This window comes from Lepidochelys olivacea (assembly GCF_965140295.1).
Source record: "Lepidochelys olivacea isolate rLepOli2 genome assembly, chromosome: 26".
NCBI classification, from domain to species: Eukaryota; Metazoa; Chordata; order Testudines; family Cheloniidae; genus Lepidochelys; species Lepidochelys olivacea.
The window spans coordinates 14860707-14983082 of NC_140436.1; the positions used below are offsets into that span (position 1 = coordinate 14860707).

The following is a 122376-nucleotide window of genomic DNA, read 5'->3' on the forward strand; positions in this document are numbered from 1 at the left end:
ATTGACCGCTCTGTCCCTGGGGGTTGCAGAATGATGCCAGGGCTTTGCCACGCCAGGGCAGGGGTTTGCTAGGCCTGGAGAGCCCCAGAGTAAAACTGACTCCTATACAAAGGTGAAACTGACCAGTCCGTTTTCACTGGGCTGGGGGCTGCACGGTGGGGCCTTTGGACACTACTGTAATACCCCATACGTAATGCCACCGCATGAGAAAGCGGATCCAAGACCAGGCCCTTATTGAGGAGCTGAGGCTCCCAATCCAGCCGGGCCCCGGCCTGTGGCTGGTGGGTAGGTGGCAGCATTGCCCTGGGCTGTGAGAGCTGAAAGCCTGGGTCTTTACACCTCCGGGAACACGGGTGATGGTACGGAACGCCCCGAGATTTCCCAGCTGGAACCGTGTCCAAGCTGGGCAGGCTGTTCGGGGCTGAACCAAAGCCCGGGAAACACACAGGAGCGGGCGTGTGCCCCTGCTCCCCCTTCCACTCGCTCCCCTGCTGTAGTACAGCAGAGAGGACGAGGCTGGAGCTCGGTGCTGAGCCGAGTTTTACAGTGTCTCAGCAGCATCTTGAGCCTCCCCTAATAGACAAAATGAGCTCACGCTCATTCAGAGGCCGAGTGGGTCGGGCATTTCCCCAGAGCTCAGGAGACCTGGCTTATATTCCTAGTTCTTCCTCCACCCTGCTGGTGACTTTGGACAAATCACTGCACCCTCCATGCCTCAGTTTCCCCTCCCACGCTTGGTTTATTTACACTGTCGGCTCTTAGGGACAGGGCCTGTCTCTTGGTGTGCAGGTCCATTTCCACTGACTGCTACGGTGGCCGGTTCGAATCTGATTGCTAAGCCTCAGAACGGCAGAACAGGGCGCGCTAGGGATAGGCTGGGCTCGTTCTTTGGGGAGGACGGGCTGCAGACTACAACTCTCTAGAATTGCTCCCGCCCCACTCCCTACGACCCCCTCAGCTGGGACCGCCCCCAAGAGCCAGTGTTCCCGCCCTGCTCCTTCCAGCACTGTCAGCTGGGGGAGAGGCCAGGATGGAAGAAGCTCTTGCCCCCCTCCTGACAGCACCCCCTGCTGGGAGAGGCTGGGACTGAAGAAGTGGGTGCACCCCATTGGCAGCACTCCTGCGGTGTTCCCGATGGTGGTCTCGAGTGGGAAGCATGATATTTTGATTAAAAAACTAGAACACTATAAAAATGCTCAGCACCTTGGCACCCAATGCTGCGATGGGGAGGCAGAGGTGGGGCAAGGCTGTTTATTCAAGGCCAGAAGGGACCATTGTGATCATCTAGTGTGACCCCCTGTAGCGCACAGGCCAGAGACCTGCCCACAATAATCCCTAGCGCAGATCTGTCAGACAAACAGCCCATCTTTATTTACAGTTACATTTAGCCATATTAAAACACGTCCTGTTTGCTTGAACCCAGCTCCCCAAGTGAGCGATCACTCTGGATCAGTGCTGGTCCTCGCCATTATTTACCTCTCCCTCAACGTTCGTGTCATCTGCAAACTTCTTCAGGCATGACTTTGTTTTCTTCCAGGTTATTGATAAAAATGCTAAATAGCATAGGGCCAAGAACTGATCCCTGCAGGGCCCCACTGGACACAGATCTGCTCAGTGATGAGTCCCCATTTACATTTTGAGACTTATTAGTTAGCCAGATTTTAATCCATTTACTGTGTGCTGTGTTCATTTTATAGTCTTCTAGTTTTTTAGTCAAAATGTCATAAGGTACCAGGTCAGACACCTTACAGAAGAGTAAGTACAGACACCGGAACTATTATCTTTATCAACCAAATGAAAGGGATATCGGGGTAGTTCGGCAGGATCTATTTTCCACAAACCCATGTTGATTGGCATTGATGATTATTCATATTATCCACCTTTAGTTCTTCATTAAGCGAGTCCCATATCAGCTGCTCTATCTTGGCTGGGATCAATATCAGATTGATAGGCCTGTAATTACTCAGGTCATCTCGGTTACACTTTTTGAATAATGGCACAACATCAGCTTTCTTCCAGTCTTCTGGAACTTCCCTGTTGTTCCAAGACTTATTGAAAAGCAACATTAATGTTCTAATGACCTCCTCAGCCAGCTCTTTTAAAGCTCTTGGATGCAAGTTATTTGGACCTGCCAATTTAAAAATGTCTAACTTTAGTAGCTTCTGTTTAACATCATCCTAAGATACTAGTGAAATGGAAAGAGTGTTATCATATACTATAACTGCATCATCTGTTTTTTCAAAATACAGACAAGAAATATTTATTGAACACTTCTGCCTTTTCTGCATTATTATTGATAATTCTACCATTTCTGTCTAGTAATGATCCAATACCATGGTCAGGGTTTTTTTGTTTGTTTCTAATATACTTAAAAAACTCCATCTTATTGGCCTTAACTTTTGCTGGCCATAGAGTTAATAACATAATAACGGCCATACTGGGTCAGACCAATGGTCCATCTAGCCCAGTGTCCTCTTTTCTGACCGCAGCTGGTGCCAGATGCTTCAGAGGGAATGAACAGAACAGGGAAATTTTAAGTGATCCATCCTGTTGTCCAGTCCCAGCTTCTGGCAGTCAGAAGCTAGGAAGCAACACCCAGAGCATGGACACGGGCAGCGGGTACTGAGCACCCCCAGCTAGGGCAACACCTGACCATCTTGGCTAATAGCCATTGATGGACCTATCCTCCAGGAACTTACGGAGTTCTTTTTTTGAACCCACTTATTCTTCCTTCACAACATCCCCTTCCTTATGTTTTTTTTAAAACTTGCTGCCTATTAATGTCATTAGGTGACCCCTGGTTCTTGTGTTATGTGAAGGGGTAAATAACACTCCCCTGTTCACTTTCTCCACACCAGTCATGATTTTATCATATCCCTCCTTAGGCGTCTCTTTTCTAAGGTGAACAGTCCCAGTCTTATTCATCTCTCCTCATGTGGAAGCTGTTCCAGACCCCTCGTCTTTTTTGTTGCCCTTCTCTGCACTTTTTCAAATTCTAATAGATCTTTTTTGAGATGAGGCAACCAGAACTGCACACGGCATTCAAGGTGCGGGCGCACCATGGGTGTCTTTCTGTGTCCCTTGGCTTCTCATCAAGTTTTGACACTGCCTAGCTTCTGATTATAGGCATGACGATCAACATCCCCTTTCTTCCTTCCCCCTTTTTTTTTTTTTTTTAATAGCTGCCTTTACTTCCCCTCTAAACCAGCTTGCTATTTTACCCAAGACGGCCTTCTTCTTTGATGGGGGGATTGTGGCTTTCTTGGCATCGAGTACAGTGTTCTTAACCAGCTCCCAGTGATCATTCATGTTTTACTGAGTGAATGCTTCCGCCCAGCGGATTTGGCTCCTCGGTGTTTTCAGCCCTTTTAAAGCACCCAGGGCTGGCGGCTCACTGAGCTGGGCTGCCTGCACAGGCTAACGCGATGCAGAGGAAGAGGGGGTGGAATCCTGCCCCTCTGAGCCCGCCCCAGTTTGCTCAACCTCGGCCTTGGAGAAGGAGAAGTCCCCCCACCCACCCCGCACAGCTCTGAAGTGTGGGCAGGGTTAGGGTTGGGGTTGCCAGGCACCTGGTTTCTGACCAGAAGACCGGGTTGAAAAGAGACACTGGTGGCTCCGGTCAGCAGGCTACCCGCGGCCCCGTGGCTGGGGGGGGCTTAGCAGTGGGGGGCGGCCCGAGCTGGGGGGGGCTCAGTACCCGCGGCCCGAGCTGGGGGGGCTTAGCAGTGGGGTGCGGCCCGAGCTGGGGGGGGCTTAGCAGTGGGGTGCGGCCCGAGCTGGGGGGGGGCTCGGTACCCGCGGGGGGGGGGCTTAGCGCGTGGGGGGCGGCCCGAGCTGGGGGGGGGCTCAGTACCCGCGGGGGGGGGCTTAGCGCGTGGGGGGCGGCCCGAGCTGGGGGGGGGCTCGGTACCCGCGGCCCGTGTCCAGGGGTTCGGGCCGAGGAGCCCCCTGGATGGGCCACTCACCCCCCGCCTCCCCTCCGCAGTAGCTGCCCCGTGCACGGGCCCGGCGGATAAATGTCCCCGCCGCCATGCCCGGCTCGGGGGGGGGGGGGCCTCTGGCCCTTTAAATCCAGCGCCCCGCCCCCGCCTCCGCCTCGCGCTTGTTTACCGCGCGGCGCAGCCGAGCTTGCGCTCCCCGCGCCGCCAGCCCCGCCCCCTGCGCCCATTGGCCGCGGCCCGTCAGCCGCGCGCTCCGATTGGCCGGGCGGCCCGGGGGCGCGCGCGGCGAGTCAGCTGACCGCCCCGGGGGCGCGCACGCCACTCGCGGCCGGCCATGGCGGGGGGCGGGGGGCTGCGCTGGGCCGTGGCCGCGCTCTGCCTGGGCTGCGCCGCCGCGCGGGGGGAGCCGGCGGGCGGGGGGGGCGCGGCCCGCGAGCCCCCCCCCGGCGCCCCGCCGCGCGTGCCGGGCTTCCGGCCGGAGCAGGGGGCCCGGGCCCGCGGGGGGCTGGTCCGGGCCGCGCCGGGCGCCCGCTTCCGCCCGCGCCTCTACGGCCCCGGCCTGGCCGACGGCCGCTGGCCCTGGGCCCCCGCCGCGCCGGGCCCCGCCCTCCCGGCGGGCGAGGGGCGGGGCGAGCGGGCGGCCCCGCCCCCGGCCCCGCCCGCGCCGGCCCCCCGGCTGCTGGCCCCGCCCCCGGCCCCGCCCTCGCCGGCCCCCCGGCTGCTGGCCCCGCCCCCGGCCCCGCCCTCACCGGCCCCCCGGCTGCTGGCCCCGCCCCCGGCCCCGCCCTCTCCGGCCCCCCGGCTGCTGGCCCCGGCCCCGCCCTCTCCGGCCCCCCGGCTGCTGCCCCCGCCCCCGGCCCCCTGGCTGCTGCCCCCGCTGCTGGCCCTGCTGCTGGCCCTCTCCGGGCTGCTGCGGGCCCTGCAGCTCGGCTGGCTCTGGCCGCAGCCCGGGGAGCTGGGCCGGCTGCGGGGCCGCGGCTCGGAGGCGGAGCACGAGGCCGGCCAGGCGCTGGCGAGGCCCCGGGGCCCCTTCGCCCTCTGCTCCCTGCTGCTGCTGAGCTCGCTGGCCAACGCCGCCCTGGCCGTGCTCGCCTGCTGGGCCCTGCGGGCCCTGGCCCCTGCCATCCTGGCCACGGCCGGCTTGGTCTTCCTGCTGGCCGAGCTGCTGCCCTTCGCCGTCTGCGCGCGCTGGGGGCTGGGGCTGGCCCCCCGCGGGCGCTGGCTGACCCGGCTCTGCATGCTGCTCACCTGCCCCGTCTCGCTGCCGCTCAGCAAGCTGCTGGAGCTGGCCCTGCGGCGCGGCGCCAGCCCCCGCCTCCTGCGGGAGGCGCTCGCGGACACGGTGCGCGGCAGCGGCCCATACGACGAGTTCGTGCGCGAGGAGTTCAGCAAGGGCACCCTGCGCAGCAAGACGGTGGAGGACGTGCTGACCCCGCTGGACCAGTGCTTCATGCTCAACGCCAACTCCGTGCTGGACTTCCGCAGCATGTCCATGATCATGCAGAGCGGCTACACCCGCATCCCCATCTACGAGGAGGAGCGCACCAACCTGGTGGACATGCTCTACCTCAAGGACCTGGCGCTCGTGGACCCGGACGACTGCGTGCCACTCAGCACCATCAGCAAGTTCTACAACCACCCCCTGCACTTCGTCTTCAACGACACCAAGCTGGACGCCGTCCTGGAGGAGTTTAAACGAGGTAGCCGCCCCGCCCTTGGGTTGCTCAGGGCTTGGGCAGACGCACGGGTGCTCTCCCCTTGCGGTCAGTGCTCCAGCTCCGCGCTGGGGGGGTGCTGTGCTGCAGGGAGGGGGGCGACGGGAGCTCTGGACAAGGTGCTGACCCGGTGCTCTGGTGCTGTGCGGGGGCCAGGCTGGGGGTGCCATAGGAGAATCGGTCCCCGCTCAGCCCGCACTGACCTCCTGGCACAGCGCAGCATTAGGGGATATTGCATTGCCTGGAGTGGGTTGGCTAGGGCCGCTTTTCCCTCTGGGTCAGTGCTGCCCCCAATGCCTGAGCATGCCGCTAGAGGCCCTGCTGGGCACTCCAGTGAGTGTCAGCACCCCGGCCAAACTTCAGCCTTCCAGCTTCAGCTGTAGGTGGCAGTCTCCTGTCCCTGCCCTAGTGTGGTGGTAACGTACACTGCCCTCTCCCGCCCCAGAGAGTGCCACGCTCTGGGAGCATAGCCTGTAGATTGGTTTGTACCAGACGCTCTGCAAATCTCCCCTGTAGAGTGGAGTGTCTTCCTATAGTCCCGCAGACTAAGCCTGAGATCAGCCTCTGTTTTATGGCCAGAGACCTCACGAAGCAAGAGTCCTAAACAGATGCTGTGTAGGTGGGGAGCCCAGTTGTTCAGTACTTGGCAACTCACAGGACACTGGACTCTTTGGTCACTTTCTGTTGAGTTTCTTCCACCCGACTTGATTCTAGCAGAAATGGTTTTGAGACACCCGCACCTTAGCCCACTTCCAACTGTTCTGAGGGCCTGTGAGCACAAATCTCTAACTCACGAGCTGAACTCTGCTGCTGAAATTATATGCAGATTGAGGGGAGGCTTGCAGGGGTAATCGGGCTGCTGGGATTTCTAAGTTCCTACGTCTCAAAGCCCCATGGTCTGTGGGGGCTGGAAGCAGGACTCTGAGCTGGCTAGAACAAATGCTTATAGGCCTGGAAACTTCCCCAAGCGCAGGGCCAGCAGGCAGAGAACACAGGGGCCTCAGGATGCTGTGACTGCTACTGTGTTCAAAGTAATGGCTAAGGAGAGGTGCGACGGGTCTGGGAACAGTGCTGAGGGGCCCCACCGTCCGGGTGCTGGGTCAGGCTCATCGCCTGGGGGTGGGGACACAGAGGGGTTGTGATGTCCCAGTGGCCATGCAGCATAGACCTCATTTGCTCAGTTGTTACCTCGTGACCCTGACATTAGTCCACTGGACCATGCTGTCTGATGCTAGGGTGCTTTATCCCCTGGCTAGTTTATCCCCTGGCCCCTCTGCACTGCTGAGACTCTTCCTAAGCTTGCAGCACTGATTCCATTAGCCAGCCAGCAAGAGGCGCTCTTGGGGCAGAGCAGAGCACGGTGTCCAGCGGTGCATGATGGTGCCCCGTGGGTAACCCTGCCGCTGATCTCCTGTGGCATGCTGGTGCCTGCCCATCAACTTCCCGTGGGGAGTAAACCCTGCGTCTCGTACCTGGGGCCCACGGTCAGCAGAGTGCCAGGATTGCAGTGGCAGGCTGAGCTTTCCTGTGCCAAGGAGGCCTGAGACACCAGGCCCAGCTGATGCTCTGGGGGATGTTTATGCTGTCTGCTCTGGCACAAGAACGTCCGAAAGCACCTTTCTCGTATATCCCTGCAGATAGCCACCTGCCCCGGGCAAGCAGTGTCTGCATGATCCGAGTGAGAAACCGTGAGATCGTTCCTGGGCAGCCAGTGAAAACTGCCCCCAGCTCAGGGGCTTAGCTGGGCTCTGACTGCTGGGAGTTAAGGTGCAACCACCACGGGGCAGCTCATGCCTCGTCTGCTGCTGCGGGGTTTTCTGCACCGCCCTCTGAAGCAGCCGGGACACTGGGCTACGTGGGCCTGGGCTCTGCTCCAGTCTGGCACTTCTGGTGCTTTATCGTCTCCTCCCCATGGTAACAAAGCCCTGGGAGGTACCTCCGTGTGCAGGATCTGCAACCTCTCCAGCCATGCCACGCGCCAGCCACCTGCGCCAGGGCTGCCAGACCAGCTCTGGAAGCTCGCCCAGTCGGGGGAATCCTGGGGGCTGCAGAGCAGGTCATAGTCCCCACCCTTGTGGAAGTTCTGCCCTAGCTATCCCCGCCACCCCCATCAGCCGGACCCCCTCGGAGCCCACACGCAGGCTGACGGGAATTGTAGACGTTCCTCTGGTACCCGCGGGTGCCTCTTGGGAACATCAGATGTTCCCGGTGGGGTTTCTCTTGGCCTCCTGGGAGGGCACAGTTGGGCAGTGGAGTGAGCTGAAGGACTGTAAAATCTTTAACAGAGAGAGCTTTGCTCCCAAGTGGTTCGTGGGTGTCTGAGTTGCATGTGGTTGGCAAAAACTAAGCGAACCAAACGGTGTTTTAAACAGCCTGATTGCAAACCCTGCCCTGTCATGGCTGCTTCATGGGCATGGTGCTCTGCTTGCCTGGCTGCAGAGCCTGGTGGACAACAACCAGCAGAAAAGCCCTTTTGTCCTGACCTCCCCCAAGGTAGTGCCAATTTCAGTACAGTCAGGAAAAGCCCTCCTTCCCCGTGGGTCCTGGGGAAGGTCACCTTCAAAGCCAGGCTCTTCCCTCCCGCAGGGTGGGGATAGGCTGTACGTCCCCAGGCCTGCTGGGCTCCAGGGCACGGGCAGGCAGGTCTGGCTTTGGTCTCTGCAGGGAGAGCGTTTTGCATGAGCCAGGGCCCACTGCTGCCATGGAAACATCTGGCAGGGCCAGCTCGTTGCCTCCGTGACCTCGGCGTCACTGCAGGGATCTGGCCGCTCCCACGGCTGAGTGCATGTCACCTGCTCCACGCTCCCCAGGGCCCTCGGAGCAGGCTGCTTCACTCCTGGCTGGAGGCAGGGGAGGGGGGGATCCGTGGGTCTGGTGTCGAGCCCCAACTCCTGTCCCAGCCATAATGAGGGAGGAGCCTCTCCGTCTGAATGCACTGCAGCTCTCTCATGTCAAAGCCAGCACTGGACCAGGGGGCCTCCAGCCAGCTCCTGGGGTCCCCCTGGCTAAAGAGAAGTCAGGGCAGGGAGACCTCGCTCTAATGCTGGGGGCAGGGCGATGGGTGGCTGGCCTGGCTAAGGCACTGGACTGGGCTGTAGGAGGCCTGAATTCAAGCCAGGCTCTGCCACTGACCTCCTGTGACCCTGGGCAAGTCCCTTCACCTCCCCAGGCCTGTAAGAGAGAGAACTCTGTTGTCTCTCTTGGTGCGCGGCCTGTCTCGAACAGGGTCTGTGCAGTGCCTGGCACAGCGGGGGCCCTTCCGGACTGCTGGGGTCCGAGTGCAAAGCAGACCGGCTCTGCTTGGTCCCTCACCTCTGTCAGAAGGCCGCTTGTTGTTGTGCCTTTTATAGGCTGTGCCCCCAGCCCCGGCAGCTTGCGTCATGTCCGAGTCTAAGGACATGCAAGCTCTGAAGTAGCAGCCCACCCACAGTGTCTGTACGGCGTTAATCCAGGGCCGGTCCCTGCAAAGTCTTCCAGGAGCGGGTGGCCTCCCCAGCAAACGTGCACGGCTGGATATCTGGGAACACCTGGCCAAGGGGCTAGAGAGAGGACACAAGCCTGCAGTGGATCAAAGCCGTTCACCTGAGCCCTGGAGGGCGCTGGCAGGAGAGGAGAACATCCTGTTTGCTGAGCTCAGACAGCCCGAGCTGAAACCCGGTGTGTGTGAGAACAGCTCGGGGAGACCCCACAGAGCAGAGCACGACCTGCACCCACGTGTACTGCCCATGCTGCGGGGGCACTGAGATCAGCACAAGGAGCCCTGTGACTCAGGCTTCAGCTGAGACAAACCCACGTGGGCAGGGCTGGGGGCGATGCCAGGCCTATTAACGTTGCCTGGTGTGCCCAAAGGCCCACTCCTTTGCTGGAGCACCTCACTGGGGGCAGGGCGTCTGGGTGGCTTCTCCTGCCATGCTGCTTCCAGCGTGCCACTCCCTTTCCCCCATCCTCAGGTATGTCCTGGCTGTCTGGCAGCAGGTGTGAATGAAAAGTGCTCCTTTGCCCAATCACCACTGATTTCTCCTGTTTCCAGAGCACTGTCAGTCAGCACTCCTAGGTTCTGCTGTGAGCTCTGGGAGGGAAGTGGGGCTGGGGCTGGCAGTCAGCCCTCCTGGGTTCTGTTCCCAGCTCTGCTACTGACTTATGTTGTGGTGTTGGTCAAGTCACTCCCCCCCCTTCTCTGCCTCTGTTCCCCCTCCGTAGAGTGCAGGTGACAATAGGGATGCATGTCACTAAGTGCTCTGAGCTCCTTAGAAGTGTGATAGGAGCTCAGAGCATTTGTTACGCCATTGTACTGCAGTAAAACCAGCTCTCCCAGGCCAGAGACGTGGGATCGGCAGCAAGAGACCAGTCTTCTCGGCCTACCTGCTGAGCACTCTCGGGCCAGAGCCCAACTCTGCTGCATGTGCAGCCTGGATGGTGTCACCAGCCTGAAGCAGCTGAGATAACTTGCATCCAAGAGTTTGAAAAGAGCTGGCTTAGGAGCTCACTGGACCTTTAATATTGATTTTCATTAACTCCTGGAGCCCTGAGAGAAGCTAATGCTGTGCCAGTATTTAAATAGGGTAAACTGGATGACCGAGGCAATCACAGACCTGTCACTCACACCGATCCTGTGCAGGGTAATGGAGTGGCTGATCCAAGACTGGGATAATAAAGAATTAAAGGAGGGTGATATAGTTAATGCCAATTAACATGGGTTAATGGAAAATCCATCCTGTCAAACAAATCTGATGTCTTTTTGGATGAAATTACAAGGTTGGTTGGTAGAGGTAACAGTGCTTCTGTCAGGCATTTGATTTAGTACAGCACAGCATTGCTGATCAAAAACTGGAAGGACATACAATTAACCTGGCACACGTTAAATGGATTAAAAGCTGATAGGTCTCAAAATGAGAGAGACAAAGTGGGTGAGATAATCTCTTTCACTGGACCCACTTCTGTGGGTGAGAGAGAGGAGCTCTTCAGGGCTTGGAAAGGTACTCAGGGTGTCCCAGCTCATACCAGGCGGAAGGGGTTGGTGTGCGTAAGGAGTTACACCTGTCGTGTTGGAAGAGACCATTCAGGATGAAGTGGGCAGTTAACACCTCTGCAGTCATGGGACAGCAGACAGATTGTTGGAATGAGACAGGCACTAGGTGTCTCTACTGAGTGCATGGTTTCTAGTGTCTAGCAGAGTTAGGAATTGAAGGTCGCAGGCTTGTCTTTTGAAGGTGTTGTGCAGGCTTCTCTTGAAGACAAGAACTGATGGGTCGGAGGCAGGCTGATCGCTTTGTGAAGAGTGTTCACCCACAGGGTGTGTTTGTGTTTTAGCATGTTCCTGGGTGAGTTAATTGGAGAGCGCAGTGATTGGCTGGTTTCACCCACACAGTTGTTGGGGCGTTTAGTGCTGTGACAGGCCTGCGTAGGACCCACGGACACCTGTCAAGAGGTGTGTGGTCAGGGGTGTTGATCATCGTAGCAGTGGAGATGTCTGCAGGTTTTGCAGCAGTTGTTCTGTGGGGGGAGGGATAGCTCAGTGGTTTGAGCATTGGCCTGCTAAACCCCGGGTTGTGAGTTCAATCCCTGAGGGGGACATTTAGGGATCTGGGGCAAAAATTGGGGATTGGCGGGTTGGACTAGATACCTTCTGAGGTCCCTTCCAACCCTGACGGTCTATGACAGGCTCTGGTGCTGCTTAGAGGTCCTGGTCTGTGGGGAGCTGGCTTCTGATGATGAGATTAGCCGGTTGTTTGAAGGCTGGAAGACGAGGGTTTGGGAAAGATTTGTTTCAGGATGAGGTCTCTGTCGAGTATGGATTGTAATTGTTTGATGATATCCCATTTGGGTTTCAAGGTGGGGTGGTAGATGACAACTAGGGGTGTGCGGTCAGTGGGGGTCTCAAAATGTAACTGTAAACAGGGAATACTCATTGGATGGGTGTGTTTCTAGTGGGGGCCCGCAGGGATCGGTTCTTGGCCCTATGCGATTTAATATTTTTATCAGTGACCTGGGAGAAAACATAAAATCATCCCTGATCAAGTTTGCAGATGACCCAAAAATTGGGAGAGTGGCAAATAATAAAGTGAACAGGTTGCTGATAGAGAGAGACCTGGTTTGCTTGGAAACTGGGCTTAAGCAAACAGAATGTGTTTTAATACAGCTAAATGTAAATGTACACATCTGGGAGCATTGACTGCAGGCCATGTTTTCAGGATGGGGGACTTTCTTGGGAAAAAATAACTCTGGAGAAGATATGGGGGTTAATCAGCTAAACATGAACAAGCCATGCAATGCTGTGGCCAAAGGGCTAATGCAATCCTGGGATGTAGACGGAGGAATCTCCAGCAGAGAGGCGATTTTCCCTCTGTATTTGGCACTGGTGCAACCGCTGCTGGGATCCGGTGTCCAGTTCTGGTGCCCACAGTTCAGGAAGGATGTTGATCAATTGGAGGGGGGCAGAGAAGAGCCACGAGAATGATCAAAGGATTAGAAAACCTGCCTGAGAGTGAGAGATTCCAGGATCTTAATTGATTTAGTTTAACAAAGAGACTTGATTCCAGCCTATCAGTACCTATGTAGGGAACAAAGATTTCATACTGGGCTCTTCAGTCTAGCAGAGGAAGATCTGACACCATCCAATGGCTGGAAGTTGAAGCGAGACAAATTCAGACTGGAAACAAGGTGCACATTTGTAACGGGGAGGGTAATTACCCAGTGGAACAATTCACCATGGGTGATGGTGGATTCTCCGTCGCTGTCCAGTTTGAAATCAAGGCTGGCTGTGTTTCCAGACGCGCTGCTCTAGGAGGTATTGTGGGGCAGTTCTCTGGCTGGTGCTGTACAGAAGGACCACCCTGTTCAGTGATGTGGGCAGTATGCTGAGGCGTGTGGCATCTCCCCAGGCAACATACACAACCCAAAAGGTGTCCTCCATGTGTATGACCTCACCCGTACGGTGCACACAAACTCCCCCCGCATGGAGGGTGCTGTTTGGCAGAGCAAAATGGTGCGCAGCCAGACGGAATGGTCCTGAGGGCTGGATCTGGCCCGCAGGTTGCCAGTTGGACCCCCGTGTCCCTTCTGTTGGAATCTGTGAGTCCCGTAGTCAGAGAATGGGAAGAAGGCAGGGCTGGATACCAGCCACCTGAGGGCTCCCCAAGAACAAGCACCCCACGCATCCCTCTCGGCTCCCTGGAGTGTACTGTGGTCCCTGGCCTGTGGGCGGCGCTGCTGAGCCCCAGCCGGGAGAGGGAAGGCCCTGCTCCGAACAGGGCCCTTGAGGAAAGTCTCTCCCTTGGCCATCTTCGCTGCTGCAATGTCCGGCCTGGGAGTGGGGGGACAGAGAGTGCTGGGGGGCAGGAGAAGGAGGCTGCCGCCTAGCCCCTTGCTCTGCCCCACCCTTCCTCTGCTGCTCCGTAGTTTTTTATAAAAAGCTGCGTCAGTGGTCAGAGCATGAGGCTGGGAGCTGGGCTCCTGGGTTCTCTTCCTGACTTTCTGGGTAGCCTTGAACCTCTGAGGCCTCCCTGGCACCTGTAGCAAGCTGTGTAACCCGCCCCCCAGGCAAATCACACCTGGCCATCGTGCAGAAGGTGAACAACGAGGGTGAGGGCGACCCCTTCTACGAGGCCATGGGGCTGGTGACACTGGAGGACGTCATCGAGGAGATCATCAGGTCGGAGATCCTGGACGAGTCGGACAACTACAGTGAGTGAGCCCCGTCCGGCGCGCCCAACAGCTTGGCTCGGGACTGGGGGGCTGCAGAGTCAACCCCGGGGACAGCAGTGGCAGGCGGGCAGTGCTCCGGGTGCATTGTTCTGTGCAGGCGGCTCCGCACCTGCCTATCCCCCAGCCCCTTCTCCTCCCCCCGGCCCAAGCCAGGCTGACAGCAGAATGCGAATTCCCCCAGGACTGCCCCCAAGCTCTTCCTCAGGAGAGTGGGGAACGTGGGTTGCCCACAGTCCATTCCTAGCTGTGGGCTCGAGCAGTTAGTGGGAGCATGGGGAGCCTCGCTGCAGTGCTGTATTCCCAGCTGTCGCTGTTTCCTGCATGACTTAAAGCAAGTCCCTTCCCTGTCTGTGCCTCGGTTTCCCTGTGTAAGGTGGGAGGTGCTGAGGTGCCTTGGCACTGTGCTTTGGGATCGTCAGCCTGCAGCTGCTCTGGGGATCCCCAGAGTCCGGGGACCAGGTTTATGCTGCCGGCTGGTGTGACGCTGGCTCGGCCTGCCCTGTCCCCTTCTCTCGTGCCCTAGAGGAGAACAAGGTGCGGAAGAGGCCGGCCCCCATGGGCACCCTGCTGGAGCACAGGAAGGAAGATTTCTCCTTGTTCAAGGGCTCTGACGACGAGCACAAGGTGAAGATCTCCCCGCAGCTCTTGCTGGCCACGCAGCGCTTCCTATCCCGAGGTGAGTCAGGGCAGGGAGCCCGCCGGCCATCCCTCCCTGTGCCCCCCGCCTGGCTCCACGGCTCCTGCCCGGCAGGCCGGGGGGGGAAAGGCCCAGGGGCATCTCCAGGCTGATCACTGGCAGGAGAGGGCTCTGGGCTCCCCCTGGCCTGCCTCCCCGGCAGACTGCTGCCAGTCCGACCCCGTTACGCACAGCGCAGTCCGTCCCCTGGGCTTGGGGCAGGGGGAGCAACTGGGGCCCGTCCCTCAAACTCCCTGCAGGGGCGCGGCCTGTCCCTGGAGCGGGCGGCTCAGGCTGGGTTCTCTGCCCCTCGCTCCCCACCAGAGGTGGATCTGTTCAGCCCGGCCCGCGTCTCCGAGAAGGTCCTGCTGCACCTCCTGAGGCACCCCAGCGTCAGCCAGGAAGTGAAATTCAACGAGCGCGACCGCCTGGCCCCCGAGCACTGCCTATACCAGCATGGCCAGCCGGTCGACTACTTCGTCCTGGTCCTGCAGGTACCGGCCTGCCCCTGCTACCCCCCGAGATCAGATCCGCCAGCCGGCAGGGCCCTGAGCTGGTTTCTGGCCCTGGCTGTGGCCTCAGGCACGTCCCTGTCCTCCTCCGCGCCTCTCTTCCCCTCCCGCGCTCCATTTTCACCGGACCGGGCAGCACCCTGCACAGCCGAGCCCTGATCTCGCTGCTCTGCTACACACGCCTAGGAGTGCGGGGAGCCAGGCTGTGGGTTGGTGCAGGGTTCACAAGCGCGTTGGCTCTTGGGAGGCCGGCTGGGGGGCAATGCCAGCTTGGCAGCAGGTCTGGGCAGAGAGCCGGGCGGGCACTGACTGCCCACCCTGTGACGGTGGAGCCTCTGCCCCGCTGGGCTGGGGCAGGAGCCTCTGGCGAGCAGCTGGCCAGTGCTGCCCCTGACCTGCGGCCCTCTCCTCCGCAGGGCAGGCTGGAAGTGGAGATCGGGAAGGAGGGGCTGAAATTCGAGAACGGCGCGTTCACCTACTACGGCGTCTCGGCACTGACGGCGCCCTCCTCGGGTGAGCACCCGCGTCCGGCCACCGGCAGCGGGGCTTGGCCCCGGGGCCTGGCGCCCACTCTCTGGGCTGGGGCTGCAGCGCTGCAGAGTCGCCGTGGGGCCATGGGTGTGCGCCACCCCCGAGAGCCCGGTGCTGGGGGGAGTCCAGGCCCCGAGTTCTGCATGGCTCCTGGCCTGGCTGGCTGGTAGCAGAAGGGGTGGTGAGCCTGGCTGTGCGGCCATAGGCCAGGGGCGGGGAGACCTGGAGACCAGGTTCCTTCCCAACCAGCCGTTGGGGTGTTGGGCTCCCTGCTGGCTTCCCGTCCCTCTGGCCCCTGATTTCTGCCTGCCAACAGTTCACCAGTCGCCAGCGTCCACCCTGCGGCCGAACCAGTGTGAGCAGCCGCTCGACTGCAGCGAGAACACCGCCTGCCCCCCGTACTGCCCCGACTACACCGTCCGGGCACTCACCGACCTGCAGTTCATCAAGGTAAGGGCCGCCGGCTGGCGTTGGAAACGCCGCTGTTTCAGCTGGGCTGGGAGCTGCCAGCCCTAACCCTGGGGGAAAAGAGCCGGGTTTTTAGGGCCCTACAGATGCGCACCTTTGTGCTCTCGGTGCCGGGCTTGCCAAGGCGATAAGCCGCTGCGCGGTGTGATCCTCGCCACAGCCACACTGCCCCCTCACTCGGGTGAATGGGTGTGCAGCCTCACCCTGCCCTCGGGAAGGAGCAGCAAGCCGGGACTGCTACCTCCTGCTAGGGTTCCAGCTCTCCCCTAGGACCATCTGGGTTCAGATTCGGAGCATGCCACAAGTGAAACGACTCTGCTGGTGCTCAGCCATTCCTTGGGTCTCAGGCCACGTCCCCCTGTGCTTGAAGGAGAGCCGGGACCTGTGGGAGGTACACAGCATCCCAAACCCTGGGGTGTCCCTGGTGGCACTGTGCTTTGGGGCAGCCTCTGTCCCCTCGTGATTGCGCACCTCTGCCTCCTCCCTGGCTGGGAGACCCCACCTCTGGGGACGCCTGTGGGGTGCTTTGCCCCATCCCTGCTCTGGTCCCCTTTTCTCAGGGATCATGCGCCCCTCTGGGTCTCTCTTGCTTTCCCACACAGCAGCCTTTCTGGAGCCGCTGCACCCATCTAGCCTGGCCCCGGGTGAGCACCATCCCTCCAGGGAGGGCTGGCTGGAGCCCCAACAGCACCCAGCCCTGGGGCTGGAGCCTGGGCCCCTGCCAGGAAAGGGGAGCACCCAGGCCTCTGTGCCCGGGGTGGGCTTGCGCGCTCAGGGCTCTGGCTCACCTCCCCCAGGTGACCCGGCTGCAGTACCTCAATGCCCTGATGGCCTCCAGGATACAGCCGTCCCCCCAGTCGCCCGACAGCGTGGAGCTGAAGATCGTCCCCAACAGCCAGACGAAGCTCCTGGACGACAGGAACACTGTGCCAGGTACCGTGGTCCTGGGGGCTGCTTGGGGGGGCACACGCCAGGCCTCCATGTGCCCAGTGCAGATGGGCTGGGCAGGCTGTGGCCAGCTCCAGAGCTCCCAGACCCCATCCTGGCTGCTGCGTGAGGACTCGGGATCCGAGCCCAGCGGGCTGCCTGCACCCTTCCTGCTCTCCCCACTGCTGCATGCGGGTCTGCATTTAACCCCTTCACTGCTGCCCACACAGGCGGGGCTCTCCGCAGCAGTGGCTGTGTCTGGTGTCTTGGCCAGGTTTCCTTTCGCTCGCCGACTGGCTGCGTGTCTCTGTGTTGGAGGACGAGGCGGCCTGTGCCCTGAGCTCCTCCCCCAGCTACGAACCCTCATGCTGCAGGGCGTGACGGAAGGGGTCAGGAAGGAACTTCCCCGGGGCAGGCGACTCCAGAATTGGTCACAGGGAGGCCTGGTCCAGGCTGGCTGGGCTCATTCTCTGACCCAACTGGAAGGCAGCACGCTGCGCTCCCGGGGATGGAGGGTCTGTAGGGCTGAGGACGGGGATGTCTGGAGTCAGTGCCCATCTCCAGCGTCCCCTGGAATGGCCCGGTGCTGCCCAGTCTTGTGTGCCCCATTTCACCTCTCCGTGCCCAGCACCCCTGCAGTGACCTGGGGACCCCGGCCTCTCCCAGCCCCCTCAGCAGGTGCTCCCCATCTCTGCTCTTCTCCACAGGAAGCAGCTGAGGGTTGCTTGGTAGCTGCTGGGAGCATGCGCTGGCGGGCACCCCCCAGCTCGGCCGATAATCCCGCCTGCGTGTCGTGTCTTTCACTCTCTCTTCCCTCGTTTTCAGCGGCTGACCATCTCTCTCTTGTGCTCTGTCCAGCCACGCGCTCTCTCTTGGGCACCCCTGAGCTCTGCAGTTGATGGCAGGTTCTGCGCGATCCCTGGGGTTACTGATGGGCAGGAGGTAAATATCTGGACCTTTGTCCGCTTGGTACAGCAGGGTTCTCCCCCTGCTCTGCTCGGGGTGGGGAGGGTTCCCTATGATCTGCTCTGACTCCCAGGCCTGGGAGCTGTGACCGGTGCAGGGGCCTGGCCAGTCCCCAGGGGCTGGCTGTCTCCGTCCTAATCCTGTGGCTGCCGGATGCTCATGCACCATCCCAGTGACGCCCCCTGCAGCTGGGGTGCAGAGCAGTTCCCTCAGGCAGGGTGCTGGCGGCCCAGCGTGGCCAGCACGCTCTGCCATCCCTTCTGCTCAGCCAGGGAGCCATGGCCCCCAGCACAAGCCTTGTTCCCTGCTCGGGCTGGTGAACGGGGCCCCACGCCCTGGGTGGTGGGTCAAGAGGGGAATTAGCCCCCTGCGTTCCTGGCTCCCGTGGTCCAGGCCGGGTCACGGCACTGCAGCACAGCCCGAGCTCCAGGACACAGCTATGGGGGGGCAGGGGGTTGAGCTGGAGCCGTCTCCCTGGTTACACTGACTGCTGGCGGGAGCTCCTGGGCCCAGCCTTGCAGCAGGCAGCGCGGCCTACTGGGCTGAGACCTGGATCTAGTCCCAGCTCTGCCACTGGCCTGTGCATGACCTTGGGCAAGTCCCTACCCTTCCCCCTGCCTCAGTTTCTCCATCTGTGCAAGGGCTTTTGGGATCTGTGGGTCCTAGAGATCTGGGGCCAAATGGGCGTGTAATGGCTGCTCTCTCTGCTCTGGTACCAGGAAAAAGCAGCCAGCCGCTTGGGGAAGACGAGAGCACGGGCATGGAGCCCCTGCCCCCCGCAGGACCCGCTGATGTCAGCGCGGGAGCTCTAGGCTAGCATCCTCCCGGCTGTCCTAGCCGCCCCTTGGCTGGGAGTTGGTCCCCGGGGACTCTCCTGACAGCAGCAGTAATCCCATGGGGCGGGATGCCCCAGACGCCCTCCGCACCCCCCTGCTGCCCTGAAGGATGCCAGCCACTTGGACTCTGCTCCAGAGGATCTCGCTGCATCAGGACCAACTGCCAGGGCAGCCAGAGCTGGATTCCAGTCCACAGGAGATCGCCCCAGTCCCCCCTCAGTGGCCGGAGCCCTGGGCAGCGTCTGTGCCAACAAACCTCCAGGGAGCAGCGCGCCCAGATCGAACCAGACCTGCTGGGGGCACCTGGCGAGCTGGGTGGGGGCCGCAGGAGAGATGCAGGTGGCGGGTTGTGGGCTGGTTCCTCCATGGGGTGCCCTGTGTGTGTCCCTGGACTGGGCATTCCTCTCCTTGGTGTGTTCTCTGCCAGGCTGCCCTGGGCTGTCCCTCCTCTGCCAGCATCAGCCTGGGCCATTCCCCTGTGCCCGCCAAGCCAGCTCTGCTCCAGGAGTCCTGCTGGGATTCCTTGGCCTGCCCCAGGGCAGAGCCGTGTGATCAGCTACCTGTCTAGGCTTCCCTCCCCATGGGGCGCTGGGTGCCACCCCACCCCGGCCACTCAGTGCGAAACACCCTGCCCTCCTGAGCCAGGGCCCATCGCCACCAGCCCCTTCCAGCGGCTGCCAGCAGAGAGCCCACACGGCAGGCTGGGAGCTCTGGCCTTGCCAGTCTTCACAAGTGGGCCCCGGTGGGGCTGCCCATCCGTCAACTGGGCTGATTGCTGGGGGGCACAGTCCTTGCAGCCCTCCCCTGCCCTACCCCCCAAGGATGAGCGATCACAGGGGCCCCAGGCACCTGGTGCCTTGATTGCAGACAGCGTCAGATGGTCTCCTGAGCAGCCCTATGGACCGGAGATCCCCACACGCGGGTGCAGGGACATTGCTCGGCCGCCAGCCCCGGAGAGCTCGCGGCCGCCAGGGGGCGAAAGGTCTGCCATGGACGCAGTCCGCCTGCAGCCGGGCCCGCCCCTCGTCCGGGCGCAGGGCCGCCAGCCGCAGCACAGGGCGCCGGGCTGGACACCTGCCTCGTGTGCTCATCTCCTCCACCCGTGTGTTCAGTCCGTGTGAAGCTGGGCGCCAGGAGCCGAGTGTCTCCGGAGCGGCAGAGCCTGGCGAAGAGCCGGGGCCACGCAGGTAAAGGAGTTGTAATCTGCCCTGTCGTGTCTGTGCCGTTCCCAGGGACTGCGCGCCGCGTGGGGGGGGGGGCTGACAGGCCGCGGAGCGGGGAGGGCCCTGGCTGGATCTTAGGGCACAAGGTAGGTGCTACAGTTAAGTGGGGTGGGGGTGGAAATGGGGGGCTGGGGAGCTTCCATCTTTCTCGGCCAGAGCCGGAGTGGCCTGAGCTGTCAGGGCTCCTCTCGGCCAGAGGACCAGGCTTTTTGTGAAGGCTCCCGCAGGGGCTCCCCGCAAGGGGCGCCCGTCCCCCATACTGCCCTGCGTTAACCCCCAAGAGCAGACCCACCTCCAGGGGGTGACCCACCTGGCACAGGGCAGGAAACGCCCATCCCAGGGCCCAGGCGAGTCACTTTCCCGCCCCACTCTGCGCCTTGCGGGAGTGAAAGGAGGTGCCCGGGCCGGGTGCTCTCCTGGAGGGGGGGGCTGCCTGTTGGCACAGTTCATGCGGTGCTGCCCTGCGTTGGGGGGGGAAGGGAAGGGGCTGTGAGCCAAGCGCCGGGTGCCCCTCCCCCTGCTAAGCTGCCTTCTTCCTAAAATACCTGGCGTGACCCAACCAAGCTGAGATCCAGCCCCCCGTCTGCCCCACCTAGAGCAGCCCGCGCCCCTCCCCTGCCCTGGCATGGCGCCTGCGGAGCGAGGGCGGGCACAGACCACACCACCGCTGCTGCTTGCCACGGAGCTTTATTCATGCGCCTCTGGGGCGGGGCTGGGCACCCGCAGGCCTGGAGCCCCCCCTTGGGGGCTGCGGCCAGAGCAGATCCCAGCCTGCACCTGCTGCCTCCTTGTGCCTGTCCCGGCAGGCCTGGGGCCCCGTTGGGGCCACTCCAGGCAGTGACCCAGGGCAGGGGTGCAGGGACCGTTTCCTCTAGCCTTACCCCCCCCAGCCCTGGCCGCAGGTTCCTTGCCCTCACTGGGCACTGGAGCCTCTACCAGCCAGCGGGCCCTGCTCCGAGCACTGTTCGAAGGGGGGGCAGCCCTGTAGCAAGCCCACGCCGCTGTCTGCTACGCCCACGTTGCATGCCCCCCCCGAGTGTGAACAGCTCCGGTGGCACCTGGTACTGGTTCTGGCCGGGCTGCCTGTGCCAGCGGGGGTGAGATGGGGCACAGGGGCCATGCTCCAGCAGCTTCCTGGGCACATGAAATCCATCCAGGGCGACCCACACACTCTCAGCCTGACCTGCAGCGCTGAGACGGCAGCCTGCGGCTCAGAGCTGCCCGTGGGCTGGATATGAACCTGGGGCACGCTGCAGCCCACCCACTGCACTGCTAGGGGGTCCTGGAAGCTGGCTCCACTCACTGTTACCCCATTTTACACAGAGGGAAACTGAGGCAAGGGGCAGGACTCAACCAATGCCCGCAGCAGAGAAGCAGGACCATCTGCCTCTTGGCCTGGGCACTTTTCCCCTAGTGCTGGGAGAAGGGTAAGGACCATGCTGGGCAGCCTGGGGCACAGATGGGGTGTGGGTGCTGCCCGGCTCCAGGCTAACTGGCTGGAGAGTCATGGGTTCCTTAGCCCTCATCCTCCCTATCTGCCCCCGCGGGCATCTCAACCAGCTCGGCTCCTGGGACAGCAGCGCTCCGGGAACAACCTCCAGGCAGGCCAGAGGGGGCCGTACCTGTCCTGTGCCAGGCTGCGAAGGGGGCACCCCCCGCCCCGCGAGCCATCAGCCATGTCCTATCCTGCTGCTGTTCCCCGCTGGCTGGAGCCTGAGCCCAGGGGACGCTCATTGCTGTGGGGCTGGCTGCTGGGGGACAAGGGCAAGGCTGGGTGCAGGGGGGAGCAGGAGCCCCTCAGGCACTAGTATAAGGAGGGGCCAGGCCCTGCCAGCCCGCGGTGGTGGGGGGGCTGCCATGGCCAGAAGCTGGGCCAGGGCACAGACTGACAGTGGGAGCGGCCGAGGGCAGGAGGTTCCCCCCCCCCCCATTTTCCCCCAGCCGGGAAAGCTGCCTGCCTCCATCAGCCAGGAACATGGGCTGGGACTGGGCCCTGCCCCTCGTCTCACTGCACCATACTCTACCCCCAGGGCCAGGTCAGCCTCTCCCGTAGTTAGGGGGCACCCTAAGCCCAGCCCCATGCCTCCAGCTGACTGGGGTGCAGTGGGGGCTGTATGCTTAGGCCCTGGGGGCAGCCGTGTTCCCTACAGCACACAGCCTTGGGAAGGCCGCAGGGCTCGCCTGCCCAGAAGAGGGGTGGGGGTCAGGCCAGGGACAGGTGGGGGGTCAGCTCAGACCCCAGGGCAGTGCCTCTCCTTTTGGTGCTGGCCACAGAGAGATGAGTGCGGCTGGGAGAAACAGCAGCTCTTCCCCTAACCAGCCATGGGCAAGGCTTAGCCCCTCCATGCCTCAGTTTCCCTCAGGGACGGCAAGTGACTCACCTGGGCAAAGGGAAGCATCCCCAGGGCACCAGGAATGGGGGAGCATCAGGGTCAATCCTCTGCCTAGGACCAACCTCAAACCTCACCTCACCCCACCCCAAGGGCACCGCTAGGACGGATGGCACTGTCCCCAGGTTGGTGTCCCCTGGCTAGGTGTGGGAGCCGTGTGAGGATGAGCACAGCTTGCAGGGGGCACCAGGGTAGTTCAGGGCAGCGCCCTGGTCCCCCCCCCGCCCCCTTTGGTGGTCACGGGGGGGGGGGGGGAACGAACGCTGGTTCCGCTACATCAGTGCCGCCGAGGGGGGCGCTGCCGGTTGGCACACGCCTGCAAGGTTTGCTGGATGCCCCTCTGCCAGTCCTTCACCAGGTCCACAGGTCGCAGGGCCTCCTGCGGGGAGCCGATATTGTTAGGCTGCCGATGGGCATGAGCCCCTTCCCCGGCACTAGGCAAGGACCGGGACGCTGCAGACCTGGCGCACGCTACATGAGCAGTCCGGGAGAGGGCAGAGCCCGCTGGCCAGGGCAGTGCTGTGCAGACAGCATGGGGCAGGACCGGGGGTCAGCATGGGGGGAGCTCTCCCCAGGGGATCCTGCAATCAGCCAAGACTCCCATGGGAGCAGGAACAACCGGGCTGAGGGGCTTGAGCACATGTCCCATGTCTGAGCACGAGCTCCTGGCCACGATCCCAGAGCTGGGCTAGAACCCAGGAATCCTGGCGCCCTGCCCCCGCTGCTGTGACCGACTAGCCCCCCCGAGCTGGGATAGAACCCAGGAGTCCGAGCCCCCTCTTCAGGGTGTCATTGGTAGGGCACTGCCTGGGCTCCCGGCTGAGGGAGCCTCACTCTGGGGGTGGCTGGTTTCTACCATTGGCTACGGCCCCCCAGGCTGGGCAGAGGGAGCAGCCCCTGCCCTCCCAGGCTGCCCCCGGGGGAGCCCCACACGGTGCTCACCTGGTTCCGGACCCTGAGATTGGCACCGTACATGAGCAGGGTCTTCACAGCCTTGAAGCGGCCCAGCCGGATGGCGTCGTGAATGGGCGTGTCCCCCTCCTGCCAGCCAAAGGCACGGGCAGCTCAGCGGACCAGGGCACATGCCTGGCACTGCCCCCTCCCCTGCCCACGCACAGCCCTGCCCCCATGCAGCTGCCTCTGGGGCCCTGTGCGGCACCCAGCCGGCCCAGGGTACAAGCCACAGCTCTGCACCTGCTCCCTGGACCCTGCAGCATCAGCCAGGGCCCCGGCCCCTGGCTCTGGGCCGTGCCCCGTGGAGTGAGGCTGGGGGCTCAGGCCCCGGGCCGCTACCTTGTCCTGGGCGTCAATCTCGGCCCCACAGGCGATCAGGTGCTCGGCGCACTCACAGTGCCCCGTCCGGATGGCCACGTGCAGCGCCGTGCTCCTCAGCTGCAGGGAAACAAGGGCCCGTTACCATGGCAACACACCCCTGGGGCGCACACCCCTCCCCACAGCCCCCAATACCCCGCTTCTAGCGCCACCCCCTCCCCAGGGTCATAGAAGCACAAACTATCGGGGTGGGAGGGAACCTCAGGAGGTCATCTAGACCAACCCCCTGCTCCAAGCAGGGCCAATCCCCAATTTTTGCCCCAGATCCCTAAATGGCCCCCTCAAGGATTGAACTCAGGACCCTGGGTTTAGCAGGCCAATGCTCCAACCACTGAGCGATCCCTCCCCTCTCCACAGCACGTTTGGGCAGGGAGCTCGGACCAGGCCCCAACCAGCCACCCTCGCCTTTAACCTGGAGGGGCAGCTGGGGGCCCTGTCCGTTCCAGTGCCCCTGCTCCCTGGGGGGCGCACACCCCCCTGGACAGGCCCAGAGCGGGGAGGGAGCTGCCGGCTGGCCTGGACAGCGTGGTGCCAGCCCCTGTCTCCACTGATCAGGCTCACCCCTGCATCGCACTCCAGTTTAGGACAGGAAGTGAAGGGAAATAGAGGTGGGATGGAGTGATGTAGGGAAGGTGGCTGGACGCAGAGTGAGAGCCAAGGAAAGGCTGGCATCAAAACGGGACCGAGAGCAGGGAAGGAGCCTGCCCCATCGGTGCTGGGAAACCCACTCCCCCCAGCAGAGCCCCCCGAGGGAGCCACCTCTCACGGCCGTGGCAGCGGGCCCCGGTGCTGCCCCCTCTCGGCTGCCAGCCCCAGCCCCTCACCTTGTCCCGCGTGGAGATCTTGGCTCCTCTGTCCAGCAGGCGTTTGAGAATCTCCAGGTGCCCCCCGCGGCAGGCCCAGAGCACGGGCGTGGCCTCCAGCTGGGCAGAGCGAAGGCAGAGTCAGGCGCCGGGGGGCCAGGGCACCGGGCTGCTCGGGGACACGGACCCTGGGCCCCAGGTCACAGCGCCCCGGGGGGCTGCGGGTCACCAGCGCTCATGCCTGGTTCTGAGTCTCTAGGTTTGCCAGCCCTTGGGAATGACTCAGAGCAGGACCCGGGGGGGCTCTGACCCCACCAAGCGCCCTGGCCATGGGACCCGGCAGGGGGACGGCTCTGTGGGCACCAGACGCTCGCTCACCATATCCCTGGGCTCCAGCCTGGCTCCAGCCGCCAGCAGCTTGTCCACGAGCTCCGTGCGGCCCCGGAGGCAGGCCCAGTGCAGCGCCGTGCATCTGAACTGCAGCAGAGACCCGTGTCACCCGGCGCCAGGCGACCCCAGCTGCTCTCAGCGCTGGGTCCCCCCTGCCCTCCTGCCCTGGGCAGCGCAGCCCCAGCTCCCCAGGAGCCAGGCACCAGATCCCCCCTCCATGCACACACACGCGCTCCGGGCGCTAGATCCCCCCCCCCCCTCCACACACACCCACGCGCTCCGGGTGCTAGATCCCCCCCCCCTCCACACACACACACACGCTCCGGGCACGAGGGAGCCAGCAGGTTCGAACCGCCGGAGGGCTCGGGCTCTGGAACAGCCCCCCATGGGCATTGCTGGCCAAACACCATCACGGGCTTGAAGCGCGCGCAGGACAAACGGACAAGAGGGGGCGTTGGTTGGCTGGGGCGTTTGGGACCATGGCGGGCTGGGCGGGTTGAATTCCCATGTGCCTAAAGTTCATGCTTCAGGTCCCAGCTGGCCCCCCGCCAGGGTCAGGAAGAGATCCCCCCTCCCCCCAGTGTATTCTGGGAGGTTAAACAAGGGGCAGCCCCAGCTGGGGATGGGCCCGTGGGGAGGGCCGGGCTCTGCGGGGGCACCGGGCTCTCTCTGTCTCAGGCCCGTGGCTGGCCGGCTCTGGCTCAGACCCCCGGGGGTCAGGAAGCAATTTCCCCCAGGTCAGACGCAGGGACCTTGGGGGCTTGTCACCTTCCCCTGCAGCGTGGGGGGTGGGTCCCTTGCCGGGGTGTATCTCACGTCATCGTTCCCTGCCACTGCGGGGCACCGGGCACCTCAGCCCCTCCTGTTCTCCGCCTGGGGCGCATGCCAGCCCGGGCTCCCGAGGGCTGGGATCTGTGGTTGTTGGGTCCGTGGGTGGGGGTGGTCTGGGATATACAGGGGGGTCAGACTGGGTGAGCTGGTCCCTTCCGCCCTTAAGCTCTATGACACCCCCGCCATCCCGAGGCCCTGGATCCCCCCCACACACACGCGCGCTCCAGCTGCTAGATCACTGCCCCCCGCAAGGCTGGGCACACCCTCCCCAAGGCGCGTTCAAAGGTCCCAGCCGGATCCCCCCGGCCACGGGGCGTCAGCCCGAGCAGGGGACGTCCCGTGGCACCCGGAGGGGCTCAGCCGCAGGCTGGGCTCGTGGCGAGAACCAACCTCGCTCAAGGCACGTCCTGGGTTAAAGCCCCAGGACCCGCCCTTCCCCCGGCCCTCACACCTGGTCGTGAGCATTGGGGTCCCCGCCATCCGCCAGGTACTTGTCAATCGTGGGAACCTGGTTCTCCAGCACCGCCTGCAGGAACCGCGCAGCATCCACAGGCTCCGCCTAGGGCGGACAGCTGGCTCAGCGCATCTCGCCAGCATCCCCCCCGTTCCCCCTGAGGGCTCCAGCCACCGCTGCAGGGGGGCAGAGCAGCCCCTGAGGAGGGGTCGCTGGCTCCGGACTAGCGCAGCTGGCTGGGGCCGAGTGATCTGAGCCCCCGGCGGCCTCGCTCCCATCCCGGGCCGGGCGGCTGGGGCGTCGCTCACCGTCACTGCCGGCTCTGGCTCCTTGGGGCGGACCACCCGCGTCCGGCTCTTCTTGTGCTTCCGCAGCCTCACAATGTCCTCCAGGTCTTGGAGACTCTCCAGCCGCACCCGGGAGCTGTTGAGCGTCTCAAGCTGGCCAGGGCAGGTCAGAGAGCAGGTTAGGGCAGAGCCAGCATGCCTGGTGCCGGCACCAGCCGCCCAGGAGAGTGGACAGGACCTGGGGCCATGCCACACCCAGCTGGGGTTGTCCTGAGCATGGGACAGGAACTGGGCACTCGGTCCCCCCAGGGACATCTAGGCCCGTCTGAGCTCCTGGCACAAAGCCAGGTCAAGGGGGTCAGATTCTAAGATGAGGGGGGAGAGCTAGAGTCCCCCAGACACCTGGTTCGGGGAGACCACCGCTGACTTCTTCAGTGCTCTCCGCTGAGCGGGAGCCCCGCGCTGGGACGGCAGGGGCCGCGGGTCGGGAGTGAGGGGCACCACCAGAGAAGGGGGTGGGGGAGCCCAGGGCTGGGGCGTAAGAGGGCTGGGGGACGGGATTGACGGGCTCCAGCAGAGCTGGAGGGAAGCCCAGCGCTGGGACGGCAGGGGCCGCGGGTCGGGAGTGAGGGGCACCACCAGAGAAGGGGGTGGGGGAGCCCAGGGCTGGGGCGTAAGAGGGCTGGGGGACGGGATTGAGGGGCTCCAGCAGAGCTGGAGGGAAGCCCAGGGCTGGGACGGCAGGGGCCGCGGGTCGGGAGTGAGGGGCACCACCAGAGAAGGGGGTGGGGGAGCCCAGGGCTGGGGCATAAGAGGGCTGGGGGATGGGATTGAGGGGCTCCAGCAGAGCTGGAGGGAAGCCCAGGGCTGGGACGGCAGGGGCCGCGGGTCGGGAGTGAGGGGCACCACCAGAGAAGGGGGTGGGGGAGCCCAGGGCTGGGGCGTAAGAGGGCTGGGGGATGGGATTGAGGGGCTCCAGCAGAGCTGGAGGGAAGCCCAGGGCTGGGACAGCAGGGGCCGTGGGTCGGGAGTGAGGGGCACCAAATGCCATTCTGGCCTTCACAGAGCAGGACAAGCAAGCACAGAGTTCACAGAGCTAGACACCAGGGCTGGGGAAAGACCCTATGGATCCTATAGGATCCTGTCTCCGGAGTCCCCTTGTGGCCACCCCACCCTGCCAGGGGCCAGCCGCTCACCTTCTTCCTCCTCTCTTCCTTCACCTTCTGCTTCTCCTTGCTGACGGCATCCCGCACCCCGGCCACGCCGCGCCGCCAGCCCTCGGGCTCCTGTGCTGCTCCCCTCGCCAGCACCTCGAAGGCCCGCACCGTCCCCTCATACCTGTCGCCACTTACCTGGGGAGAAGGGGGGGCAGGAGAGGTAGAGGGCGGAGCCAGGGCATGAAATGTAGGAGATGGGGCATCCCCATGGGACATGGGGCCTTTCCCCTCTCGGGGGCACCGGCTGCCATCTGACCCCAGGGTGGGCAGGGACTGGCTGGCTCAGGGCGGCAGAGAATGGGACACGGGGCCTTTCCCCTCCAGGGACACTGGTTCCAGCCCCAGGGCTTGGACTGGCTGTCTCGGGGGCAGTGAATGGGACACGGGGCCTTTCCCCTCTGGGGGGTGCTGGCTCCCATCCAGCCCCAGGATGGAGACTGGATGGCTCAGGGGGCAGGGAATGGGATGCACCTTTCAAACATGAATTAAAACTCAGGGGGGTGTAGTGAGGCCAGGCCTTCTCTACAGCTGGGAAAGAGGCACAGAGCAGGGGCGGCTCACGGCAGAGCGGGAGCCTGGCTCACAGAAGGACGCTGGGAGAGGAGTCTGGAAGTGCTAAGCCCGGCTCCCCATGACTAGCTCCGCGCTCCCCAGCTGGTGCCAAGTGCGGGGGTGCGAACGGGACATTCCCAGGTCGTTGGGCCCTTGGCAGGCCTGGCTCCGGGCTGCGCACAGCTCTCCCCGGATCACTCGCTCCCTGGCTGGCTGGGCCCTGCTCGCCCAGGGGAAGGGGGGTCCAGTCCCTGCTCTGCCATCTCCCGTCACGGCTGCCCGGGCGCCCCGCTGGCTGCGGCTGGCATTCCGGCCGTGCACCTGTCCGGGCCCAGGGCAGCGTCAGCCCCTATTTATACCCCCTCCAGGGGCTGGGGCCCGCCTGAAATAAACAGCGCGTGTGGTGGATGCTGCCCAAGGGCAAACAAGTGCCAACAAGCCTGCAGGGCCAGGGGCCAAGGGGCAGCAGGGGGTACCCAGCCCACCCTGGGGAGACTGAGCCAGCAACCCACAAAGCAACAGCCCAGTCCCACAGCGGCCTTGGCCCAGCCTGGAAGGGCCAGTGCAGGGGCCGCCCAAACAGCTCCCCCAACCCCCTCGTCCCTGGGGCTTTAGCCAGGCGCCAGACCCAGGCGAGTGGGGCAGCGCAAGGGGGATCCCACCAGACCCGCCGTGTAGGGACTGAGGAGATCACAAGGGCAGGGGGTGACCCGGGGGCAGTGCCCCGTTCTGGGGGGTGAGGGGGCAAGCTCCCTGGCAGTCCCCTGCACCCCCCCAAGGGCTCAGCTACAACTCCACAAACCCACCCCCCACCTGCCACGTCACCGCAATGGGGGGCGGCGGCCCAGTGGGGCCCCCAGCCGGGTCTGTTCCCAGGAAAGCCACAGCCCAGCGCCCTGGAGACCTCCGGGTTGACACACGACGCTGCCGCCGGGAGCAGACATTTGCCCCATAACCAGCCCCCCCGCCCCCCGGACATAAGGTCAATCCAGAGGCCCCCTCCCCGCACCTAAGGAGAGTCCGGCTGGGACCGCCCCGCCCCCAGCCTTGGCCCGCAGACCAGGGGGCTGCGCACGCCCCGCGGACGGGGCTTGGGCCAATGCAGCCACCTCTGGGGTGAAGCGAACCCGCCGCCCTGGACGACCCAAGGGCTCCGGCCGGGCCCAGCAGCGCAGCGCAGCGCAGCGCCCCCGTGTCCCGCACGGCTCCCCGGGCTTCGCCACCCCCCGGGGCACCCTCCGCTCACCAGCTGCTGGACGCTGATGAGCTCCATGGTCCGCCCGCGCCCGGCTCGCCCCACCCCGCTGCTTTTATCCCAGCGGCGGGTCCGCCCCCCACCCCCGGCGCCGGCCCCGGTGACCCGCCCGGCTCCGCCTCGGGCTCCCCGCCGGCGGCCCACGGGCAGCGCCGGCCCGGCCCCAGAGCGAAGGGAGCGGGGCGGGGCCCACAGGGCCCTGCCATGGGGTGCCCTGACCGGGCAACGCCTCCCGGGAACAGTCCTGAGCCCTTCTAGCGCCCCCACCCCCTCAGAGCCCGTTGCCAGCAGCCATCACCCCCCGTCCCCAGCGGGGACACTGAGGCACAGAGCTGGGGCAAAGGCCTGGCCGAGGCAGGACTGGAACCCAGCTCTCCTGCCGTGCTAGGCTGGCAGGTAACCCCCCAGCCACGCTGCCCCTCGGCCTCCCCCGCGCCTCAGCACCAGGGAGACCGGCCCGGGGACCAGCGCAGGACCCGGGGCAGGGAGCAGGCGTCTGCCCCACCAGCGGCTAGCGGGACGATGTGCCCAGCCCAGCCCCCCTTGCCAGGCGCTGCACAGGCACGGAACAGAGACAGTCCCTGCCCCACACTGCTCCCATCTCCGCGTAGGTTCGTCAGGGTGAGTTTACACAAAAAAGGGACAGTGCAGTTGGTGAGGGATTTATTATGAATTTATGCCCTGCCAGCATGTCCCCACCCCCCAGAAACAGGGCACCTCCCAAAGACACTGCACACTGCAGGGGGCTGGCCCTAGTGTGGCAGTAGGGGGCGCTGTGCTGCAGGGAACATGGTGGGCGCTCAGCAGGGGGCGCTCTCCCCTGTAGGTCGGGGCTGGCACTAGGGGGCGCTGTGCTGCAGGGAGTACAGTGGGCGCTCAGCAGGGGGCGCTCTCCCCTCTAGGTCGGGGCTGGCCCTGCTGTCCGAGGCTCAGCGTCCACCTCCCAGCCCCTGGGCCTGCCCTCCATGCAGTTTCCACTGACCACAGCTTGGGGGGCTCCGCTGGACCCTCCCTGGGAGACAGGGCAGCCCCCCTGTTCCACCTCTGCTTAGCACTGGGGATGGGTGGGAGGGGTGGCTCTCTGTGGGCCTATGGTTGGGGGGGTTCCTTTAGCATGGGGAGGGGGGAGTAGAAGAAGCCACCCTGCCCCCAGCCAGATCACTGTGCAATAGATGGGGAGGGGTCTGGGCTTCCCTCCCCCTTTTTCCCCTTTGGTCCCCTCCAATCCAGCTGTGAGCAAGTGGGGAGGATATGTTTGCAGGACCGCACCCCCAGCCTGCTTCCTGCTGGGGCGGTGAGGGGGTGGAGCGGGGCGGAACAGCAAGGGGATAGAGGAGCAGGCAACATAGGGCAGGGGTGGGCACTAACCTATCTTCCCCAGCAGAGGGCAGGACCCCAGAGACCAGCCCCGCGGGACACACGGACAAGGCAGGGGACTAGGTGGGGAAGAGTTAATGGTGGGGAAGCCCGACATCCTGGCACCAGATCCTTGGGGGGTTCCGGTTCCCCAGCCCAGCACCAAGGACTGAAACAGCTCCACGAAGGGGGACAACCTATCTCAGCCCCCCATCTCCGGGTTGCGGGCACAGAGAGGAGCCCACAGCAGCCCTAGCCACGGTGCCAGGCCAGAAATCCCAGCAGACGCTGCCTGGCACCGTGCTGCCATCTGCTCTGGGCACGGAGCAGGCCACCGGTCTTCACCCCAGCCAGACTCCTCCTCCCAGGGGATGTGAGCCTGCAGCCCCTGCTGGACGGGGTCCGTGGTGCCCAGCAATGCCCACAACCAACATGGCTGCCTCAGCTTCCCGCCAGCCGTGTGGCTCTGGGAGCCTGGCTCAGGCCTGGGCAGTGGTGCCTGGCTCAGGCCTGGGCTGGACACAGGCCCCTGCCCCCCAGAGGCCCACCCCGCCGCCAGCCACTGCAGCTGCCTGAGAGCGGAGCCGGCAGCCTCTTTCCTGCCTGCGGAGGCCAGGTCAGCACAGAGGGAGCCCCCGCGTGGTGGCATCAGCAGTGCAGGCTGGGAGCAGGGGCACCCTGGCGGCTCCGGGTGTCCTGCCGTCTCGCTGGACTCCCCTTGATCTCAGCCCCCGACCGTGGCTCCCCGCAGCCAGGGACACGTACAGGGTTTATAGCGGTTCCCTCCTTTTCCCTGCCCAGCTGTGCCCATTCCCCTCTCCCGCCACAGGCTCCCCAGAGCAGCCGCCCAGTGGGGTGCGCACCCAGATCACCCCAGGGCTGCACGCACAGGGACAGCTCGGGAGAGGCCGGAGGGCCCAACGGCAGCACCGGCTGCAATCCCGCAGCAGGCCAAGAGGGGGAGACAAAGCACAGAGCACCCTGGGGCGGCACCACCCCGCCGCACGCTGCCCTCAGGGCTCCAGGAGGTCCCGCAAGGCACCGCTGCCGGGGACCAGGTCACGTGCGCTCCTGGCCCTCCTGTCCCGGACGCCCTTCAGCCCCGGGCTGTGCCGCAGCAAGAGCTCACAGAGCTCACGGTGGCCTCGCTCGGCGGCCTGCGAAAGGAGAGCAGGAGTGAGGCAGGGCGCGCGCTCCCGTGGGGCGGGGGGCAGGGTGCGGCACGGACCCATAGGGAGTATTCGCTCGACCAGATGCCCGTGGAGGAAGGAGACGTCTCTTGTCAGCAAAGGGGAGAGAACCAGGGCCCAGCTGGGGCGCAGGACAGGGTGCTGACTCTGCAGCCCCACAGCCTCCCATCGAACCACCTCGGCCCTGGGGCCCGGGAACAGAACCCGCAGCCCGCGGCTGCGCAAACAGGACCTTCCCAGGGCGAGCGACACACCCGCTGGGGCAGGTCGGCCTGCAGGGGGCAGTGCTGTGCACTGAGACCCCCGCCCACAACAGGGAACCACAAGGGGACAGCGGGGGGGAGGGGCCCCAGCCCCGCACCTTATGCAAACTTGTCATGCCGTCGTCATCCACGATGCCGGGGTCGGCTCCGTGGGCCAGCAGCAGCCTGGCCACATCCACGTGGCCGCAGTAGCTGGCTCGGTGCAGGGCGGTGGCCCCACCGTGGGTCTGGGCGTTGCACCGGGCCCCACTCTGCAGCAGGAACTGGCAGACGGCTCCGTGCCCATTGCGGCTGGCGTAGTGCTTTGAAACACAGGGAAGAGGGCACCTCAGGAGCCGCCTCTGCGCGCTCAGCTCCTTCCGCCCCCCACGCCTCAAAGTGCTCTGCCCACCCAGCCCCGGGACGCCTCGGTCTGCCCTGAAGTGCAGCTGGCTCTGGGGAGGGACACCATGATCACAGCCCAGCTCGCAAGACAAGCTTCCAGGGGATCTGACTATTTAAGAACCTCCATTTAATCCCCCACCCAAGCCATGGCATTTTAGCACCAGGCAGGGCATGGGCACACAGCTCTCGTCCCGAGTTCAAACTCTGGGCCCAGCCTTGCGGCCCTGGGTAAGTAACGCTCGCCCGCTCTCCCCCCGGGGAACGGCATCCCCTAGGGAATCCACCAGCCCTCCACCACGAGACCTCCCAGCCAAGCCCTCGTTAAATCCCAGGCCTTGTCTACACGCAGACGTCACACAGGTGAGAGCGGAGCCTAGTGGGTGCGAGCCGTGTGGCCTGCGTGGGCCCAGCCCCGGGGGCTCCCCTTGGACCTGCGCCCCGGAGTGAAGAGCATCCACACACACAGAGTGTGCCAGGTTAGCTGTCTGGGGTCAACCCCCTCTCTAGCTAAGCTGGCAGCGGGGGGTGGGGGCCGGGCGACGAGGTCACAAGGCTGGATCCCATCCCTGCCTCCCCTTTGAGCCCAGCTGGCTGGCACCCTGGGCACCGGCTGCCGGGAACCCCACAGGCTCCGTGCCCTCCTGCCCTTTCCGTGGCCACCGGCGTGGGGCTGAGCCGTGGGGCTGAGCCACGGGGCGGTTACGTCTTCCCGGGGGCCGGAGCCGTCCACCGAGTCTAGCCCTGGCCCCACGGGGGCCCCCGCCCCTGAACCCCCCCATCTGCCCCCTGCCGGCCGGTCACAGGAGCCGGGGCCCAGCAGCTCACTGCCCAGGGAGTCCGCACCAGCCCCGTCCCCCCCGAAGGGCCTGGGGGGCCCGGCCGAGGCACCTACCAGGGCGGTGTAGCCGGCCAGGTCGGGCTGGCTGGGATCCACCCGCTTCTCCACCAGGAGCCTCCGGACCCGCCCCAGGTCCCCGTCCAGGGCGGCCGACCAGACCCCTAGAGAGAGAGGCGAGATCTGGGGCCCGGGCGTGGGGGGGGGCCCGGGCGAGGGGGGGGGCCCCCATCCGCCCCGGGCCCCCCCGCCCCGCCAGCCGCAGCCCCCGCCCTGCCCCCCAGCCGGGCCGCCCCCCGGGGCCGATCTTCACCCGCTGCCCCGGGCCGGGGGGGGCGGGACCGGTCCCTGCTCCCCCCCCCCGGTACCTCGCTCGAAGTCCATCTCCGCCGCGGTCTGGTGCGCGCCGGGCACGGCCGGCCCGTGGGGGCAGCAGGAGCCGGGGGGGCCCGAGGAGGCCATGGGGGCCCCGATCCCGGATCCCCGATCCCCGGGCCGCCGCCGCCTGCGGGGGAGGGGCGGGTCCGGCAGCGGGAAGCAGCCTCGGCCCCTCGCCGGCCTGGGCTGGGCGCAGCCCCGGTTCCGGTTCCGGTTCCGGTTCCGGTTGGCGCCGATCGACCCGCCTTCGCCGGCCCCGGGCTCCGCCGGGCGCCGAGATCCCCCCCCCGCCGCCCGGGCCGGTTCCCCGGGCGCGCTGGCAGCGCGGAGCCGCCAGGGGGCGCCCGAAGCGCAGGGTCCGGGCGGGGGCGGGGGGCCCAGCTGGGCCCGGCTCCGCTCCCACGTGCGCCCGGGGGGGGGCCCGAGCCCGGCTCCCCCTCCACGGGCCCGGGGGCGGCCCGGCGGTGCCAGGCCGGCCGCGCTGCCCGGGGCCTGAGTTCGGCAGGGGCCGGCCTCGCCCGCGGCTGGACCGGGGCAGGACCCGCAGGACGCTGGCCCCGGGCAGCGCGGGATGCCAGGCTGGGGGTCTGAGACCTCCGGCCCCGGGGTTCCTGCTGGCGCGGGGGGTGTCCTGCCCCGCACGCCCTCCCCCCACGGCCACGCTGCCACACAGCTGCCACGGCTGAGGTACAAAACCGGGAGCTGCAGGACCCTCCTGAGCCCCTGGCCGTGTGCACGGGGGCACCGGGCAGGTTTCCGGGTCAGCAGCCTCGGAAAGGGGCCCATGCTGGAGAGCCTGGCAGGTGGCAGCCGATCTCCCCCCGCCTGTGAGGGGCCCCCAGGAAACACGGTGGCACCGGGGTGTGGGGGCTGCACAGTAACCCAGGCAGGGGCTTTGATCGGGTTGGCACCCGCACCCCCACCTTCACTCCAGACACTCAGGTCCCAGCAGGTCTCGATGGGGATGGAGGAGACTCCTCCCCACCGACAGTGGGGCAAGCCCCTCTCACTAGCCCCCCACCCCAAAGCACCAGGCGTCCACACTGCTTGGGCCAAAGCCAGCCTTGGGGTCAGCATCACGCAGAGCCCAGCTTAGGGGCCTGGAGACAGGCGGGCCCCAAAGCTCCAAGGGGAGCAGGGGAGGCCCCTCTAATTTACCGCTTCCCCCACCTCCCTCTGCTCTCCTGCCCTGCAGACCCATGGCACAAGCCCTACGCCCAGCCCCCTTCCTTTGGGAGGTCACTCTGCAGCTCCCAGTCCTGTTTCCCCCCACCCGCCGGAGCAGGCCATGCCCATACACCTGATCTGTCCAGGTGGCTGCATTACAGCCTGTCCTTGGCCTCCCTCCAGAGCAGGATCCCAACCCTGCCAGCAGCTGCCCCAGCTCAAGGAGAGACGTGCTGGAGAGCCATGCAAATGCCCCACCAGCCAGCCCTGGCTGAAGGGGGAGCTCCGGCCCCACAGCCCTTGGCCTCCCAGCTGTGGCAGCCCTGCCGATCAGTGTAAATTACCAGGGGGAGGGTTGGGATGGCCCAGCTCACCGAATGCACACCGCCACCAGATGGGCCTGCGTCAAACACGGTGGGGCGGCTCAGATGCCCCCCAGGCTTCTCCCCAGGGGGACAAGGCCCACATCCCATGGTTCTTGTAGCATGGGCCTTATCCCATCTGGCCGGTGACCTCTGGGGCACGCAGGGAGTGGCTCAGCAGCCATTGGCGTGCTTTGGTAACCCCACGTGAGGTGGGGTTCCCAGACAGGGCAGTCCCTCCCAGCGTCCTGGCTGGCACCCTCTGCAGCCATCGCCCAGTGCTCCCCACACACTGCCCAGTGCACCCTGAAATTAACCCACTAGCCTTCCCATTAGGGGAGAGCCCTGACCCCAAATGACAGGCAGCCCTGGCCAGATGCAGCCCGGGTGCCTGTCATTTTGGAGCTCCTTGGCTTAATTACAGCCTCTGTTCAGAGCCGTGGGCTGCTGCTCACATCCGGCGCTGGCGTGGCCCAGCCAGGCCCTCTGATTGCAGCCTGGGGTGAGCAGGAGGCCAGGCAGCCGCTTGCTCGGAGTGGGTTCCCCTGACATGGAGCCCTGGGGGAAGGTGTGGTGGTTGTAGAGGTGGATTGGGGCACAGGTTCAATTCTCAGCTCTTCCGTGGACTTGCTGGGTGACCCCGGGCCAGTCACTGCCCCCCTGCCTCAGTTTCCCCCTCTAGAATAGGGCTAATGAACCTTCCCCGTCTCTCTGGTCTACATGGCTTTGGGCAGGCTCTGTCTTTCACTCTGTGTTTGTGCAGGGCCTGGCTCAGCCGGCCCCTGATCTCCCCCGGGACCAGGAGGTGCAGCTGTCATACAGGTGTGCAGGGACTTCACCTTGGGGTTGAGCTAATGCAAGCCCTGGAGAGGGAGGAAGGCCAGCCCGGGAGCTCTGTGTCCTGGGTGCAGGCTGGATTGCGACGGATCCCAGCGGACGGCCTTGGCGGGGGTGCCAGGTGTACGCCAGCCGTGTCTGGTCCATGGCGCGCTGCAAGCTGGTCTGCTGGAAGCTGGCTGGGTCAGAGCGCCCCAGGCTCTGGAAAGGGGCTGGGCCCTTCTCCGGTCAGTGGCGTTACCGGTACCTGCTTATCCCCCTTGCTGGAGCCTGCCAGGCCCCTCTCACGGTGCCCAGGAGGGGCAGGGAACTTGGCCCCCCAGGTGCTGCATGCAGGTGCCAGCTGCTCTGCATGGCAACAGGCCAGGGCAGCTTGTTGACTAGCGATTTCCCACAGGGCCAGCAACGTGCCAGCCGGGACAGGAGGGCCGAGCGACGCATTGTGGGTACTTTGCGGGCAGTTCCAGCCCATTGTAAACAAGAGACGCTTCTCAGGAGGTGGCTGCAAAGAGGTGGGGGGGGGGAAATCTTTCAAGGGGGAGGGATAGCTCAGTGGTTTGAGCATTGGCCTGCTAAACCCAGGGTTGTGAGTTCAATCCTTGAGGGGGCCATTTGGGATCTGGGGCAAAAATTGGGGATTGGTCCTGCTTTGAGCAGGGAGTTGGACTAGATGACCTCCTGAGGTCCCTTCCAACCCTGAGAGTCTATGATCCCCCCCTGAGGGCCTAGGCCCCTGGCTGAGACCCAGCTGCACCCATAGGCCTGAATCGCCAGGGTGACGCTCCCCCATGGGCCACCAGCAGCTCTGGGGTGGGCTGGGAAGAGCCCAGAGGGGAAGGATCTTCACTGGGCACATTCCAGCCGTTTCTTGCTGGCCCAGCACAGGTCCCCAGCCCTCCCCCCCCGGCAGCTCTCAGCCTTCCGGGGAGCCCTGGCATTGCGGGGCCGTGAGGAAAGGAGACGAGCCATTCCCCCAGCCAGGAAAGGGCCAGCCTGGAGAGATCGCACCTGTCCCGGGGCCACAGGAGGGGGTTGTTCTTCCCTGGGGCTGGTTGTGCTGGCATCACCACCGGGGTTCCCATTGGGGCTTGGCGGGGGAGCGGCTGGCTGGTGCAGGGGGACCTGGCCTTTCCCACAGTGAGCCGCAGCGCTTGCCCTGCCGTAGCCTGACGGTGACGTGCCAGCAGCCAGGCCCTGCGTCAGGTTCCCATTAATTGCAGGGCTGCGTAACCCTGCCCCGAGGAGCTGCCCTTTCCCAGGCTGGGAAGCCGGGGCCATGAGAGCGGAGCTGGGCTCCCCCCAGGAGCTGCCTCTCCCTTGAGCCTAATTCCTTCAGGGGAAACGACCCTACAGGGCAGCGCCAGGAAGGAGAGGCCAGACGGAGCCTGCCCCCGCCACGGAGTCACCGATTCACCTGGGACACACAAGATTGCCGCTGAGTGGAAGAACTGAGACTAGAACCCAGGAGTCCTGACACTCTGCCCTAACCACTAGTCTGTGCTTCTTCCTGGAGCCTGGCATAGAACCCAGGAGTCCTGACTCCTAGCCCTGTTCCAACCCCTAGCCATGATTGCGCCAACTCCTCCGGACAGGGAGGACTCAAAGCGCTTTGCAAAGCTGAGTCAGTATTGTTAGTCCTGGTTCACAGCTGGGGAAACTGAGGCACAGCAAGGGGAAGGGACTTGCCCAAGGTCAGCCAAAGTCAGTGATGGAGCTGGGGATAAAGCCCAGGAGTCCTGACTCTCTCTCCTGTGCTAACCACTACAGCGCACACCCCTCCCAGCACAGGGAACAGAACCCAGGCGTCCTGACGCCCAGCCCCATGCTTTAACCATTAGACACGATTGCTGCTGTATCTTTCCTCCTTATGAAGCTTCTTCCTGCGTGGGGTGGGTGTGAAGGAACGAGCACCCCAGACCTGCGTGGGCCAGGGGACCTGCCCCATCAGCACAGTTGAATGGCCCAGCAACGTCCATCTCTGCATGGGGCCAAGGTCTAGGGGCAGCAGGGTGGGAGGAGCAGGCTGGCCAGAGAAGCCATGGAGAGAACACGGACCCTTGGCGCTTTCCTGTGAGGCCAGCGGGGCTCTGCAGCCCCATTTCCCATAATCAAGCATAATCCCTGCGTCTCCATCGGGGACTGGGCCCAGCCCCACTGAGCCAGGCACCAGTGCTGGGAAAACCTGTGACCCTCTCCCCGGGCCTGACCCCATCTCCCTCCCCCAGCCCTGCCAGCTGGACAGCGGCCAAGCTGCGCTCCAGGGAGGGCCTGGCCGCCAGGATTCCCAGCGCTGCCCCCTTCGCTCGGCGGGGCCAGCTGGGCAAGGCGGGGAACGCGCCCGGCGCTCTCATGGGACACTTATTTTCCCAGCCTAGCTCGGGTTTGTTTTCCTTAGCGGGCGGCCCTGGGCTGGGTCTGACGCACGTTCCTGCGTCTCTGCTCGCTCGGGGCCTGGGGCTCCGTCACGTTCCCCCCTCCCCCCCACAAAGCAGTGCCGGGGTCCTGCTGGCCGCAGGCCCCATGGCAGAGAGGGGCAGGAGACTGGAATGGGAACCACCCACGGAGGCAGCAGCCCCTGGCCAGAACCCCAGTGTCCCCAGGAGTGCAATATTGCGGGGGGGCTGAATTCATTAACCTTTGCAAGGGGGGAGGGTGCCCCCAGATGGCACCAGGTGCCCCTGCCCCTCTCCAGCACCCGCTGGCTCGACCCGGGCTGGGGTCTCCCTAGAAACACCCCTCTGCCTGCTGGGGTTCTGGGGTGGGTGGGACAGCAGGCAGAGGGGTGATCTGCCTGCCGAGGGGCTCCGCCCACCCTGGGGCAGCCCCGTGAGAAGGTCGCCCCTTGGAGGGCTGGTGGGGAGCAGCCCAGCCCCGGGACACGCCGCTGTTAAGCAACCTGCTTCCCAGAAGTTCTCGTCAGGGCAGGAAGATAAAGGGCCAGTGAGGACGTGCAAAGGCAGAGCCACCACGGCACGGCACAAAGCCCTCCTCGGGTTCAGGGAGCGGCCCGTGGGAGCCTGCCGCGGGCCCCTGGCGTGGCCACCACCAGCTGGGGGCTCTGAGAGCAGGCCCAGCAAAACCCCACTGGCAGGGCCCAGTGTACACAGACAGCCACACTGGGGGGGGGCCCTCATTGGGAGGGTGAGGGGTGACCTGGCATCAGGACACAGCTCCGCCCCCCAGCATACACCCTTCTGTCCCACAGCCCGGGCTTCCTGGCAGCTCCTGCCTCCCTCCCACTCCTCCTCGACATCCCCCAGCCACTGTGCAGCTGGCAAGGGCCCAGCACGGCCCCATCCGCTGTGCTGCACGCCTGGAGCGGAGAGTAGCCCCTCGCATGTCCGAGGCAGGGACCTACCCCAGCCACCTGCTCGGAGGCAGGACTAGGAGTCAGGGCTCTTGGGTTCTCCTCTTCGTTCGGTTGCTCACAGGCTGGGTGGCCTGAGCTGGCTTTGCCTCGGTTTCCCCAGCTGTAAGGGGTGGGCGGAAGGAGCAATGCTACGCTCCCGTGAGGATCAGTTATGAGGGAAGCGGTTTGGGCAGCTCTCCAGCTATGGAGGGATGGGGTGATGGCCCATGCACACCCCCCTTTGCTGGCTCCGCTTTCTCCAGCTGTTTCCGGTAATTAATTAGCAAGGACGTGGCGCCAGGCCTGGAGAGCATGTCCTGGTGCTGCATGGCCATGGGAAGGAGCCGCCCGGCCAGGAAGGGAGGGGAAGGCCTCCCTGCACCACAGGAGGGGACGGACCCTCTCCCCTCCCACCTCCCTGCTTTGTTCCACCCTCCCCACGGATCACCCCTGCCCCAGTGCCGAAGGGCCAGCAAAAGCAGATCCTTTGCCTGGGCCCAGCATGGCACACGGCCTCCCCCCCGCCCTGGCAAAGGGGCTGGCCAGGGTCCACTGCCCCTCCAGCAAAGGCTGGGAGGGTCTGTATGGGGCTCAATAGTACCTGCTCCTCCACCCACCACTGGCACTGGACTGCAGGGGGCCAGGACAGCCCCGCCCATCCCCAGGCCCTGAGCACACAGCGCCCCCAGCAGGATGGCGCCGGTCCCCCCGGGCGCTGCACACGCTGGACTTGGGGGGAGTCAGAGCCCGGCCGTTCGTGTGGATTCAACCAGGATCGACTGGGGCTTGGGCCAGCCAGCCCCGAGAGCCACCAGCGCTGGGGTGGCCCTGCAAAGCGGACAGCTGTCAGCAGGGACCGAGCACCTGGCCAGACTCCCGAGAGCTACCCCACAGGGCTGCTCCTGGGGGACCCTGGGCAGCTGGCAACCCCCGCCCCCCACATTCACATCACGCCCCAGTGAGCAGGGTGCTGGCCCTGCCCAGAAAGTCTCAGCTATAGACTGGCTCTGCCTCTAAAGGGTTAAGCAGGTTAGCACTTGCTTTGGCTGCAGCTCATCTGGAAAGTGATAAGGTTGCAACGACTGTTCTAAGCTGCACCTGTGCTTTAGAGGAGCAGGATCTTTCAGTCGCTGTGGTTTGGGGAAAGGGAAGGACTAGGGCTTTCAAGGCAGAGCTTGTCACAGGCTGGGGCGGGAGGGGGGGCACAGTTCTGAGAGGCGCCTGCAGGCATGGACCCTGGGATTGGGCTGCAAAGCTGGCAGGAGGGGTAGGGTTCAAAGGCCAGCGAGCGAGATGATCAGTGGGGTGCCCTGAACCCCCCTAGCCTGATGCCCCAGGGCAGGCAGAGCACAGCACAGATCCACACATGCCTGTCCCCATGGGGCTGCAGCAGGATCAGGCCCCTCTCCATAGGGCCGTGAGCCTGGGCCCATGGGAGCAGTGCCAGAGTAGGGCATGGAACCCAGGGGTCCTAGCTCGTGTTGGTGGAGGGGGGATCCCAGCCAGCCCATGCACTGATCCCGAGGGGTGGGAACAGAGGGGGCTGGGGTGGGGAGGCAAAGCTGCAAGAGGCTCCCCCCAACCCACAGAAACCTCCCACCCCGCCCCACGGATTAGGCAGAGACCCTGCGGCTGCTGCTTTAAGAGTGCTCCAGGCCCGGCGAGGGCCCAGCCCTCCCCCTTGGCAGGGAGGCCAGCTCCCAGGGGAGCGCTGGCTTTTTCCACTCTGGGAAGACTCAATGCCCTTTTATAGGCCGCCCGCTCCTTTTTCCATGAGCTCACAGGCCGGGGGCCGGGAACAGCCCTCCGCCAGCCCAGGCAGGGCTCCCGCGCTTTGGCCCAGGTGCCTCGGGCAGGGGGTGCAGGGCCCAGGTTGGGCACAGACAGCGAGGCCAAGCCCCAGGGGGTGCGTGGGGAGGGTGATGCGCTAACTACAAAATGCACAGTGCTGTCCCCCCCCCCCCAGCCCAACTGCCCACCCCCACGTCTCTCTCAAACCCACCCCAACCCCAGCAGAGCCGGGAGCAGAATACAGCACCTGTCGACACCTACCAGCCCCCCAACACACACGGCAATAGGCACCGGCTGGGGTTTCTCTCCCTTTTATTATTAATATAAAAATACTCCAATATTTACAGCCAATAAATATATTTCCGTAACAAATAAATTACACAGGGGTGGGGTGGGTCCTTGTTGCTTATTTACATGGATGGGGACAGCTGGCGTGCAGGATGGGGGGGTAGGTGGGGCGGGAACTGGCTTGGCCAAGGGGCAGGGACCCAGGCGGGGTGCGTGGGGGGGTATTTACACTGGTGACCCCCACCCCACCTCCTCCACTCCTCGGCCAAGTCCATCTCTGCAGTTTGAGCTGGCCTGGGGGGCACAGGAACACAGCCCCCCATTCCACCAGCCCCTCCCCCACCTGGGCACAAGGACACCATTGGCCCATCGCCAGCATGCAGGCCGTGGGGCATGGGAGATCACCCGCTTCGGGGGGCCAGAGCCGACTTCCCCCCCTCCTCTCCAAGGACTGCCGCCCACAGGTAATGGGGATGGGCGCCCTGTTCCCAGCATGCAATGCAGTCCTGCCCACCGTTACTGGGAGGGCGTCTTGTGTCAGCTCAGGGTCTGCCCTCGCTCCCACATGCCAGCGCCCACCGGCCAGTGCCATGCCAGCCAGGATGGGCAGTCACAAGCAGCCAACAGCACCAGGCCGTGCTTCTCGGGCGAGCCGGCCTCCAAAATCCAGCCAGCATCCACTCCAGGCACCAGGTCCCAAGTAGGCTCCGTCCACCCAGGATCCGGGGCAGACTCGTGCGCCCCCTCTGTCCGTCCAGGACCTGCCCGTGCGTCTCAACCAGCCGCTCCCAGGGCCCAGCCAGGGGGGCAGAGTCCAGGGCCGGGGCGGACTCCGGAACGGGCCCGATCCAGTGAAACGCCCACCCCGGGGGTATCGAAATCCACAGGGGTCGCTCGGGAAAGGGTCCCCCGCGTGTCCTGAAATGCAAAAGCGTCCCGGCGGGGCGGGGGAGCCCGGGGCCCCCGGCCGGGTCTGAGGTAGCCGCGCCTTGTGCCAGAGGCCCGCAGCCCCGGGCTCACACCGAGGACTCCTCGGGGTTGGAGTCGGGCAGCGCCTGCCGCTGCTGGAGCTTCCGTCGCAGCTCCTCGGCCAGGTCGCCGTAGCCGGGCCGCTCCTCGGCCCCCAGCTGCAGGCGGATGTACCCGTTGGAGGAGGAGCCGCGGATGCTGCCCAGGTGGATGCGGCTGGGCGAGTGCGGGGGCGGGGAGGCCAGGGGCTGCCCGGGGATGCCGTTGGCAGGGGGCGAGGGTGTGGCCGAGCCGTTCTGGCACATGGCGCGGCCCGGCACGATCTTGAGGGAGCCGTCCGAATAGTAGTAGCTGGCCGGGTCCCAGAGCTTCTCGTCCGAGTCGGCGCTGGGGACGAACTTGGGGCTGGAGGGCTCCTTGGGCAGCTCGATGGGGTACACCAGGGTGCTCTCCGCGGCTTTGGCGCCCTTGGCCAGCTCCTCCCGCAGCCGGCGCCGCAAGGACAGCACCCCCAGCAGCAGCACCAGGCACAGGGCGCCCAGGGCGATCGCCACCATCCACACCAGCCCCAGGCTCTCCAGCGGGGCCCGGGCCTCCAGCGGGGTGGCCGGGCCGGCCACCACCGAGACCACGTAGCCCTCGGCCGCCAGGCGCGCGCCCTGCTCCTCCGAGAAGCACCGGTAGGCGCCAGCGTGCTGGGGGCCCGCGCCCAGGAGGACCAGGGCCTGCAGGTGGGCGTCGTACAGCAGCGAGGCCTGGTCCTCGGCCAGCTCCCGCCCATCGAAGGTCCAGCGTGCCCGGGCCAGGTTGGAGGTGAGGCTGCAGGGCAGGACCAGGTCTGCGCCGGCCACCACCGTGACGTTCTTGGGAGTGACTTTAACTGCGGGACAGAGGGGAGAAGGGGTCAGGCTGAGGTGGGGGCTGGACCCCCTTCCCACCAGCCCTCTGCCCATCCCACAGCCCTGCCCCAGAGGGATGCCCCGCGGGCGATGTCAGCCCCAGGGCTTGGCCTAGGCCTCTCTGCTGAGGCTGCAGGGACCAGCCTGGAGACAGCGCGTGCCCCGTGGGCACTGACGTTGCTGCGGGTTTCACAAAGGCCGCGGCAGGAGCTGGGCACATGGACGCACCTGGGCTGTGCCACGACCGGCGGGGCATGGGGGGTGGCTGTGGCCTGTAGGATGGGTACACGGGAGATGTTTGGCCGAGTCATGGACTGGCCTGACAGCCCAGGGGCCAAGTGCCCTTCACCCAGGTCCTGGGGATGACCCAGGAGAGGCCCTGGGACAAGAACCCAAACCCTGCAGCACAGGGCAGCTTCAGCTCCGGGCAGGTACCTCAGCACCCGTCAGCCTGGCTGTCCAGCTGGGGAAACTAAGGCACAGAGAGGAGTCCTGGCTCCCAAGCCCGCGCTGAGAGGGGGCCCCCCAAGCTAACAGAGTGCATGTCCCCCCCAGCCCCTTTGGCTCCCAGCCTGGGGAGGGGCGCCGGTGTCCTCTCACCTGAGGGGGCTGCTCGGAGGAGGTTGCAGAGAGCCGTGTCCGCGTTCACCACGTCCTGGACCAGCAGGGACCTGAGAGAGACCCAGAGTCAGCACAGCCCCAGCTGTCCCTGTGGGGCGCCAAGCCAGTCACTGCCCCTTGGCAGTCACTGCTCCGGATGGGGGCCAGAGCCCGGCCGGGGGGGGGGGGGGGAGACCTTCCAGTGCTTGGGGCAGGGCAGAGAGATGCTAATCAGGGCCCTCTGGGAGGGGGCAGCCCCTTCCTGCCCTCCACGTGGGAAGCGTCCGGCCCGCAGGCCATGACCCCTCCCTCAGCCCGCGGCCCCCTCACCCGTCAGCGCCGTCAGCCCGGAGGCAGCGGCTGGCGTTGCGGCTCCAGGCGCAGTAGGGGTCCTTGGCCAGGACGCAGTCGGCACAGGAGCGGTACTTGGCGCAGTCGGCCAGGGACAGCCGCACCACCTGGGAGCGAGATCCGGCGAAGAGCAGCTTCTGGGGGGGGGCAGGGACACACACATCACTGCAGATGGAGCAGCCTAGAGCCATCACTGCCCATACCCTGTGCGGCCCCCCCCCCCCCCAACAGCCTCCTGGGTATCCCCCCCACACCTGGCCCCCTCCCCCATGGCACCCCCTGTTATCCCGGCACCCACAACAGCCCAGGACATCTCCCATCCCACACACACTCCCTGTGCTCTACCCCGCCCCCCACTGCCCTCTGGTTGTCACCAAGGTGCCCCGCCCCCTACCTTCTGGCGGGCCAGCACGAGGCTCTCGATGGGCTGCGCCGGCTCGAAGACCTGCAGCTCCTCCACGAGATGGACGCGGGAGGGCAGGACTAGGGCCTTGTGGAGCCACCCATCACCTGGAAGAGCCGCAGGGCAGGGTTGCGGGGAGCCGTGCGCAGGGGAGGGGCCCCGGGCAGCCCTCATCACTCCTGCAGGATCCCCACGGTGCCCCCAGTAACGCTTCGGCCACCCCAAGCTGGGAGATGCACCTCCCAGGTTGCCCCCCATCACATGCTCACCGGCTCCCAAAGCGGCCCCTCCCCCCATCGCACCCCCCCCTGGGCAAGGCTGGGCCAGGCTGGTGGCGGGGGAGAGCTGAGCCTCTCGAGGGAAGGGGAAGGGGGAGCAGAGCCCTGGTGGGTACCTGTCCCAATGAAGAGCACGTTGTAGGAGGCCCCATCCAGCCCGCGCACCCGGTCCACCACCAGCCGGGTGAAGTTGGCGTCCTTCTTGAGCAGCAGGGGCCGGTTGTGGCATGGCAGCACCGGCTCGTCCATCAGCGGGTGCTTCTTGGCGAAGTTCAGCGTGTTGTCCGGCAGCTCCAGCGAGCTGGCAACACCGTTCTGCCGGTGCCAGTCCGTGATGCACTGCGGGGAGAGGGGCCGCGTCAGTGCGGGGCCGGGCAGCGCCCAGCCCTCAGCCCAGAGGGGCCAGGCACCAAGTGAGGGCAGAGGACACCACCAACCTGGGGGGCAGGGCATAGCTTAGCTGGCAGCCTGGGGGGTAGAGGCAGCTGAAGTGCCCGCGCTGGGAGGGGGACCCCTTTTAGCCCTGGGGTGGGGATTGGTGAGTGCCCACCCAGCCCCCAAGGGGGCACTGCTCTGGGGGGTGGTCCCTGGCAGAGATGAGAGCAGCTGGCGCTCCCCGCTGTGATGGCTGGGTCCCCCCAGTCCCCGTGGCACTTACCGCCCCAGGCCGGGGGCTGGGCACCTGGTCCGAGTACCTGCCCCACTTCTGGGCCTGCTCCCGGTACTCCTTGTAGGGCCCCTCGAAGGCCTTGCGCACGTCCTCGATGTGGTACTGGCAGACGGCAGAGACGTCCACGTCCCCCCTGTGGGGAGGGAGGGTGAGACCCAGCGTGGAGCTGGGGCTGGGGGTGCTGGGAGGATTGGGGGGGATGGCCGGGGCAGAGCCTGGGGGATGGGAGGGAGCCAGGGGAAAGCTTCTTCCCTGGCCCGAGGGGGCGTATGAGAGTTGGGGGGCAGCCCTGGGGAGACGGGCCCAATGGCAGGGTTGGCACCGGCTGCGGAGGGGCGGGGGTCTGTGGAGGTGGGACGGAGGCAGCAGGGCCTGGGGGGATGCCCAGTGGCCCGGGGCTCCCCATCCGCCCGCCGTGCTCACCAGCGAGCCTGGAAGAGGCCGAAGAAGGTGGTGTCGCGCCAGCCGGCCCCGCCCAGCGTGTACACGGCCTGCAGCCGGTTGAAATGCAGCTGCTGCTCCGGGATGGAGCAGACCAGCCGGGCCTTGAGGAACGTCGTCCACTTCTTCTGCAGGGTCCGGGCGCCGCCCACGTCCCCCTGGGCAGAGGGAGGCACCGCGTGAGGGGCCGGGACAGGCCAGACCCCGAGAGCCCCATGCCCTGGCCCAGCCTGCCTGGCACCAGCCCCGGGAGCTCTCCTGCCCCCCTCGACACCGAGCCACCACCAGGGTCCCCCCCCCAGGGCCCGGCCCCCCGGGCTCCAGCCACGCCGCAGCGTCTCTGGGGGCCCCGCCCCGAGGGCTGGTTGCCGCAGCTCCCGGCCGTACCTTGCAGACCCGGGCCACGCGGGCCACCACCTGCTCGGCGTAGCAGTCGTACTCCACGGCCCGCTCGCTGAAGAAGAAGTAGACCTTGTCGTCGTCCCCGCTGCTGCTGCCCACGCTCTCCTGCACGTAGGCTGAGCCCACGAAGTGGGGCTCTGCAATGGGCGGGGGGCACATGAGTCCAGGGCTCCTGGGCCCCACATCCCTCCAGCTCCCCGCTCGGGCCCCCCAGCCGTCACGCTTGGTGCCAGATGCCCTGCTGCGCCCCCTCCAATGGCCCCCCCGGGCTGCTGCAGGACCCGCTCCCCCAGAGCCCCCAGCTCAGCGATGCAGCCTCCCCGCCGGCCAGAGGCCACATGGGGAGAGACCCAGACTTGGGTAGCAGGAGCCCAGGAGGAGGCCTTACAGCTCGCCAGACCCACAGTGGGATGGGCTGGTACTGGGGGGCCCAAGGGGGCTCCTCTCAGAGCCCCCCCCCAGTGAGAATCCCTCCCGCGACAGAAAGGGGGCTGCAGGACCAACTGTACGAGCTGTGGCCCCGGGGCCCTTCTCCCCACCCATTCAGCCAGCCCCCCAGGCCTGTGCCCCCCCTCACCATTCAGCCAGGAGGCCAGGTACTCCGTCTTCATGGAGTAGTGGGGGCCCCGGTTACGCAGGATCACGGGCTCCGTCCCCAGGAAGTTGTTGAGTGTCGCCGAGTACAACTCGCCATCTGGACGGCATGGCCAAGAAGGGGTTAACCGGGTGCACGGGGCTGAAATACCACCCCACCCCCAACCCCAGCGCGGGCACCCTAGGCCCCATCCCAGCCGGACACCCCCCGGCCCAGCCCGCGGGCCCCCTGAAGAGCCTCCCCCCAAGGGCGCCACCTACCCACGATGAGGCCCGTGTGGCCCTTGGCCGGGTCGTAGGGGCACTTCCCCTTCCCATCCTCGAAGGCCAGCCTGTTGAGGGAGAAACTGGACAGCTCCTGAAAGAGATGCCCCCCACGCAGGGTCAGTGGGGCCCGGCAGGACACAGCCTGCAGAGACGGGGCTGTGCTGGGCCCACAGCCAGGTCTGAGAACGCCCCACGGCTCAGCTCCACCCCGGCCACGCAGCGGGCAGCACCTGTCAGCATCCCCTGCTTCGTTCGCCACCTCGGACTCCCAGCCTCTATTGGCAAAATGGGGCACGGAGCCGCTCCCGGCCCGGCCCAGCAGGGGGGGCGGGGCACGGAGTCGCTCCCGGCCCGGCCCAGCAGGGGGGGCGGGGCACGGAGCCGCTCCCGGCCCGGCCCAGCAGGGGGGGCGGGGCACGGAGCCGCTCCCGGCCCGGCCCAGCAGGGGGGGCGGGGCACGGAGCCGCTCCCGGCCCGGCCCAGCAGGGGGGGCGGGGCACGGAGCCGCTCCCGGCCCGGCCCAGCAGGGGGGGCGGCGGGGGGGTGGGGCAAGGAGCCGCTCCCGGCCCGTCCCAGCAGGGGGGGCGGCGGGGGGGGCGGGGCAAGGAGCCGCTCCCGGCCCAGCAGGGGGGGCGGCGGGGGGGGCGGGGCAAGGAGCCGCTCCCGGCCCGGCCCAGCAGGGGGGGCAGCGGGGGGGTGGGGCAAGGAGCCGCTCCCGGCCCGGCCCAGCAGGGGGGGCGGCGGGGGGGGCGGGGCAAGGAGCCGCTCCCGGCCCAGCAGGGGGCGCGGCGGGGTGGGGTGGGGCAAGGAGCCGCTCCCGGCCCGGCCCAGCAGGGGGGGCGGCGGGGGGGGCGGGGCAAGGAGCCGCTCCCGGCCCGGCCCAGCAGGAGGGGCGGCGGGGGGGGCGGGGCAAGGAGCCGCTCCCGGCCCAGCAGAGGGGGCGGCGGGGGGGGGGGGCAAGGAGCCGCGCCCGGCCCGGCCCAGCAGGGGGCGTGGCGGGGGGGCGGGGCAAGGAGCCGCTCCCGGCCCTACTCACTATGTAGGTGCACTTGGGCTGGAAGGCGAAGGTGCCGCAGGTGAACAGGTGGGAGCCGTTGTAGCTCTGGAGGAAGCGGATGTAGTTGAAACAGTCGGTCTGGGGAGAAAGGGGCTGGTTAGTGGGGGGGGCGGGGGGGGTCTCTCCGGGTTCCCCCCGCCCCCAGGGCAGGGCTGGCCATGGAGCAAGCAGATCTTGCCTGGGGATGTGGGACCCCGCAAGCTCCCCCAGCCCGGGGAGGGACGGGGCACGTGCCGTCACCCTGCCGCACCGGGACCTGCCCCCCACGCGCAGCAGGGGCTGCAGGACAGACCCGTGGGCTCAGGAGGGGGGGCCCTGCCCATGGGGCGAGGCCAGGGGCGGGCGGGGGGAGCCGGGGCCCCTGTGCCCAGCTGACGTACCTGGTTGTTCTTGCCCTTCTGGATACATTCCACTTTCTTCTCTGCCGGAGCCTCCCAGGAGATCTGCCAAGCCAGAGGGAGTGGGGTCAGGGGCCAACCAGCCCCCCAGGTCCTGCCCCACCCCCCATCTCCTGCAGCCACACAGGGCTCAGCCCTCCACGCTCCCCGACATCTGGGGGGGCCCCTAGCTGGGTCAAGAGCCACCCCCCCTTCCCTGCAGAGGAGGTGCCCAGCAACCAGCCCAGGGCACGGCCAGGAGAACACGCCCGCCTTCAGGGGGTGCCCAGCAGGGGGTACCGCTCCCCAAGGGGCTGTTTAAACCAGCACCCCCAGGCCAGCCAGACCCTTCATGGCTCGGTCCCCCTAGATGGGGGGCACCGCCAGGCTTTGGGGGCCACTCCCAGGCCCCGTGGTGACCCGCCCCCCTCTTACCGCTGCCTTCAGCTCCATGGTGCCAGTGGCAAGGGCGAAGATGGCCTCACGGGCACCCACGTACAGCACCCTCTCGGCCTCGCCCAGCGTCAGCGTCTTATAGTGGGACACGCCCGCCTTGGAGAACCGCTTCGCCACGTCCTTCAGCTCTGCGGGGAGGGGACGGGAGGGCGTCAGGGCACTCGGGGGCCTGCGGGCTCCTGGGGGCACAGGGCCAGACCATGGCCTGGCACCACCACCGTGACCCAGGCCGCCTGCTGCCCAGTGCCAGCCGAGGGGCCGCGTGGTAATGCCAGGGCTCCCGCCCCACACCCTGCCCCAGCGAGGGCGAGCGAGTCCCTCACTCCCGGGCTGCACCCTGGGGGCAGGCGGGATCCAGGAGTCACAGGGGTCCTGCTGGCTGCTTGGCTGGCACCCCGGGCACTGGACCAACCACTTGTAGGGCAAGGGGGGATCCCACCCACTGGGGGGCAGGTGCTGAGGGATCCCAGGGGCCAAGGCTAGCAGAGAACGAGGCTGAGTCTGGGCTGGCCCCAGGACAAGGCTCCATGAACCTTAAGCCCTAGAGAAGGGCGTCCTGGAGACAACTCGCTCTCTGCCAGCAGGAGTGTAACTGCCCCAGCCGCCCCCCGCTTCCTGCCCTGAGAGCCAACAGCCCCCAGCAGAGACGGGGCCGGACAGGCAACAGGGCCAGGCAAGCGGCTGCTGCCTCCTTGCACTGTCATGGCTGGCAGCCCCTCGCTCCCGACCCGCAGCCCCCTGCTAGCCCAGCCCTGCCCCCCCCAGCTCTGCCAGTGCCCCTCGCTCCCGACCCACAGCCCCCTGCTAGCCCAGCCCCGGGATCCCCCCCAGCTCTGCCAGTGCCCCTCGCTCCCGACCCACAGCCCCCTGCTAGCCCAGCCCCAGGGTCCCCCCCAGCTCTGCCGGTGCCCCTCACTCCCGACCCGCAGCCCCCTGCTAGCCCAGCCCCGGGATCCCCCCCAGCTCTGCCGGTGCCCCTCGCTCCCGACCCGCAGCCCCACCCTGCCCCCCACCCAGCTCTGCCAGTGCCCCTCACTCCCGACCCACAGCCCCCTGCTAGCCCAGCCCCGGGATCCCCCCCAGCTCTGCCAGTGCCCCTCACTCCCGACCCGCAGCCCCCTGCTAGCCCAGCCCCGGGATCCCCCCCAGCTCTGCCAGTGCCCCTCGCTCCCGACCCGCAGCCCCCTGCCAGCCCAGCCCTGGGATCCCCCCCAGCTCTGCCAGTGCCCCTCGCTCCCGACCCGCAGCCCCACCCTGCCCCCCACCCAGCTCTGCCAGTGCCCCTCACTCCCGACCCACAGCCCCCTGCTAGCCCAGCCCCAGGGTCCCCCCCAGCTCTGCCGGTGCCCCTCACTCCCGACCCACAGCCCCCTGCTAGCCCAGCCCCAGGGTCCCCCCCAGCTCTGCCAGTGCCCCTCGCTCCCGACCCGCAGCCCCACCCTGCCCCCCACCCAGCTCTGCCAGTGCCCCTCACTCCCGACCCACAGCCCCCTGCTAGCCCAGCCCCAGGGTCCCCCCCAGCTCTGCCGGTGCCCCTCACTCCCGACCCGCAGCCCCCTGCTAGCCCAGCCCCGGGATCCCCCCCAGCTCTGCCAGTGCCCCTCACTCCCGACCCGCAGCCCCCTGCTAGCCCAGCCCCGGGATCCCCCCCAGCTCTGCCAGTGCCCCTCGCTCCCGACCCGCAGCCCCACCCTGCCCCCCACCCAGCTCTGCCAGTGCCCCTCACTCCCGACCCACAGCCCCCTGCTAGCCCAGCCCCGGGATCCCCCCCAGCTCTGCCGGTGCCCCTCACTCCCGACCCGCAGCCCCCTGCTAGCCCAGCCCCGGGATCCCCCCCAGCTCTGCCGGTGCCCCTCACTCCCGACCCGCAGCCCCCTGCTAGCCCAGCCCCGGGATCCCCCCCAGCTCTGCCGGTGCCCCTCACTCCCGACTCGCAGCCCCCTGCTAGCCCAGCCCCGGGATCCCCCCCAGCTCTGCCGGTGCCCCTCACTCCCGACCCGCAGCCCCCTGCTAGCCCAGCCCCGGGATCCCCCCCAGCTCTGCCGGTGCCCCTCACTCCCGACCCGCAGCCCCCTGCTAGCCCAGCCCCGGGGTCCCCCCCAGCTCTGCCAGTGCCCCTCACTCCCGACCCGCAGCCCCCTGCCAGCCCAGCCCTGGGATCCCCCCCAGCTCTGCCAGTGCCCCTCGCTCCCAACCCGCAGCCCCACCCTGCCCCCCACCCAGCTCTGCCGGTGCCCCTCACTCCCGACCCGCAGCCCCACCCTGCCCCCCACCCAGCTCTGCCGGTGCCCCTCACTCCCGACCCGCAGCCCCACCCTGCCCCCCACCCAGCTCTGCCGGTGCCCCTCACTCCCGACCCGCAGCCCCACCCTGCCCCCCACCCAGCTCTGCCGGTGCCCCTCACTCCCGACCCGCAGCCCCCTGCTAGCCCAGCCCCGGGGTCCCCCCCAGCTCTGCCAGTGCCCCTCGCTCCCGACCCGCAGCCCCACCCAGCTCTGCCAGTGCCCCTCACTCCCGACCCGCAGCCCCCTGCTAGCCCAGCCCCAGGATCCCCCCCAGCTCTGCCAGTGCCCCTCACTCCCGACCCGCAGCCCCCTGCTAGCCCAGCCCCGGGATCCCCCACAGCTCTGCCAGTGCCCCTCACTCCCGACCCGCAGCCCCCTGCTAGCCCAGCCCCGGGATCCCCCCCAGCTCTGCCGGTGCCCCTCACTCCCGACCCGCAGCCCCCTGCTAGCCCAGCCCCGGGATCCCCCCCAGCTCTGCCGGTGCCCCTCACTCCCGACCCGCAGCCCCCTGCTAGCCCAGCCCCGGGATCCCCCCCAGCTCTGCCGGTGCCCCTCACTCCCGACCCGCAGCCCCACCCTGCCCCCCACCCAGCTCTGCCAGTGCCCCTCACTCCTGACCCGCAGCCCCCTGCTAGCCCAGCCCCGGTGCCCTCCCCCCAGCTCTGCCGGTGCCCCTCACTCCCGACCCGCAGCCCCCTGCTAGCCCAGCCCCGGGATCCCCCCCAGCTCTGCCGGTGCCCCTCACTCCCGACCCGCAGCCCCACCCTGCCCCCCACCCAGCTCTGCCGGTGCCCCTCACTCCCGACCCGCAGCCCCCTGCTAGCCCAGCCCCAGGATCCCCCCCAGCTCTGCCGGTGCCCCTCACTCCCAGCCCGCAGCCCCCCACGCTATCTGCTATCCCAGCTGGGAACAGCCCTGAGCTTGTCATCTCGTCCACAGACGCCCTGAGCCTGGAGACAAATTCAGCTCTAACGTGCCCCTTCCTTGGGGCCCAGAGACCCGCTGAGCGCCCTGGGCCGGGGGAGCTCACGTGGGACCAGCCAGCCCCGCCCCGGGCGCCAGCCCCTTCCCGGAAGCCCCCCTTGCCCCCCAGGGATCCGCTCGCTCCTCGCGCTGGCTGGACAAGGGAGCCATTGTCGGGGATGCGCTGGGTGGAACCGGAGAGTGCTCAGCCTGGCGCCCTGGCAGAGGGGCCCTTTGCCGCCCCTGCCCAGCCCAGCCCCCAGGGCCAGTTTTGTTCAGAGAAAGGGCACATTGATGGGGAGAGTGGAGCCGGGGGGGGCGCATATAGAGCTAACTCCAGCCACTCTGGGCTGGGGGGAGGGAGATCTGCCAGGCACTGCTGGGGGGGGGGGGGAGGGGCTGTCGCCCACACAGCCCCCCCATTCGCTCTGCTCCACGCCGGACACAGCGCTGGGGGCCGCACGCTCTGCCTTCCCGGGGCGCCGGAGGGACCGGTGCAGGGAGACTGGAAAGGGAAGTTGGGACCAGCAGCTCCGGCCCCGTAAGCGGAGCTGGGCCAAGCTGATGGCAGGAAACCCAGCACCAGCCCGGTCGTGTTACCAGCCGCAATGTGAGCCCCGACACAAACCCATCCCCCAGGCTGGCGCAGAGGGCCCAGGGTACGGATCGCTTCACACTGGCCTGGAGCCTTGGGAGAAACAGGGACACCCCCCCCCCCCACTTCCAGGAAGCCTCCTGTGTCCCAATCCCCAACCCAGGAGCACGTCACCCCAGGCCAGGGACCGGCTCTGCAGTCCGGGTCTGTACAGCGCCTGGCACGACGGCACCAGGGGCACAGGGAGATTCCTAGACGCTGCCTCGTACAACACTCCCAAATACACACACGCCAGCTGGCATGGGGAGGTCCAATCAGGCCGCATCTCCCTGGATCCTGAACCCGGGGTGAGGGCAGCCGGGCGCGGACATCAATGCAAGACACGGCGCCGCACACCAGGCTCCAAGCCAGAGCTGGAACCGCCGTGGCCAGCTCACCCCTGCCCCCAGCGCTGCCCCCCTGCCCTGGGGCACAGACCCTGCCAGACTTGGCATCCCCAGCACCTAACGTCGCAGACGGGCAGCATGGGCACCTTGAGGTGACCCAGGCAAAGCGGGACTGGACGCAGGGAATGAGCCTCCCCAGAGACGGTCGCACCCGCTCCCCCCCACGAACACCCAGAGACTCCTTCGGCACAGGCCAGGAGCACTGGGAGGTGGGGGAGACCCCCTGGCACCCTGGAGATCAGGGCTCCCAGGGGAGATGGAGAACCTGGGGCCTCGGCACTGAGGGGGCTGGCTCGGCCGCTCCGCCAGATGGGGCCCATTAGACCCGGGGAGCAGAGCCCGCCACAGCGCCGCGGCTGATCAAAGCGGGCACCTGGCTTCAATCAGCCTCCCTCCCCCACTCACCAGCCCAGGGTTCGGCTGGGCGGGGGAGGGGAGCCCGCAGCACTGCCCAGCCCCCACCATATGGGGAGACAGGCCGCGGGCAGCCGCACCCGAGAGGATGGGCCCAGCCCCCCGCAGCGGGTAGAGTGGGCACCAGCCGTGCTTGTGGGGCGAGGGCAGCGCTGGGCCCCCTGGCGAGGAGCCAGGGCCCCCGACCCCCTTCCCACCCCACAGCCAGGCCGGGGCCTGGGAAACGGACCCAGCGGGCAGCACCCAGCCCCAGAGCAACCCCAGGCTGGCTGGTGCATCTCAGCTCCTGCAGGGACTGGGGTGCCCAGAGAGCCGGGGGGCGGAACGGGGGGGGCTGCAGAGCCCGGGTGCTGAAGGGGGCCCAGGAGGAAACCTGCCCTGGGCACAGCGGGGCCAGCTTCTGAGCAGCCCTGGGGGCAGAGAGCCTGGCAGAAGCAGGGGCTGCGGGTCGGGAGCGAGGGGCACCGCCTCATGACACATCCCCGCCCACGCGCCAACGGGGGCCGTCAGCCCCCCCGGAGCGAGCGCCAAGGCGGGGAACGAAGACGGGTTTGTGCCGCGCCACGGGACCGAGGGGGGAGCGCCCAGGGAGCAGAGCGGGCACGAGGGCCGGGCGCCCGCCCCGCACGGCAGGAGCCGAAGGAGGGGCTGTGGGCACGAGGGAGGGACGCCGCCCCCGGGCCCAGCCCCTGTGCTGGGGGAGCAGCAGGGCGCAGGATGGAGGGGAGCCCTGGGGAGGGCAGCAAGCAGCAAACAGGATGAGATCATTGCCCGGGGCTGGTGCAAACACCTGATGTCACCTCCGGAGAGGCAGCCCCCTGGGGCCAGCCAGGCCCCCTTCCCACCAGCCGGGGGGGGACCCCGGGAGAGTCTGGGGACCCCAGCGTAGGTACCACGGAGCCAGGGGGCGAGCAGCTGGCTGACAGGCCAAACCAGCCATGGGGGCCAGGCCGGGGAGGGTCACCCCGGCAGTAGGACGGAGGCCCCCGCCCCACCCCACAGAGCTCCCGGTCTGGCCAGTGTTAACTCCTGCAGACAGCTGGAGCCACCCACCCGGTGGGAGGGCAGGGAGGCTGCTGCTGGGGGTCCCGGGAGGGGAGGGGGCTCCCAATCCCATGCCAGCGGGAGATGCCCGCCAGCAGCGCCCGGACGTCACGACTCACCATGGCCCGGCTGTGCCAGCCAGATTTATGCAAAGGGACGGGCTGCCCCCAAGGGAGGGGCCAGGCTGCCGGGCCACAGGTGCTGCCCTGTGCCCCACGCACAGTCCAGGAGACGCCCCCTCTGGGCAATGGGCCCGGTACTGGGGCCTGAGCTCCCCAAACCAGCTTCACCCCCCAACAGGGCTCAGAGCGACTGTGGCGTGTCCTCCCCCCGCCCCACCCCTCCAGCCAGGGGCCCCAGGGCTGAGCACACCCCAGCTTAACTGCAGCAGTCACTCCCACCCTGTCCTTTGCCTCTCCCAGCTCCCCGCTCCAGCCCCTCGAGTCAGACCCAGAGGGGGTGGGGGGGACGTGCTCCCGTCCCAGGGAACAGGCTCCAGGGACTCCCGTGGGACACAGGGAGGCCATGGCTGCCCAGGGAACTGTACCCAGGTCTGCCAAGTCCCAGCTAGCACCCTAACCACTGGGCCTGCCTTCCTTTGCTGGGGCGAGTGCAGGCTGGACTGGGAGCTTCCCCCCCACAAAGGCAGGGATTCTCCACAGCTGCCCCCCAGCACAGGGACACTGCTGGCCCCTTACCCTCACTGCACAGCGAGCCAGGGACGGCCCTGCCCCAGGCACATGGGATTTGGGGGTTTCCTCAAAGCCTCAGCTCCTGGAGTCCCAGGATCACGCGAGTCTCTGCATTCCCCTTTAAACAGCGAGAGATGGTTGTGGCTGCAGAGCCAGGAACGCGAGCCTGACAGTGACACGCACAGACCCCCCACCTCTCCCCAATCTCAGCACTGCGGAGCCAGACCCTCGACTTCTTCGTTAAAATTTGTCATCCCTCCAGGCCCCTCTGCCGTGAGTCGCTAGGATCCCAGCTCAGCACCGTGGGGCGGATGCTCCTGGGGACAGGCTCCAGGGGTCTGTCTGATGGGGTGTTCCCAGCCCCACACCTCCACAGACCCTCTGCTGCACCCCCATCCTCTATCAGCCGGTTTAACGCCAAAAAGCCCAGCCCAGCCCAGCCCAGGGCACCGCACTGGTTCTGTGCTTTCAGCCGGGGCTGGGCGCCAGCCGACTGAGACACGACACGTCCCCCCAGCCCGGCCACGCCCGGACCGGCCACGGGTGCACTCACCGTTGTAGGGGATGGTTTTCCTGGGCACCAGGTTCCACCAGGCAGTGTCGGTGGTGCCCACGCTCAGGCAGACGGCGGTGAGCAGGGCGAGGCCCGGGAGGCTGGTGTCCATGCTGCCCCGTGGCATGCTGGGGTCTGGCCTCCCTGCGCCCGGCTCCACTCACTGCTCCGGGGGCCTGGCGGCGAGAGACGGGCAAGTTACGGGGGGCCAAGGGCAGAGGAGCCAAAGCACGTGGGCAGGCAGGAAACCGGGACAAGGGAACCATTGAGATGTGTCTGCTCTGAACACTCAGCTGGGGGGGGATGGGGGGGGAGGGCTGAGCCAGCCCCAGATCCCCCCCCTCCCCCGCAAAGCACTCCCTGCCAAGCCAGCCCCAGCCCCATGGAAGAGTAAATGGGTCTGACCCAGCCAGCTAGGAAACGACCGTGGGGGGCAGCCCTATCCCCAGAGCCAAGGGCAGGCTGGTGGGGGATTCGCCCAGTGTCAGAGAGGGAGGCGCACACAGCAGCTCTCGGCTTCTCTTCCCTTATCCACCCCCCTTCCTAGGCGAGTGTCCCCCGCAGGAGCTGGGGGTGCACCAGCCCCTCCTGCTGGGAGCTTCCCCCGACTCTGCCAAGCCGGTGCCACCCCTGGGTCACGGATTCCCTCTTTTGTGGTCACCTCATTCGGTAACTACTTCCTGCCATCAATGGGGCTGGTGCTGAGTCAGCCCGGGGGGGGGAGGGAGGGGGAAGAGCCGCGGGGGCTGCCAGCAAAGCTGCTCCTTCCTCTTCCCAGCTAACACACAGCTGCCCCCCCCCCCCACACACTCCCCTGGGATTACTCCACCTTGCAGCCATCACATCCTCTGCAGGAGGAAACTCCACACAGGGATGGGTGAGGGGGTTTCCCCATTCAGAGCCCCAAAGGGGCCCCTCTGAGCCAATCCCGACAGGGCAGGTCCCCACAGGCTCCTTCCGAGAGGGAGCAGAGACTCCTGGGTTCTATTCCCAGCTCTGACAGACTCCCTCTCTGGCCTTGTGCCTCAGTTTCCCCCTCTAACATGGGTAGAATGACACCAGCCCAGGTGGCAGCTGGTGAGTTACCTCCACGCCAGTGAGGGGCTTTGGGACCCTTGGCTCTCTCCTGCCCTGTGCTGGGCCCTTGCCACCCCAGACACCTGGCTTCCCGCTGCCAGCCTGGAGCAGAGCGGGCAGAAACATGCCTGGAGCCTCATGGGGAGCACTGCTGCCCAGAGTCCCCCAGCATGTCCTGGGGAGGGACTGACGGAGACCATGGGTGGGACACGGCCTCAGAGGACAGAAGGTGCCCGTGGCATCCAGCCGGGCAGGGGCCAGAGTGGGGGGGATGACAGGGCAGGGCTGGGGGGCAATGGATGTGGGAAGAGCTCACAGGTTACCAGCCGGACAGCGGCAGGAGCATAACTGTTTTCCATGAAGGGAAGCAGGAAGCCGCCTCTCCCACCCCGCAGGACACGCAGGGGAGAAGTGGATTTCCGGCCAGGAAGCGAGGCAGTGGGCTATGGGAATCCTGGCCAGCGCGGCCAGGAAGCCAACCACACCAATGGGAGATCCGGCTGGGGACAGGCCAAGGCGGCAGCCCCTACCCCTGCCCGAGTTCGCCACTCCCAATGGAGTCAAGGGAACATCTGGAAGCCCCCCAGCCCAATCCAGCCCGCGGGGACCAGCCCCTGCTCTCAGCCCCTCGGCGTTGGTGGGTCTTCGACCAGTGCATCGAACGCCCACATCACAAGAACCACCACTGTCTGGCAGCTGCTCGGGGGGCTGGAGGGGACAGGGGACAGGCAGCTCAGGAGACCGAGCCCGAGCCCTTGTTGGCTCCTGCGCAGGGGGCAGATCCTGCCCCTGCCCCACCAGCTGCTGGACCCACGGGTCAGGAGGCACCTGCAGCAGGAGAGCGCCGTGCTCTCCCTCGAGGAAAGGCCTGCCCCTGGCACACCCGCCTTCCAGCTGCCGCGGGGCAGGGGGAGACGATGGGCACCACGTGGGGGGACGGACTCCAGGAGCGCGGCATCACCCCACGCACAGGGCTCAACCGGGGCAGAGGAGCCCAAGCCCGGGGACCACGGGAGACGCCAGGCCCCGAACCCACGGAGCGTGGCAAGGGGCAGTGCCAAGGGGGACCCCCGGGGGCCCAAGACCCCCGGCCACACATGGTCAGGCCAGCCGAGCAGCTGCCCATGCCAGCCTAGCCCAGCCCGGGGGCCCAGCTGCCGTGTGGGGGAAGGGGGCCAAGGCAGGCGCAGCCCAGCCGCAGTGGGGCTCGCCCATTCCCCAGCCTGGGGGGGAGAGACCCCCCCCAGGTCTCCCCATTGGGCTCCCCGCCTGAGGGGGGGACAGGGGTGAGCGCACTGCCAGCAGGCCCAGCACTAGGCAACCCCGCAGAGCCTGGCCAGCCCCTGCTCTGCCCCACGGAGCCAGTCCAGCAACCGGGGCAGGGGTGGGCTGCGGGGACTCTGCCTGGGGTGCAGTGGGGCAGAGAGCTGGCCCCGCCGCCCATCACGGAGCCGCCCCCCAGCAGCCCTCCCCGCCCCCGCCAAGCACGCAGCCCCCCCTTGCCAGCATGGAGCAGCCCCCCCACAGCAGCCGCCCCCGGCCAGCAGCCTCCCCCCCCCGCGGCCAGCACGGAGCCGCCCCCCCCAGCAGCCCCCCCGGCCAGCACGGAGCCGCCCCCCCCAGCAGCCCCTCCCCGGCCAGCACGGAGCCGCCCCCCACCAGCAGCCGCCCCCCCCGGCCAGCACGGAGCCACCGCCCCCCCCAGCAGCCCCCCCCCGGCCAGCACGGAGCCGCCCCTCGGGCTGCGAAGGAACAAAAGCCCGGCTGGGCCCGGCGCGCTCCGCCCCCTGCCGGCCGGCGCGGGCACTGCCCGTTGCTCTCGGGGACCGGCCCCGCCGAGCGGGGTGGGGCAGTCCCCCCCCCCCCCCACAAGGGACCGAGCCGGGTGGGGGCGCTGCCAGCTCCGCGGGCTCTAGGGAAGCCGCCCGGGGCTGTAGGGGGCGGGCCCGGGTCCCCCACCCCAGCCCCCCAACTCCCGGGTCGCCCCCCCCCCAAGATGGGGGCAGGCGGGAGCCAGCGCCGCGGGGCGCCCCGGAGCCGGAGCAGTGGGGGGAGCCCGAGGCCCCGCGGGGCTGGAGCCGAGCCCGGAGACACGGGGGGCAATAACCCCCCAAGGGGGCAGCGGAAGAGGCTCGCCGAGGGCGCTGCTTGCGCCCCCCCGGCCGCCCCCGGGGAGCGGGGCTGGGAGCAGAGAAAGGAGAAGCGGGCGGAGCCTCCGCAAGCTCAGCGGGCCGCGGCTTTGCTGACACGACCTGGGCAGGGGGGGGAGGTCCTGCGCCCCACAGCGCGGAGCCGGGATCCCCCCCCCCCGGGTCCTGCCAGCCACCGACCCCCGCCCCGGGGACTTCGGCCGTCGGCGGGGAGCCCGAGTCCCTGGGCTGAGGGGCCCCCGCTCCCCCGAGGCGAGGCTGCAGGAGCCCTGGGTGCAGGGAGCGCAAAGGGGCTTTTCTTTGGGGGGGGCAGATGTGCCCCAAGGCCCCCACCACCGGAGTCCAACCCGCCCCAGCCCCGAGGGCCCAGCCTGGAAACTTTGCAGCGCAGTTGGTGCTCGCAGAGAGCAAAGCCAGTGCCCCCCCGCCCAAAGTCTGCGGGGGCCCCGCCCGCCGCGCTCGGCTGAGCGGGAGGGGGGCCGGGGGGGGGACGCTCGCCCCCAGCCCAAGGCTCGTTCGCACAAAGAAAGTGGGTCAATTGCGGGGGGGCTCCGCGGGCTGCAGCCTGCCCTGGAAAGCGGGGTGCCGGCTGCACGGGGGGGGCTCCCCGCCCGACGGGGGGGCTGTGGCGAAGGGGGCCCGGGGCGACGCGCTGGGGTTCGCTTCCCTTTGAGCCGCAAGCGAGCCGAGCCCGGCAGCCCCCCCGCAAACACCGGAGAGGAACAAAAGCGGCTTCTCGCCTCCCCCCCACTCACCTTCGCGGCTCTGGGGCCCGGCCCAGCGCGAAAACCGACGGGCCCGGGGCTGCGGGGCGCTCGGGGGGGCCCGGCACACGGCGCTGGCGCTGCCCTTTCTTCGCTCGCCCCGAGCGTGCAGCCCGCTCGCCTGCCTGCCTCGATTCCCCTCCTCCGGCTGACGTCAGCGGGGGCGGGGCTCCCTCGCCAGATGAATGGGACGCCTCGGAGCCCGGCCCCCCAGCGTCCGCTGCTGCCGCGGGGCCACGGGGAGCCCTTGGGATCAGGCCCGGCGGGGGGTGGATGGTGTGTGCCGCTGGGGGTGGGGGTGGGGCTGGATGGGGCTGGATGGGGCTGGAGGTGTGGATGGGGGTGGAGGGCTGGGGGTGGGGGATGGATGGGGCTGAGGCAGGGTGTGTGGATGGCCGGCAGGGGGTGGGGGACCGATGGGGTGTGGATGGATGGTGTGGGGGGCTGGGGTGTGGATGGATGGGGCTGGGGGCAGGGGGTGTGGATGAGGGGTGTATGGATGGTGGGGGGGGCTGGGGTGTGTGGGTGGATGGGGCTGGGGGCAGGGGGGGTGGATGGGGTGGGGGATGGATGGGGCTGGGGGCAGGGGGTGTGGATGAGGGGTGTATGGATGGTGGGGGGGGGCTGGGGTGTGTGGGTGGATGGGGCTGGGGGCAGGGGGGGTGGATGGGGTGGGGGATGGATGGGAGCGGCAGGCTGGGGGCAGGGCATGGGGCTGGTTTGTGGCTCTCTTGTGCTAACTGAAACACGCGTTGGTTACTGAGTCCACCAGCCCCGCCAAACAAAGCGGGAGATAACGCTACCACAGGAGGCCCCAGGGATCGGGGAGTGGGAGCGGCAGGGTGTGTGCGAGGCAGCCCTCTGCTGGACAGAATCAGATCTGTTTGCTCGTGTGTCATAGTCCCTATAGTGCTAACAGCTAGAGGAGTGTCTGTGGTGTCACTGGCAGCCGTGTAAGAGGCACAGGGACAGTGCTTGCCTGCAGGGAGTCTGTGCAGGCCTGTACCCCGTTAGCCTCCAAGGGTGGTGGCCGGCAGCTGCTCCCCTCTAGAGCGGCTTTAATCCGGTTTAGGTCAGACCGATTAGGCTGAAGGTTAAGCCAAGCTGCAGTAAGTGGCTCAGACCAAAATCAGCACCTCCCCCAGGAGTGTGCACGGTGGGGGAGGGGTGGTAACAGAGGCAGCCCCGGGGCCGGGTGTGCAGAGGCCTGAATTCCCTCTGTGCTGAGTAACCCCCCTGGAAAAGCAGCCAGCAGCCAGAGGAGGGGGGTGAGCCAAGGAAGGCCAGAAAGGGATCAAAGAGTTGGGTCCCCCCAGCTGGCATCGCTCTCGCTGCAGGGTGGGTGCTGGGCAGCCACTCGGGCTCTGGGCCGTTCCCATCAGCTGCCCTAGGGGCATGGATCTGGTGGCCGATGTGTCAACCTCAGACGTCCATCACTGTCTGGCCCCTGGGGAAGCCGGTGGCTCCAGAGGTGTGGCCCGTCTCATCCCCCTCCTTGGAAAGCAGTGGGAGCTGCAGGCGACTGCAGGCGACTGCTGGTTTCGGGGCCTAGGCAAGGGCCGGGTGAATCTATTCCAGCAAGGCCTTGGGACCACTTAGCCCTGCTGACCAGCATCAGTGGGACTAACATGGTGCAGGGGCCTGGCGCTGCCTGTCTGCCCAGGGCGGGATTTAACTCCTCCCTGCCTCACGTCTGATCCCTGGCATTGCTGTGCATTAAATGGTTTGTGTTGCACTCCGGGGATGATCCAAATAACCTGAGATACCCCCATTGCAGGGTGTGTCTGTGCCCTGGCCGGGGGAACAGAGCTTATGGCCTGGAGAGTCCATTGGATTGTCCAGCCTGACCCCCGGCTAGCAAAGGAGGGAGAACGGCCCCCGCTCGCCCTGTATGCAGCTCAGGGTGGGGAAATCAGGGACTGTGAAATGAACGTCTAGTCCGTGCTATCAATCCCCATGCCCGGCCCGATCGCAGCCCCTGACACGGCCGTGGTGCAAAGCACGAGGGCAGATGGGGCCAGGCGGTGATTTGCACCCCGGATGCCCACCCAGGGACGCTCCAATGGTGCAAACAGTGGCTTTGCCTAGCGATGCACAGCGAGAGATCCTGTCCCTGAGCCATTCCACCAGCGTGCGGGGTGGGTAATGCCCGGGCAGCATGGCACGGCCCCAGGAGTGCTCCCCGCACAAGCCCAGGCACCCCGGGCATTCCAGGCCTGTGGTATGTGGCGCTGCAGTGACTAGACTGCGCCACAGCCCATGGGCAGCTCAGCTGGGCTGCCGCTAGAGCATCCTGGGGCTGCTCTAATTTACGCCAAGGGCTATTTGGTCCCCGGAGCAGCCCAGGATCTGGAAGGCCCCACAGGTGGCGTAAAGTCCCTTGCCCCTGGGCTGGGCCCTCTGGAGGGGCTGCAGAGAACTCCAGGGCTCTGCCCCGGTGTCGTGTCGGGAAAGAGGGCCGGTCCCAGTAGAGCCAAACCTACAGATGCTCCTGGATTCCAGCTCCTCGGCAGCTCCCTGATCCTTGTCTGAGGTGGGGGGCGGGGCTGGGGAGGGCGATGCTGGGAGCTGGGCACGACAGAAGGAGCTGGGAACAGTCACAGCTCTCAGCCCGCCTGCGCCAGAGTTCATTCTCCAGATCTGGGGAGCGCAGCCCCCGCCAGGCTGCTGAGTATTAGTCATCCTGCCGGTTGGAGGGGAACCTGGTAATTACAGCAGTTGGAAAAACCAGCCACAAGCCTCTTCTGAACCAGCTCGGCTCTGCGGCTGGCGTGGAAAGGCAGCGGGCAGCGTGCTGCTCCTCTATTCCACCTTTGATCAACGGGCTCGCAGGGCTCGGCAAGCGTTAATTCAGTGTCACGCTGAATTGGCGTCAGGGCAGCGCTGTGCCCAACACGGAGAAGAAGGAAATTCCCTGATGGTGCGTAGCAAATCAGTAACAGTCAGAAACAGAACCTAGGAGTCCTGGCTCCCAGCCCCCACTGCTCTGACCCACCAGCCCCCCCTCCCTTCCAGAACTGGGGAGAGAACCCAGGAGTCCTGGCTCCCAGCCACCCCTGCTCTAACCCACCAGCCCCCACTCCCTTCCAGAACTGGGGAGAGAACCCAGGAGTCCTGGCTCCCAGCCACCCCTGCTCTAACCCCTAGACCCCACTATGCATGTGTACCGCCAGTGAAACACAAACCCCAGACATCCCACACTGCCCCCTAAAGCTGGGACTCCAACCCAGGGGTCCTGGCCCCTAGCCTCCTGCCTCCCCAGAGTCATGCTAGCACCCGGCTCTCACTCCCTTCAGGGCTCAGCACCCACCTCGGACAAGGACTCTTGGAGGGCTGGGGACCTTCCAGGATCCTGGAGGAAGCTGACCTTGGGTAAACGGGATGACCCAGGCCTGTCAGTCTGACATCGATCCTGGGCAAGATAATGGAGCAGCTGATCCAGGACTCGATTAATAAAGAACTAAAGGAGGGTGATGTAATTAATGCCAATCAACGTGGGTTTCTGGAAAGCAATCCTGTCAAACTAACCTGATGGCTTTTGATGGGATTCCAAGTTTGGTTGATAAAGGTGACAGTGGTGATGTAATGATCTTCGACGTCTGTGAAGCATTGTGCGGCGTGCCACGCGGCATTCTGATTAGAAAGCGAGGATGATATGAAACTACCAAGGCACACAGTTAATGGATTAAAAGCTGGTTGACACACAACTCCAAATATCACCGTAATGAGGAATCATCATGGGGTGGGTGTCTTTCTACCGGGATCTCTTCTGGGCCCTACGCTATTTAACATTTGATCTGGAAGTAAAGATAAAATCATCCCTGATAAAGTTTCCAGCTCATATGAAAACTGGGGCAGCAGTGACTGATGAAGAGACCAGGCCACAAAGATAAAGAGCGACCTGGATTGTTTGGGAAGCTGGGCACAGACAAACAATTTGCGTTTTAGTCCGGCTAAATGCAGACTTAGGCATGGAGGAACAAAGACCGCAGGCCACACTTCCAGGCTGGGGGATGCTGCCCTGGGAAGCGGGGACCCTGAAAAAGATGGGGGGGGGTGGATAATCACATGAGCTCCCCGTGGGATGCTGTGGCCAAAAGGACCAACGTGCTTTTCGGATGGATAAACGGGAATCTCAGCTAGGAGGAGACGTGATTTTACCTCTGTGTTTGGCACTGGTGCGACGGCTGCTGGAATACATAGTTCCGGTGCCCAGAAGCCAGGAGGGATGCTGATACATGGGAGAGGGGGCAGAGAAGAGCTACAAGAATGATTGAAGGATTAAAAACCCTGCTTCCTAACGATGCAGACCCCAGGAGCTCCGTCTATTTAGCTTAACACAGAGAAGGTGAAGGGGTGACCTGATCCCAGTCTGTCAGGACCTACATGGGGAACAAAGATTTAATACGGGGCTCTTCAGCCTCGCAGATCCAATGGCTGGAAGCTGAAGCTAGACAAATTGACTGGCAATAAGGTGCACGTTTTTACCAGGGAGGGGAATTAACCATGGGAACAATTTATCCAGGTCAGGGTGGATTCTCCATCATTGGCCATTTTTAACACAAGATTGGATGTTTTCTAACAGATCTGCTCTAGGAATGACTATGGGGCAGGTCTCTGGCCTGTGCCCTACAGGGGGTCAGACGAGATGATCACAATAGTCCCTTCTGGCCTTGGAATCCATGAATCTGTTACCAAGCCCTCCCCACGCTGTGACTAGAACCCAGGAGTCCTGGGTCCCAGTGCCCCCTGGTCTAAGCACTAAACCCCACTCCCCTCCCAGAGCCAGAGAGAGAACCCAGGAGTCCTGGCTCCCAGGCCCCCCCTGCTCTAACCACTAGACCCCACTCCCCTCCCGGAGCCAGGCCCTAGCCCCAGCTTACAGGCTCGCTGGGGCAAAGCCCTGCTTTCAATCTCTGTGCGTGTCTCGCCCCTCCCTGGGGTGCTTTATAACTAACAGTCTCTTCCGTTCACCAAGCCACACGCACGATGCGCGTGACCCTCACAGCGACAGGCTGCCTTACACAGGGTCTCTGGCTGCCTCGGCTCCCAGCTCTCTTCCCTGTCCAGGCACCACCCGGCCCCTGCTCTGCAGCGTCACGGGGCCACTCAGCCCCGCGGCCGAGTCTCCTCGCACGGGGACAGTCAGTGCGTCCCCACCCCAGCCCTCCAAAGGCCCGAGGCCGGCGCCCCAGACTGGCAGGGCATTGAACATCATTTGGGTTCTTTTTATTTGCCTTTGGGGCTCACGGGAGGGGGGAGGGAGTCACAGAGGGTTCACATGGGGGGGTCATGCATTGGTCACTTTGAGTGTCACTCTGGGGGTCACATGGCCTCACTTTGGGGGATCGTGTGGGGTCACTTTGGGGCGCTCACATTGGGGGGTCACAGTTCCCAGCTTTCTCTACCCCCTGGAGGACGAAGAGCTGGGCGGAGAGCCCAGCGTCTCCCCACGTCCCAGGGCTGGGAGCAAACGGACATCCCAAGGGGTATCGCTTTGCTCCCTAGTGCGAGGGGGGAGCCTGGCCCCTGCCTGCCCCTCCGTGGTCACCCCCCGCCCGTTTGCCCTGGCGCATCCTTCCCCCGCCCCCTGCCCGTTGCCGCCCCGCGGGCGTCAGGCCAGTGACGGCGTGAGCAGGGATGTTCTGCAGGCAGCCCGGGCTGGCCCCAGAGCTGGGCTGGGCTGAGAGGGGGCCCGGGCTCAGCCCACGGGCGGGGGACTGCAGGGCCAGGAACTCACATCCGCATCCTGCATCTCACACGCACCCACCCAACGGGGCAGAGCACCGGGCCGAGGCCCAGGTCACCCGGGGGGTAAGCGGGACGGGGCCCTGGCCCTGGGTGGCGTTTCAGCCCCGGCTCCCTGACCCCACCAAGAGCCATGGCACCGTCAGTCTCTGTTGTGCGAGCGCGGGCCACCCGGACTCTGATGGTTCCCGGCCCCGGTTCTCCACCACGACCCTCCCCGTCAGCGCAGCCCTCACCCGCGGGCAGGAGCGACCGGCTGAGCGGAAAACCGGTGTCAACAGGCGGGGGGCGGGGGGGACACGGGCACAGATCAAACAGCTCAGCCGCCGGCTGCTTTGCCTCCAAGGGGAAATGAACAAAGCCCGCCATCTGTTCCCATCCCACCCACAGCCAGCTGGGATGAGCAGCCCCCACCCCCGCAGCAAGCGCCCCCTCACAGATCAGAGTTTACTTCAGGGGATGCCCAGACGGAGTGCCCCAAGCTCAGGGACTGGCAGGGGCTGGGCGTCGGGGCCCAGAGGTCCTAGCAGTGTGCACAGAGGCTAGTGTTTGTGCAGAGCCCAGCACTGGGGGGCCCTAGACAGGTAATGACAAGAAAGGGGGCTGGGCCCAACGGGCAGGGGCTGGCTCTAGAGCAAGGAGCCTTTCGGGAAAAACGAAGGGGTTCCAGAACGTAACGCTGCCACTCCCTGCCTCGGTTTCCCCTCCTGTGTCTGTCGTGGCCATTCAGACTGTGGGCTCCGTGGGGCAGGGCCTGACTCTCACCCTGGCCTGGTCAGCCTCGCCTGACAGGGCCCTGAGCTCAGGGGAAGGTCACCAGGCATGACAGACCCTGGACATGGAGCGTTCCAACCGACCCCTGGGATTTAGCACGGCACTCGGAGCCGGCTCCGGGCCACAGGCTCTAGGTGGCAGCGGCCCTTAGAGCAGGCCTGACCCAGAGCCAGATGCCACCTGCTCCTTCCCTTCAGAGCTAAGCCCAGCAGGCCAAGGTGTCACCCCAGGGCTCCTCGGAGGTGGTGCTTGTCCAGGAGCACTAGAGGCCCCCGCCACACAGCAAGAGACAGTCCCTGCCCCAGAGACCTCCCACACTCAACAGATCAGCTAGACACAGGGTGTGAGGGGAAACTGAGGCACGGAGCAGGGCAGTGACTTGCCCAGGGTCACCCAGCAGGCCAGTGTCAGAGCCAGGAATCATAGAATATCAGGGTGGGAAGGGACCTCAGGAGGTCATCTAGTCCAACCCCCTGCTCAAAGCAGGACCAATCCCCAATTTTTGCCCCAGATCCCAAATGGCCCCCTCAAGGATTGAACTCACAACCCTGGGTTTAGTAGGCCAATGCTCAAACCACTGAGCTATCCCTAGAGCCTGGTTCTCCTGACTCCCAGCCCTGGGCCCTGCCTCAGTGGTGGATGTGCCCCCTCCCCCCCCAGACCCCGATTTGCTAATGAAGACTCAGTTTAACCTTGGGATAATATTTTCCTGCCAGCGCCCGCGGCCATGGGGGCAAAGCAGCATCTGTGAGCGTCAGGGCACATAGAGATGCCTCCCAGGGATGGGCACCGTCAGCTCAGCTGTGCCAGCCCCCACCCCCCCGCCCCCCGGCACATGGCAGCAGCTGCTGGGCGTGCCAGGAGGTCTCTGTTGCAGTCCCTTGCTTCTGGGTGCCTGGGACCGCCTGGCGTAGTCACATCTGGCTGCACCATTTTTCAGCCCTGGCTGGGGCGCGGGGGCCTCCTCTCCCTGCCGGAGACGCTGACCCTGCGTGGAGCTGGGCCCCATGCGATTGGAGCGGCCCCGGGCTGGGCAGGTGGGGGCAGGGGCTGAGGTTGGCAGAGCTCTAAGTCCTGGGACCCATGAGTGGGGAGCAGCTTGGGGGAGGCTGGGGGGGCTCCTCCCGACTGGGCCGTAGGTGTGAGCTGGGTCTGAGCGTGTGGAATGTGGGGGGGGGCTGTGCTCCGTGGGGGAGACCCAGCCCCTCCGCTATGGGGCGTGGGCAGCAGGGGGCTGGGGGTGGCAATTCAGGCCTATTAAACCCAGCTGCAGAGCACCCCCGCCTGCCCCCTATGGCCCCTGCAGCAAAACCCCTGCAACCCCCTGTAACCCTCTCCCCGTCCCACCTCACCGGGCAAGGCCCTTTGAGCTCAGCCGTTAACCCCGCCCTGGGCTGGGGTGTGCGGTAGGTCCTGGGGGTCACACTCCTGCTGCCATGCTTTGGAGAAAGCTGAGAGCCTGCTCGGTGCCCCGGCCCATGCTGTGAGAATGGGGGGGTCCCCTTGTCCGGGGCAGGCTGTTCTCCGTGGCGGAGCCGGCTCAGGCCAGAGCTGGGCGCACCGAGCCTGCAGACAGGAGAGCTGACCCCTCTGTCCGTGACCCGTGGAGGGTGAGCGTTGGCATGAGCTTGGCTGCAGGTCCCTGCTCATGGGGCTGGCATGGAGGAGTGCCCCTCCCCCCATCTGCTGTCCGAGGGCAGGACCCCACCCCCTCCCTGGGGAGTGCAATGGGGGGTGCGTGGGGGGGAGCAGGGACAGGACCCCACGGACCAGACCTGATGGGACCCCACTGCCCAGCCCAGCCTGGACCAGCGCTGCCCGGATGGGATCCCACGGACCCAGCCCATTTGGCTCTTTGGGGCAGGCCCAGTGGGTGCCAGAAACGCGATTGGCCGGTTTCGCTCCCGGGCCGGGGGCGCGGCTGCAGCGCGACGTGCAGTTGGCTGAACCGGGACGGCACTCGGCTCCCCGGCACCGGCCGCTGCGAGCCACGGGACACCGGGCGCACTGGGCTCTAAAGCTGCCTGCTGCTGGTCGCTCACAGGCAGCCTGCGGATCCCTGCAAGGGAGCCAGGACTCCTGGGCTCTATCCCAGCTCTGGGAGGGGAGTGGGGATGAGTGGTTCGAGGCGGGGGGGCAGCTGGGAGCCAGGACTCCTGGGTTCTATCCGTGGCTCTGGGAGGGGAGTGGGAGCATGTGGTTGGAGGTGGGGGGAATACAGATTGGGACTCAGGGCACCTGGGTTCTTTTCCTGACTCTGCCATGCCTTCCATCTGTGGCTACCCCGTGCCTCAGTTTCCCTGCCTGTGAAATGGGGATGCTGATACTGAGACACCCCCTGGAGTGGGAAGGGTTAAAAATGAATCTCTGTAAAGATCTCTCAGGCTTGTGGCTGGAGGATCCTACCTCAGGGCTATGTCCGGCTGGTGGTGACCCTCCCTCCGGCCTGGCACTGCCCCCATAGCCCAGCGCCTCCACGTGGACTGCAGTTAAGACCTGCCCAGGGGTATCCGGCCAGCGATCAGGTCCTGCCGTGGACTGGGCTGGGGGAGGGACTCCAGGCCCTCGGCCCCGGGGTGGGGGCACAGGCAGCCAGGGTGCGCAGGAGGCTGCTGAGGGGATCCCCTTATGGGGGGCTCAATGGAGGCCCCTGTGCCAGGCAACGGGCATTGTGTTGGCACCTGCTGGGGTTCCCCAGGCTCTGGTTCCCCCCCCCACCTGGCAGGCTGCAGGGCACATGGGGTCTGCATGGCTGCGCTAGCCGGGGGCTCCCACAGGACGTGGCCCCAGGCCGAGCCCCAGCGCCGGGAGCGTCAGACATCTGGTGCCCGGTTTCTCCATCTGGGCTGGGGCTGTCACCCCCCAGGCACATGTGGGCCTGACACTGGAACCCCTCAGCCCAGCCAGAGCCAGGCCCAGGGGGCTGGAACGATGTGTATGGGGGGGGGGCATTGAACCAAACGGCAAACCCTGGATAGAATGGAAACCACGTCCCGCTGGGGGGGCAGCAGCCCCCGTAGTTCTAGCCCCTGTGGCCAGGTCCCTCTGTGCCCCACGCCCCCGAGCTCCCATCTCGCTGCCCCGGTCCCAGCCAGCACCCTCAGCCCTCCCGCCTTAGAGAGATGGGGTGGTGGGGGGGGCAGGAGCCATGGAAAGGGCGTGTGGGAAATGTGGGCAGAGGGGGTTGGGGTGTTTCAGCATGATGCCTTGGAGGAGCTACCTCCAAGCCTGTGCCTCAGTTTCCCCAGTGGGGATTGCACCTTCAGCCTGGGGGGCTGCATTTGCCAGGCTCTGCTTGGCCCCGCACCAGGGCTCCATGGGCTTGATGGGCACCAGCCTTGATCCCACCAAATGCTGCATCTCATGGGGCTGTGCCAACTCCCCTGCTGCCCCGTGCCCTTGGGTCCCACCGTGCAGCCACCGGGGGCCCCTTGCCCTCCCGCCTGCCCCGGGGCTGCCACGCAGGGCCCCGCCTGGCACAGCCCCCTGCTCTGCTTGGCCCCAGCAGCCCCATGGCTCTGTGGGCAGGTGGGGGCAGCACGCATGGGATGGCATTTGGGGGGTTACCCATCGGCGTGAGGGAGCCTGACCCCCCCACAGGGCCCCCCACAGGGAGGACCCAGAAGGCAGCACATGGGAGCTCTCCGGCTGGGCGATCCTGCTAGGGTGGCCAGGCGGCCGGTTTTCAACCAGAAAGTCCAGTCGAACAGGGGACCCGACAGCGTCCGGTTAGATCTACCGACCGGACACCCTCTGTCCGGTTACTGTGGGTGGGGGAGGCGGGGAGGTGCCGGGTCATCACCTGCACCAGCCCCTACTCAGCCAGGGCCGCCTCCTGCAGGCCCCAGCCCCGGCTGCGCAAGCAAATCTGTCCTGACCCGGCGAGCAATGGCGGGGGGGAGGGGGGGTGTCTGGTTTTTAAATAGTACCAAGTCGGCAACCCTAGGTCCTGCCCCAGAGGAACCCGGGTCCCTAGCCCAGGGCAACGGGCATCTACTCTGACTCGGGTGACCAGACAGCAAATGTGAAAAATCGGGACAGGGGGTGGGGGGTAATAGGAGCCTATATAAGAAAAAGACCCCAAAATCGGGACTGTCCCTATAAAATCGGGACATCTGGTCGGCCTAACAGTGACCCACGGCAGTGAGGCCGAGAGCTGGGGCTGCAGCCGCCTGACTCAGGCAGGAGGTGGCCCCGGCTGAGTAGGGGCTGGTGCAGGTGTTGTGGGGGGGATCTCAGAGCCTGGCCCCCGGCCCCAGCCACTCCCCGCAGGCCCGGGCCACTGGAGCCAGCCCTGCCCCTGGGACTTTCCCAGGGGAGCATTTAACCCTTAACTCCCCCTGGTCCCAGCTCCGGAGGGTCCTGCCAGCGCGGGATCCGTGCAGGCCCACGGCTCTGGCTCCCCTGCAGGGCCCACGGGGCCACGCGTGTTCTGCACATGTGTGTCTGGGCGTGTCGCCTGGCTGCCTGGCTGCGAGTGGCTCAGCAAAGAGCCGGCTTTACAGTAATTTTCCCAACCCACAGAGCTGGGCTCCAGGCAGGCGCTTGGCTCCACCCGGTGCCGCGTCCTGCCCAGAGCGCAGCGCCCCCTGCAGGCCACGTGCTCCAGAGCCCGGCGGGGCGGGTCTCTGCTGCAGCAGGCCTGGGGAGCGGAGTGAGCGCAGGGCTCCGCTGGGTCCCCAGGGCTTCAAGAGCAGAGAGCACGCCGCTGGAGGGGGGCCAGGAGCATCCCCCTGGCACAGATGGGGAAACTGAGGCACACAGTGGGGAGGGTACTCAGCTGGGGCAGAGCTGGGAATAGGCTCCAGGTTGCCTGGCTCCCAGCCCCACCCACTGGACAGCACAGCTCTGGGGGGCTGAGCCGGTGAGCGGGACAGGGCAGCCGTTATGCTGTCTGACCGGCGCAGTGAGCAGTCAGCCCCACAGAGCCCCAGCAACTGGTAGCGTCTGCGGGGTGGGAGTGAGGGGAGAGGAGCCGGTGGGAGCTCTGGAAAGGGGCTTTGGCCCAGCTCAGCGCCCCACAGCCCTCTCCCTCCAGCATCCTGGTGCTATAGCCGCGCCCTTCCCATTGGCACCGCAGGCCTGTGCCACACCGTGGCCGGCTGCGCCATAGGGGCAGAGCGCGGCCACGGCTGGGGTGCTCTGCTCCCTGGCCTCGGGGCTGGTTTGATGGGGGGGCGGCCAGCAGCCACGGGCAGTTTTACCCTCCCCTCCCCCATGGCATGGTGGCTCCTGCCAATCCCCTGCAGCAGGATCTGAACTCGCGACCGTCCGGGCTGTACAGCTGAGCTCCCTGCAGCCCTCCTGGGCCCCGCCTCAGCACAGCCCCCACATTGCGCCCCGTGGGCTGTCCTGGGCTTCCCCCACTGCCCATTGACCCCAAATGCACAGACACAGGGGACCTCTGCAGCCACCTCTGGGGTGGAGTCCAGCAGGCTTGGCATGGGATGAAGGGAACAGCCACATAGCGACCTCTGCTGGGTGCCCCGGGGTCATGGCAGCTGCACCACAGGCCTCAGGGCTGCCTGGATCAGTGGCCTCTGGCAGCCCCACGGGGGTGGACTCAGAGCGGATCCGGTTTAGTGGAGAGACCCGGTGTCACCCCAGGAGGGAGCGTGGCCTAGTGGCTGGAGCAGCCAGCAGGGAGCCAGGACACCTGGGTTCTCTTCCCGCTGACCTGCTGGGTGACTGTTGTGTCCCCTCTCCCTGCCCCCCCCCCGAATGGGCCCTTTGGGGTGGGCCTGGGGCCACTTGCAGGGACTGGAGCCGCTCACTGCTGGGGGAGAGGCAGAAACTCTGCAGTGAACAGCCCCAGCAACCCAGCCAGGCGGGGAAGGGGGGCTCCAGGGTGGGAGCTAGAACCCCCTCCTGGGACCCAGCCCTGCACCCGCCCTTGGGGCCAGTTCAGGCTGCTGCAGCAGCAGCTCCCTTGAGCACCTCTGGAAATCACCTGGGGGGGTGGGGTCGGACACGCCCCCCCCCCGCCAGGGCTCGGGCCCCAGCCATACAAGGGGACTGTGGTCCTTGCTTGAGCAGTGTCAGAGTTATTCAGTATACCCCGTTGTACACATGGGGAAACTGAGGCACAGGGCAAGAGAGAGACTTGCCTGAGGCCCCAGCGAATCAGTGGTGGAGCTAGGAGCAGAACCCAGGTGTCCTGGCTCCCAGGTGGAGGCTGTCGCTGAACCCCTGCCTGTGCCCTGCACCCCCCGCCCCGCAGAACCCTGCTATGTGGGGGGAGGAGCAGCTGTAGCTGAGGGGAGAGGCCTGGCCGCTGCCCCCCTAAGTTCCTGTGCCCCAGGCAAATCCATGGGGCTGCAGCTACCGTCCCAGCCCCGCAGGCCCTGCGTGTGGCAGCCTGGCTCCTGCATGCTCCATCACGCTGAGGCCCCAGCGCCATGACGCCAAGTCAGTGTCGGCCCCGCACGCCCCTAAGCTCCCCCCACCCCACCCCCAGGGAGCGGGAGCAGGTTGGGAGCCTGCCACCTCGGAGGGAGGATGGGGCTGGAGAGGAGCCACGGCGGGCAGGGAAGGCGGGTGCTGTTGGCGCCTGGCTTGACTGGAAGCTCCAGGATTGGGAAACGCCCCGTGTCCCAGGTTGGGAACGGCAGGGGGCTGCGGGGCGGGAGTGAGGGGCACCGGCAGGGCTGGGGAGGGGGTCAGGGCCGGGCGAGCAGGGGGCTGCGGGGCAGGAGTGAGGGGCACCGGCAGGGCTGGGGGGAGCCCGGGGCCAGGCTGGCAGGGGGCTGCAGGGCGGGAGTGAGGGGCACCGGCAGGGCTGGGGAGGGGGTCAGGGCCGGGCGAGCAGGGGGCTGCGGGGCGGGAGTGAGGGGCACCAGCAGGGCTGGGGGGGCAGGGCCGGGCGAGCAGGGGGCTGCAGGGCGGGAGTGAGGGGCACCGGCAGGGCTGGGGAGGGGGTCAGGGCTGGGCGAGCAGGGGGCTGCGGGGCGGGAGTGAGGGGCACCAGCAGGGCTGGGGGGGCAGGGCCGGGCGAGCAGGGGGCTGCAGGGCGGGAGTGAGGGGCACCGGCAGGGCTGGGGAGGGGGTCAGGGCCGGGCGAGCAGGGGGCTGCGGGGCGGGAGTGAGGGGCACCGGCAGGGCTGGGGAGGGGGTCAGGGCCGGGCGAGCAGGGGGCTGCGGGGCGGGAGTGAGGGGCACCGGCAGGGCTGGGGAGGGGGTCAGGGCCGGGCGAGCAGGGGGCTGCGGGGCGGGAGTGAGGGGCACCGGCAGGGCTGGGGAGGGGGTCAGGGCCGGGCGAGCAGGGGGCTGCGGGGCGGGAGTGAGGGGCACCGGCAGGGCTGGGGAGGGGGTCAGGGCCGGGCGAGCAGGGGGCTGCGGGGCGGGAGTGAGGGGCACCGGCAGGGCTGGGGAGGGGGTCAGGGCTGGGCGAGCAGGGGGCTGCGGGGCGGGAGTGAGGGGCACCAGCAGGGCTGGGGGGGCAGGGCCGGGCGAGCAGGGGGCTGCAGGGCGGGAGTGAGGGGCACCGGCAGGGCTGGGGAGGGGGTCAGGGCTGGGCGAGCAGGGGGCTGCGGGGCGGGAGTGAGGGGCACCAGCAGGGCTGGGGGGGCAGGGCCGGGCGAGCAGGGGGCTGCAGGGCGGGAGTGAGGGGCACCGGCAGGGCTGGGGAGGGGGTCAGGGCCGGGCGAGCAGGGGGCTGCGGGGCGGGAGTGAGGGGCACCGGCAGGGCTGGGGAGGGGGTCAGGGCCGGGCGAGCAGGGGGCTGCGGGGCGGGAGTGAGGGGCACCAGCAGGGCTGGGGGGGCAGGGCCGGGCGAGCAGGGGGCTGCAGGGCGGGAGTGAGGGGCACCGGCAGGGCTGGGGAGGGGGTCAGGGCTGGGCGAGCAGGGGGCTGCGGGGCGGGAGTGAGGGGCACCAGCAGGGCTGGGGGGGCAGGGCCGGGCGAGCAGGGGGCTGCGGGGCAGGAGTGAGGGGCACCGGCGGGGCTGGGGGGAGCCCGGGGCCAGGCTGGCAGGGGGCTGCAGGGCGGGAGTGAGGGGCACCGGCAGGGCTGGGGGGAGTTAGGGCTGGGCTGGCAGGGGCTGCATGTAATAAGTGAGGGAGGGGCACCGGCAGGGCTGGGCGAGGAACACTTGCCCGTCCTGCCCAGCGTTTCCCAGGGGCTGCCCGGGCCCCGGTTCCCAGTGCAGCAGCAGCCGGCTCTGGCACCCAGGAGCCAGGCAGAGGAGCTGTTCAGACAGTTCCCCGGGTGGGAGGAGGCTGCAGCCGGGCTCCATGGGGCCAGGGCCAGGCAGGCAGCAAATCCACAGCCCCTGCTCAGAGCCAGCCTCTCCCGGGCAGGCAGGGCCTGAGTCTCCGGCCACCTTGGCCCAGGGCAGGGCGACTCCAGGGGCTGGGAACGGGCAAAGGATACCGAGCACAGGCCAGGGAGCCAGCCCCCACCCCACTCCGAACCGGCCTCTGGCCACAGCCCCGCTCCCTGACTCAGTTTCTCCATCTGCAAAGGGACAAGGGCTCAGCTCGTTAGCCACAGCACAGAGCGAGCCCAGCAGACACCAGCTCCCATCCCCACATCGGCTGCCTGGGCCAAACTCCCCGCTTTTATATGCTGCAGGGGTTTCCCAGCAATCTCTGCTCTTAAAGTGACAGCACCCCAACCCCCAGAGCCACAGAGCATGGCCAGGTCAGGGGGGAAGGTTAATTAAGCCGCAGAAGATGGCGGGGGAGGTTTTTAATGGAGCCAGGCCAAGCTGCGGACGGTTTGGTTCAGCGTCTCATTCTGTTAGGGTGACCAGACAGCAAATGTGAAACATCGGGACGGGACGGGGGGTAATAGGAGCCTATATAGGAAAAAGCCCCAAATATCGGGACTGTCCCTATAAAATCGGGACATCTGGTCACCCTACATTCCGTAACGAAGAAAATCTCCCGAAATGTGTCCGGTTCGAATGGGCAAGACCTCCAGCGATTCAATGGCTCTGATCCAGCTTGAAAGGGGGGAAACGAATAAAGACAAATGAAAGTAACGAGCTGAATGTGTCTATTTGGGAGAGGAGCAAAATCAGAGAGATCAGCATTATCCACTGGGTGACGTATCGCTCTGGCAGCAGCTCCTACAGCCCCAACCGAGAGACCCCCCTGCCTGGGACCCTGCACCTAGCACGCAGAGCCCTGCACCCTGCACCCAGCCCTTGGGCCCTGCACCAAGCACCCTGCACCCAGCTCCAGAGCCCAGCGCCCCACGCCCTGCATCCAGCACCCAGAGCCCTGCACCCAGCCCTGGGGCCCTGCACCCAGCTCCAGAGCCCTGTACTCAGCACGCAGAGCCCTGCACCCTGCACTCAGCCCTTGGGCCCTGCACCAAGCACCCTGCACCCAGCTCCAGAGCCCCACGCCCTGCACCCAGCACCCAGAGCCCAGCACCAGCCCTGGGACCCTGCACCCAGCTCCAGAGCCCCACGCCCTGCATCCAGCACCCAGAGCCCTGCACCCAGCCCTGGGGCCCTGCACCCAGCTCCAGAGCCCTGTACTCAGCACGCAGAGCCCTGCACCCTGCACCCAGCCCCTGGGCCCTGCACCAAGCACCCTGCACCCAGCTCCAGAGCCCAGCGCCCCACACCCTGCATCCAGCACCCAGAGCCCTGCACCCAGCCCTGGGGCCCTGCACCCAGCTCCAGAGCCCTGTACTCAGCACGCAGAGCCCTGCACCCTGCACCCAGCCCTTGGGCCCTGCACCAAGCACCCTGCACCCAGCTCCAGAGCCCCACGCCCTGCACCCAGCACCCAGAGCCCAGCACCAGCCCTGGGACCCTGCACCCAGCTCCAGAGCCCCACGCCCTGCATCCAGCACCCAGAGCCCAGCACCAGCCCTGGGACCCTGCACCCAGCACGCAGAGCCCTGCATCCAGCACCCTGCACCCAGCTCCAGAGGCCTGCACCCAGCCCTGGGGCCTTGCTCTCCAAGAGGCTTGGAGAGGCGGGAGCAGCAGGCCGGATGAGCAGGGGCCAGAGGGAGCGACCGGCCCAGCCTGGTGGGGTGACTGCTACTTGGGGGGTGGGGAACATCCTGCAAGTGCCTCAGGCGGGCGGGGTTAGGGGGATCCCTTGGCATCTCTCAGGGAGGGAGACCCCTTCGACTGCGGCGCTGTCCCCCAGGGCTCGGGCGCTTACAGCCAGGCCGGGCGCTGGAGGGCAGGATGCTGCCCTGGCTGGGTGGAGCTGGTGGGGAATGGGTCGGGAGGCTGTGTCTGTCCATGTCCCATCTGCCAGCGGGCTGGATCCTGCAGGGAGGGGTAACTGGGGCGGGCTCTGCTGACTGGGCCAGCAGGGGCTGGGGGACAGGAGGACCCAGGGAAGGGGCTGAGCAGTGCAGAGGGAGGAGCCCTGGGGAACCGGGTGGGGAGCCGGGCTGGGCTGAGCGAATGCTGCCCCCAGATGGGGGGAGCTGGCCCTGGTGGCAAGCAGAGCTGGGCTGGCAGAGGCCCTGTCCATGGGCAGTGCTGGCAGCAGAAACAGGCGGCCCATTGCCACACTGGACCCGCCACAGGACAGCGTCCGCGGCCCCAGCCTGGGAGCTCGGCTGTGACCGCCCGGCCCTGCTGCACCCTCCCCAGGCGACAGCTCAGCCCCCGGCACTGAGACTCCTGCAAGGCCCCGGAGCGCGGGGCTGGCGTGGAGCCAGCCTGGGCACAGGGAGAGTCTGTCCAGCTGCCCTGCTGCTGGGCGAGGCGGGGGCTGCCTGAAAGGGCCCCATTGACGGGAAATGCCACGAGGCAGCCGGGCCTCGCCCCCAGCCCTCTGCAGATGCCAGGCGGGCGAGACGGGGGAGTCCGGCCAGGGCCCCAAGACATCGCTGGGCTGCGATCACGGGGGACCTGGGGGTCCAAAATGCCGGCCGATGGGAGAATCCCCTGCCTCAGGCATCCCTCACCCCGGAGCTTCCTGCCCATGCCGAGATCTGGGCCCCGCTGCACTGGGTGCTGCGCAGACATGGGCAGATGCCGGGCGGGCGAAGGGGGCGCAGAGCGGGCAGGGAGCTGGCCTCAGGTCACCAGGCCAGGCAGTGACAGCCGGGAATAGAGCACGGCTCAAGCCCGGCACCCCCCAGCTCCGCCGGTGCCCCTCACTCCTGACCCGCAGCCCCTGCTAGCCCAGCCTGGCACTCCCAGCCCTGCCGGTGCCCCTCCCGCCCGACCCGCAGCCCCTGCTAGCCCAGCCCTGCCCCCCCAAGCTCCGCCGGTGCCCCTCACTCCTGACCCGCAGCCCCTGCTAGCCCAGCCCTGCCCCCCCCCAGCTCTGCCGGTGCCCCTCACTCCCGACCCGCAGCCCCTGCTAGCCCAGCCCTGCCCCCCCCCAGCTCTGCCGGTGCCCCTCCCTCCCGACCCGCAGCGGGCGCTGCCCAGACCCTGACCGAGATCAGGGCCCCGCTGGGCCAGGACCGGCACAGATACAGTGAGAGCCCGTCTGTTCACAGCCCAAAGAGAATGATTGCTCTCCTGCAATGTAACTCCTGACAAAGGCGGTGAGTTATATGGGCCCGTGGGGCCCGGCCCCACCAATGTTTGGGCTTAGTTAATCAGAGCCGTCCTGTCCATAGGACAGACCAGGGCAACTGCCCCGGGCCCCGCGCTTTGGGGGCCCCGCACTTCAGGGGGACATGGGGTCCAGGGAGGCCTGGGGGGTTAGCAGGGGGCCTGTTGCCAGCAGCAGCGAGTGACCTGGCCCCAGCTCGCCCGTTCTCCTCCACTCCACCCCTTCCCCCAAACCCCCGCCCCACCCCTTTCTGGCTTTTGCCCCCTCCCCTGAGCAGTGCCCCCAGCTGGCTAACAGGGCTGCTCCCTTAGGCCAGCCAGGTGCTGGGCTGGCCCCCAGGTAAATGGGAGAACCTCGTCCTCCCCACCCCCAACTAGACTCCCAGCCCCACCAACCCCCACCCTACACACCACTAGAACAAACCCCTATGGGCTGACGTACACAGGGGGGCGGGACATTTCCTCCAGCACTGCCCAAGATCTGTCCCATCACTTAACCCTTTCAGCAGCTGCCACACAGCAGGAGGGGGCAGCCTAGGGGCACCTCCCCATCTGCTCTCAGGAGCCCCCGGGACACGCTGCTTGGGGCTCAGAGGCTGTGTCCCTGGGTGGGCAGAGGCCTGGTACTCTCATGAAGATATTGAACAAAACCGGCCCGAGGACCGGCCCTTGGGGCACTCCACTTGACACCGGCTGCCAACTAGACATGGAGCCATGGATCACTACCCGTTGAGCCCAACGATCTAGCCAGCTTTCTATCCACGTTATAGTGCATTCATCCAGCCCATACTTCTTTAACTTGCTGGCAAGAATACTGTGGGAGACCGTGTCAAAAGCTTTGCTAAAGTCAAGGAACAACACGTCCACTGCTTTCCCCTCATCCACAGAGCCAGTTATCTCGTCATAGAAGGCAATTAGATTAGTCAGGCATGACTTGCCCTTGGTGAATCCATGCTGACTGTTCCTGATCACTTTCCTCTCCTCCAAGTGCTTCAGAATTGATTCCTTGAGGACCTGCTCCAGGATTTTTCCAGAGACTGAGGTGAGGCTGACTGGCCTGTAGTTCCCAGGATCCTCCTCCTTCTCTTTTTAAAAGATGGGCACTACATTCGCCTTTTTCCTGTCGTCCGGGACCTCCCCCAATCGCCGTCAGTTTTCAAAGATAATGGCCAATGGCTCTGCAATCACAGCCGCCAACTCCTTTAGCACTCTCCAATGCAACGCATCCGGCCCCATGGACTTGTGCACGTCCAGCTTTTCTAAATATTCCCGAACCACTTCTTTCTCCACAGGGGGCTGGTCACCTCCTCCCCATGCTGTGCTGCCCAGTGCAGTAGTCTGGGAGCTGACTTTGTTTGTGAAGACAGAGGCAAAAAAAGCATTGAGTACATTAGCTTTTTCCACATCCTCTGTCACTAGGTTGCCTCTCTCATTCAGTAAGGGGCCCACACTTTCCTTGACTTTCTTCTTGTTGCTAACATACCTGAAGAAACCCTTCTTGTTACTCTTAACATCTCTTGCTAGCTGCAACTCCAGGTGTGATTTGACCTTCCTGATTTCACTCCTGCAAGCCCAAGCAATATTTTTATACTCGTCCCTGGTCATTTGTCCAATCTTCCACTTCTTGTAAACTTCTTTTTTGTGTTTAAGATCAGCAAGGATTTCACTGTGAAGCCAAGCTGGCCGCCTGCCATATTTACTATTCTTTCTACACATCGGGATGGTTTGTCCCTGTAACCTCAATAAGGATTCTTTAAAATACAGCCAGCTCTCCTGGACTCCTTTCCCCCTCATGTTATTCTCCCAGGGGATCTTGCCCATCCGTTCCCTGAGGGAGTCAAAGTCTGCTTTTCTGAAGTCCAGGGTCCGTATTTTGCTGCTTTCCTTTCTTCCTTGTGTCAGGATCCTGAACTCGACCAACTTTTCCCATCCACTTTTGCTTCCCCTACTAATTCTTCCCAGTTTGTGAGCGGCAGGTCAAGAAAAGCTCCCCCCCTAGTTGGTTCCTCCAGCACTTGAACCTGGAAATTGTCCCCTACCCTTTCCAAAAACTTGCTGGATTGTCTGTGCACCGCTGTATTGCTCTCCCAGGAGATATCAGGGTGATTGAAGTCTCCCATGAGAACCAGGGCCTGCGATCTAGTAACTTCTGCGAGTTGCCGGAAGAAAGCCTCGTCCACCTCATCCCCCTGGTCTGGTGGTCTATAGCAGACTCCCACCACGACATCACCCTTGTTGCACACACTTCTAAACTTAATCCAGAGACTCTCAGGTTTTTCTGCAGTTTCGTACCGGAGCTCTGAGCAGTCATACTGCTCCCTTACATACAGTGCAACTCCCTCACCTTTTCTGCCCTGCCTGTCCTTCCTGAACAGCTTATATCCATCCATGACAGTACTCCAGTCATGTGAGTTATCCCACCATGTCTCTGTTATTCCAATCACATCATAATTCCTTGACATCACCAGGACCTCCAGTTCTCCCTGCTTGTTTCCAAAGGCTTTGTGCATTTGTATAAAAGCACTTGAGATAACCTGCTGATCGCCCCTCATTCCCAGTATGAGGCAGGAGCCCTGCCCTCTCGTGCGCTCCTGTTCGTGCTTCCTCCCGGTATCCCGCTTCCCCACTTATCTCAGGGCTTTGGTCTCCTTCCACCGGTGAACCTAGTTTAAAGCCCTCCTCACTAGGTTAGCCAGCCTGCTTGCGAAGATGCTCTTCCCTCTCTTCGTTAGGTGGAGCCCGTCTCTGCCCAGCACTCCTCCTTCATGGAACACCATCCCATGGTCAAAGAATCCAAAGCCTTCTCTCCGACACCACCTGCGTAGCCATTCGTTGACTTCCACGATTTGACGGTCCCTACCCAGGCCTTTTCCTTCCACGGGGAGGATGGACGAGAAGACCACTTGCACCTCAAACTCCTTTATCCTTCTTCCCAGAGCCACGTAGTCTGCAGAGATCCGCTCAAGGCCATTCTTGGCAGTATCATTGGTGCCCACGTGGAAAAGCAGGAAGGGGTAGCGATCCGAGGGCTTGATGAGTCTCGGCAGTCTCTCTGTCACATTGTGAATCCTAGCTCCTGGCAAGCAGCAGACTTCTCGGTTTTCCCGGTCAGGGCGGCAGATAGATGACTCAGTCCCCCTGTGGTGAGAGTCCCTGACCACCACCACTGCAGATAAGGATCTAGGGGTGACAGTGGACGAGAAGCTGGATATGAGTCAGCAGTGTGCCCTTGTTGCCAAGAAGGCCAATGGCATTTTGGGCTGTATAAGTAGGGGCATGGCCAGCAGATCGAGAAACATGATCGTTCCCCTGTATTCAACATTGGTGAGGCCTCGTCTGGAGTACTGTGTCCAGTTTTGGGCCCCACACTACCAGAAGGATGTGGAAAAATTGGAAAGAGTCCAGCGGAGGACAACAAAAATGCATCTGAGGAAGTGAGCTGTAGCTCACGAAAGCTTATGCTCTAATAAATTGGTTAGTCTCTAAGGTGCCACAAGTACTCCTTTTCTTTTTAAAAATGATTAGGGGACTGGAACACATGACTTATGAGGAGAGGCTGAGGGAACTTGGATTGTTTAGTCTGCAGAAGAGAAGAATGAGGGGGGATTTGATAGCAGCCTTCAACTACCTCAAGGGGGGTTCCAAAGAGGACGGAGCTCGGCTGTTCTCAGTGGTGGCAGATGACAGAACGAGGAGCAATGGTCTCAAGTTGCAGTGAGGGAGGTTTAGGTTGGATATTAGGAAACACTATTTCACTAGGAGGGTGGTGAAGCACTGGAATGGGTTCCCTAGGGAGGTGGTGGAATCTCCTTCCTTAGAGGTTTTTAAGGTCAGGCTTGACAAAACCCTGGCCGGGACGATTTAGTTGGAGTTGGTCCTGCTTTGAGCAGGGGGTTGGACTAGATGACCTCCTGAGGTCCCTTCCAACCCTGATAGTCTAAGATTCTAGGATTCATTACACCCGCCCCAGCAAAGTGTTTCTACCTGGCCAGCTGCAGCTCGATGCCCCAGCCTAGCCCCTGCCAGTGCTCGCCGTTCCAGCGTCCTCCGGCAGACGGAGCCGGCTACAGATTCTCTCTGTGCTGAGGCAGAGGGAGCGCAGTTCCTAGCTGGGACACCCACCTGCCCCCCCCCCCCGGGCACCCTCCGGCCCAGAGCCCTTCACACCCATGCTCTGTGAGAGGCTGTGAGGGTAGGAACCTCGAGCCCAGGTTACAAAGGGGGAAACTGAGGTACAAAGAGACGACTCACCCAGGATACCCAGTGAGCCAGTGCCCAGCTAGGAACAGAACGCAGGAGTCCTGACTTCAAGTCCTGTCTGCTCTAACCCACTAGACCCCACTCCCCTCCCACAGCTGGGGAGAGAACCCAGGAGTCCTGGCACCCAGCCCTGCTCTAACCATTAGACATGCTGCATCCGAGCTGTTGTGGGCAGCTAGGCCAGCCTGCTGCTTTGGCCAGTATCCTCCCAGAGGCTGCACAGAGGGTGCAGCCAGAAATACCCCCGAGTCTGGGCAGGGTTCAGTCACGGGGCTGATTACAACCAGCTCATTGCATGTGGTCCTGAAACTCCCCCCACCCCCCATCTCTGCCCCACCGTGGGGTTCCCCCATTGCCTGGTGCCTGCTGTCTGGGCTGTCTTAGGGCCACATCTCTCCCTTCTGGACCCATCTGGTGAGCGGTGGGTGTCTGAACACGTGCCCTTTCCATCCATGCCAGGTTAGCCATGCCAGTGCAGTGTTGGGCAGGAGTGCTGGGGAGAGAGCCCATGAGCCAATCGCAGAGTCCCCTGGCTGCTGGGCAGCGGTGGGGGCAGGGGTATACCCCATGGCCCTGTTCTGGATGCAATGAGTCAGAGCCCCTGTAGTGCCTGTGGGGATTCTCACAGGCTCAGGGGGCCGAGGCCCCTGGTGTGGGAGCAGGAGGAGGTGGGTGCTGGTGCCAAGAGCTCTAGGCAGTTGCAGACAGGCACAGTTTGGTTATCCACACAGTACAGATGGGGAAGAGACAGAGATTTTACTGCCCCCCCCCAGCCAAGAATTTGTGGTTTGGGCCCCTGGTCACCCCACATTTATTAACCACTCCCGTGGCCCTCAGCTCGGTCCCCTCCCCGCCCCCGGTAGCTCTGCTGTCAGGCAGTGCAGCCTGTCAGCCTCGCATGGCCGCGGGGAGGCAGGACTCCTGGGTTCCATCCCTGGCTCTGCCAATGTCCCCTGCGCCCCACCCGCAGCACAGTTACACCCGGGCTTTCCCTCCCCGGCTGGTCCGGGCGGAGCCCGATTGCGAGTGGCGTGTCTCCCCCCCCCCCCCCCCCCGCGCCAGGCAGGTGATCAGATACGCCAGCCAGGCGGGTCCCTCCGACAGTGCATCTGGGGCTGTCCAGACGGGCTGCCCTGGCCGAGCGCGACACGCTGGGGTGGAGACAGTAGCCCCGAGGCCAGGGGGACGCAGCATCACTCCCACCCACTGGCACATGGAACGGACGCTGCGCCCCATCCCCAAGCCGTGGCGAGGGGGGTCACTGAGGCGGGCGACTCGGCTGGTGGGGTGTTGGACTAGGGACCACCTCCTGGGGCAGGTCTGGCAGCCTCGAGCTTGGGACGGTGGCAGCTAGGCTGGGCAGCTCACTGGGGAGCAGACGGCAGGGGGCAGCCCTGCCATGGGTCACCCCACCTCTGCAGAGCCGCCCCCTGGGGAACAGGCCTGCCCCAGTCCCCAGGGAGATAGAGGAGCTGGGGCCTGGCTTCTCCATGTCTGCTGGGGTGCAGTGAGAAGACGGGGTTCTGGCAGAGGTCCCAGCACAGCAGCCAAGCCGATGGGATCGGTGGCAGCAGGGGAACAAGCCATCCAAGGCCTAGCCCCGGGCAGAAGACCGGCCAGACTGGGTCCGAGGATCCTGGGGGGTCAGCCCACTCGGGGGGGGCGAATCCCGAGAGGGCTGGCCTCAGACAAGCCTCACTGACCCCCATGGGTCTGAGCAAGGGTCGGGCTGGCCAGAGCCTCTGCGCCGTGGGGCCAGGCAGGACTGCGGGCAGAGGGCAGGGCCCCTCTCTCTGCAGTGGATGGCAGGAAGTGGGATCCCGCTAGATGGGCCTGGGCTGGTAGGGAAGGAACAGGCTAGCTGGCCATGCAGAAGCTTTCTCCCCACGGCCGTCCACCCCGCTGGGGGAAGGGAGCAAACCCATGGGACTGGCCTCAGCGGGACCGCAAGTCATGTTCCTGTCCCCCCAGTGCAAAACATCCCCGTGGCCCCAGGGCTGGGGGGACGGGGCAGAGACAAAGAGGATGGATCTCGACTGTTCTCAGTGGTGGCAGAGGACAGGACAAGGAGTAATGGTCTCAAGTTGCAGTGGGGGAGGTTTAGGTTGGATATTAGGAAAAACTTTTTCACTAGAAGGGTGGTAAAACACTGGAATGGGTTACCTAGGGAGGTGTTGGAATCTCCTTCCTCAGAGGGTTTTAAGGTCAGGCTTGACAAAGCCCTGGCTGGGATGATTTAATGGGGATGGGTCCTGCTTTTGAGCAGGGGGTTGGACTAGATGACCCCCTGAGGTCCCTTCCAACCCTGATATTCTATGATGCTATGATCTGTGCCTCAGTTTCCCCTACCCATTCGGCTGCCAGCAAGTGTCTCACTACTTGTCTGCTCAGCAACTAGCACCTGCTCCATTGACGTGACACCCAACCGGACGCAGAAGGTGCCCGGACCCCTAGGGAGATCCCCTTTGCCCAGTGCGGGTGGCCCAGCTCTCTGCCAGGCGCGATGGGCTAACAGCGCCATGGGGCTCTTGCCCGTTTTGTGCGTGTGCAGCCTGATGGAATAAGGGAGTTAGTGAGAAGAACAACAAACCCTCCCCCGGCCCTGGCCCCGTGCCCGGGGGGCTGAGCCCAGCTCCCACACAGACAAATGACACTAAACTCCAAATAACCCCTCGGCACCAGCTCTAATTACTCAGGGAGCTGGGCGGCAGCCAAGGGGTGCGGCCGGGAGACCCAGCACAGGCTGCGGGGCAGGGGCTGGCAGGGGGACTATGCAGCAGGATTCTTCGAGCGTAATTGGCTAGTATCAGATTCCTTTGGCAGCACCCAAGGTGCTAATTGGGAAAACGCCCCCCTCGCGCCCCCCCCCGTCTCGGGGGAACTGTCAGCAGCCTGGAGCAAGGCAGCAGGTTGGTGTTACAGAGGTCGATGCTACCTGGGGCTTTGTAAGCGACCCATTAACCCTTGTGCCCCCGCAGGGAAGCAGCATGATCCCGGCTGTGCAGTCCAGGAAACTGAGGCATGGAGGGAGACGGGCTGAGCCCCAGGTGGTGCAGCTGGTCAGGACCAGAAGCCAGGAGTCCTGGCTCTCGGACAGCATGGGCTGGAGGACTTGAGTTCCTGAGTTCTGTTCCCAGCTCTGTCACTGGGGGAGCTTGGGCAAGTCTCTGTGCCTCGGTTTCCCCATCTCTACCAGTGGGATAATAATAGCTCCCTGCTTCATGGGGCTATGCGGAGGGTTAATCTGTTAATGGCTGTACAGTGTCAAATAGCCCATTAGATAACTGCGAAGTATTGTTGTTTCCCTGCTTTAATCACTGGATCCTACTTCCTTCCCAGAGCAAGGAATTGAACCAGGTGTCCTGGCTCCCAGCCCCCACTAACCCCACCCCCCTCCTAGAGCCAGGAATAGACCCAGGTGTGCTGGCTCCCAGCCCCCACTAACCCCACCCCCCTCCTAGAGCCAGGAATAGACCCAGGTGTCCTGGCTCCCAGCCCCCACTAACCCCACCCCCCTCCTAGAGCCAGGAATAGACCCAGGTGTGCTGACTCCCTTCCCATTGCTCTGACTTCTAGCTAACATTGCCTCTTCATTAAAGCATACACTCCCTGTCCCACTGTGCAGCTAGGACAGCAGTTGAGTGGTAGGCTCAGGAGGGTGGGGGTGGGGGGGGTCTTCTCAAGTTGTGCCAATGACTGCCATGCAGCTGAGTGTTTGTACTCACCTGATCAGCAGAGACACAGCTGATGGCTGTCATACAGGTGGTCACTAGGTTTCAGAGTTAACACCCCACTGAGCTGAACAGGAAGAGATGGCACCACTCCGAGCATCCGTCTGTCGGCCAGGTCTGCAGTGAGTCCCAGCTGGGACAGTTTTTTCACAACCACAAGGGGTAAGGACTTAATTTGGGTTGGAACCTGGAATTCAGCAGACCCGACCCAGCTGCTGGTGGCTGCAGCGGCCCCAGCAGGCAGGATGGGAAGCCACAAGCACAGCAGCTGCCCCAGTGCAGCCGGCTGGGCTAGCTCCATCCCACCATGCCCTGCAGTGGGGCTACTCACCTCCCCCCACGAGCCTCCACTCTGTGTCCCCCAGAGCCGCCCTCACCCTGTGCCGGGGATGGGCTCTCTGGCCGCGCTCCCTCGCTGGTGGTCTGGGCCTTGTGGGCAAACACTATTGAACTCCCAGTCAGCGCACTGGGGAGACGTGGGGTGGAGAAGCCGTGCCACGTGTCTGGGGCTTCCTCCTCTTTGGCATGACCTAGGAGCCTCTGGGACTGAATGCCCAGTCACCCATAATCCAGTGGGGCCCGGCCCAGCCCCATCCTCCCATCCCCTGTTACCCAGAATCCCCCAGGGCCCTGCCTACCCCGCTGCCCCCAGCCCATTACCCAGAATCCCCTGGGGCCCTGCCCACTCATAAGAATGGCCAGACTGGATCAGACCAAAGATCCATCTAGCCCAGGATCCTGTCTGCTGACAGCGGCCAATGCCAGGTGCCCCAGAGGGAATGAACAGAACATGGAATCATCAAGTGATCCGTCCCCTGTCGCCCATTCCCAGCTTCTGGCAAACACCATCCCTGCCCATCCTGGCTAATAGCCATTGATGGACCTGTCCTCCGTTAACTTATCTAGTTCTTTTTCGAACCCTGTTATGTTCTTAGCCTTCACAACATCATCAAGCAAGGACTTCCACAGGTTGACGTGCATTGCGTAAAGAAATACTGCCTTTTGTTTGTTTTAACCTGCTGCCTATTAATTTCAGTTGGTGACCCCTAGTTCTTTTTGCATCCAATGAAGTGAGCTGTAGCTCACAAAAGCTTATGCTCAAATAAATTTGTTAGTCTCTAAGGTGCCACAAGTCCTCCTGTTCTTTTTCCTAGTTCTTGTGTTATGAGAATTAGTAAACAACACTTCCTTATCTACTTTCTCTACACCCATCATGATTTTATAGACCTCTATCATATCATAGAATCATAGAATCATAGAATTTCAGGGTTGGAAGGGACCTCAGGAGGTCATCTAGTCCAACCCCCTGCTCAAAGCAGGACCAACCCCAACTAAATCATCCCAGCCAGGGCTTTGTCAAGCCTCACCTTAAAAACTTCTAAGGAAGGAGATTCTACCACCTCCCTAGGTAACGCATTCCAGTGTTTCACCACCCTCCTGTGAAAAAGTTTTTCCTAATATCCAACCTAAACCTCCCCCACTTGAGACCATTACTCCTTGTCCTGTCCTCTTCTACCACTGAGAATAGTCTAGAACCATCCTCTCTGGAACCACCTCTCAGGTAGTTGAAAGCAGCTATCAAATCCCCCCTCATTCTTCTCTTCTGCAGACTAAACAATCCCAGTTCCCTCAGCCTCTCCTCATAAGTCGTGTTCCAGACCCCTAGTCATTTTTGTTGCCCTTCGCTGGACTCTCTCCAATTTATCCACATCCTTCTCGTAGTGTGGGGCCCAAAACTGGACACAGTACTCCAGATGAAGCCTCACCAATGTCGAATAGAGGGGGATGATCTCGTCCCTCGATCTGCTCGCTATGCCCCTACTTATACATCCCAAAATGCCATTGGCCTTCTTGGCAACAAGGGCACACTGCTGACTCATATCCAGCTTCTCGTCCACTGTCACCCCTAGGTCCTTTTCCGCAGAACTGCTGCCTAGCCATTCGGTGTGCATTGGGTTCTTCCGTCCTAAGTGCAGGACCCTGCACTTATCCTTATTGAACCTCATCAGATTTCTTTTGGCCCAATCCTCCAATTTGTCTAGGTCCCTCTGTATCCTATCCCTGCCCTCCAACGTATCTACCACTCCTCCCAGTTTAGTATCATCCGCAAATTTGCTGAGAGTGCAATCCACACCATCCTCCAGATCATTTATGAAGATATTGAACAAAACCGGCCCCAGGACCGACCCCTGGGGCACTCCACTTGACACCGGCTGCCAACTAGACATGGAGCCATTGATCACTACCCGTTGAGCCCGACAATCTAGCCAACTTTCTACCCACCTTATAGTGCATTCATCCAGCCCATACTTCTTTAACTTGCTGGCAAGAATACTGTGAATATCCCCCTTTAGTCGTCTCTTTTCCAAGTTGAAAAGTCCCAGTATTATTAATCTCTCCTCAAACGGAAGCTGTTCCATCTCCCTCATCATTTTTGTTGCCCTTTGCTGAACCTTTTCCATTCCAATATATCTTTTTTGAGATGGGGCGACCACATCTGCACGCAGCATTCCAGATGTGGGCATACCACGGATTTATAAAAAGGCAACATGATATTTTCTGTCCTATTATCCATCCCTTTCTTAATGATTCCCAGCATTCTGTTTGCTTTTTGACAGCCGCTGCACATTGGGTGGATGTTTTCAGAGAATTCTCCACACTGACTCCAAGATCTCTTTCTTGAGTGGTATCAGCTAATTTAGACCCCATCATTTTATATGTATAGTTGGGATTGTGTTTTCCAATGTGCATTACTTTGCATTTATCAACATGGAATTTCATCTGCCATTTTGTTGCCCAGTCACCCAGTTTTGAGAGATCCTTGTGTAGCTCTTCACAGTCTGCCTGGGTCTTAACTATCTTGAGTAGTTTTGTATCATCTGCAAATTTTGTCACCTCTCTGTTTACCCCTTTTCCCAGATCATTTATGAATATATTGAATAGGACTGGTCCCAGAACAGACCCCTGGGGGACACCACTATTTACCTCCCTCCATTTTGAAAACTGACCATTTATTCCTCCTCTTTGTTTCCTATCTTTTAATCAGTTACCAATCCATGAGAAGACCTTCCCTCTTACCCATGACAGCTCACTTTGCATAAGAGCCTTTGGTGAGGGACCTTGTCAAAGGCTTTCTGAAAATCTAAGTACACCATATCCACTGGATCCCCTTGGGGCACATGCCCATTGACCTCCTCAAAGAATTCTAGTAGATTGGTGAGGCATGATTTCCCCTTACAAAAACCATATTGACTCTTCCTCAGCAAATTATGTTCATCTCTGTGTCTGACAATTCTGTTCTTTACTATAATTTCCACCAGTTTGCCCAGTACTGAGGTCAGGCTTACCAGCCTATAATTGCCAGGATCGCCTCTGGAGCCCTTTTCAAAAATTGGTGTCACATTTGCTATCCTCCAGGCGTCTGGTACAGAAGCTGATTTAAATGATAGGTCACAGACCACAGTTAGTGGTTCTGCAATTCCACATTTGAGTTTCTTCCGAACTCTTGGGTGATACCATCTGGTCCTGGTGGCTTATTGCTGTTTAATCTATCAGTTTATTCCAAAACCTCTTCTAATGACACCTCAGTCTGGGACAGTTCCTCAGATTTGTCACCTAAAAAGTATGTCTCAGGTTTGGGAATCTCCCTCACATCCTCAGCCGTGAAGACCGATGCAAAGAATTCATTTTGTTCCTACGCAATGGCCTTATCGTCCTTGAGTGCTCCTTTAGCATCTCGATCGTCCGGTGGCCCTACTGGTTGTTAGCAGGCTTTCTGCCTCTGATGCACTGAAAAAAAAAATTGCTATTACTTTCTGAGGGTATGTCTGCACTACGAAATTAGGTCGAATTTATAGAAGTCGGTTTTGTAGAAAGCGTTTTTATACAGTCGACTGTGTGTCCCCACACAAATGCTCTAAGTGCATGTAGTCGGCAGAGTGTGTCCACAGGACCTAGGCAACCGTTGACTTCCGGAGCATTGCACTGTGGGTAGCTATCCCACAGTTCCCGCAGTCTCCGCCGCCCATTGGAATTCTGGGTAGAAATCCCAGTGCCTGATGGGGCTAAAACATTGTCGCGGGTGGTTCTGGGTACATGTCGTCAGGCCCCCGTTCCCTCCCTCCCTCCGTGAAAGCAAGGGCAGACAATCGTTTCGCGCCTTTTTTCCTGAGTTACCTGTGCAGACGCCGTACCACGGCAAGCCTGGAGCCGCTCAGCTCACCGTCACCGTATGTCTCCTGGGTGCTGGCAGACGTGGGACTGCATTGCTACAGCAGCAGCTCATTGCCTTTTGGCAGCAGACAGTGCAGTATGACTGGTAGCCGTCGTCGACGTCGTCCTGGCTGCTCCTTTAACCGGGCGCCTGGGCAAACATGGGAGTGACTCAGCCAGGTCATTTCCCTTGTTTCGTCTCGTGGCGATTCAGTCCTACCGGCAGTGCGCTGTCTTTTAATCTGCAGCCAGCAGAAAATGACGGCTAGTCGTCATACTGCACCGTCTTCTGCCGAGCACCCAGGAGATGACGATGGCTAGCGGTCGTGCTGCACAGTCTGCTGCCAGCAAGATGTATAAAGATAGATGAAGTGGCTGAAAACAAGAAATAGACCAGATTTGTTTTGTATTCATTTTCTCCTCCCTCCCACTGTGAAATCAACGGCCTGCTAAACCCAGTTTTGAGTTCTATCCTTGAGGTTTTGAGTTCTATCCTTGAGGGGGCCATTCAGTTTCTCGCAAAGCCACCCCCTTTGTTGATTTTAATTCCCTGTAAGCCAACCCTGTAAGCCATGTTGTCAGTCGCCCCTCCCTCTGTCAGGGCAACGGCAGACAATCGTTCCATGCCTTTTTTTCTGTGCAGACGCCATACCACGGCAAGCATGGAGCCTGCTCAGATCACTTTGGCAATTAGGAGCACATTAAACACCACGAGCATGGCTTGCAGTCCATCTTTGTGTGGAATGTTGGTGTAGAGGACTTCTACATCCATAGTGGCCAGGATGGTGTTATCAGGAAGATCACCGATGGATTGTAGTTTAACATATTCTTGTGGTTATTCTAAAATTTTTAGTCAACTAAATCATCTTTTTTTGGTCAAACTTCTCAAGGCTTGCAGCATCAAACAAATGAGAGAGCGCGCACGTGAAAAGAACCCTGATATTAACTTAATGTGTAATTGTATGGTCTTTTAAAATAAAGATTAAACAGGAAGCAGTGTTTGTAGAGTCGCAGTGTATAAATAGCCTTTGTGTAAGAGAAACAGTAGTTTTATATCAGGGTTCTCAAACTTTTTCATAGTATAGATCATATATTTTTGGAGAGATCCTCAGTGATTTGAGCATTGGTCTGCTAAACCCAGGGTTGTGAGTTCAATCCTTGAGGGGGCCATTTAGGGATCTGGGGCAAAAATTGGGGATTGGTCCTGCTTCAAGCAGGGGGTTGGACTAGATGACCTCCTGAGGTCCCTTCCAACCCTAACCTTCTATGATTCTATGATTCTATGATTATCCAGCAGTATATGCAGCACCAGAACCTGGCAAAGCAAAACCAGGCGAGTAGGTGACGTCAGCGCAGTGACGAGAGTGATGAGGACATGGACACAGACTTCTCTCAAAGCACGGGCCCTGGCAATGTGGGCATCATGGTGCTAATGGGGCAGGTTCATGCGGTGGAACGCCGATTCTGTGCTTGGGAAACAAGTGTTGCAGGTCTGGGACAATTCCCAGTGGCTGCGAAACTTTCGCATGCGTAAGGGCACTTTCATGGAACTTTGTGACTTGCTTTTCCCTGCCCTGAGGTGCAATAATACCAAGATGAGAGCAGCCCTCGCAGTTGAGAAGCGAGTGGCAATAGCCCTGTGGAAGCTTGCAACGCCAGACAGCTACTGGTCATTCAGGAATCAATTTGGAGTGGGCAAATCTACTGTGCAGGCTGCTGTGATGCAAGTAGCCAACACAATCAAAGATCTGCTGACATTCCTGGGAAATGTGCAGGTCACAGTGGATGGCTTTGCTGCAATGGGATTCCCTAACTGTGGTGGGGCCATAGACGGAACCCATATCCCTATCTTGGCACCAGAGCACCAAGCCGGCGAGTACATAAACCGCAAGGGGTACTTTTCGATAGTGCTGCAAGCTCTGGTGGATCACAAGGGACGTTTCACCAACATCAACGTGGGATGGTCGGGAAAGGTGCATGATGCTCGCATCTTCAGGAACTCTGGTCTGTTTCAAAAGCTGCAGGAAGGGACTTTATTCCCAGACCAGAAAATAACCATTGGGGATGTTGAAATGCCTATAGTTATCCTTGGGGACCCAGCCTACCCCTTAATGCCCTGGCTCATGAAGCCGTACACAGGCAGCCTGGACAGTGGTCAGGAGCTGTTCAACTACAAGCTGAGCAAGTGCAGAATGGTGGTAGAATGTGCATTTGGATGTTTAAAGGTGCGCTGGCGCAGTTTACTGACTCGCTTAGACGTCAGCGAATCCAATATTCCCACTGTTATTACTGCTTGCTGTGTGCTCCACAATATCTGTGAGAGTAAGGGGGAGACGTTTATGGCGGGGTGGGAGGTTGAGGCAAATCGCCTGGCTGCTGGTTACGCGCAGCCAGACACCAGTCGGTTAGAAGAGCACAGGAGGGCGCGGTGTGCATCAGAGAAGCTTTGAAAACCAGTTTCATGACTGGCCAGGCTACGGTGTGAAAGTTCTGTTGTTTCTCCTTGATGAAACCCCCCGTCCCTTGGTTCACATTACTTCCCTGTAAGCTAACCACCCTCCCCTCCTCCCTTCGATCACCGCTTGCAGAGGCAATAAAGTCATTGTTGCTTCACATTCATGCATTCTTTATAAATTCATCACACAAATAGGGGGATAACTACCAAGGTAGCCCAGGAGGGGTGGTGGAGGAGAGAAGCACCAGGAGGGGTGGTGGAGGAGGGAAGAACAAGGCCCCACAGCACTTTAAAAGTTTAAAACTTTAAAACTTATTGAATGCCAGCCTTCTGTTGCTTGGGCGATCCTCTGGGGTGGAGCGGCTGGGTGGCCGGAGGCCCCCGCTCCACGTTCTTGGGCGTCTGGGTGAGGAGGCTATGGAACTTGGGGAGGAGGGCAGTTGGTTACACAGGGGCTGTAGCGGTGGTCTGTGCTCCTGTTGCCTTTCCTGCAGCTCAGCCATACGCTGGAGCATATTGGTTTGATCCTCCAGCAGCCTCAGCATTGAATCCTGCCTCCTCTCATCACGCTGCCACCACCTTTCAGCTTCAGCCCTTTCTTCAGCCCACCACTTACTCTCCTCAGCCCGCCACCTCTCCTCCCGGTCATTTTGTGCTTTCCTGCATTCTGACATTGTCTGCCTCCATGCATTCGTCTGTGCTCTGTCAGTGTGGGAGGACAGCATAAGCTCAGAGAACATTTCATCGTGAGTATATTTTTTTCGCCTTCTAATTTTCGCTAGCCTCTGGGAAGGAGAAGATCCTGTGATCCTTGAAACACATGCAGCTGGTGGAGAAAAAAAAGGGACAGTGGTATTTAAAAAGGCACATTTTATAGAACAATGGGTGCACTTTCATGGTAAACCTTGCTGTTAACATTACATACATAGCACATGTGCTTTCGTTCCAAGGTCGCATGTTGCCTCCCCTCCCCGGTGCGTGGCTAGCACCTCTCCCCTCCCCCCTACCCATGGCTAACAGCGGGGAACATTTCTGTTCAGCCACAGGCAAACAGCCCAGCAGGAACGGGCACCTCTGAATGTCCCCTTAAGAGAAGCACTCTATTTCAACCAGGTGAGCATGAATGATATCACTCTCCTGAGGATAACACAGAGAGATAAAGAATGGATGTTGTTTGAACGCCAGAAAACATACACTGCAATACTTTGTTCTACAATGATTCCCAAGTATGTGCTACTGGCCTGGAGTGGTAAAGTGTCCTACCATGGTGGATGGAATAAGGCTGCCCTCCCCAGAAACCTTTTGCAAAGGCTTTGGGAGTACATCCAGGAGAGCCGCGAATGCCAGGACAAATTAATCATTAAACATGCTTGCTTTTAAACCATGTATAGTATTTTAAAAGGTACACTCACCAGAGGTCCCCTCTCCGCCTGGTGGGTCCGGGATGCAGCCTTGGGTGGGTCCGGGGGGTACTGGCTCCAGGTCCAGGGTGAGAAACAGTTCCTGGCTGTTGGGAAAACTGGTTTCTCTGCTTGCTTGCTGTGAGCTATCTACAACCTCATCATCATCTTCCTCGTCTCCAAAACCTGCTTTCATGTTGCCTCCATCTCCATTGAAGGAATCAAACAACACGGCTGGGGTAGTGGTGGCTGAACCCCCTAAAATGGTATGCAGCTCATCATAGAAGTGGCATGTTTTGGGCTCTGACCCGGAGTGGCCGTTCGCCTCTCTGGTTTTCTGGTAGGCTTGCCTCAGCTCCTTAAGTTTCACGCGGCACTGCTTTGGGTCCCTGTTATGGCCTCTGTCCTTCATGCCCTGGGAGATTTTGACAAATGTTTTGGCATTTCAAAAACTGGAACATAGTTCTGATAGCACGGATTCCTCTCCCCATACAGCGATCAGATCCCGTACCTCCCGTTCGGTCCATGCTGGAGCTCTTTTGCGATTCTGGGACTCCATCATGGTCACCTCTGCTGATGAGCTCTGCATGGTCACCGGCAGCTCGCCACGCTGGCCAAACAGGAAATTGAAATTCAAAAATTCGCGGGCCTTTTCCTGTCTACCTGGCCAGTGCATCTGAGTTGAGAGTGCTGTCCAGAGCGGTCACAATGGAGCACTCTGGGATAGCTCCCGGAGGCCAATACCATCGAATTGTGTCCACAGTACCCCAAATTCGACCCAGCAAGGCCAATTTCAGCGCTAATCCCCTTGTTGGGGGTGGAGTAAGGAAATCGATTTTAAGAGCCCTTTAAGTCGAAAAAAGGGCTTTGTCATGTGGACGGGTGCAGGGTTAAATCGATTTAATGCTGCTAAATTTGACCTCAACTCCTAGTGTAGACCAGGGCTGAGGCTTTGGCTAACTGTTCCTCAAATTCTTTTTTGGCCTTCCTAATTGTATATTTACACTTAATTTGCCAGAGTGTATGCTCCTTTCTATTTTTCTCACTAGGATTTAACTTCCACTTTTTAAAGGATACCACTCCTATAGCCTCAGCCCATTACCCAGAATCCCCCGGGGCCCTGCCCATCCCCCTGGCCCCAGCCTGTTACCCAGAATCCCCCAGGGCCCTGCCCACCCCATGGCCCCATCCCATGGCCCCAGAACATTACCCAGAATCCCCTGGGGCTCTGCGCATCCCCCTGGCCCCAGCCCATTACCCAGAATTCCCCAGGGCCCTGCCCACCCCATGGCCCCAGCCCGTTACCCAGAATCCCCTGGGGCCCTGCCCATCCCCCTGGCCCCAGTCCATTACCCAGAATTCCCAGGGGCCCTGCCCACCCCCTGGCCCCAGCCCATTACACACCGTGATGCTGGCAGGCCCTGGCACCCACCTGCGCCCACGATGCCAATGGGGGGCTGAGGCCCAGGCAGGCTGTGCCCGGTGCTGAGCTGCGGGAGGAAGGAAGCTCATCGCCCTTGTCAGCGCTTGGCTTCCCCTCGCAGGGACAGGGACTTGTGGCCACGGCCCGCCCCGCTCCAGCCGGAGGAAACCGGCCCCTGTGCAGCAGCCCGGGGGTCAGCCAGCGGCCGAGGCCCTGCCTGGTTCCAGGGGCCCAGCGGCCTCCCATCCGTTCCGCTCCCTTCCCCCTCCATGGAGCCCAGGCACGGGGGGAGGGAGGCACAGTGTAGGACTGAGCCAGCCTGGGCTGCACGACCTCCCCCCCCCGGGCAAACCCAGCTCTCGGGGGCCTCCTGAGAGCAGAACCCACCCCTACCTGAGAGGGCCTCTCGCTCACCCCCTCACTGGCCTGGCATGGCGGCACGGCACCATCACAGGGGTCGGGGACTGGCATGACAACTGATATGGCAACATGGCACCATTATGCCAGCATGATATTAACACAGGAAAGCTTTTGACACGGTCTCCCACGGTATTCTTGCCAGCAAGTTAAGGAAGTATGGGCTGGATGAATAGACTAGAAGGTGGATAGAAAGCTGGCTAGATTGTCGGGCTCAACGGGTAGTGATCAATGGCTCCATGTCTAGTTGGCAGCCGGTATCAAGTGGAGTGCCCCAAGGGTCGGTCCTGGGGCCGGTTTTGTTCAATATCTTCATTAATGATCTGGAGGATGGTGTGGATTGCACCCTCAGCAAGTTTGCGGATGACACTAAACTGGGAGGAGTGGTAGATACGCTGGAGGGTAGGGATAGGATACAGAGGGACCTAGACAAATTAGAGGATTGGGCCAAAAGAAATCTGATGAGGTTCAACAGGGACAAGTGCAGAGTTCTGCACTTAGAACGGAAGAATCCCATGCACCGCTACAGCCTAGGGACCGAATGGCTCAGCAGCAGTTGTGCAGAAAAGGACCTAGGGGTGACAGTGGACGAGAAGCTGGATATGAGTCAACAGTGTGCCCTTGTTTCCAAGAAGGCCAATGGCATTTTGGGATGTATAAATAGGGGCATTGCCAGCAGATCAAGGGACGTGACCGTTCCCCTCTATTCGACATTGGTGAGGCCTCATCTGGAGTACTGTGTCCAGTTTTGGGCCACACACTACAAGAAGGATGTGGAAAAACTGGAAAGCATCCAGCGGAGGGCAACAAAAATGACTAGGGGACTGGAACACATGACTTGTGAGGAGAGGCTGAGGGAACTGGGATTATTTAGTCTGCGGAAGAGAAGAATGTGGGGGGATTCGATAGCTGCTTTCAACTACCTGAAAGGGGGTTCCAAAGAGGATGGATCTAGACTGTTCTCAGTGGTAGCAGATGAGAGAACAAGGAGCAATGGTCTCAAGTTGCAGTGGGGGAGGTTTAGGTTGGATATTAGGAAAAACATTTTCAGTAGGAGGGTGGTGAAGCACTGGAATGCGTTAGCTAGGGAGGTGGTGGAATCTCCTTCCCTAGAAGTTTTTAAGGTCAGGCTTGACAAAGCCCTGGCTGGGATGATTAGTTGGGGACTGGTCCTGCTTTGAGCAGGGGGTTGGACTAGATGACCTCCTGAGGTCCCTTCCAACCCTGATAGTCTATGATTCTATAACGTATTCCTGGAGGTTTCATCATGCGACGTAATTTTTAATTAAAGATTCATCTTTAACTCCTGGAGACTCCAGGACAATCCCAGAGGGTTGGCAACCCTCTATTATCATGGTCCTGGCATGCCAACATGGGCCATATGCCTGTGTCTCTTCCCTGCCCCCCTTACTGCCCCCATTGGCCTGGCTCTCATCCGAAGGCCTCACCCCAGGGCCAGACTAGGGGGCACCTGTCTGCAGCGCTTCACCATCGCCCATGGCCAGCCCCACCCCAGAGGTGTTGCCCCCCCCTCCTCCGGGAGGCCAGCCTGCTAATGGCTCTGTGCCCCTGGGGCACAGATATCCCCAGCCGGCCGTAGGTCCAGGATCAAGCACACGCCAGCCGGCAGCTGGAGCAGAGAGGAGCTGACTGGAGATGGGGTGGTGGGCGGGCACCATGCAGCCTGGGTGCCAGGGTCTGGGCTGTGCCGCAGCCATGTGGGGGAGGTCTGAGTGCGGCAGGTGACACCAGCCGGGGACATTCACCACGACGGGGGCTCTGCCTCCCGGGTGCAGCTGGCCCAACACTGCCCCAGCCGGCCGGTCATGGCAGCCCAGCCAAGGCCACCCGATACGGGCAGGGCCGAGCGCAGCCGTGTGCCCAAGCTGCCCTGAGCCGAGAGGGTGATTGCGCCGGGCACCGCTCGCTGGGGGCCCAAAGTGCTGCCAGGACTCAGGGCGGAGATGGGGGGCGGTACAGGGAGTACGCCCCGTCCCTGGGGGGCAGGCAGTGGGGGGCTGGGCACTGCCTGCATGGCTCAAGCCTGGAGTGAGGGACCGGGCTGTTGTGACAAGCAGGGGCTCCCAGAGGAGATGCGGGGGGGGTGGGGGCGCTGGGCTCCTCCAGGGTGCAGGTTGATGTCCTGATGCTGAAATGAGCCTTCGGCGGCCTGGCAAATTTACGGCGACCCTACCCTACAGGCCTGGGGCCTGACCTGGGGCCTGGGCGTGACCGGGCAGGCTGCAGCCACTGTCCCGCGGGACCAGGCTGACACGCTGAAGTCAACCCACATGTGACCCCATGAGGATTAGAACCAGAGACAGGCCGACCCTGCTCCTGGCTCCGACACCCCACAGCCTGCAGGGAAGCTCAGATCTGGACCAGACCCTTAAGGATCAGCAACGGGAACCCCGGCGTCCGGAGCGTGGGATTGCTCTGTGCTGCCATGTCCCTTAGGCCCCCTCCTTCTCCGTCACCCGATGACGGCCGGGGCCCTGGCTCCCTGCGCCTGCCCGTTGCCTGTACTCTCGCGCGGGTCGGGGCAGGGCTGGCGGGCAGGGCGGCCGAGTGGGCGGGCCACGGCAGACAATGTCAGGAACTAGGAAGGAAAGGAGTGACCCAAGCAGGCCTCACGGCAGCTCACATGGCTTCGTCAGGAAGCGGGGCGGAGGGGGGGCCTTCCCCAGGCCTGACCCACTTGGCATGGCAAGAGGGCCCTTCCGCTGCTTTATTTAATGCATCCGACTTTCACAACCACACGTTTCCTCTCCGGGACCTGGAAGGCAGCTGGGGCGGCCGGGATGATGGGCCACATGGCAGCTGCTCTCGGCAGCCCACAGGAGCCCTGCTTCCATTCTGGGGGTCCCAGCCAGCTGGCAGGGATGGGGCCCCCAGCCCCAGAGGGTCACCGTGCTGCAGGGAGGGAGATGGGGGAATCGGGGAACCGCTCCCCACTTGGTGCTTGTTGGGCCCCAGATTATACTGAGTGTCTGAGGGGCCTGCCGGCTCCAAACCCGCCCAGCCCCATGGAGGTGCAGCTCGCTCTGGGGAGGAGGCCATCCACCCCATGCACAGATGCTAGGCCTGGGGGGAATTCTGGTCCCATGATCTCGCACATCTAGCCCTGGCAGACGGGGCCTTGGGGTCAGAGCAGCCACACGGGCCTGGCTGCATTGCCTGCGGGCATGAGGGGCTCAGCCGGATCCTGCAGCTCCTGGGCTCGAGGTGGGGCACTAGGACAGGTTGGCCCCAGGGCCCCCTGCGGGCGACTGCCAGGCAGCCAAGGAGCTGCAGATCTATGGCTGCGCCCCACCCCCAGCTGCCTTTTGGGGTCCCCTGTCTCCTGCAGGCCTGGGGCGAATGCAGTACCCTACAGCCAGCCTGTCGGCAGAGCCCCATTGCAAAGCAGGGTGCTCGGGGTCGGGCAGGGGGTGCCCTATAGGACATGCCGGCTGGGTGGGCCGGGCGGATCCTGCGCAGGGGGTGCCGCGGGGCTGGGCTGTGAGCTGAGCCGGGCGCCCGGCACCGCTGAAACACGGCAGCGATTGGGCAGCCGCAGGAGATGGTGGCCGGGGTGCTGGTGAGTAGAGCCGGGGCTTGGGGAGCTGGGGTCTGGGCCAGTCCCTGCCCCTCCCTGGGCTGTGGCTTCCCCGCCTGCACCGTGGGGCTGAGAACTGGCTGGGGGGAGCTCATTCCCCGTCCCTACAGGCAAAGCAGGATGTGCCTCTGTACGCACCACACCCAGAGCCGCGGCCGGGGCCAGGGCCAGGATCGGGGGAAAGGGCCGCGTCTGAGCTAGAGGGCGAATGGCAGACACCTGCCTCGGGCGAGCGGGAACCCCTCATGCATCCATGGGAAGAACCACATGGACCCACGGACCCACGGACCTACACGGACACCCACAGACATGAGGACACACACGTCCCCGTGGACCCGCACGGACACAGACCCACACGGACACCCAAGGACACATGGACACACATGGACACGGACCCACATGGACACCCACAGACACGAGGACACACACGTCCCCGTGGACCCGCACGGACACAGACCCACACGGACACCCAAGGACACACATGGACCCGGACCTACATGGACACCCACAGACATGAGGACACACACGTCCCCGTGGACCCACATGGACACCCACAGACACGAGGACACACACGTCCCCGTGGACCCACACGGACACTCACAGACACAAGGACACATACGTCCCCGTGGACCCGCATGGACATCCACAGACACGAGGACACACACATCCCCACGGACCCGCATGGACCCGGACCCACACGGACACCCACGGACACATGGACACACATGGACACGGACCCACATGGACACTCACAGACACGAGGACACACACGTCCCCGTGGACCCGCATGGACCCGGACCCACACGGACACCCACAGACACGAGGACACACACGTCCCCACGGACCCACACGGACACTCACGGACACGAGGACACACACGTCCCCACGGACCCACACGGACACTCACAGACACAAGGACACACATGGACATGGACCCACACGTCCCCACGGACCTACACTGACACCCACAGACACGAGGACACACACGTCCCCACGGACCCACACGGACACTCACGGACACGAGGACACACATGGACATGGACCCACACGTCCCCACGGACCTACACTGACACCCACAGACACGAGGACACACGGACACACACGCCCCCACGGACACGCGGACACACCCGGCCATGTGGACGCACACGTCCCCAGACACAGACACACCCGCAGGCTCACACAGCCCCACCAGCACGCAGAGACACACACATGCCACCTCCCCAGCACACAGCCACACCCCACAGGCCTGTGGGACACACATATGCTGCACACACGGGCATCCGAAGCCCTGACGCACACACGTGGATACACAGGTACACGGAGCGGCCGTATGGGACTCACGGACACATGGGCACCACCCAGAGCAGATGGGTTGTGTTAACCGGGCCCACTATGGTCTGGCCTCGCTCCACTCCCACGCCCTCGCCCCAGATCCGGTAAGGCCTTTGTGTGTCCCACGTAAGAAGAGACCTGCAGCCATCAGCGGGGAAGCAGGAAGTCACATCCCATCTAAACAACATTAAACCGCTGCAAGCTCGGGCTGTTTCGGAGGAGAGCCCGTCCGAACAGCACCCAGCGTCACCAGGTACAGAAACAGCGTCAGATGGGGACAGAAAACTTTGTTTGATGGCGTCTGTCGGGCACGAAATCACTTCTCTACCGTTGTGGTTGTGAAATCCCCACTTACTGTTTTGTCTTTATGGTCCCCACTTCTCTGTTGTGTCTCTGTCTGGTTCTTTGCCTGTTTCTGTCTGTTACATAGGTAGTTTTGCTGGGTGTGAATCAAGTCAGGTGGCGGGGTAGGGCTGGTTAAAGGGTTGGTTTACCCCATGTCAGGATTGCTTAGAGAATTGTTTAGTACAATGATTGGTTCAGGGATAGCTAATAGAGTTGTCAACTTTCTAATCGCACAAAACCGAACATCCCTGCCCCGCCTCCTGCCCCGCCTCTTCGCCGAGGCCCCGCCCCTGCTCACTCCAGGCCCCCTCCCTCTGTCACTCACTCTCCCCCTCCCTCACTTTCACCGGACTGGGGCAGAGGGTTCGGGTGCAGGGGGGTGGGTGAGGGCTCTGCCCGGGGGGGCGGGTTCTGGAGTGGGGCCAGGAATGAGGGGTTTGGGGTGCTGGAGAAGGCTCTGGGCTGGGGCAGGAGGTTAGGGTGGGGGGGATGTGTTCTGGGCTGGGGGTGCGGGCTTCAGGTGGGGCCAGAAATGAGGGGTTCAGGGTGCAGAAGAGGGCTCCGGCCTGGGGCAGGGGGTTGGAGTGCGGTGGGGTGAGGACTCCAGCTGGGGGTGCAGGCTCTGGGGTGGGGCCAGGGATGATGGGTTTGGGGTGCAGGGGGGGCTCCGGGCTGGAGCAGGGGAGGGGGTTTGGGGTGCAGGCTCCTGGTGGCATTTACCGTAGCTCCCAGGAAGTGGCTGCCAGGTCCCTGCAGCCTCTAGGCTCATGGGTGGCCAGGGATGCTCCAAGCACTGCCCTTGCACCCGCAGACGCTGCCCCTGCAGCTCCTATTGGTCACTGTTTCTGGCCAATGGGAGCTGTGGAGCCGGCCCATAGAGTGGGGCAGCGTGTCATGTGTCTAGGGGCCACAGGGACCTGGCAGCTGCTTCCAGGAGCCACATGGAGCCAGGGCGGGCAGGGAGCCTGCCTTAGCCCCGGGCTCCCGCTGCACCACTGACTGGACTTTTAACGGCCCCGTCGGCTGTGCTTACCGGAGCCACCACGGTCCCTTTTCAACCGGGCGTTCCAGTCCAAAACCGGATGCCCGGCGATGCTAATAGCTAAGCAGGACTCAAGTTTCACTGTATAAATTGGGGTTCAAGAAGGAGACCAGCAGAAGGAACAGACGAATAAGAAGGAAAGGCCTGGAAGAAGAAGCAGAAGCAGAAGAAGAGGAAGAAAGAAGAAGAAGCAGAAGAAGAAGAACTCACCCCCAAGACTCAGCCTAAGATCAGAGCTGCTAAGAATCCTCCGCACGACCATGACGTGCAGCAACCAGAACCCAGACGAGACCGACCTTGCCAGGCCAGCAGGGAAAGTCCGTCTGGGTGATGAGCACTGGCGAGCCCAGCACTGGGTGCTCAGCGCCTGTATTCTGCTGGGGAATTGCTCATCACCAGAGGATGCGGGTATTGCTGTGTGAGGCGGTTTCACTGGGGTCCTGCAGGGCGGGTGTCCTGAGCCCTAGGAGCTGGGTCTGGGTGGGAACGTAACCAGATCACACCCTGGGCCCTGGGAATTGGGAAAGGGTGGGTGCCCAGTGCCCTAGTGTGTGTGTAACAGAAGAGTTGTGTGGGTAACAATCCAGCCCCCCAGTGTTTTCCCTCCCCTTACCCTGTCAGCCCCCCATATCCCATGCCCTGCCACCTCTCCCCTCCCCCCCAGCCCATCCACCCCTCCCCCACCCTTATCCCCCACCCTGCCATGTTTGGCCCACTGGGACTTGATCCCGGCAGGTGATTTCTAGTTTGCTGAAGGGACGATATTCAGGCCGACAACACCGGGCAGACACAGGTCGTTTCTAGTCACCAGCCAGCGCTGTCAAGTTGAGATGGCCCCTTTAGACCCGAGGCAGGAGGGGAATTTGCTCATCAGTGAACACGTTCCAGGAGTTGGAAATTCTCATCTCCAGGGGCGCAAACACTCCCCTGAGAGCCGAACCGGGTCCCCCAGGTTTGACCTCCCGGTCTTCTAGGCCAACCCCTGTTACCATGCCCCCTCCCCAGGGTGGTGCTCTCTGCCGTGGGAGCCCCGAGCTAGAGTTCCAGGAGGATCCCTCCCTGGCCCCATGTGTACGGTCACCCAGGCAAGTTACTCATCAAATGATGTGGTAGCTGGAGATGAGTCAGACTCTTACAATCAGGCTTTTGGGTCCACTTCTTATCTCTGACTAGCCTGTCTGACTTCTTCCCTTCTGCCCCGGGGGCTTTCCTGGGATGATTTAGGTATTATACCCTGAACTGTATCTCGGTAGCAAAGTAAGACGAACGAGATGGAGTTTTTTACATTGTTGGAAACCTTCCATTTGTTTTGGTTTTTTTTACAAGAAACATGATTAGCTGAGCCTGCAATCTTACTTGGGCCTGGGTTTGGATCCTCTCCTCAAGGAGGAAGATGATTGTGTAAAAGGGGCCATAGATCAGCGGGACTGGCTAACCTGCTTTCCTGTCTCCCGAGAGCCCAGATTTTACCGTGGGAATCAAAGTGTCAGGACATTCAGGATGTAGTTTTAAAAAAATTCATGCTCTCCAAATTTTAGTATTAACTGTTTATCTCCTCCCAGCCCCCGATCCTCCCATTTTATTCTGAGTCATTGTGGGAGCATCTTTCTATGAACCTAGGGAGGAGATTTTTGAACTTCCCCCTTGAAACTCTAGAGCCCAGGTGGTTAAAATCTCCAGAGGCAAATTAAAAGCATTATTAGACAAGTTCAATTTGCTACCTGTAAATGGAGGAAATGTGGAGGCTAGAGAAGGACATTTTACCTATAGCTCATTGACTGGTGGTGATATTAGTGATTACAATATAATCCCGATAATTAATTGGTCCTTCCATAGGAATTTTGCTGTACTTTCTCACCCCCTGTCAGAGTCCAAGTTGTAGACGGTCTGGCCTAGTGGTTGGAGGAAGCATCCAGCCTGCCAGTTAGAGCTGAATCCAGACGGGGCACGTCCAGAAGTGAAGCCGAGTGCTGGAGCCGGGAGTCAGAGACCAAAGTCCAAGCCAAAGGGCTAACGGGAGCCGCAGTCAAGAGGTGGAGCTGAGGGTTGGAGCCGGGAGTCAGAGGTCAGGAAGGGAAGGGACCCTTCAAGTATTCTGGCAGCTGGAGGCTGAATGCTACAGGGTTAGTTTGTTCTGCGCTCTCACCTGGGCCGAGGCACTGCTCCTCCAGGCTGGCTGAGGGTCGGGTGGATCTGAGGCGTCTGGAGGGCAGCCAGACATTATCTCCTGCCGATAGGGGCGGTGGCTTGCCGTTTTCAGTCGGAGTGACGTTTGTGGGTCTCTTTGGAGGCCCAGGTACTCGGTAAGCTCTTGGTGGACCTGGTGAGGCTGGGCAAGGAGACCTGCTGCAGCGGAGACTCGGGGGCCGTGGGTGCAGCCGCAGAAGGTGAGGGTGGAACGGCAGTCTGCACAGCATGGGCTCTGCCAGGTGGCTGCCCGGGTGCAGCTGTTGTACGCAAACCCCATGTGGCAGGAGGGTGGCCCCGTCATCCGGACAATGAGAAAGCAGAGGAGGAAGGCTTGAGGGCCTGGCTCGCCCGTTGACCTGCAGGTGATGAGCCCCAGAGGGAAGCGGCTCCATTCCTAAGAGTTTGCACCAAAAACAGGACGTGAACTGGGAACCTTGATCTGTGACAAGTCTGGTTGGCAGCAGAAAAACACAACCTAGGAAAAGGCCCAGGCTTTCCTGGGCGCTGGGGGAGCGAAGAGAAATAAAATGTGCCATCAGAGTGAGGAGATTGACGGTGACGAGGATGATGGTGCAACCCGGGAGCGGGGCAGCTTTACAATGAAGTCCAAGGACACCAAGGACCAGGGTTGAGATGGGGTAGGAAAAGGTTGGAGAAGACTGCGTGGGTTGGCACAGATCACATGATCTAATGACCTCTTCACGGCAGTGCTCAGCCCTGGCCACCAGAAACTCCATTACACCAAGTCTTGGGTTTGGAAGCATCTGAAGTGGCCGGCCATTGGTGTATCATGGCAGAGCATTAACACCTCGAGTCTGAGCTGTAAAGACGTCTTCTGCGATAAAGCAGCTCACCCTTCAAATTAAACCCGAGCTGGGCAGAGAGTTGGTAGCAGCTGGGTCTGACAGATCTGGGTGGTCTTGAGGCAGCAGGGACCGCATGAAGGATTTCAGGTCCCTGTTTGCTGTCCCTCAAATAAAATTTGATGGGCGAAAAACAGTAGCCAAGGGACCTGTGTCTGACTCGGTGTATTCATCCTTGTGGGACAGAGCCTCTGCTTTCCCATTCACGATCCAGGGCGGTAGGTGGCAACGAAATCGAATCTGGCCAAGAAAAGCGACCAGTGAATCTGTCCCTGGTTAAGGATACAAGCAGTTCAGAGACAGTCCAGAAACTTATGGTCAGTAAGGACCTGGACCAGGAAACAAGCTCCTTCTAGAAGGTGTCTCCAGTCTTCAAATGCCGCCTCCATCACAAATAACCCCCCGTCACAGATATCGTAATTCTTGGTGGGGAGGGGGCATTTCCCTGAAACAGGCAGAGGGATGGAGTTGGTCACAGGGCCAGTAGGTTGCGACAGAACGACTCCAATGGCATCTGCCTCTGTGGTCCAGGGCGCGGCAGGATCCGGGTGCACAAGAACAGGAGCTGAGGTAAAAGAACTCGTTAGCTGCTCACACTTGAGCTGGGACCCTGGCGACCAGATGAAGTTATTGGGGCTACTAGGTGAGAGAATCCTTTGAAAAAACATCTGTAGTAATTGCCAAAGACAAGAAACTGCTGACGTCCTTCAGGGCTTTTCCACCAGAGATGGCAAAAACCCACCCTCCGGTGGGTCCATTGCTAGCCCGGCGGGGGAACCCGAGGAACTCAACTGTGTCTTTGTCAAACTCTCATTTCTGCAGTCTGGCATGAAGATGGTTTCGGTGGAGTCTGCTGGGAACATGGTGCACATGTTGCTTGGGAAGCTCCTGGCTTTTGGAAAAAAACAGGAATATCATCCAGCTAAATCACCACAAAACATCCCATATGTCCCGGAAGCTCTCCCTGGCGAAATGCTGGAACATCGCCGGATCGTTATGTAACCCAAAAGGCATAACTAGCCATGTCCTTATTGGGTGTGAAATGCAGTTTTCCAGTTGTCTCCTTCCCTGAGTCGGACCAGGTTGTAGGCCCAACAAAGGTCCAACTTACTCACAATCTTGGCCAAGCGGCACCTCGTTAATAGGTGGTTTTGGACAGTCGCTTTGGTCAGAGTTGGACAGTCAATACAGGGGCGTAAGAAGCCATCCCCTGTCACAAAGAAGATTGGAGCCCCCACCAGAGAGGTGGAAGTGTGAATGAACCCCTTTTCCAGGTCCTCACAGCGGTACTCCCAGAGCGTCTGGAGTTCAGGTTCCCAGAGGGAGTATAGATGGGTAAAGGGGATCTTGGCTTTGGATGGAGAGTCAGTTGGACAATCGTAACTGGGATGGGGCGGCAGGGCATCCACTCTCTTTGTACTGAAAACACGGAATTCCAGAAGCTCTAGAGTGGATCGCAGGGTGGCAGCGGTCCCCTATGGCGAACCTCCTTTAGTCTCTGAATCCTCTGGCAGCTGGCAAAGATCACAGGAGGTTTCAGGCCCAGAACACGGGCTTGGGCGCAAAACTGGTGAGTGAGTCTCCACACAAAGTGTCCCAGTGGTGAAAGTGTCGTGGGTGACGACCAGGGAATGCCGAGGATGACGACGTGGATCGGATCAAACTGTGGAACCTCCCGGTGACCCTGGAGTCTGGGAACTGTTTGGTGCGTAACTGGGCTGGAGGAGAAGGGGAGCTGTCAATAGACTCCCCCACTTCCGGGATGCTCCAGTGCTGAGCTCTAAAGTTGTGAACCTGGACATATCTAAGTCTAATTGTCAGAGGTCCCTGAGTTGAGGAGCGCCCCGGCTCTCTGCCACAGTGAGCTGTAGCCAGAGAGGGCACTGGAGGGTGCAGACACGGTGTCCATCCGTAGCCACAGTGCGGGTAGAGAACGGGGGGTGCAAGTTCTGGACAGGCTCAGCCCAGACCCCCTTAGAGGGGCTGGGGCCTGGAGTCTTTCTGGCTGAGACACGGCGGAGGGTCTGGATTCCCCGCAACGCAGACGTAGGCCCCAAGCAGGACACCAGCCCTTCCCCGTGTCAGAGAGGTGAGGTTTAACCCGGCTGATCTGCTCGGGCCCCTGTGAGGAGAACGTGGAAGCAGGTCGGGACCTTGCTTCTCTCTCTCCAGGCACGGTTCAGTTAGGGGGCGTCAGGACTGACCCACAGCTTGATAAAGGTGTCCAGGTTGGGCGTTGGGTCCATGCCAGGGCGTGTCGGGAATGGTAGCTTTGCCAGGCCAGCGGCTCTCAGGGCCAGCAGCGCCCACTGGGCTGCCAGGAGAGTGACTGGGCTACAGGCAGGGCCCCATGCCCGGTAGTGCCCATCGAGCTCTGTCAGGTGCCCTTTTCAGAGAGCGGTTTCATTCCCTTGGGGGAAGAGCCTGAGAGCCCCCTTGGAACAACCTGGCTGTGGCAGACGAGCACGGACCCCAGCCACTGGGCACAGACTGTCTGGGAGCCTGGACCTTAGATCTCAGCGGGAGAATTCCTCTCACACCGGGGAGCCCAGGAGGGGCCGGGGTCCTCACAGCCTCGTGTCTCTGAATGAAATGAGTTTGGTTTTAATTACCGCCAAGATAAGCACCCTCGGCCCGAGCGTGGCCAGCTAACGGGGCCAGAGCCAGCCCCTCTCCTCATTTGGAGCTGCCTGAGGACCATACAAAAGCATCATAGAATCATAGAATATCAGGGTTTGAAGGGACCTCAGGAGGTCATCTAGTCCAACCCCCTGCTCAAAGCAGGACCAATCCCCAATTAAATCATCCCAGCCAGGGCTTTGTCAAGCCTCACCTTAAAAACTTCTAAGGAAGGAGATTCTACCACCTCCCTAGGTAACGCATTCCAGTGTTTCACCACCCTCCTAGTGAAAAAGTTTTTCCTAATATCCAACCTAAACCTCCCCCACAGCAACTTGAGACTTACTCCTTGTCCTGCCATCTTCTACCACTGAGAATAGTCTAGAACCATCCTCTCTGGAACCACCTCTCAGGTAGTTGAAAGCAGCTATCAAATCCCCTCTCATTCTTCTCTTCTGCAGACTAAACAATCCCAGTTCCCTCAGCCTCTCCTCATAAGTCATGTGTTCCAGACCCCTAATAATTTTTGTTGCCCTTCGCTGGACTCTCTCCAATTTATCCACATCCTTCTTGTAGTGTGGGGCCCAAAACTGGACACAGTACTCCAGATGAGGCCTCTCCAATGTCGAATAGAGGAGAATGATCACGTCCCTCGATCTGCTGGCAATGCCCCTACTTATACAACCCAAAATGCGATTGGCCTTCTTGGCAACAAGGGCACACTGTTGACTCCTATCCAGCTTCTCGTCCACTGTCACCCCTAGGTCCTTTTCCGCAGAACTGCTGCCGAGCCATTCGGTCCCTAGTCTGTAGCGGTGCATGGGATTCTTCTGTCCTAAGTGCAGGACCCTGCACTTATCCTTGTTGAACCTCATCAGATTTCTTTTGGCCCAATCTTTCAATTTGTCTAGGACCCTCTGTATCCTATCCCTACCTGCCACCGTATCTACCACTCCTCCTAGTTTAGTATCATCCACAAATTTGCTGAGAGTGCAATCCACACCATCCTCCAGATCATTTATGAAGATATTGAACAAAACCGGCCCCAGGACCGACCCTTGGGGCACTCCACTTGATACCGGCTGCCAACTAGACATGGAGCCATTGATCACTACCCGTTGAGCCCGACAATCTAGCCAACTTTCTACCCACCTTAAAGTGCATTCATCCAGCCCATACTTCCTTAACTTGCTGACAAGAATACTGTGGGAGACCGTGTCAAAAGCTTTGCTAAAGTCAAGATACAATACATCCACTGCTTTCCCTTCATCCACAGAACCAGTAATCTCATCATAGAAGGCGATTAGATTAGTCAGGCATGACCTTCCCTTGGTGAATCCATGCGGACTGTTCCTGATCACTTTCCTCTCGTGTAAGTGCTTCAGGATAGATTCCTTGAGGACCTGCTCCATGATTTTTCCGGGGACTGAGGTGAGGCTGACTGGCCTGTAGTTCCCAGGATCCTCCTTCTTCCCTTTTTTAAAGATTGGCACTACATTAGCCTTTTTCCAGTCAGCCGGGACTTCCCCCGTTCGCCACGAGTTTTCAAAGATAATGGCCAGTGGCTCTGCACTCACAGCCGCCAATTCCTTCAGCACTCTCGGATGCAACGTATCCAGCCCCATGGACTTGTGCACGTCCAGCTTTTCTAAATAGTCCCGAACCACCTCTTTCTCCACAGAGAGCTGGCCCCAGGATATCTTAGATCCCTGTGGAAGGCTTGTCAAGCAGCAGCTGCAGCTAAAAATTCTTCCATGTTTGGAGGGCTGGTGGCCAGGGCCTCAGGCAGACGCCCACAGGGGAGGGACCTGAAGTCATGGTGAACCCTGGATGGCACGTTTTGGCCAGACCGTTAATGAATCCCCCCAACCAGTTTCTTTCTCTAATTCTCCCCTAGTGGATGCACTGCCAGGTCCTCTCTGTGATTTATCACATGGGCCTCCAGGAACAGACAGCGAAGGCCAGCGTTGGAGAAAAGCTCCAGAAGATTTTCCCCGCGCTGAAGTTTTTCAGGAGAGTTTTGCCTGGTGCCGGCCAGACCTGGCTGCACTATTGACTGGTGTGAATCACCTGCACCTCCTGGTCTGCTCGATGTGGCAGGGAAAACGATTCTAGGAATTTACGATCTGCACTTGGCTCAGGGATTTGGCGGCTACCTGCCCGCGTGAGTGGCTGGCGGGCCGGGAGAGCCATCACTGGGAAGTGTTTCCTTTTCTCCGCTGGGAGTTCTAGCGATGCTGCGGTTACTCTCACGACGGCATTTGATCCTCTGAGCTGAGACTCGCTGCGGGTGCCGTGAAGCAGGAGGGGTATTGATTGAGAACGGTGGGTATTCGGGTCGCTCTGCGCCAGGCAGCCAGGGAGGGGAGGAGCGGAGGTCGGCGGAGAAGGCACTGCCATTGTCCTGGTGCTGGGGCGTACGCCAGGGCTGTCCAGCGCCTCTTTTAATTCTCGATGAATGATGAGGCCGTTTCACGGGAAGATCATTTTTCTTGGCCACAGATCCCGGGCCGCTCCAGCCCGCTGTTGCCAGAGGCTGAGGACACGGTTGCTTGCTCACAAATGCCAAGCGGCCCGTGCTGGCTAGCCCCCCGTTGTCCCTCCGACTGCAACGCTCAGGCCCGGGGTTGCCGCTCTCCGAGCAAGAGCAGCCCCTCCCCTCGGGCGTAATGCGGTTGGGCTTTGCTATTGCTCCCAACGCGAGCAGCCAATTGGCCAGAGAGCGGCAGCCCCGGGGTTTGGGGCTGTCTCGACCCCCGGCAGTAACGGCACCGGAGGAATGGTCCTGCTGGCACCGTGCTGAAGAAGAGAGTTTTTATGATCTGGTTGCCAGCGTAAGGTCGGCTGTGTGGGGCATGGCGGGCGGCCTGGGTTCCATTGGGTACATGCTTCTTGTATGTGGGATTTCATCCACTTGATTGATTGACTGATGGCAGTGGGGCTGGGGGGGTGGATTTATGGGCTCCAGTGACATTGGCAGGGCCAGCAGGGTGATGTTGGTGGGGGATCAGGATCAGGCCCCTGCAAGCTCTGCGGCACCAAGGGAACCCCTCTGTGCCTGTGTGAGCTGCTCTTGCAGGCGGCAGAGGGGCAGGAAGCAGCTCCGTTTGCCAGCTGGCCACCTGGGGAGGTGGCATCTCCCGGCCCACGCGGCCAAGTGACCCCACATGTCCCGCCGTGGCTCTGTCCTGGGCCCGCCGGGTCTCGGGAGGCTGTGCCTGGGCGTGGGCACTGGGGCGCACTCTGAACAGCTGGCACCTCTGCCGCTCAGTCCACAGCTTCTCCACAAGCCAGGGCCGGTTCTTCACGGCCGCCAGCCCGCTGTGCCCTGGCCTGCAGGGACCTCGCCTCAGGTCCGGCTCTCCATGGGCTGAGCCCTGTGCCAGGACCGGGCCGTGGGAAGGGCCCCGGCACAGGCTGCTGGGGAGGACTGGGTGAGACGCTCCAGGCACGTCTGGTGAATGAAAGTAGGCGGGTCTGGTCCTGCTCCAGGGCGTGGGGTGGCAGGGGATCTGCATTGGGCAGGGGGGGCAGGAGCCTTCCGGGACTCCAACAATGGAGTGTGAATGGAACACGCCCGCTCCTAATCCCTGCGTGGGATGCGGAGCTGCACCTGGCTGGCAGACACACAGGCTAATCCCGCGGCTGGCACCAGCAAGGAGAGCAGGCGGCCACAGCCCCTGGGCCTGGCCACCACGTGGGATCCCTGGGACCAGGCACCATGTGGGACCCCTGGTCCCGGGCAGAATGTGGGATTCTGGGGCCTGGGCAGCACGTGGGATCCCTGGGACCGGGCACCATGTGGGATCCCTGGGGCCAGGCAGCAGACCCCAGAGAGAGGCCAGGGGCTAACGTTCCCTTTCCTCCCTTTGGTTCAGTCCCTGTGTGGGGCCACGCAGGGCTCCAGCCCCTCCCAGTCATTCCCAGTCCAGATTCCTGGGCAGGCCTGAGGCTGGAAGGGCCCAACCGGCACCGACCAGGGGCTGCAGCCAGGCCACAGCCCAGGGAAGACGCACCGTCATGGGGGGCCTTGGGGACAAGGCCCCCGAGCTCTGGGCACAGGAGCGTCCATGCCCAGCGAGGTGTGTGGGCAGAGGGCGGGGCAAGGGTGTTCGGTTTTGTGCGAGTAGAAAGTTGGGAATCCTCCCATCTCCCCTGCAATTCCCACCCCCCAGCCCCGACCAACCGCCCCCAGACACCGCACAGGAGCCCCCTGTGCTGAGGGAGAGCACTTCAACCTCTCCGGTCACTCGATTTCTGACCTAAAAGTGGCAATTCTTCAACAAAAAAACTTCAGAAACAGACTCCAAGGAGAGACTGCTGAATTGGAATTCATTTGCAAACTGGATACAATTAACTTAGGCTTGAATAGAGACTGGGAGTGGATGGGTCATTACACAAAGTAAAACTATTTCCCCATGTTTATTCCCTCCCCCCCCCACTGTTCCTCAGACGTTCTTGTCAGCTGCTGGAAATGGGCCCCCTTGATCATCACTGCAAAAGGTTCCCCCCCACCCCACTCTCCTGCTGGTCATAGCTGACCTTCCCTGATCACCCTGGTTACAGTGTGTCTGGTAACACCCATTGTTTCATGTTCTCTGTGTATATAACTCTCCCCACTGTATTTTCCACTGCATGCATCCGATGAAGTGAGCCGTAGCCCACGAAAGCTCATGCTCAAATCAATTGGTTAGTCTCTAAGGGGCCACAAGTCCTCCTGTTCTTTTTGTGAGAGGAGAGCGCCCCCTAGTGAGCCCCCGGCTCCTTGCAGCACAGCACCCCCTAGTGCGCCACTGGCGTTTAGAGCCAGCGCTCAGGGTGAGAGGAGAGCGCCTGAGCCCCCGGGGCCCCAAAGCACAGCGCCCCCTGGCGCCATACTGGGGGGCAGGGTCAACACCAACAGGCTGGTGAAATTCTCTGTGGGATTCGGAGCCCAGGGAAAATGCACCGAGGGCCGGATGCGAGATCCCCTTGGGAGTCTCCCGAGAACCCTTGGGGCCCTTCCACACGGAGCCAGGGGTGACTGCCCGGCGCTCCTGCCCCCTGCCTGGCCGTCTGACCCTGATCCTGCGCGCACTGTCCTCCCCACTGGCTTCACCCTCTGCCCCTGAGCCCCCCCACATCCACATGGGGCACCGGGGGGATAACCCAGCCGGCTGGCACGACCAGGGGGCCTGGGCAGAGCGGGGCAGAGCTGGCGTGAGTGCACATGTCAGATGCAGGTTAGCTCCGTGACATGCCCAGCGAGCCCTCGGGGTCCTTCCTGCAAAGCCTCCGGCCGCCCTCCCGGCACCCTGCCCAGAAACTACCCCCCAATCAGACAGACCTGCCATTGCCAGCTCCCCACCCTCCTCCAGCACAGAGTCCAGCCCCCAGGCCAGCTATGCACAGCGCTCCGGCCAGAACCCCCAGCCGTCAGCGCCAGCTACACACCCCTGTGACATTCGGTACCTTGGGGGAACACCTGCCCCCCCCCCCCCGGTGTTCATCTTTGTAACACGACTGTGTGGGATCCAATGCAAAGTTTGTCATGTTGGGTGTCTTCGGAAGACTCGTGATGCCCTGAGCATGGTTGTTCTAGTCATGTGACAGTGATTGTTGCTGCAGAAATGTTATAGTAAAGGTTGGAGCATTGGCCTGCTAAACCCAGGGTGCTGAGTTCAATCCCTGAGGGGGCCATCTAGGGATCTGGGGCAAAAATTGGGGATCGGTCCTGCTTTGAGCAGGGGGTTGGACTAGATGACCTCCTGAGGTCCTTTCCCACCCTGGTAGTCTGTGATTTCATGGATATAGTTAGGAGGCTGAAAATGCGTCCTCATGGCTTAAAGCAAGCCCAGGCAAAAACGCTCCAAGAGCAAAAAGAACAGGAGGACTTGTGGCACCTTAGAGACTAACCCATTTATTGGAGCGTGAGCTTTCCTGAGCTACAGCTCACAGAGGGGCAGTTCACACCTCATCAGGGCAGGTGTGAGACAGACCCGGCCCAGCCTCACAGGGACAAAGGACGCTGGCCTAGCCAGCAACAAAAGGATCAGTTGGACTCTGGAGTGAGTCACCCCCCTTCCTTTGGTCAGTCTGGGACTGTACATATCAATTTCTTTGTTAAATTGACGCGCTCATAAACGCTTGCAGCGTCCAGCGGGCACAACTGGACACGGCAAGACGGCGGTTCCCAGGGTTGTGTCTGGGACCGGAGATATTGTGTGTCATTCACTCGCAAGTAGCTGGGAGCCCCTTACATGGCAGAGGCTGAGCGTGAGCAGCCCAGGAGTGGGGGTTCTCCCAGCAGAGCAGGGTGAGGCTGGCTCCCAGAGTCGAGGATTGGGGGACCTAGCAGATCACCAGTCTGGATATCACCAGAGGGGAACGTCACAACCCCCCATCAAGCACAGAGGCCCCAGCCACCGGGGCCAGCTACACACCACCCTCCAGCCAGTGCCAGCTATACCCCCCAGCACAGAGCCCCCAGTGCCAGCTACCCCCCACCCCCCGGCACAGAGCTCCGTGGCAGGCTGGCACCGGAGGGGCAATTCTGGAGTGAACTCTGGAGTGGAGGCTCCCTCAGAGGAGGCTCCCGGCTTGGCTCCAACCCCAGCTCTTCCTGCCCAGGGCAGCCCCGAGCTCTGGCTGCCAGCCGCGGGGGAGAGGGGAGAATGCCAAGGGACCGCAGGACGTGGGCCTGCAGCGCCGAGACCTGGCCTCCCTGCCTGGGGCCCTGACGGCTTTGGGGACACTTTCCTGTGGCCTCCAGGGGCTGCAGGGGCACCCCCAGCTGCCAGGATCACACTGGTGGATTTCAGGGGTGCTCCGTGGGATCGGGGCCGCAGGGAGAACGTGCCCAAAGCAGCAGCGTCCCCAGCCCGTTCAGTTCTCTGCGAGCCGCGCGAGCAGAAACCCCAGCGAGGCGGGTTTGTGTTGGTGCATTAAGAGAATGATCAAAGCCCTGGGAGCAGCCGCTCACCGTGTTTCCACCTGCTTTTCAAGGGCAAACCAGGCTCGGCGGCTGCGAACAGAGCGAGGCAGCGGATGGGCCCCCGGGCAGGCGGCTTGCGTCCCATCCTGCCCGGGCCCCGGGAGCTGCGGCGTTTACTCCCACCGGGGCGCTCGGCATTTGCAGAAGAGAAGACTCTTTGTTCCCCTCGCTAGGAACAGCTCTTCTGTGTGTGCCCCGAGCTCCTTCGCTCGCACGCACGCCTGCACATGCCACACGCTTCTGACACACACGTGCACACACACAGCCCCTCCCCCCACAACTATACACAACTCGTGTGTCCTGTGGGCTTTTGATTTAGGTGGGGACTGGTCCTGCTTTGAGTAGGGGGCTGGACTAGGTGACCTCCTGAGGTCCCTTCCAGCCCTGACAGTCTAGGATTCTGTGATTCTACAGGACAGACAGGCCGTGCAAATCCCTCGCACACACGTGCTCTGCACAAGGCACAAGTCCCAGGCAGGCCCCGCACAGGGAGATGCAGCCAGGAGGACGGGGGGGGGCTCTGCTGGGCCTGCTCCTGCATCCTGCCTGGGGCTCTCAATGGGCCGATTGACGCGCTCGGCTCCTGCCAGCCCGACTGCACCCCGGCCGGGGGTGGGGGGCGCACCACTCCCCAAAGAGCTGCCTGTCCGGCTGGGGGGATGAGGCCAGATCTCTCCCGAGCAAGGGGGAGGCACAGGAAGGGGGGGTCTGTCCCCTGCCACCGGGAATCAAGGGCGCCTTTGTCCCCTGCCGGAGACGACCCGGGGCTGACAAAGTGGGTTCAGTCCAGACCAAGTCACAAGGGAGCTACGGGTGCTGGGTTGAGGCTAGTTGTCAGCCCCCCTCAGTCCCGGGGAGGCCCACAGCAGAGCAGGGAGGCCCTGGGGCTGGAGCAGAAGGGGCTGGGGGCGGGACTGACGGACATTAGCAGATATAGGGCAGGGGCAGCTGCTGCGTTACACCCAGGGAGTGTTTCTAGCAGTGCCCTGATTCCTGGGCAGCGCCAGTCACCCCGCACAGGCTCCGCGCGGGCGATGCCAGGCCCAGGCAGGGGCTGGAGCTGCGGTTCTGACGCTCCTGCGGCCGCGACAGTGGCTGGGGTGTTACCTGCACCCATTAGGGCACCCCACCGTTTCCCAGTCCATCGGGCTCCAGGCGAAAAGCACCCACCCTTACCCAGTGCGTAGGGCTCAGGATCACCCTTTCCCAGTGCGTAGGGCTCCGGGTGCAACTAACCTGGACCCACACCCCTTCCCAGTGCGTAGGGCTCAGGATCACCCCTTCCCAGTGCGTAGGGCTCAGGATCACCCCTTCCCAGTGCGTAGGGCTCCGGGTGCAACTAACCTGGACCCACACCCCTTCCCAGTGCGTAGGGCTCAGGATCACCCCTTCCCAGTCCATCGGGCTCCAGGCGAAAAGCACCCACCCTTACCCAGTGCGTAGGGCTCAGGATCACCCTTTCCCAGTGCGTAGGGCTCCGGGTGCAACTAACCTGGACCCACACCCCTTCCCAGTGCGTAGGGCTCAGGATCACCCCTTCCCAGTGCGTAGGGCTCAGGATCACCCCTTCCCAGTCCATCGGGCTCCAGGCGAAAAGCACCCACCCTTACCCAGTGCGTAGGGCTCAGGATCACCCTTTCCCAGTGCGTAGGGCTCCGGGTGCAACTAACCTGGACCCACACCCCTTCCCAGTGCGTAGGGCTCAGGATCACCCCTTCCCAGTGCGTAGGGCTCAGGATCACCCCTTCCCAGTGCGTAGGGCTCCGGGTGTAACTACCTCTGCAGGTGTGCAGGTCCTGTTACCAGTGAAAGAGCCTTACGCGGTCATGCCCTACATCACCTCTATTGATTAACAATCACCCAGACCAGACGGCACACGCCCCAAAAACAGTGCTCACCACACCCAATAACTTTTCCTGCTGGCCAGGCAGGATCAGTCCATCCGGGGGACTCCAGTTTCTGCCCGGTGTCATTGGCAGGGTGTTGAAGTCTGGCAGTTTTATCTTTGGGGCTGTGTCCTGGAGTTGATTCCCAAAAACTTCCTTTTGGACCCCATTTTATACAGTGAAATTTGAGTCCTTTTTAGGTGCACCTTGACCAGTCATTATACTGAAATTTTACTAACCAATCCTAACACAGTGTAACAAAATTCTCTAGCCAATCCTACCCCACCACCTTAATTAACTCACACCTAGCAAAATTAATTATGTATCAGACAGAAACAATTCAAGAACCAGACAGAGACCAGACAGAGAAACAATGGGGGAGTGGGGACCATAAAGACAAAACAATGAAGCAATGAGGGTTTCACAACAGACGCCATCGAACTAAGTTTTCTTTAACCATCTTAAGAGCTGGGTCTTTATCTGGTGGTCGTGGGGGCCATTGGGACGGCGTCTCCTCCTCACCAGCCGGATCTGACATTGTTTTACTGTCATGTAGCTGGACCGTGCGGATCTGACTTCCTGCGTCTCAGCTAACGGCAGCTGCTTGGCTGCTCTTCGGATCTGGCTGCAGCCGAAGGCCGTAGGCTTTGAGCCTCACAATATGGCTACAGGAAAAGGCCTGATCCTTACGGGGGGGCGGCAGGTGCCGAGCAGGACTAACCCTCCCCGAATCGCTGCCCGCTCAGCGCTGTGGGAAGGGCTGGCTCAGCTCAGCGCCCCATTGCCTTGGCAGGCACGTGGCAGCACCTACGACGGGCCAGCCGCAGCACCAGCTCCACGGAGCGGTTGCGGGGCCGATGGATGGGCAGGGGAAGGAGCCCTGCGCATCACGGGGCTTGTGGTTAAGGGACAAGGCATTAGGACTCCTGGGTCCTAGTCACGGCTCAGTGCGACCTTGGCAAGTCCTGGCCCCTCTCTGTGCCTCAGTTTCCCCAGATGTACATTGTTATTAAGCATTTACACTGCTGTGGGGCCTAGTCCAGCTCATTGTGCCAGGGGCTGTACACACCAACAGGCCACAGGCTGGGCTGCTGCTGCTCCCCTCCCCAGCGTCCGGGAGGCTCCACGGAGATCTCAGGACGCCAGGGCCTGGAGAAGGAAGCGTCGCTTGGACTCTGGGTGGATCTGCCCAGCGAGCGGCAACGAGTCCCAGAACCCGGGCTCCCCACTCTGACCTTCAGAGCCCCAGTCCAGGCCGCCAGGGCCACACAGTTGCTGGGGGCACCAGAGTATGAGCCTGGTTGGCCTGTCAACGTGGGGGCCAAGACGCTGCACGGACTCACTGCGGGGCCTGGGGCCCATTGATTTCAGCGGCAGGTGCGAGGCCCCGGGATCCGGGCCTCAGCCCCGTCCCTGTCCCTAGTGCGGGGAGGCTGCATGCGGTAAGGAGGGAGCTGCTCAGATATGCCAGGCTGGGGCCAGATGAGCCTCAGTTTCCCCTCCCTGGGTCCATTTAGTGTGTGAGCTTTTCGAGAAAGGAGTTGGTGCTGTGGGCGAGATGCCACCATCGTGAGCGAGCCCAGTGGCCAGCGAACACCTTGGGTCCCTCCTGCTCCCCAGCTGGGGTAGCCAGGTGTCCTTCCCCCGCCCTCAGCTGTGCACTGCTGGCCTGCCTGCTGGGAGGGGCTGGGGGGGCATCAGCCCCCCAAGGGCCCAGGTCTGGGCTCTGCTACACAGCAACAGCTGCAGATTGAGAGCAGGGCTGGGCCCGTCAATTAGCAGCGCCGAGCGGGGCTGAGTATCAAGCAGGCGCCGGCGGGTGGCTGCCTCGGCCCGGGCCAGCCTCCTGCCCCCATGGTCGAGCCCAGCCAGCGAGCGACTCCTCGGGGACTCAGGAGCAGACCCCGCGCCCCGGCCCCACCCAGCACAGGCTGCCACAGAGCTGGTAACCTGCCTCACCCCCTGCTGGAGTAGTCATGAGTGTGCGCACACGGCCGCACACTTCCACACGCAGCCCGCATGCATTTACACACACAGCCCGCATGCATTTACACACTTCCACACGCAGCCCGCATGCATTTACACACACAGCCCGCATGCATTTACACACTTCCACACGCAGCCCGCATGCATTTACACACGCAGCCCACATGCATTTACACACTTCCACACGCAGCCTGCATGCATTTACACACGCAGCCCACATGCATTTACACACTTCCACACGCATCCCACATGCATTTACACACGCATCCCACATGCATTTACACACTTCCACACGCAGCCCGCATGCATTTACACACGCAGCCCGCATGCATTTACACACTTCCACACGCAGCCCACATGCATTTACACACGCAGCCCGCATGCATTCACACACTTCCACACGCAGCCCGCATGCATTTACACACGCAGCCCGCATGCATTTACACACTTCCACACGCAGCCCGCATGCATTTACACACACAGCCCGCATGCATTTACACACTTCCACACGCACCCTGCATGCATCTCCACGCACCTCCAAACACGCATCTCCACGCACCCTGCACACACCTACACACCCTGTCACACATGAGCACAGACGCTCCTACACACACCAGCCTGTGCACATAGCCCCCGGGAGCCCCCAGAAGCACACACAGTCACACGGGTGCCCACTCAGACATGCCCACGCGGGACCATGCCTCCCACAGCCCCTCCCGTCCCCCCACTAAGCTGCTGCCAGGGGCATGGGGAAGCCAAAGGAGTGACAGGAGGAACGGCGCTAGGGGGCGCTGGGCTGCAGGGCGCGGGGGGCTCATCGGGGGGCGCTCTCCCCGCTCAATGAGCGCTGGCCCCAGCGTGGCACTAGGGGGTGCTGGGCTGCTGAAGGCAGCGTCCGTCAGACGGGACAAAAGCCAGAGCATCGGAGGATTCCCAGGAGAGCCTGGGACAGGCAGGGACCCTCCCATCCCCCTTCCCACCCTCCTTGCAGCCCCAGCAGCGTCCCCCGAGCCCAGGGGCAGCGGCACCCTCCATGCTCCACACCAGAGGTGGCTGCACCTGCCCCTTCCTGGCCTCGGAACTGCCCTCGGAGGGCGAAGGCGGGTTAATGAGCAGTCCCTATGTTCAGCCCAGGCCGGCTGGGGGCTGGGGCTCCCGCAGGGTACCCTGGCGCTGCGGGTTGCAGTGCGGGAAGGGGAGAGGACGTTGCACAGGGCCGGCGCCGGGAGCTGACAGCAGTGTCGCCCCCGGGGGCTCCTGATCTACTGCGGGGGTGGGCAAGGGGGTCCTGGCCCTGGAATCTCAGTGCTGGCCCATGGGATGAACAGGTCTGGCGAGGTCACCGTGCCGGGGATCCCAGAATTAGGGTGTCTGCCTGTCCCTCGGCCCGGCAGCTGGGTGGCGCCTGGTGGATGCTCTGCTGGGTCAGCCCGACTGAGGGGCACAGCCACGCCCAGGAGGGGCCGGGCCCCTTTCCCACCGGGGCTAGCCCTGGAGCTGCGTTGCCAGGGGCGTGCAGACAGCACCTCCCCCTGCACGGCCCCGCTCAGACCTTGCCCGCACTGGGGAACTGGGCCGTTCGGCTCGGCCCCCTGCAGCGTGTCCTGCCAGCATCAAGCCGGACCTGCAAAAGCCACATGCACTGTGGGTAGGGGTCCCCTGCGCAGCCTTGTGGGCCGCTGTTGCAGTGTATTGTGGGACAGCCCCACCCCTTTCAGGGAACTGGGTGGGGGGGTTGGGGTCAAATGCCCACAAATCCCTCCGCTCCGTCCCATAACCTGCGGCCTTCTCGCCCCCAGACCTGGGGCTCCTGCACGGACCGGCGGGGCTCTCCGGCGAGGGATTCGTCCGTGTTTGCGGAAGCCAGCAGCCGGGCTGCGAGGGTGAGGGGCCCATGGAGACAGCGAGTGCTCTGGCCCACCTGCTGCAGGCGTTCACACCAGCCGGGCTGGGTCCCCACTCTGAGCCCCAGGCGGCGGGATCCCATCGTGATGCCAACCTGGGAGGAGCAGCTGCGGCTCCAGAGCCTGGGGATGCAGACGGCTGCGTCCTTGGAGCCAGGTGCCGAGCTCCAGGCTCTGCCAGGGGAGGAAGGGGGCGATGGGTCACTCTCTGGGTGCCAGCACCCCGGATCGCTACCGCTCTGTGAGCCATCGGTTTGGAGTTGGAACCCCTCCCGTGGGGGCAGTCGTCAGCCAGGCATGCAAAGCCATTGAGCATCTCCAGCTGCTCAGCACTGTCCCCCTGGGGCTGGGCGATCCCCAGAAACCAATCGATGGATTCAAGGCAATGGGCTTTTCCCAGCCTCTGGTGGGCAATGAGTGCCCCTCCCCCTGGGCCGCTGGGGGGTGGTTACACGGAAGTCTCAGGGGTGGCTGCAGCATGGGTGCCCTTGGCTCGCACTAGCCCAGCGACAGATACCTCGGACGATCTGGCAGCACCGACGTGTTGCAATGCAAGGAAATGCTGCCACAGAAACGGCACCCGGGGCGCGGCTGGGCTACGAATCAGCCTGGCAGGAACCACTGGGGACGCTGGGCAAGACTCAGGGCAGTTCTATCCCGGCAGCTGATGCGTCCCTTGTCTTGTCTTCTGAGGCTGCCGGCAAGAGTGACCGACACCCACGGCCAGCGACCCGCCGACAGGTGGAACCAGGGCTCTGGGCCGATCCCGTCGGGCCATTGGGAGTCCCAGCATGGCTCTGTGGTGCCACCTCCTGGTCGCCATGCGTGGGACGGAAATAACAGGCTTTGAAATGTTCCTTTTTCCACGGACAGCCCCTCCAAAGCCACGGAGAGACCCCCGGTAGCTTGGTCCCACGCACTGATGGGGTGGGAAACCAGTGTCGCCTGGTTAGATGGAAACCAGTCCAAGCTAAGCGAGACTATGTCTAGGTCTTGAGAGGTGGACTACGGTGTGACGTTGCACTCCCATGCTTCATAAAAACAGATTTATAAGTGTGAATATGATGGAACGGGAATAAGCTCCATGCAAAAAGTCTCTTGTAAGGTATCATTACAAAGCTTATGATCTACCGAGCATGGTCATCCTATTTGTATGTATGTATCATTCTTGTATCTAAAACTAGGAACATGAAGTATAACTCTGAGGTCCTATTGTAGTTATGCAAATTGTAGTACTGTAGTGGGCCATTAATGGTGGTTTAAAATCTTGATAGCTCCCATTGACTAGGACAACTGGTTGTAAATGGTTTATTTACCTGCAAGCCTTCCTGTGTACACGTGGGCCAGCCCTAGAAGAATGGAGGGGGGGTCTCACAGGACATGTGAACATGTCACCTGATACTGGAATCCATCTTAAACCTGGTACTTTTTAGGAGAGGTGGGAACCCAGAGAGACAAAAGGTTCCCACCTTGTGCCAAAGATATAAAAGGGGGTGGAAAAGAACCAAGTGGGGTCCCAGTCATGAGAAAACCCCTGCTTTTCACCTAAAATGCATGCTGGAACTAACAAGGACTGTACAGGGGAAAGTATTGGGCCCAGACTAGGAAGGAGTGTAGTCTGTGAAAGAAGCTTATTGGAATATCTCTAAGGGTGAGATTTACCTGTAATCAGTTTCTTAATGTATTAGGCTTAGACTTGCCTGTTTTGTTTTATTTTGCTTGGTAACTTGCTTTGTTCTGTCTGTTATTCCTTGGAACCACTTAAATCCTACT

At 63.0% G+C, this 122376-nt stretch overlaps 5 protein-coding genes across 5 annotated transcripts; 1 reads left to right on the forward strand and 4 right to left on the reverse strand.

The window, feature by feature from the left end:
* Positions 1–203: 203 nt before the first annotated feature.
* Positions 204–19482, forward strand: CNNM3 (cyclin and CBS domain divalent metal cation transport mediator 3; the record flags this gene model as incomplete). The annotated part of the gene is given in 11 exon segments (XM_084614984.1): positions 204–285; positions 4123–4795; positions 4797–5641; positions 13196–13339; positions 13884–14036; positions 14361–14530; positions 14965–15061; positions 15396–15529; positions 16345–16480; positions 17300–17416; positions 18160–19482. Coding segments are annotated over 10 exon segments (2508 nt in total). The 3' UTR covers positions 17374–17416; positions 18160–19482.
* A 687-nt stretch (positions 19483–20169) lies between these two features.
* Positions 20170–28692, reverse strand: ANKRD23 (ankyrin repeat domain 23). Its single transcript, XM_084615369.1, has 8 exons — positions 27183–28692; positions 26008–26139; positions 25697–25804; positions 24403–24501; positions 24046–24144; positions 23183–23281; positions 22832–22930; positions 20170–22268 (listed from the first exon to the last, which is right to left on the reverse strand). Exons 1-8 carry the CDS (start codon positions 27417–27419, stop codon positions 22167–22169), a joined length of 975 nt encoding a protein of 324 aa, XP_084471495.1. The 5' UTR covers positions 27420–28692; the 3' UTR covers positions 20170–22166.
* A 964-nt stretch (positions 28693–29656) lies between these two features.
* On the reverse strand, positions 29657–33730 carry ANKRD39 (ankyrin repeat domain 39). The gene is made up of 4 exons (XM_084615370.1): positions 33407–33730; positions 33096–33202; positions 31918–32121; positions 29657–31523 (listed from the first exon to the last, which is right to left on the reverse strand). Exons 1-4 carry the CDS (start codon positions 33498–33500, stop codon positions 31380–31382), a joined length of 549 nt encoding a protein of 182 aa, XP_084471496.1. The 5' UTR covers positions 33501–33730; the 3' UTR covers positions 29657–31379.
* A 7494-nt stretch (positions 33731–41224) lies between these two features.
* On the reverse strand, positions 41225–60113 carry SEMA4C (semaphorin 4C). The gene is made up of 15 exons (XM_084615253.1): positions 59949–60113; positions 55967–56142; positions 48954–49102; positions 48522–48584; positions 48121–48219; positions 47079–47175; positions 46801–46917; positions 46209–46360; positions 45804–45979; positions 45369–45513; positions 44827–45049; positions 44424–44539; positions 44009–44166; positions 43679–43749; positions 41225–43059 (listed from the first exon to the last, which is right to left on the reverse strand). Exons 2-15 carry the CDS (start codon positions 56091–56093, stop codon positions 42227–42229), a joined length of 2526 nt encoding a protein of 841 aa, XP_084471379.1. The 5' UTR covers positions 56094–56142; positions 59949–60113; the 3' UTR covers positions 41225–42226.
* A 32769-nt stretch (positions 60114–92882) lies between these two features.
* Positions 92883–95549, reverse strand: LOC311513471 (uncharacterized protein). The gene is made up of 3 exons (XM_084615342.1): positions 95430–95549; positions 94038–94440; positions 92883–93451 (listed from the first exon to the last, which is right to left on the reverse strand). The coding sequence occupies exons 1-3, from the start codon at positions 95535–95537 to the stop codon at positions 92931–92933; spliced, it is 1032 nt and encodes a 343-aa protein (XP_084471468.1). The 5' UTR covers positions 95538–95549; the 3' UTR covers positions 92883–92930.
* Positions 95550–122376: the final 26827 nt, after the last annotated feature.

Coding starts and splice junctions, on each gene's coding strand:
- ANKRD23 (XM_084615369.1), bottom strand. CDS start 27,419: ATGTCCCATGGGGATGCCCCATCTCCTACATTTCATGCCCTGGCTCCG. Junction 23,282..24,045: donor AGATCTCCACGCGGGACAAG/GTGAGGGGCTGG, acceptor GTTTCCCTGCAG/CTGAGGAGCACGGCGCTGCA. Junction 22,931..23,182: donor AGATTGACGCCCAGGACAAG/GTAGCGGCCCGG, acceptor TTTGGCTGGCAG/GAGGGGGACACGCCCATTCA.
- SEMA4C (XM_084615253.1), bottom strand. CDS start 56,093: ATGCCACGGGGCAGCATGGACACCAGCCTCCCGGGCCTCGCCCTGCTC. Junction 46,361..46,800: donor CCTGGCCTCCTGGCTGAATG/GTGAGGGGGGGC, acceptor CGCCCATTGCAG/AGCCCCACTTCGTGGGCTCA. Junction 43,750..44,008: donor CGGGCTGACGGCGCTGACGG/GTGAGGGGGCCG, acceptor GGTCTCTCTCAG/GTCCCTGCTGGTCCAGGACG.
- LOC311513471 (XM_084615342.1), bottom strand. CDS start 95,537: ATGAGCTTCCTTCCTCCCGCAGCTCAGCACCGGGCACAGCCTGCCTGG. Junction 94,441..95,429: donor CAGGGCCTGCCAGCATCACG/GTGTGTAATGGG, acceptor AAAATCTCCCAG/GGCATGAAGGACAGAGGCCA. Junction 93,452..94,037: donor AGGCGGAGAGGGGACCTCTG/GTGAGTGTACCT, acceptor TTTCTCCACCAG/CTGCATGTGTTTCAAGGATC.
- ANKRD39 (XM_084615370.1), bottom strand. CDS start 33,500: ATGGCCTCCTCGGGCCCCCCCGGCTCCTGCTGCCCCCACGGGCCGGCC. Junction 33,203..33,406: donor GGAGATGGACTTCGAGCGAG/GTACCGGGGGGG, acceptor CTCTCTCTCTAG/GGGTCTGGTCGGCCGCCCTG. Junction 32,122..33,095: donor TGGCCGGCTACACCGCCCTG/GTAGGTGCCTCG, acceptor TGTGTTTCAAAG/CACTACGCCAGCCGCAATGG.